Below are 144,179 nucleotides of genomic sequence, written 5' to 3' on the forward strand. Positions count from 1 at the left end.
ATCATTTATTTCTAGATTGTTGTATTTGAAGGATTTGCAGGTGTCCCAAAAACGTCAAAGTATCAAGTATCTTACTAGAAATAAAAATAAATAAAAAGACCTAATATTTATCTTGTTATCCCTCAGATGTATCGCAGGGACCCATTTGGTGGCAGGAACCTCATCTTGAGAACCATTTTAATAAAGAGTTTTTTAATCATGATTTTATAGCAAAATCATTTTCTCAAAAAAATAAAAATCCTCTTGCATTTCATGTACAAAATAAATAGTGATTACTTGGCAACATAAGGGGAATCTAAAATCTGATGAAATGGTCAACTTGAATTAGAACATGATTTAAATAAAAGTAATTTCCCTTGCAGAATAAATGACACATAAGCTAATACATAAAATAACCATTCAAATTGAGATGTGTATTCATATAAATTAATTTATTTTTGATAAAAAAATAACAAAAATCTTTGCATCCAAAAAATACTTTTTCATTTATATTCGTTTCACTTGTATATGTACATACCGTGTGTTACAACATACTGTGTAAGTTTACATGTTGTTTTAACTGAGAATGTCCAAACTGTGTTCAACAAGTTCATCAAAAGATTGTAGCCTAGAATGGCTCCAATGAACTGTGTTTCTATTTGATGGATGGGTCATGATCATGGAACCAAACTAATGACATTTTACAGAGCCGACTGTTGGCTCAGAAAGTACGACGCCCAGCCCATGTGGGCCATAACGACTTGAGAGTCCAGTGACTGAAGACTTTAAGTCTTTAGGTCAAGAAATATTTTGCAGGCATTGAGAAGCTCAGTGAGAGTCCATGCTCAAGAAGCCTCTGTCTTCATGATTGTGTGACATTATTCCAGTAACCATGGGAATGCTGCGTCTTTCAGTCTCTGCCACCTGCTCAGTGTCCCTGAAATGCTCATGTAACATCATCTCTGCTCAGTCTTCTGTGTCCTTGAACAGTCAGGTAGAGTCCACAGTCTCTGATATTTGTGGGCTTTATACTCTGTCCTTCACATCTCTACAGTGTTCCTTATGTTGAGCCTTGTCTTCCTGTCTTCTCCTCCACATCTTGGAAGTGTAACCAGCAGACTCTATGTGCTCTTGATGCCCTGGAAGCCGCAGAATTTCCATCTTTTCTCCAGACTGGCTCCGACTCCACTCAGCTCCTGTATGAAGGTGCAAGGCAGCCGAGAGAGAAGAGCCTCCACCTCACTGGTGTTAATCTGAAGAGACACACATACCAGACCAGGGTTAGACAAGAAATCAAGGGAAGTATTCATGTTCTAACAGAGAGTGCATATAGTAATAACACCCGAGGTACTTCTATATTCCTGTTCAGTTTTATATTAGATTTAACAAATGATGGCAGCTGCTCTGTATGAATGCCAATCAAATCTGTTAAAAAATACTAGAATTGCTTTGCTCTAAATATGTCACCCGGGACTTGCGGCTGTTGAATTTGGTTTTAAATATCCTGGCCTTGATATACAGACATATGATCTACGCAGTGAGCTACAAGGCACATCAGAGCTGAGATATTTTATGAAGTTAGGAAAAACCTGTTAGCATTAGTAGGCACTGGTTAATAGAATGTTCTTTCTCCTGTGGCAGATGAAGTCTGTTCTCTAGCAATGTATACTATGGAATTCCTCAAGGGTCTATCTTTGGTCCTGATAATTTTCTATTAAAGCCTCAGTGCTATTTGTAATCTTATGTCTAGTTTAGATAGCAAATTAACAAATATGACACCAGAAGCCCTCATGTCACTTGCACGGGTGCTGCTTGCTGCACAAGTGTTTTATTCAGCTTGGAAACATTACTCAGATCAGGTATTTTATTCAGAGATCCACAGAAGGTCATTCATGCTTGTATCCCCTCTAGGCTTCATTGTAATAATGTGATTTGTTCTGGTCTCACAGGGAAAAGATTATTGAATACAGCTCATTAAAAGGCCATGACACTGAACTTCTTCAAGAGGGGCAACTACATTACTCAGGGATGCTTTTCATTGACTAAATACACTGATTTTAAGCTTCACATGGTCAGGTTTCTGCTCATATCAAAGATGTATTTAACCCCATATGACCCTTAATATAGTGTGGTACCCAGAAACCCTAAAGCTCACCTCCTCACACTGAGGAGTGTCCCAAACATTCCTGGAAGGGGACATCTATTCTAGCTGTCTGCCGGAGAATGTCAGATATCCTGTTTTAGTCTGTATACTGATAATGTTCAGTGTGTTGTCATTATTCAGATTGTAAGTTGGATTTTAATATCAATCAGAGGTGATAGCACATTCAGGAGTTTATAGTACAATGTAACTTATTCTCCATGTTTTATATTGTTTGGTCTTTCACGGTTTAATCTTCAATACTTATTCTTACAGTAAATCTAAAAAACAGAATTTATTTTGATCACCTGGACTTAAAACTGAAACAACAGTTTTCTTCTTCTTTGGGCTATTTGAGACTAAGTTGTGTATTGGGCATGGGAAAATGAATTTTTCAGGGCCATCCTCAATACTGATGACAACTTAGCACCTGATCATTATCTCCAAATAATGCTTTGAGAAATCAATAAAACAGCTTCAAATAAAAACTGGCTGTTCATTTGAAAGGTTCTGCACAAAACAGGAGCACATAAAGTAAGTATTACTTGTTTATTAATGAATATTGCTAAAAATAAATTAATGCATATAGTTACACTCAAACACAAAATGTGTGCAAAAAGAGATGTATTAAATGTCCATTTCATCTATGAATTGTTTTTATACTCTATTTGGGTGTAAAACTTTTTTTCAAACATTTTTTCTACAAAGATCTGAGCCGGATGAAACATTGTGTTGAAAATGATTTCGTTGGTATCACTGTGCAGATGTTGCTCTTTTTGTTGGAGTCATTTTCCAGAAGCTTTCAACCCATGTTCCTTTTAGATCTTAAAATCTACTACTCATCATTCATAGAAAACAGTGAGGAAGTTATGTTGCTATGAAAAAGGCTTAGTCATAATCTTTCAGCTTTTAAATAGCCACTCTTTAAACATGGTCAGATCAGTACAAACTCAAAGTTAGAGTCTGACAGCGTCATCCTGCTCACACCACTCAGGTGGGCTGAGGATGACGAGTCGATTAAAATTCAGAGGTGACGCTGCCACGATTCACTGTACGAGCTGTTGTCGACAGCGTCTCTCAATAATAAGTAGAATGTTCAGGCTCTGTGTTGATGTCACGATGCATTAAGGTCCTTCATGGAGATAAGACGTGTGTGACATTACACACAATGGAGCTGTGTGTGGAGCGTGTAGATAAGAAGACTGGATCCGTTCTTGTTTTTCGGGGAGTCTGTGTTGTTCATAACAACTCTGTGGGCTGCTTTATGTGTGTAGCCGAGCAACACACAATGCATACAAACTCATATTCACACAGACCAACAAGTGTGGGTGTTTGCTCACGCACATGCTTTCACTTTATACTTTATTTCAGTATTCACAAAAGGCACGAGAGAATAAAGTCACAATATTTTCTTTGCATGTGTGAGGATGAGTCAGGGTGGTGGCGAGCATATTCAAAGACTTTCGTCTGGCAGCAACTTTGTGTACATGACGAATATTTTGCGCACAACAAATCACTTTCCAAACATTAAGAAACTTTGAGTAACCTGAAATCTGATGTTTTCACGTTGGATGTTATAGTATCTTTGATGGTAAAGGGAGCAGAGAAACCTGTTTTTTTTTCCCCTGAAAGTCCTCTAGTCAGGGCGGGGACCAGACATGACCATTAATCTCTGTGTTTCCTTTTGGAGGTGACATTGAATGTTGGCATTTTGAAAGCCTCATATAAGTGGAAGTGAAGACCGATAATATGTCTGATACGCTTTGGCAGAAAGATGAACTGGCTGTGGTTCGGCAGACATAGAAACTCTGAGTGTTTGAAGATGGAGGCTGCATGTGTCAGAATGAAGGACCTAGTTTTTATATGTTTCAGCATCAAAGGAAATCACAAGGCTAGCAGAATCAGGTCAGACAGCTATGAAACTCAAGGTCAGAAACGGGAGAGAAACTGTGTCCAGAGTTCAACTCTTTCCTAAATGTCTGTGATAAGTTTTACCTCTAAGCAACATCTAGTGACATGTTTCAGAAAGTTCCTTGTGAATGTTTTTTTAATCTCTGTAAGTGTTTCCCCTGCTGTGCTCAGGTATGTGCCCATGGTTTAAAAGCATTTACAGAAGTCAAATACATTTTCACAAACCACAGACAATGCTCTATTAATAGCTGTACCATACTGAACTTTACAACCCACTGAGTAAAAAATACATTTTAATTCAAAGTCAATAGTAGTAAAAAAAAAATATATATATATATATATATAAGAAGTCTGTACACACATACCAATCTGAAGTCCCACATAATGTTGCTTTCAAGTTTGCTGTTCTTTGATCAGTGACATACAGCTGGTACAGTGAAGGTTTGTGTCTGTTACCTTTGTGTCCAAACGCTGCAGGTAGGAACAGATGTACTCAATGCTGGCTCCAAACGGATGGACGTGCAGGAACGTGGAGATGATCCCTGAGGAGGAACAAACCAGTCATGCAAAAATAAAGTTAAGGAAGAGATGTGGCACATAACTCCAGTTCCTGTCACCTGTCAAACAATGACAAACTGCAAGAGGATTTCTCCTCTCCTCTCCTTCTCCTCTCCTTTCCCCTCCTCTCCTCTCCTCTCCTCCTCTCCTTTCCCCTCCTCTCCTCTCCTCTCCTCTCCTCTCCATTGTGGCTCCTGATTAGAGGAAGTGTTTAATGACAGCTTTTGATGTTGTTGCCTCTCGTCAAAGCTCAGCTCAAACAAACCATCTGCTATCAGCTCACCGGGACATGAGAGAGATAATCCTCCACCTCTGCCCACTAACTACCTTCTACCTTTAGAGCAACCAAAGATCAAGAGTTAAACAAAAAAGTGTTAGTCACATAGTTCAACATTATCTTGAACACCAGAGCAAGAATACCAGAATTTCTAGGCACTCTCAAGGGGGAATTTCAAACTCCATCACTTTATAATTTGCTGCTTGCAGGAGGTCGGTTGATACTTAATCAACATGCTCGCCTGGAGCTGCTCCAACAGCAAAAAGTAAGAGATTCTACTGGTGCACTGGGACGTAGCATAAAGTATTTGATGCTGTTGATTTATTTTCATAAAACAGCCCACTGGAGTGGGTTTGCCGTCTGTGCTTATTTGCCTTGAAGGGCCAATGAACATCTCCAGCTGACAGTGCAGACGTTTGCAGTGACAACATGCGCCCACACGATGTATGTGCGCCATCAGTAAATGTTTCAAACAATGACAGTTAAACTTTTAATAGTTTCCACGGCTCCAACTTTTCCTTCAATTTCAGACAAATATTCCCCTGTTCATCATCCTTGGAGTCTTTTAACTCACAATAAATGCAAACTATGACTATAAAATGAATTCTGCATCTGAAGGGAATCCAAAGTTTGTGATTTAAATTGTCATAAACATTTGTAGCTCATTCTAAACTGTTACAGCTTATTATACTAATCAGCTCTGCATCTGTTCCCCCTTTGATTTCAGTGTTTCTACAAACTTGCAATGCTTCTTGCTCCATGCTGTATTAGAAACACAGGAATGTTTGCTTGAGTTTTTGAAGCATTCACTCCTGTTACCATTAACCTGCTATGCTGCCCTGGGCAAATCAGAGCTGTTGGCCCCTTCTGACACAACTTTTCAACCATTCAGTGATTTCATCAATAATCTTCTCTATTTCCATTATCTATCTCACAAAGCACAGTGCCTGTAGCCATAGAAAGCACATTAATGATCCCAGGTTTGTCTTATGCCAACAACTTCATAGTACTCTCATTAGGAATCTAGACTGTGTTAGCACAATACCTGAAATAATACAGGTCCTTATAAACCAGATTTTGACCCAAGCTGTAATGCAGGATCCACCTTGAGGCCCCCATATGATCAGAATATGCCCATTGTATACAACAATGAGTCCATTTTATTAAACGTAGGCCAGGTTTACAGTTGTGTTTGTTCATTCTTTGAAGAATTTTAATGTCTCATCAGAGATGACATTGTGTGAAAACATGTCATATTTGTACTAATTATTAATCTTCAAACCTTAAAACACAGTGTGCAGTTCTTTCAGGCAGCATGCTGTTATTGCCAACACCTCTCATTTTCAATTTGAACACATTGGCAGCAGCAAGGAGAGGGAGGGGATGCTGCTGTGGTCGCATTACAGTATTAACACAGAAACCCCAGCAAGGGAAATAATACAGGAAATTATTTTACTGATATCTGAATTGCCTTTATCCGCAGAGAACAGAGAGATTCATTTCGAGAAATAGGAACAGTTTCATGGTCTGATTATCTGACTAACAACTTTTATAATACCAGTGTGCAAAACTTGCTTTTAGGAGTTTCACATTGCAGAGACTACAGAGGTTGGATAGCAGCAGCTGGTGGAGCACAGACTGGTAGGATTCAAAGCAGACTTTAAAACTGCTTCATTCTTAGAGAAAGATAAAGGGAGACAGAGTGGTGCAGCTGGTATGTGTTACTATTTGGAACAGTTATAAACACTATAGCCTTTAAATATGGCAGATGATGTTTTACATCATTCTTTTTAGCATATTGTTACTTTAAAATCATCATTTAATTCCAGTTTCCTTTTTGTGATCAATTATTACATTTATATTTTACTTTAAGAGAGTATAGTTCCAAAAAATGTTTGATCACACAAACGACTATAAATCAGCTTAAGCAGAAATTATGAGGGGGGAAAAAAGGGTATTCCTACAAATGCACAATAGTATTACACAATGTGTTTGTCCTCGTAAACATTGCTACAAATTAAAGTGAGCAATTCAAAATTTTAAATTCAGCAAATAAAAAGCTTTCGTCAAACTGTAAAACAGGAATGCAAAACATCCGTGTCAGCATACCGACTAGCAGAGCTTCTCTTTCAGAGTGGACAGGACTCGATGGAGTCTTCTCTGTTGGACCTTCTTTCTCCTGACTGCAGCTCACCACTGCAGAGACTGTGGCTTCCTGCACACACACACACACAAACACACACATCAGTCACTGCTACTTTTTAGCTAAGTAGTAAACAAGCCAGCAAACGTAAGCATTATCAAAAACAATGACAAAAAAAGACACACATAAAATACATTGAACACATCAGAAACACACACAAACTAAGTGTAGGAAGAAGAAATAGAGGGAGAGAAGAAATGATCAAACTGTTTGTTTCAGAACTCTGACAGGTGATAGCAACAACTCCTGTGTTACTCTTCTGACAAATGTTCTGTTTGTGGTCCTCCATAACAGTGTGTGTGTACTCTTTTCACTTATGGTGTGGGATGCCTGTTGGCCTTTTTCTGTTTTTAATCTATCCATTACACCCTGACAGTGTGTGTCAGTGTGTGTGGGTGTGTAGACAGACGCACATTTGCGAGCCATTGTGTCTTTATGACTCCTTTATTTCCTAGCCTAGTTGTGTCTGTGCTGATTTACTCAATGAGAAATGTGGTGGCAGTGAATTGGATCGGCCTGTAATGATCTGTCATGTTAGAGGAAGAGGTTAGAGAGGAGAGTCAGAGGAGGAGCGGGAGAAATGAGGACAGAAAACAATATGTGAAGAGGAGAATTCAGGGTTAGATCTCTTTTTTTCCCCACTTACACTGGCTTGATTCTCCTCGCTGCCTCTGTCGTCCTGCTTCGACATCTCCAGCTGCGGCACATCACAAACACACGAGGAGAAGAGGCAAAGAAACAACGTAAGTGCTAATGTAGACAGACTGGCGTCTGTGAATGCACACAGCTACAAGTGGGGAGTATTTTTAGAATCATAGATAGTTTGGATCACACAAACAAGGCAGAGACACCAAACTCCAGATGGATATTATTAACTCTTATTGAGCAATAACTGTTTTAAATGTGCAGGATGTTAAAGCATCATGTGAATCCATATTAGACTTACTGACCCTGGAGTTATAAATGAGGCATGCATTTTTTTTGTTTAATCATGTTCTCCCAGCTCAGGAGGTTGTATTTTTTGAGGATTGAACAGTGGTGGAATTGCTTTGGTTTTTTGTCTAAAACTTTTATTGTCTGTTTATACAAAGACTGTAGTGGTTTTAATGTGGTGTGACTTGCCTGAGACCAGCTTGTCAAACAGAAGGTCATATATTAGAAAACCACTGAATGCATGTACATCTTGGCTGCTTCAGTGGACATGGAGTTTTTGATAAATCTGAAGTTGGCAAGGTTAAATTGAATTTTTTTACAGACTTTTTTTTAAATGTGCTTTGAAGTTCAGGTTGGAGTCAAGTATAATGCCAAGCTATTTGAATTCTTTTACAATCTGTCATTTTTCTCCTGACACAAGTATATCTGGATCTTTGTTTGAGTCATTTGTTTTAGTGAAGAACATACCAAAAGGTTTAGACACGTTAAGTTGGAGACAGCACTGATTAAGCCATGCTGTAATTTTGACCATTGCGGTTGTTAGTTTTGAAGTAACTTCTGCTTTTGTTAAACCATGCACATACAAAACTGTATCGTCAGCATACATTTGAATGTTAACCTCAGGACACACAGATGGCAAGTCATTTACATACAAGCAGAATAAAAGTGGGCCCAGTATAGATCCCTGCGGAACGCCAGTGGACAAGCAGAGGGCGTCAGATTGATAATTAAGTATTCGCACACTTTGAGAGTGGTTGGAGAGATATGATTCTACCCATTTAAGGGCATCAGCAGAGAAATTAAAGGTGGATAACTTAGATAGAAGAACCCTGGGATTTACAGTGTCAAATGCTTTTCTGAGATCCAGAAAGACCGCACCAACAATGCCACGGTTATCTAGCAGTGATTTGATTTTTTCAATGAAGAAGAAATTAGCTGTCTCTGTTGAGTGGTTGGATCTGAATCCAAACTGCATTGGCTGCAGGTGATAAGAGCTGTTGTTCGGGTGATGTATAATTTGCTCAGCTGCCCATTTCTCTGCAACTTTAGACATAATAGGAATAATACTGATGGGCCTATAATTGCAGGGTGAATGGGGATCACCAGATTTGTAAATTGGTGTAATAACTGCAGATTTCCACAACCTTGGAAATTCACCCTGTGATATTGAGAGATTAATGATTTTGGTGATGGGTTTGGCTAATGCTGAACCAAGATCCTTAACCATTGTTGTGTCCATCCCAAAATGTATTTCACTGTTGTGCTCACCAGATAAGTTGACCTTTTTTTATTAGCAGCACCTAGTATTACAGTTAAAATGAGATCTAACAAATGAGATCTGATCACACACTACAGTGTAGTCAGACTGATGGCCAAACTTTTGGTGCCTCTGGTCAAAGCAATAAAGGACATCTGAACAAGACTTCCTTATTTGCTTGCCATTGTTTACAGTCCAACTAGCAACCTGAGACGCAGTAAAAAACAGTGTTGGAGTTTAGAGATGTCATGGAGGAGGGGATTGTTAGTTGCTCTTGCATATAGACACCCTTTTAAAGACATGGATTAAAGCTCAACTATCATTAAATAAGCTTTTTCCCTGTGTGATGAGAAGATGATACTACTCTCACTATGAGCAGAAAACAGAACACTGTTTCGGACATGTGGCTGCCGGAGCTGGGGATTGAACCCTCAACCTTCTGGCTGAGAGACGACCAACTCGACCAACTCAGCCACAGCCAGTCCCAGTCTAAGGGGGCACATGATTTTCAGTTATGATAATGGATTATTTTTTGCTGGTTAATAAAATTTTGTCTGGCTCTAAAAAAGTCTGAGACAATAACCTCGCTTCTCACATCATAGTCAATTTAGTATGGCAGAAAATTTAACATTTTGGCAGCACTGACATTTATTTAACTTTTTCATGTTATCATACTGTAAGTAAAAGTGCCAACATCCTCAATGACCTGCACTGGTGTAAATCCAGTAATGTGTGGTGACAGCAAATCAGTGACTGGACCAGTAAAGGAGAACTGATGGCACAAAGAGAAGTCCTCAACATGACAAATCACCCACAATGACCGCTAATCTTCAGAGAAACCTACACCCAAACATTGATTTCTCTTCCTCCGTTTTAATGAGACTGCCTCTCAGGATTCATGTGTGCTCACATGCAGGGGGTTTAATTAGCATTTCTCCGACAACGACAACACACAATTTTTCTAAAGGCCCAGCTCCGGACGGGTAGTGATGTAGTGTCAGTTTACTTGCGTCATACTCGATGTATACAAATTAATAAATATCCAACCAACTTTTCAAACTGGGTTCTTAGCGCACCCTGTGGACAAGGTGGTGCCGCTTATCACGTTACAGAACTTGTCGTGTACACACTTAAAACAGTCATTTTTAACGTGGAAAATGTAAACCAAGACTTTTCCTTTGATCAACAGGCTTCAGTTTTATTTTCATTATTTTACATAACCAGCTACAATCCTGTCAGTGGAGCTTTAAACGTCATGTATTAAAGGAATGAAGGTATTTTTTCTAAATCTTTAAATCAAAGGGTCATTAATTGATTATTAAAATATAGCTACATATTTGGATATATTTTTGTAATTTACTGTGAACTGAATGCTTTGACAATAAGCAATAATAATATCTTTGAAAGTTTGAACAAACTTTAGAGGACACTGGAAACTTTGGAAAATAGTGTTCTACACAGAATATGTCAAATAGTCCTTCAAATGATTATAAGTGGATTATATTGACTCTTGGATTCATTACAGTTCACTTATAAAGGCTGAATGAAGGACACATCATCACACGCTTGATCACTGACTGAGCTGCTTTAAAGCTCTAACATTCACTTTTTGGAGGAGACATTGGAAATGACAGAGTGGATTATAATGTGAAGAATGAGAATATTAAACTCCCTGAGAGGAAAATGTGAACACCAGAGCACTGACTGAAGTCAGAAATGGTCTGTGTCACTGTGCTGGGCTCTCCCCTGCTGTGTTGATATTATACAGATGCACACAAATAGCTACTTTGGGACATTTGAGGAGCTTAGAAAAAAAAAAAAAAAAAAAAAATCAGATATTTTTTTTATAACTATCACGTTCTTTCTTTTTGTTTTTGATGACCTACAGTGGGTACGGAAAGTATTCAGACCCCTTTACATTTTTCACTCTTTGTTTCATTGCAGCCATTTGCTAAAATCAAAAAAGTTCATTTTATTTCTCATTAATGTACACTCAGCACCCCATTTTGACAGAAAAAAAACAGAAATGTAGACATTTTTGCAAATTTATTAAAAAAGAAAAACTGAAATATCACATGGTCATAAGTATTCAGACCCTTTGCTCAGTATTGAGTAGAAGCACCCTTTTGAGCTAGTACAGCCATGAGTCTTCTTGGGAATGATGCAACAAGTTTTTCACACCTGGATTTGGGGATCCTCTCCAGTTCTGTCAGGTTGGATGATGAACGTTGGTGGACAGCCATTTTCAGGTCTCTCCAGAGATGCTGAATTGGGTTTAGGTCAGGGCTCTGGCTGGGCCAGTCAAGAATGGTCACAGAGTTGTTCCGAAGCCACTCCTTTGTTATTTTAGCCGTGTGCTTAGGGTCATTGTCTTGTTGGAAGGTGAACCTTCGGCCCAGTCTGAGGTCCTGAGCACTCTGGAAGAGGTTTTCTTCCAGGATATCTCTGTACTTGGCCGCATTCATCTTTCCTTCAATTGCAACCAGTCGTCCTGTCCCTGCAGCTGAAAAACACCACCATAGCATGATGCTGCCACCACCATGTTTCACTGTTGGGATTGTATTGGGCAGGTGATGAGCAGTGCCTGGTTTTCTCCACACACACCGCTTAGAATTAAAGGCAAAAAGTTCAATCTTGGTCTCATCAGACCAGAGAATCTTCTTTCTCATAGTCTGGGAGTCCTTCATGTGTTTTTTGGCAAACTCTATGCGGGCTTTCATATGTCTTGCACTGAGGAGAGGCTTCCGTCGGGCCACTCTGCCATAAAGCCCCGACTGGTGGAGGGCTGCAGTGATAGTTGACTTTGTGGAACTTTCTCCAATCTCCCTAATGCATCTCTGGAGCTCAGCCACAGTCATCTTTGGGTTCTTCTTTACCTCTCTCACCAAGGCTCTTCTCCCACGATTGCTCAGTTTGGCTGGACGGCCAGGTCTAGGAAGAGTTCTGGTCGTCCCAAACTTCTTCCATTTAAGGATTATGGAGGCCACTGTGCTCTTAGGAACCTTGAGTGCTGCAGAAATTCTTTTGTAACCTTGGCCAGATCTGTGCCTTGCCACAATTCTGTCTCTGAGCTCCTTGGGCAGTTCCTTCGACCTCATGATTCTCATTTGCTCTGACATGCACTGTGAGCTGTAAGGTCTTATATAGACAGGTGTGTGCCTTTCCTAATCAAGTCCAATCAGTTTAATTAAACACAGCTGGACTCCAATGAAGGAGCAGAACCATCTCAAGGAGGATCAGAAGAAATGGACAGCATGTGAGTTAAATATGAGTGTCACAGCAAAGGGTCTGAATACTTATGACCATGTGATATTTCAGTTTTTCTTTTTTAATAAATTTGCAAAAATTTCTACATTTCTGTTTTTTTTCTGTCAAGATGGGGTGCTGAGTGTACATTAATGAGAAATAAAATGAACTTTTTTGATTTTAGCAAATGGCTGCAATGAAACAAAGAGTGAAAAATGTACCCATATTTCCGTACCCACTGTATTTCCAAAATCCTTCATGTGTTGGAACTCAGCTTGAACTCATTCTGTTCTTATTTAAATGCAAATTAGATTTTAGAGTTCTCTTTTAAACTTAGAGAGCAACTCCAAACTACATTTTCATATTTAAATTCACCGCGGGGAGTTGGCAGATACTTTTTTGGTAGCTGTTGACAAATGTGTGTCTTTCCCCCCCGTCAAACTAACCTGCGCTGCGTGTGTGTTTTGCAGGTTCTGCAGTCCCTCCTTCAGGGTCTGGACTTGGTTCTTCAGCTGCTGTTTGTCCTCCAAACTCTTCTCCAGCTCCGCCTCTCGCTGTTTCATTTCTTCTCTCATTTTTAACAGTTGCTGCACAGAGGAGAGGGAACAAAAATAAATTGAATTCTTCTTTGAACTAACTAACCGTGACGACAAAAACACTGTTTTATTCAAACTGCAAAGTGAAAGCAGGAAAACAATCGGACATTAGTTTACTTAATATTGAACATGTCATCCCTATACTAAGAATTTAAACTTCAGCTCAACACAAGAAAGCAATTAGACACCGATATATCTCCAACAACTATTTTCTAAATGAAACAATGGATGTATAATATTCTGTCTTACATTATAATATTATAAGTCCATGAGGAGTAATTTACCAAATCACTTGTAAAAAGTCAAGACAGATTAAGTAAAGAGGAAACACTGATTTGGATGACAAAAGAAAATAAAGTGTACAACAGTATTTATCTCTTACTTTTCCTCTGAAGTTTTCTGCTAACACAGATCAAAAGATTCCCCTCCTGCTGTTTGAATTTCAACAAATTAAGACTCCACCAGACGCAGGGGGTCTTTAAAGATGGGAATTCCAACATGCAAAGCTGCACATTAAGCACTCATTATTACATGCCCTTTAATTCAAAAGAGAACGCAGGTTGCGACATCATGCTGAGAATATTTCATTGTAATTTGTGTGATGAGCGATACAACACGCAAGCTCTTGCTAGGGGGGAGGGGGATATCTAATTTCAGTGTATTTTTATTTATTCATTAACTTAGACACATGGACCCTAAGGTCCCATACATCCCCACTGTGTACACAGATGTGCAAGACTTCTCTAATATTTTTCATTATTTTAACCCTTATGTTTAATATTTATTAAAGTCTATGAATGAATGTTAGTACCTGCATTGATACCTTTTTGGTAGACTGCAGATAAAACAGTGATAATAACAAGAATAATGACTTGACTTTATTGTTGTGACCCTTGGATAGTCAAAATACAAAACCAAACAAATCTGGGCGCACACTGTATGAGTTCAGCACAGCAGCTGATCACAGCCTGATCCTGAGTCTCTCTACCGGTTGGATGATTTCCTGACATGTTTGACATTATGGTGGTACGACTACTCACAGTCAGCCATGAGCCATTTCCCCGACTTGGGGACTTAATTTCCTGATTGTGCCTGCGGTCTGATCATGAAAGAAACGTTGGCAGGAAATATCTGTATTTTTGCCCATGTATGTATCTATGTACCGATTCTACTCGTACAGTGCTCAACAATCGGCTCTTACAGTCTGAATATATAAGTGTGAGTACATAAATAGGGAGCTGTGGTTGTGCATTGTAAACGATTCAGTCGTACAGTGTTAGCTGACATTCTACCCTGAGTTTAGAGTGAATGACGGGCTTCAGATGGGTTTTATTTGAAGAGAGAAGAAAGATGATATACAACCACACGCTAAGGCAAATTTACTGTGTGCTACACATTTTCAAAATAAATAAATAGTATTTCTTTGCTAAAGCCTTAAGTGCCCACAACTCTCAAATGCCAGGGAAAATCTATTCAAACAGAGAATAAACTCAATTGAAAAGAGAAAACCTTTTTGCAGCTCTTCAGAAAAAGACTAACAGCAGCTGCAGACACCTGTTCTTGTACTTGTTCCGTCACTGGTCTCTTTGAGAATACTGAATCATGAACAAAAGACAGTCTAAGAGGAAAATTCAACGGGTTAACCTGAACGACCTTGTTCATAAAAAGAACCTGGAGCAGAACGGTAATGAATAGGAGATGAAACTTCTTGCTGGATACAGGACAGGAAAAGAGTGACTGTATGATTATTTGTGTGTGTAAAATAAGTGTTACCTTCTGCATGCCCTGCAGAGCCTGCTGCAGGAAGCTGAGCTGCTGAGCGTGTGTGCTGTCCTCCTCACTCCTCATTGGTTGGTTCTTGCCCTGTTCCTGTTTGAGCAGCTCCACCTCGTTCCTGTAAGCGTCCAGCTGACAGCGCAGGGAGTCGTTCTCCTCCTTTAAGGCTTCAGCTTGAGAAACTCCTGCAGGTTTCAACATAAAGTGCACAAAGCAGTGTTTACTATGATGACGATAATGTATAACACCGCACTGCTGCATATCATTATCAGGCTGAGTGTCACTCTTGCTGTCTGGCTTTTGAATACTTTTTCAAACTTCCATATTTTGCCTCGTTTAAATGTATTATCTATTACACCCTGATATTGGAAAGCCTGATTGGATTGCTTATTTTCCATTAGGTGAGGGACAGTACAGAAATATTGAGAAAGATTTCAGGTTGGTGAACATTAAAATTGGAAGAATAATGTTAAAAGAGAAGGGCTGTGTCGCATGTTCTGACAGGTAGAGTCTGATCGATGTGTGTGAAAACTATGCTCTCTAAAATGCTTTGACACAACAATCTGACTGTCTTCTACTGTACATAGAAGTCAACTTCCTTGTCAAAATAATGAAAAACAAACAACACAAAATATTTATTGCGATTTTTGTAAACTTGTTATTACTGGATAAACCAACAGAACTGTCGGTGGATCAGAAAGAGTCCTGTAACACTCTTTGGTGAAGAATTTTAGGTAGAGCAGCAACATCAGCAAAAAATACCACACAGTCGTCAGACTTTGTTTGAAATGTTGGACCCCAATCACTTTATTTAAGAAGCTAATAATAACAACATTAAAGCCTTTAAAATAAAATGTGCTACTTCAAAAGGATGTCAGGTACAAAGATGTTAAAGGCAGTGTGCCACATTTCACACATAAATATATCCTTTGTAAATGTATCTCGGAGTCATCACTATCTACAATGAGTGAGAAGTGCGAGTCCCACTGGCTGTGTTATTGTTGGGCCGTATTTAAATCATGTTTACATGGACGGGACGGCCTTCAGTATAAAAGCTGTTTTAGTTAAGGACTAGAGAAAAGAAGAATAACACAGCCTACTCACTGCTTATTTGATGTCATGAAAGAGTCTTTAGATCTCGGCCATTCTGTGTCAATTCATGTGCATTGTCCGCTGCTTGTGCTTAATGAAGGTGCGTTCTAATTCATAACTCCTTCATGCTACTCAAGTGGAGAGGGGTTGGAGGTCGCTGGAGGAGAACTGAGGCTTAGTAATAGCGGATGCTTCAACAAACAGCAGTTTGTTATGGTGTCATGCTGGTGCTCAAGGGCGACATCTACTGGATCAAAAAGTCGCAAATTTGTCCTTTAAAGGCTGAATATGCGATTTTTCACACTTAAATGTTATAGAAATAAAGTATATCCTCTGAAAATAACTCTGTGAGTCATGACTGTCTACAATGAGTGTGACACTCGAGTCCTGATGTCGGCGATGTTTTCCGAGCTTTCCGTGTCCTATCTTCACTTTGTTTACATCGCCAGGACTGCCGGCTGGCTCATCCCCTCGCGTATAAAAGTTGTTTAATTGAGGGACTAGAGAAAAGAAGAATAACTTACTGTTCTCACTGCTTAACTGCGTTTCTAGATCACGCTCATTTCGTGTAAATTTACATGCAGTGTGAAGATACGAGCATAATAAAGATCACTAGCATTAGCATGCTTAAACAATAATGCAGCGTGAGTTGTTTTTGGTTTCATGCTGGTGCTCAAGGGCGACATCTGCTGGATCAAAAAATCGCATATTCTGCCTTAAAGGTCCAATAATCTGGCACCTTCAGCATACTAACAGAGAAAGCTGTGATAATCTCAAAGTGTTTCAACCATTAGCTTTCTTCTGGACATCTGAGCTGACCTATCGAGCACAGAGAGGAGACAGAGGGAGTTATTACTGTATGAGACCCGCTCAGCTGCAGTCGTATCCACTGTTATCAGCTCTGTTCTCCTCCTGTGGGCCTCGAGGGGAAGCTCTTTGGGGAAAGTTCAACACACTGACTGGACGGCGAAGATAAGCCCCATCCTGTGCAGGTCTGTGTGTGCGTGTGTTTATCTGGCTCGTTTTTGTGTGGGTGTCCACGAGTGCTGCCTGCAGTCTATCACAGAGGACCACTGGTTGTGTTAATGAACTCTTGCTGAGTGTGTGTGTGCACGTCTATGCTGTGTTTGTGTGCACTTCTCTACCATCAAAATTAAGGTTTGTAGTGAGAGGAATATTGATCTGAGAGCCTCATCAGCTCGGTGCGAGGAGATGTCAACCACTTGGTAATCCCCCCTCTCTTACATCACAGGTAGAGCTATCGACCTGCAGACATCCTGGAGCGCACACACACACACACACACACACACACACACACACACACACACACACACACACACACACACACACACACACACACACACACACACACACACACACACACACACACACACACACACACACACACACACACACACACACACACACACACACACACACACACACACACACACACACACACACACACACACACACACACACACACACACACACACACACACACACACACACACACACACACACACACACACACACACACACACACACACACACACACACACACACACACACACACACACACACACACACCACACACACACACACACACACACACACACACACACAGTCATTTACACAGGCGATTCTTTTGCTTTTCTGTACGAGTCAGACGCAGAGCATTGATTTACTTTTTTAAGAGGCTACAGTTGTAAAGAACAGCGTTTCAAGCTGAAAAGTTAATGTTTTCAAGTTAGTGAGTAAAGATCGAGTAACAGTTAGCCTTTTAGCACAAATACCAAGAAGTATCACATTAACACCCGTCACCTGGGTCGAAGTTGCAGCATGGAGAGGAATGACAGATCAATGACAGCAATGCTAATTACTGATAGCTAAATAACAAGGTTGCCAAAGAGAAGGGGGCTGAGCTGACAACTTCATTTACATACATCTGCATGCTGATGAGAGAAGCTGTCATATCAGCAGAGGCAGAGATCAGAACGATTAAAAAGCAGGAAGATAGAGCAAAAACAACATGCAAAACATCGGATGACCTGACATGTGGTGGTCACGGTAACAGCATGTTGTCCTGACAACCACTATTGCGGTGGGGGTGAGAAGATTATCAGCACTGTTAGTTTGTGTTGCTTGACAAACATAAAGATGCTCCTCAAGGGGAAAAACAGGAGATTATGGTGCTTAGATATCAAACGATCTGGCAGCTTGGAGATGTGGACACATTCACACACGCTCAAACACGTACACACAATTATAGAGTATTGTGTACATTCAGTAGGGACTGGGCTTGATGTCTTTTAGTAGTTACTGTATGTTCATCATTCACTCAGTGAAGCATGTATGTTGCCAGCAAGTTGATGTGTTGTGCATGTGTTTCTTATTCATGTGGAGTTGTCGGGTGGTTGTCAGATCCTTAGAGGAAGATTACTGTCACTTCAGCTTTCTCCCTCTGTGATTTCAACGCTCTCAGAGTACATCCTCTGGGGCCTCTGATCAATGAATATCCTGTCATGTTGACAGAAGTGCTGATCTGTGAATACATGCATGTATATGAATACCTGAGTCCATTGAGTCTTTGCTGTCAGCCATGTCCTCCATGTCGTCGTCCGACATCTCCATCTCCTCCTCTCGCCTGATGCCCATCAGCTGCTCGTTGTGCATGTTTCTGATCTCCTGAAAAACCCAATGAAAGAGAAAGAGAAAGAGAAAGAGGAGGGTCAGAGGTGCAAAGACTTGTGATGCATGTTTTAGTTGGTGCTATCAGGATGAAGATCTGCTAGGCACTTCTTTGATTAGCTGTAAGGAACCCATCAGAACAGAATAAATGAGTGTGATGAATAAAGATGTAATAAAGGATAATTCCTCCTCTTGAACAACTCAAAAGGCAGATGGTAACAAAATCCAGCTGGACTTCACTCTTTTTTGTACTTTACAGCACAGATGTTAAATAAAGAAAACAGCTCACTCATGCAGGAAGTGATGACACTGACAACCACAGCTCCCGTCACTTCAGAAGTCACTGATGTAGGCTGACAAAGTACTTACCAGTACTTTTTACCCATAAAACATACAGTAGTAGTAAATATACAGACTGTCTCTGCTTCATTTCAGCCTCACAGAAAGGATCTCTAATAACTAAATCTATCTGGAGACGAGTAACCAGAAGCAGGTCTCAAAAAGGTTTAAAGATTAAGCTCAACCCAACAAATCAAAATGGCTCTATGTAAGACCAAAGGGTCCAGAAACGTGTTAAAAACCCCCCCCAAAAAAACCAAAAAACCAAAAACATGATCTTTGTTCTACATAGTCTACATTTCACAAATTAGACATCCATGATTCGACCATTCATGAAAACACTATCTCACTGAGATTAGAAATGTTGTGTGCACAAGTCTCTCAGAAATATGTTCAGCTCTCCTTCCCTGTTGTAAGAAGATGTATGGACTACAGCTGTAAACAGTCTTTCCATGAAAAAGAAAGAGGTTTAACATTAATGGAGCAGGGTAACAGAGAGTCCAGCTTTTTATACTGTAAAGAGACACACATTAAAACTTTTATACTCAAGGTGTTTGAAGGTCCAGAAGAAAAGGCCCAGTATTGTAAGTAGAGAATTGAGCTTCAGGTCAGGGTCAGATATGCAGGAAAATATGATTTGAAAGTAAATCGAAGAAAAGTGAGAGAAATACATTTCATCCCTTCATGTATTAAACCATTATCAATGGTAAAAAAAAAAAACCTTAGTACAGCTCAACTACGAACATACAGTAAGAACCAATCAAGAACTGCAACAATAGCTGGATTCATTGTTAAATATTGGATGAACCACCTTCTTTGATAATCGATAGTTCAGTTAAGGAAGTCATCTTCAGTCTTAGGAAACACTAATCATCCACATGTCACCCTTTCTAACAATATATACCAAACCACCTCTTAAATAGTTAACAAAATAATGAGTGCTTAAGTGACATTTATCTATATTTACAGCCACGATCATTAAACAGTTGAAACAAAGCCTACAACCCATATCACCCATATGTAATTAACTATATTATATACAGTTTAAAACACAAGTTCAAAAGATGGAGAGATTAAACACACAAGTGTTCCATTAATGAAAGATTTAGAACTACTGGATTACTCCTGAAAAGCTACAGAGGGAGAATCAGCTGAACAGTAAATAACTTTAAACCATCTGTCAGCTGACTTTATCAGCCTGAGCCCACAGCAGAGGTCAAACAGGTACTCTACACAACACAATACACTCACACAACCATCTGGTGTGTCTGGAGCCGAGTGTAAACACATGCATACACAGCACACACAAACACACACAACACATAAAAACAGTGATGGAGGGAGGCAGCTGTTATTTGATTCTTCCCGGGAGCTGCAGCTCCTCATCACCGCTGCTCGTTCCTCCATATTTCAGCTCCAGGCTGAGGAGAATCAGACTGAAACTACACTGACTGAGAGTGGCTGCCTGTTTGATGATAAACAACCCCCAAGCAATTTGACTTTCATTCTATGTTCTGAATCACTGACCATTGGCTGATTTTACTGTATCCTACAGGCCTTTAAGATCAATGTGTAAAAATAAACCTTTAAAGATTCATTTTGAATTTTAAATCAAATCACTAAAATAATCACCAAGCCAGGTGAACGTTTTTGAAATGACCACCCACCTGTGCATCTTTTTGACACATTTAGCCTTCACATTGAATGTATGGTTTAACCTCACAGGTCTTATTACACAACATCAACTATAACTCAAAGGCAGCGGCTTCCAGCCGGGTAAGCTCGGTGTGCTTTAGCAGGCAAACGATGAATGACAGCCAGCGAAAGTAAACAAGGCATTGGTGATGAAATATGAGCATCTAGCAAGCCAACACTCCCAAATATTTACTCAGTAGTTAATGGTGATTCAAGTAAAGTTTTCTGTTAACTTAAGCCTCACGTTGCCTTAGACATGACCCACACATGAAGTTCATGTTCTTTGCAGACAGTTTAAGACACAATGTATTAGGACTGTTCTGTAGAATGGAATATAATATTATATAATACATCTTTATTGTCCAACAAAGGTGGAAATGTGCATTATATTGGGTATTGTAAACAATCTGGTAGAAAAAAAAAACATTTTAAACATGAAATTACTGATTACTGACCCCTTACAGTAAAGACGACTGAAACTAGCAGCAAACACAACATTGACTTAAAAAACGGTTGACATGCAGTCCTTAAAGGACCGTGCTGAAAATTATTTTGAGACTTAAACCTTATTCCTTAGCCACTAAGTGCCTCACTGTGAAGTGTTGTAGGACTCAAAATCGGTCTTGGTCTTAAGATCGTACTCGAGACCACTTTTTGAAGGTCTCGGTCTAGTCTCGGAATCTAAAGCACTTTTACTCGGTCTTGTGTCAGTCTCAGACTGGGCGGATTCTTGATTTTTAATCAAGACCAGTCAAAACCACGATTGAAAGGCTATTTTTCAACGTCATTACCGTGATTAGAAGGAAAATTACAGTTTTTGTGTCACAATGTTCAACATCTTATTGCTAAGTTTGACGGTTATTAGCAATAAGCTAATTTCTGTCATAGCCTATAGTTTGATTTCAGGGCAGTTTGAGTAAAAACAGAAGTAATGCTGAGCAAGTTAGAGAGACAACCAAAGAAGTTTCACTCTTTAACACCAAAAACAACAAGCTATAAACTAATCCACTTAACTGATCTGCAGATCCAGGTGTTTTCTTTTATTTCACTGGACAAAGACATTCACATGTGTCATAATTAGATCCACTGTTAAAATAAAAAAACATTTGAAGGCATTTTAGTCTGTGCTGGAGACTGGAATATAGTTATTAATTACTCTATAGATACAACAAGTACAATTAGACAGACATCCCTTAAGTCAAAAGACCTTAATATGTTACTTAAAGAAGCAGGGATGTACGATGTCTGGAGGAGCCTTCATGCACAAGAAAAATACTTTACACATTACTCAGCTACTCACCACGTGTACTCCAGAATAGACTATTTCTTAATAAACAACATAGATACATATGTGTGTTGGTGCGATAGATACAGGGTAAAGGAATGCTCAATAGGAACAGCAGACATATCAGATCATAATGCAATCTACCTTACTATTAATATAAATAACAGATCGAAACATACACTCTGGAGACTAAATGTTGGAATTCTAAACAATGAAACAGTTTTAAAAGAGGTTAAGAGAGAAATCAGTGACTGTATAAAAGATAACAACAATGGTCAAGTGGATCCAACTATACTATGGGATACCATTAAAGCGATAATGAGAGGGAAATTAATTTCAAGAACTGCATACTTAACCAAAATGAAGAAGGCAAAATACGATGAATTACAAGAGACACTGAGAGGACTAGAGAAACAGCAACAGGAAAATGGAGATAGAGGACTGACTAACCAAATAAAAGAAACTAAAAAACAAATAGGGGACTTCTTGAACGATGAGCTTGAAAAGAAACTGAGATTTGCAAGACAAACCTTCTATGAATCAGGTTCGAGAGCAACAAAAATATTAGCGAGACGATTCAGGTCACAACAAATGCAACACTCAATACACAAGATTAGAGACCCGGTAAACAATAAAATAACCTATGAACCGCAAGAAGTTCAAGAAATCTTTAAAGACTATTACAAAACCCTATACTCACAGTCTGAGGTTGTAGAGGAAGAACAAATAAAACAGTTCCTATTATCGTTAGATCTACCCTCAATAGGAAAAACACAAAATGATAATTTAACTGCACCCATAACAAGAAAAGAATTGGACATAGCGATCAGAAAACTGAAAACAAATAAATGCCCTGGGAGTGACGGCTTTCCGAATGAGTGGTACAGGTTATTTAAGGAGGACCTCACGTCTGTAATGTTAGACTCTTTCAACTGGACACTCAATAAAGCAATGACACCACCTTCATGGAAAGAAGCTGTGATATCTGTCATCCCTAAAGAAGGTGAGAATAAAGAATGTTGCGGGTCCTACCGTCCAATCTCTATTCTGAACGTAGATTATAAATTGTTTACATCAATAATCTCAGCTAGAATGGAACACTTTTTGCCTGACTTAATAGACGAGGACCAGACCGGATTTATAAAAGGACGACAAACACAGGATAATATCAGGAGAACCCTTCATGTTATTGATCAAGTAAACAAACAGAAATTGACAGCAGCCCTGATAAGTCTTGATGCAGAAAAGGCATTTGATAGGGTTAGTTGGCCTTTTTTGTACAGGGTGCTAGAAAGACTGGGCTTTAATAACCAATTCATTAAGTGTATTAAATCTTTATATAAAGACCCAACCGCCAGAATCAAAATCAACTGCCATCTGACGAGCAGTTTTAAACTGTTCAGAGGTACTCGTCAGGGATGCTGCCTTAGTCCTTCTCTATTTGCAATGTTCATAGAGCCTTTAGCTCAAGCTATCAGACAAAACAAAGAACTTAAAGGTGTCAACATAGCAAGGGAGGAACATAGAATTGGATTATTTGCAGATGATATTATAACTTACCTCCAGGATCCAATTACAACTCTCCCCATACTTAAGACAGTTTTAGATGACTACGGTAAGATATCTGGTTATAAACTTAACATCACAAAAACACAGGTACTCTCTCTGAACTACAAACCAAACCAGCTAATCAGTCAGAAATATAATCTAAAATGGGAAGCAAAATCAATGAAGTATTTGGGAGTGCTACTCATTCAAGACCTGAATAATATATATGAAGCAAATTACAGCATTATTAACAATAAGATACAGAAAGATATGACAAAATGGTCAACACTAGTATTGGACTTTAGTTCAAGAATTGAGGTAGTGAAAATGAATGTGTTGCCAAGGTTGCTGTATCTCTTCCTCTCACTACCAGTCAGAGTCCCAGAATCTCAGTTTACAACTTGGGATAAACAAATATCTCGGCTAATCTGGGCAGGTAAAAGACCAAGGGTGAAATTCAAGACTCTTCAAATCGACAGGGAGAGCGGAGGTCTAGCTCTCCCGAATCTTAAGGAATACTTTTATGCTGCCCAAATGAGATACATTGTGTGTTGGTGCTAAGCTAGATGGAAACATATTGAGCTGAACGTGATGCAGTTTCAACCCCAGGCCAGACTAGGTGGAAAAGAAGGTATAGACAAAAAAGTGGAGAATTTTATTTTAGAGGGAACACTGAAAACATGGTATGAAGTTATTAAGAAATATAAACTGGAAGGGGATAGTAAACTTCTGATATGGCCTTCTCAGAGTCAGATTTAAACCTGGAGGGATGGATAATACATCAACCCTAAGTGGGGTGAAAAGGGAATAACAGCTATATGTACACTCATAGAGAGAAAAAGGTTTAAAACTTTTGAGAAACTTAAACAAGAATTTAAGCTAGAGAATGGGGACCTATTTAGGTATTTACAGCTCAGACATTTCTATGATACAGAAATAAGAAAAGAAATCTCAGCTGAAGGTAGCGAGGTGATTGAAACTCTGATTGGTGCTTACAAAAACACTCCATCAAAGATTGTTTCTAAACTTTATAGAAGTTTGCAGAAACAGAATGGAAGCAATACATGGTATGTTAAGACTAAATGGGAACTAGAACTGAATACAAACTTGTCAAAGAGTGACTGGCTTCCTATTTGTGAAACACAACAGTCGTCCACGAGCTCTAGAAGGTGGAGGGAATTTGGGTGGAAAAATGTTATACGCTTTTTTGTCACACCCCAAATTAAAAATAAGCAACTCTGTACTCCACAGCAATGTTGGAGACAGTGTGGGCAGATGAATGCCAATAACTCACATATTTTCTGGTTATGTGTAAAATTGCAAACATTCTGGGATACGGTTATTCAGTCCTTTGAAGATATTCTATGTTATAAGATTCCCAGAGACCCCTGGATTGTGTATCTGGGCCTGATCCCTAATGACTTGATCCATAAGAAGGATATCTACCTTTTTAAAATCCTGATTCTTGCTTGTAAAAAGGCCATCACAAGGAACTGGTTGAAAAGCGATCCTCCAAGTCCAGCACAATGGTTGGCCATAGTGGAAGAAATTTTCTCTATGGAAATGACTCATTACCTGCGAACTAGATCACGGACCCATGATCAACGCTGGAAAAAGTGGACTGATTACCAGCATAAAAAGACGGATAGTGATATCTGCTGTGCAGAAAAGACTTCATAAGAGGAAATATTGAGACGGAGCCCCTCACTACATTGATGTGTGTTTGTGTATGTTTTGTTGTGCTTTATGTTTGTTAACGTTTGAAAAAACAAATAAAGAGTAAAAAAAACAAAAAAAAACAAAAAAAACCCATTAGTTACGGTAGATGTTTAACAACAATATACTCAAGTAAAAACAATTCAAACATACAGTTTTATAAAGGTTACATTGTAAGGTTGAGTGTATTTATTTTAACAGACAGCTGCAGAGAGGTACAAACAAAGCGGAGTGTCCCATTGATTTCATCTGTTTGTCTTTGAATTTAATGTAAACAGTCATTATTATTACAGTCAATATATAAAACAGAGTATATGGTGTCATCCTGTATTCCATCTATTTTCAAAGCTAATGAAGTGTGAAGTTGCAGGGAGAGAAACAACTAAAAAGCAAATGTTTGAACTAGGGTTTCATTTAAAGTATGTTTTTCTGAACATGTTTTGAATGAGGACAGATTCTGCAGATCAGAGTCCACCCACAGTGTTTTTTTTTCTCTCTTGCATCTTTGCTCATATTGTACTACCCCCGGTGTATGCAGTGTGTGCACATCAGTCTATAAAGGAAGAGCATGAGAAAGAATGGACAGATCCCTGAGGCTTGATGAGAACACTTTGTCCACATTATGGATCTGAAAACGTCCTGCAGCATTGTGCAAATAGATGAGTGTTTTCCCCCAGTGAGTAGATCCTTGAGAGACCCTCAAGGTCTGAGGAAGGAAGACAACAATACAAAAGTGGTCTTCACTGACGTCACACAACCCTTGCATGTACTCAAGCATTGCTTATAAACATGCATCATCCTACTCACTATTTACTCTCAAGTGTGTGTTCAAGACCTCAACACAAGCTATTATGAGCATGATACATTCGTCAGCTGAAAAGATGGGTACAGATTCAGATGATGAATTGAAGTATTTTCATGTTTCTACAGATGATCTGAAAACTAAAGCATCAATTGTTACTTCACAACACCTACCTTTAACAAGACGTTTTGGACAGGTTGATTGCTGCTGGTGCTGTACGTGTGTCTGACTTAGCTTTTAAGTTACGCCGTAAATGTTTTTACTATTTTGCGGGAAAAGAACACTTACCAATCAGATCTGATCATATACAGCCCATTAGACCCAGGACTGCATCTCTCTCCATGCCCTCCATTACAAGCAAACCTTCATCGCCATTATTAATGCTAATAAGTTAAGTGCTAAGTGTTTTTGTCTCAAGATGTTCCCTCTTCATCGTTCTGTCAAAACAAAATCATCTAAAAAGAATGATGGTGCAGGAGAAGACAACTTGTACATGTTTACCTGTGTCCTTATCAATGGAAAACTCACCCAGCAGCTTGTATATAAGTCACAAGGGAAGGCAGTGATGGAAGCAGGGGAGGAGGAAATGTTTGGACCTGTATTTTTTTTTTTTTAATCTCTTATCAGAGAGAGACAGAGAAGACACTTTTCTGCAGACTGACTTTTTTTTTTAGTACTTACTGTAGCAAGGAGTCTGCTTTTGTTTTGCTTCTTGCCTTGAGTTGTTATATCACACTTTCCTCATTTGGTTTAATAGTTTTATCATTAGGTAATCACTCTAACTATGAGTCATAAATGAAGAACTATACAACGGTTAAAAAGGGAGCGGTGCTGAAAAAAAGTGGGACCAAGTCTAATTGTTCTAATTATTTCCAGAAATCATGTTGACATCAGAATGAAATCAAAGTGGACTAACCTCTACTTGTTTTCGCCACATGTCCAGGTTCTTGCGCTGAGCTTTGGAGAAATGGTCCCATGCCTTTTGTTTGGAAGCAGCTTGGAATACAGACACAATCTGTTCAACTGTGGCGGGATGCAGGGAGGGACCAGAGACCATCCAGAGACAGAGAGAGAGAAAGACAGAGGGCAGGTGGGAGGGAGCAGAGCAGTAAGAAAGTCCAGTCAACTAGGGATGTTATGAACTCTGTGTGTGTGTGTGTGTGTGTGTGTGTGTGTGTGTGTGTGTGTGTATTTGTGTGTGTGTGTGTGTTTATAAAGGCATGTGCAAACATGTGATGTACTTACCTGTGGATGCCAGAGCATCATTTCTTGGACGTTTTGTCAGAATTCTCACATGCAAATTTTCAACAAATCATACATTTTCCAACATAAATAAATTATAAATCACATCATGGTTCATAAAGAATAAAGTCCCTTTATTCTTTGTCTTTCATAGCAAATTTGGCATGAAACCTTTTTTCTAGCCCTCTTGATGTTGACATTTGTGGTATCAGTGAAATGTCTTGATAACTTTTTGTGTATGGATTGCATAAAAAAATGTCTAACTCTCAGGTAAATCGTAATCTTGTGACTTTAAATATATAACACCTATTCAATTGATACAACTTTACTGCTTTTTGTATGACCAAAAATCTGCATATTAATAGCATTCAAGTCTACTTCATGTAGTCAGTGTAGGCTCACAGAGCTTCCAGCATGGCTGCATTTTTGTCTTCTTTAATATTGATGTAATAAAGAGATTTTGCTAAGCAACTGGCAGCTTCCAAAAATAACCTACTTGAAGTTTGCCACTTTTGACCGCTGTGCAGCTCTGCAGCAGTAGAGGGAAAAATTGCCCAAGGACACCTTGTTAAAAATAGAGCAGTGTTTCTGATATGCTTTCCTAATAAAGATGTATCTGTTATCTTAACAGAAACCTAACACTGGAATAATTTTCTGTAAGAGATTTAATTAAGACCTCAGGTGTTCATTGTTTCTACATCTGATGTGCACGATGACAACTGTAGTCTGAGTCAGATTTCATTTTAGATGCGGTGTATTGATAAAGTAATTCTCCCTCTAATCTCTAAACTGTTGACATGTGGGCTGTCATGGAGGAGTGTTTGGGTGGTCTGTGTATCCCAAAGGTGCTACTGAACACAGGGGGGAGTCAATATGACCACCAGCTAAGTGTGTATGTGTTTGCAGAGTGGTGAGAGACAGAACAGTGCAGCGATCGATTGCTCCTTCCCAGCACCCTCTAATTTGATGGAGCAGATCGATGAAGAAGTAAGAGCAGAGAGCAAAAGCCACAGACAGACCTTCAGGCATTTGAGCTCCTATACAAGTCAGTCTGTCCATCTATCAATTTATCCATCTATCAATGTATTTATCTATAGGCAAGACGCCTTTTTGTGACATGAGTGAAGTGACCTTTAAGGCGACATATCCCATCAGAGACAGACCTTTGTTCTGCAGCTTAAAGGGTCGACAGGCTGGTTTTATTTTAAAAGAACTTTAAACCTCCACACAGGAGGACAGTCACTGTGTTGTGTCATACATAAGTTTAGCAATGCAACAAGAGGAGAGCAGTCATGAATAGAAAAGTGTTTGCATTGGCTGAAGTTCTGGTAAACACAAAGACAGCAGTCTGACTTTCTCTCTTTCTGGTGTATAGAGACACAACCACCCACATAAACATTGTATGTCTTCTCCATGTTATATTTACACATTTGACGATCAAAGAAACAGAAACTAAGATCTTCACTTTGTGATGAAGGATGTTTATATTTTATTGAACATGCCTCTGGCAACATATGTGGAGACAAAGTGCCTCAAGGGAAGGTGTAAACCAGCAGCTGCACAGAAACGCTGTCAAAGGTGGGTAGGAGCTGCATGTTTATCCTTTAAATTAAAGCATGCATTGACCGGACATGTCTGCTGTCCAGTGTATTCATGCTATGAATGTGTTGGCCTACGTACTATTTTCACCTGAAGGCAATGTGAATATTAATCCCCTGCAGGGTCTGGAATCATTTTTTTTATATAATGTTTTTTAATATTTGGAAAGGGAAAAAAAAAACAAAATCAGAAGGAGGAAACAAACTTACCTTTAAAGCAACAATATGTAACTTTTCCAACTTAAAACAGCAGGTATTAAGATCGATTTAATAGCACAATAACTTCAAACAGGGAGAATGCAGTCTCCACCATATCCCCTATTTACTGCAGTATGTAACTTTGGCAGCGGGCTGAGGTCATCTCTAGATAAGTGAATATACATGTACTGCACTTGCTCACACACACAAGCCTTCAGTTCTAAAAAAGAAGCCAGTTTTCCTGTCTCTGAAAAGTTGATGTAATGTCTGAGGCTCAGAGGAAGAGGACAGTGACGGATGAAGCTAAGTAGAGAGAAAGAGAGAGTGGACGAGCAAGAAGCCAGACAAAAAGCAACAACTGACTGCAGAGTGTACATCCCTGCAGATATTATTCATAACAGATTTTGATGTCACGTTAGGCTGTATCGATATCTCATGTCTCATGTTAAGCATCTTCAGCAGGTGCAAAAAGTAATCTAATAATACATAAATCCATACTACGCCAAAAGTTGTTTCTTTCCTTGTCAATCTTCAAGCTAGTTTTATAAGTTTGGAACCTTGCAAACCTATCTCAATTAACATGTAACAAATGAACCTAGCCAATAGCCATTAGATGTCATGACAACAGTTGAATACACATACTCCACCTACACAAACAGTTTGCAAACATCTGGCTGTAGACGCTTGCAGAGTAATATTACTGAACCTCGTCTGTCGACATGCTTGTTTGGTTCCTCACAACGTTTTTGCAGACTTGGCGCCCTCTGATTGTAAACAAATGCACGTTGTCTAAGAGCGGTAGGCGTAACAGTGCTATGTGTGTGTTAGGACAGGGAAGTTGCACTCAGAGACCTTCAGTGGGCGCCAAAGCGCACCAAACATAATTTCTACATATTGTTGCTTTAAGTCTTCCTCTCGAAACCGAAGCCCAGCATAGACATGATGGCTTCTAAGTCACCCTTTAATCAACTCCATCCATCCATCATGTGAAATCCAGAGTGTTTTAAAATCACATGTTCACATGCTTTGGGTAATGTGTTTTACTTACCTTTTTTTTCAGTGACAAGTTCTTCAGGTACAAAAAGTCCTGACTGAGATATTATCTTCAGTTGTGAATACCTGGCTGTTCATGAGCCGCTGAGCTTTGTTTGTGTTGTATGTCTGAATCTTTGATTTTGAAACTTACACCTGACTTCAATCCTATCCAAACATAGTTGTTTTCCTTCCTTTACATTCTCCTGCTGATATAATTCACATAAAATATATTCTAGAATACAACTTTAAACAAGTTACCCACTTTTCCCTCAGTTTGAGGGATCCTGGATTTAAATGTTTCCTGAATACAAAGGTCAAAAAGTGAATCCAGTTCAAAGTGTATTAAACATCACAGTCTGTAGTGTGTTATATAGAACATAAGACTCACATTGACCCAGTATGCCGGACAGAGCGGTCTTGAATTTGTCTTTGGCCTCCTCCATCTCCTTCTCGTGCTGACTCTTCTCGCTGCTCAGTCGGCGGATGTGGCCGTTGGACGACTGGATCATCGAATAGAAGTTGTTGGAGTTTCTGCGGTTGACTTCCCCTCGTTCCAACCAGGTCAGGAGAACACGCACAGCTTCAGGAAACTTACCGTCCTCTGCCAAGGGTTGTGGGCACAGAGAAAAACAGAGTCAGGTTCCATACAAAAAAAAAGAGTTAATTTTGTTCGGCCCCAGGACACTTAGAGTGGTGAAAGCAAGGTGTCAAAACTTACTCTAAATGAAAATAGAAATCAAAATCCATAAGAGACGAGGCTGGTAATTGTAGCCGGTGCAGCTTTCTGATATATAAGATACCTAAAACAGTATGAAGGCTAACTCAAACTAAAGGTAACGCAGGTTTTTTTTTTCAAAAATGGAAAACTTCACAGACCACAATGAAACCTCAGAGACATGGAGAGATTTAGGGGATGAAACCCATTCAAAGGGTCTGGTGAATACGTTTAGCTCCTGTCATCAAAAAAGAAGCAGTGCAGTAACGGAATATAACTGTCACTAAGAAAAGGGCTTAACCTCCGATTTTCCTCTGGGCGGAAGCTTCAGGGATGAATAAGCCCAAATTAGCAGCAAATAGCCAGAATGTGTGTTTTCACAACAGCAGCTCGAAGTAATTAAACACAAATCCTTGGCAACAGCAAGGATCTTTGGTCTTTACACTCGGGCCAAGAAAGGAAAAGCTGGGAGACTTGACTCGAGCAGATGGTAGAGTGGCCGAAAGTCAAGCCAGTTTGTTAACATGCAACAGTGACTGAGACCTGGAAGTGTCATTGCTCATTAGTGAAACATGTTTGTTCAGCCACAAACTGAGAAAGTGGAGGAGAGCAAATGTAAAGGTTGAAGAGAAACGAAAAAGAGAGTGGAGAGAGGGAGAGAGGAGAAGAAAAGAGGAGAGGGAGCGTATGCCTAGGGATGAGTAAACTGATACACGTCCTTTAACAGCGTTTGCGTATCGTCCCTTGAAAACAAATCCCTGATTTTTTTAGAACATCAGAAAAACTGCTTTTTCAGTTTTACCAGCTGCAGTTTCAGACCATTCCCATAATGCTTTGATTGTGTCCCCGGCCATCACAAAAACAGAAAACACACAAACAGAACTACACTTTCAACTTTTCCATACCCTGTCTGTTTGCAGTTTGCATTAATAGCTCCAACTTCACAAATGTTTTCTTTGTAACTCTGAGATTTTGTAAAAGTCCTCGATGATTAAAGAAGTTACTTTCCTTTTCACATCAGCCAATGTTCTTCTATTTATGCTGTCATCATCTTCATATTTTATTTTGTAAGTATTATATAACTCCTGGTCTTCTTACCTTTGATCTTGTCTCCCAGCTGGCTGCACTCGTGCTCCGAGTAGTGGACGATGGGAGGAGGGGATGGCGGTCTGAGTCGATCCTCCTCCATCTTTCGTCGGTGCCTCTCCTCTCTGGCAAACATGCGCTGTCGACACTCCCACTCATAGAGGTCGTCTCTGGCCTGGGCGAAGTCCACGTGGAGACGGCCCGAATCCTTTTTGTCTGTGCTGGAGCCCAAGCGGATACGATAACCTTTGGGTATAAAAAAACAAAATAATAAGTAAAGTCTGCTCAGTTTAAAATTATATTTACAGTATGCTACATATTCTGCAGGCTGTAAATCTCTTTTACCTTATTTGATGACTTTTCTTTACAGAATTATTATAACATTTTTGGCACTAAGGTCGAAACCAGCAACATCAGAGACACCAGAGAGCTGCTACAACAATGGAGTAACCGTTGATAAACCTCTCTGAGTTTTGCCATGTTTGTTTACATTATACCATGCAAATCTGGAATCTCTAATGTGGTGTTTTACATGTCTTGATTTATGTGGTGCTCCGTCTAGAGGAACCTTCCAGTAACACACGTTGTGCAATGACAAGTATGTGAAAATTTACGTTCACAGCACAGCTGGTTGTCTTTGTGTATGCGTGATTCAATAGCAAGAATATTAGAGCCTTTACTGTCATTCACTTCTTTCATCAATGATGATTTTCAGTTAAATGTCATTTTATCTACTGGTTGGGTTTCCATGACAATTGATGCACAAAGTAATGTCCTCCTTAAAACAAAAGGTATTTAAACTTATTCAAAATCTAAATGTGAGACATTCCTATCAGCTTTAACTGCTCTTTGTCTTTAGTGCTAATTAGCAAATTCTAGCAAACTTAAAATCTACAGCTTTGTATCATCACTACAAAGACACAGTCATACTGATGTTAGCCTTTAGCTGAAAACCATAGCTAACAAACAAGGACAGAAACCACTGAACAGGCGTTCTTTGGGGGGCACCAACTGTTTGCCACGTCTGTCTTTATCCTGGTCTTTGCCTATTCCACATGTTGGAGACCTACATTTGAGAGGCTGTACCGTGGTTGTGGAGCTTTGTGGAGTCCAGAAGGCCTGCATCATTTCATCAGTACACTAGAGAGACTTACAGAGGCCAATTACTTCTCTAGTGGTGCTAACAGACCACAATATATCCCTCATTACCCCCTCTTCTCCTCTCTGCTCCCTCTCATCCTCATGCTCTCCTCTTTACTCAATTCTCACTAATGACTGGTTATGGTTTTGAAGTGAAATCAGACCCTTTTTATTATTTAATTGGTTTGAAATGGTAACACAGTGTGTTCGGTTCAAGTGTTTGGGTACACATGTTGAGTGTGTGCTCTAGGCGGTCATGATAATGATGCCCAATGTGGTTCAATGGGAGACAAAGAAGATAGAACGTTCTCTAGTTTCTCAGTGAAAACAGGAAAAGATATCTGCACAGGTTTGTGGGGTTCTACTTCAGTAAGCTCTAAATATATAGTTACTGTATATGTTCAATATTTTCATATAAGGAGATCCCCAAGTACTTGGGAGTGAGTATCATAGGGACCTGTCTGAAATGTGTGCTGAGTTAAATGGTTGTTCTAAATAGGAATATATGGGAGTTATATGAGAGGTCTGGGCACTACAAGCTGCTGTGAAAATAAGCTGATTTCACAGGGTTGGTAAATGTTATGTTTTGTTGTTAGAGTAAATAGTCTGTGATGATGGAGCTCATCAGTGTCAACCACTGCAACTGTTCAGACTGTGTTCTCCAAAAGTTTGAGGAATTGAGTGGTTTGGCAAAGGTTTTTGGGTATGTTTGATAATGGTTATGTCAAAAGAGGGCCCATGTGATGATGAAGTCATCCCCGCTTTCCAAAGAAATTGAATTTCAATTGTTTTGAAAATGACTGAAACATTGGCTTTTGGTGATGACTGTTCTGAGTGTTTTTACTCTCAGATCTCGCAGTAGCTGCAGGGGCTTTACAACTGTTTTTGTAGAGGCTGCATTGTTACCTCCAGTAATACAGCAGTGCACACGTTTCAGCTGATTTGATTTAGACTATGTAGAATGTAATCCAACTTTTTATCAGGTGTATGCTGCATTTACAGTTTCCCCTGTTTGCTTTAGTAAATATCGTTGATGTTAGAATAACAGTCTCAAACTTTTTACAAGGCCCTGACTGATATGGATTTTTGAGGCCGATACATCGATATTGGGTAGAGAAAAACAATCTGATACCGATATATCGGCCGATATCTTTCTTTGATGAGAGATGGTGTCTTTAGACAAATGACTACTTACCCGATAGAAAGAGAGCCTTGTCCACAGTGAACTCTTCAGCAAATCTGATATGGCAGAAGTTTTTCTTGCTTTTTCGTATGGCTGTGATTTCTCCACACTGTCCAAAGATCTCCACGATGAGCTGCTCGGTGGCGTTTTCTGGCAGACCGCCGACAAACACCGTCTTACACCCTGGAGGGCGATCTCTGGTGGCGGGTTGGGGAAGGTCTGTTTAAAAGAAGCGAGACAAAAAAAAAAGAACATAATCAAACGGTCATGAGACAAAATGAGAACGGCAACAAAGAAGTAGCCTGAAATATTGAACTTTATGCATGTGTTCATTTTGATATAATAGAGCTGAATTAAAAATAATTCTAGGAATGATTCATCTGTCGGTGTACGCTGAAACTCATTAACTCAAGTATTTATTGAGCTCTTTGAGAAGAAAACAATATCTTCAAAAGGTTATAACATTTTCATTTAAATTAAAATTGCAATAACTTTGGCAGACGTGAGGAACAGGGCGGATCTCCTGTCCTTTATCTGATCAAAACAATGTTTGCTTTTATGTATCGTCAATAACAACAAAGGGAGAACTATATAATGCTTTCTGATATAAGAGATGCAGCTAGTTTTATTCATTAGTTTTCACAAATACCAACATTTGAGAAGCAATGATTTCAACAGGTTGTATGAATAATAGAAGTCTGGTTGTTTATGCTGTATAGTCTACGTACTAGGTGGATTATTGCACTAAGCACGTAGAAGCTAGAAATGTAGTAACAAGAAACAATGGAGAGAAAAATGACTCAATCAGAAACTGACCTAATCTTAATATGTCCATCTATCAGAACATTATAGGAATGAAAAGTAGGAGGATGAATATGACCATCATGATAAAGCATACTATCTCCACGTAGTATTAGAGATAAACAAAACAAACACATCATATCCAGTGGGCATATGTGACAAATACATCTCAAGAAGGATCTGAGGTCAAACTCAACAATCATGCTGAGAATCATAAAGGCTTAAGAAGAAGGAAATCAGAGCACTTTTTGAACCTTGATGTTTCATTCATTTAGTCATATTTTAAAACATGGCCCGTTCATGAACCTAAAAAATGATGAAGCCAGATGCATGAATAATAATAAATATTCTCAGATAGTTTTTTGTTAGATTCCTGTTCATATCAAACTGTTTCATGGTTGAAAATGAAATCCTCTGAGTAAATCCTCCCATGTGGAAACTCTCCTGCTCTGCAGAAATCACGTCTTCAACGCACGAGTGTTGACTGATCTCATCTCCAAAAGATTGCACTTCTCATCCATTATGAATGTGATTAGCCGGATCTATGAGGAGTGAACAGCTCATCAGTGGAGTGCTGAGGTTGCTGTATGTCCGGATGTCTGTTAGAAAAGCCCTGCAATCATTGACAGACAAATCTCCTCCAGAAAAGTTTGAGTGTGAGATCTTTTCTTTCCTGTATTCCGTTGTATTTTATGCAAGAACTTATTGAGGAAGTTTCCCAAGTAAGACCAAAAAAATGTGTTAAATTATTTCTAAAACAGACACATGAATTACATTTTCTACATTAAGTTCAGATTTGATAAAAGATTGAAGCTGCCATTATTAACACTCTCCTCATCTCGTTGCTTAAAGGTTTAATATGCGACTTTCAGAGTAGACGTTCAGTAGATGTCTCACTTCAGCACCGCTCTCTCAAACCAAAACACAGCTGTCCCTCAGCGCACCACATTCCCTCCTCCCCCTCCCCTCCCATAGTGTTTCTAAGAATGATAAGATAAAGTTAACAATGATGCAATGAATGAGCTGCGGCCGCCAGCCGTCTTGGATCACCGGCCGTTACGTGATTCTCCAGAACGTACAGAAGGCCAGTGCGCCCAGCCAGGTAAACATCACCAACAGGGTGGTGAAAAACGACTTCTGTAAAATCATTAGTACTTCACAGAAAAGTGTGTTCCTGTAGAACTTTTAAACTAACATGAGTCAAGATGTGACAGTGCCTTACTTCTAGGTGGAGATTTTCAGCACCCATCTTTCTTTTTCAGACTTCAATCATCTCAAACAAATATAATGTTCTTACAATCTGGTACAATCTAGCATATGAAATCTAAACTCCTAATTTTAAGCATTGAAGAATAATAACAGGATCACTTCTGCTCCATATTCCAGACTATCTTCACTTTGATCAGGTCTGTGGTAACTTTTTGTGCAGAGAAAGAAAGAAAACATCATTATGCAAACAAACAGCTTGAGGATTTAAATTTTTTTTTTTAACTAACTATCTATAGAACTGTTTAAGGAGCTCGGCTACTCTTACAAACAAATGATGAGGTATCACTGCTTCACGTTTTGTACCAGCTTTAATAGGGGCTAAATTTAAAAAGTAGTATTGTGATAAATTAACTGATCAAATGAATGTTTTACAAACATTAACTACTAAATGGATGTCAAGGCGTGTAGACAAAACAACCTAAACTCAAAGTTTTCTTCCGGCTAAAAATCATCTTATCAACTGATAGGCCCCTCTGTTGTCAGAGAACCTTGCACTCCCATGCTGTCCTCTAACACCTTACAACGAAACTTTTCAAAGTCCAAGCCAGCCGTGTCCCTTTCTTCAGACTTTCTCACAAAGATGCTAACATCGTGTAACGCCCCTCTGCCTCCTCTCCCTCCTCTCCCTCCTCTCCCTTTAAATGTGCCTGCGAAAGCAAAATATTGACTGCCGTTTCATTCTTTGACCTCCAGAGCTGGGGCGGATTAAACACGTTTTGAGTTGAGATGGTCAGTCAAACAGAAAAGGTGAGTGCAGAAATAGCCTGCAACAGCAAGAAAAAGCTTTGTTGGCAGATGCGATAAAGAGTCCCAAATGATCTGACTTTTTGGGTCCATGAGGGGGTAATGCTGGTGAGAGTGGGGAGAGCAGTGAGGACAGAGAAAGGAGCACAGGTGCAGCGCCGCAGAAACATGGGTTTCATGTTGTAAATTATATGAAAAAATTTAAGCATTGTGGCAGAAAGTTTTGTTAATTTTTGCAACAGCAGGAGGGATTTTGTCTTCTCAGTTACCTGCTATGCTACTACATTAAAATATTTTACACAAAATCACTGTGCACATGAACCAAGATCCAACTACCCTTTATTCCTGACTAGACAACGATAAATACAAGATGTACAAGAGATGTACAAGATCTATGAATAAGTGAACAGTCTAGGTGATTGCAATGCTCATACAAATCAGAGCAGGTAAACCAGAAGCAGAGAGGACAGCAGGAGCAGCTTTCCATGCATGTTGGTGCTGCAGCTACACAGAGTTCAAAAAGTAATTTTTCGACCCAATTGGAGTTTGGTGAGTGTGTGTGTGTGTGTGTGTGTGATATGTAGACAGATGACTTAAGGTTGGTCATTTTGAAATGCAGACAGGTGAACTAAGTGGAGAGAGGGGAGAGGGTGGATGCAGGTTCAAGATATCAAAACAATATATATTGAGAGGTAATGCAAAAAGTCACACAGTACAAGGAAAATACATTTGTAATTATCTAAAAAAAAATCATCATCATGGAAAAAAAGAACATAACTACCACAGCAAATTGGCTAAAATAAATCTGCTTGTGTTACAGATTTTCTACCTATTTCAAAACTTTGAGAATAAGCAGATAGTCATTTTACTTATTATGAATCATTGGCTGTCAAATTGCTTGTTTCCCAAGCTTTTACTCTGAAAGAAACACACATGCTAAATTTTTAGTCCGGCTCGTTCCCATGGGCGAGCTGCCTGCATGGAGCCCTGTTGCTCAGCTACACTAACACAGGTCAACACCATCCATCACCCTGACTGGCTAAACACCTTTTTATAGTCTGAGGGATGACACAGGGTGGAGTCTTTGGCTCTCTAAGGATTGTTATTAAAAAGATGAACTACATTTACACACACTCAAGTATGTTTAGTTTATTCATGTCATACATGAACAAACTAGATTCATCACATGGAGAAACAAACACCATGTTTAGCACATTATGATATAGTAGTGCTCCATCATCTAACAGCAAGTCTAATTTTCCTGTATTATTAGTGCTTGGCTGGCTGATGAACCAATTTAATTAGCTACTTTAAAGAGACCATTCCAATTAAAATGGACCAACTAACTGAAGACTATGTCAACAAACATCTGAGGGCCTTCCAAAACACAACAAACTAAACAACAACTAGATTAGTAGAAGGGTAACAAACTAAAGAAAGGCAATAATCTTGGAATCCTTTTAACCACGATTGTAAAAATGTGAGTAAGTACACATATGTGATCCAGAAGTGGGTGTAAAAAAAAGCAACAAAAAAAGCAACATAAATAGAGCTTTACAGGGATGCACATTGACGATAAAGGTTATGCAGACAGAGATTATAAAGGAGGAAGAGAGTGTCAGAGCTGAGGGAGAGCTGCAGGGTTGTTTCTGCTCAGTTACAGTTCAATGAGTGGATGTTGCTTGTGGTATCAGGTCTGTGCAGCTTGAGGTTAAAGCCTGATTTGATGGACAACATACTGCATGCAGCCGTGATGCCCCGATGCTCCAAACGCTTTGCCTGTGATATTTGCTAAAAGCCTGTATGGCAGCGAGCATTAATACTTGTTCCTTGCATTCTGTATCACTGTTGAAACCATCTGCATGCCTAAAGTATCTCGGGTTCAGAGCTATAGGGCGGTTCCACATATCACACAGTAATTTTTTACAAATAATAATAATAATAATAAAAATATGAACACATAAAATTCTCAACATCCTTTCCACATCATACTTCTTGAGCCTTTGTGATTGTTAAGGGCCTAAATAAGATGAACGTTTGGTGAATCATTTGTTTTCAGGCATTTTTAAAGAAGAAAAACAGAGAAATCTGTTAACTAAAGTCACAACCTGCATGTTTACCAATATAACAAATAATATTTTTGTGGAATCTTTAACCACAAGGCAGATTTATAACATATTATATACACTTTACAGTTCATCTCTAACATAATTTTTTGCATCCACATTTAATTTTGAAATCCTATGAAACAATAATTGTCCTCAATCATTCATGTTTCCTCTCCTCCCCTCCTCAGCTCTATACTCCAGAGAGGTAACACACCTTGAGTAAGACAGATGCTAAAACCATTCTGAAAGATACTTTATGACTTCACAACCACATTTTCACATTTCTGACACGACAGGCCTGGAAGACTTTTTTCAGCTCAGTAACCATGGGATAACCGCTAATGCTCTCACTTCTTGAAATTTCAAAAGACGTGTCACCTTTGATGTGGCACACATGAGCAGATCCCTCCATGAAGGAGCGACAGGCTTTGTTCCAATGGTTGTAAAATGTCCTAATGAGAAGTATTATATCCATCCATCCATCCATCAGTGCTTTGCTTTCTGCAGCTCCAGGTTACACTGAGTGCAGTGGTTCCTGAATATATTCCAGACATCCCTTTCTCCAATCAGGTCCTGCAGCTTATTTGGGGGGATCCTGAGGCATGTTTTTAAATTACAGGAATATATAATCCCCACACATTTCTGAGTGTCTCTTTCAAGCCCTATGTGCCTTGAATTCTTTCACTTAATGGTGTCTAGGAGGCATCCTGCAGTGATGCTTGATCCCTGCTCCCTTCAATGGAAACGCAAAGGCAGTAGGTATTCTGCAACACTGCTCATGGAAGTCCAAAATCCTCACTCTGACCCTGAGGAAATGTGGCTTCTTGTAACCACAATCTCAGATGTTTGGGTAGACTGAGGGGTGAAGGTGAAATGTCCTTTCTGGACCTCAAAGCTCCACTTACTTCATTTGGGTAGAAGATCATTTTTATTTGCAGAACAGGCATTGGTGGTTGTGGACCAAAGAGGTTAACAGTACAGCACAAGATTTATTTTTGGGCTTTTTGTGCCTTTATTGTAGGGCTAGGATAGTGGATAGAGTCGGAAATCAGGGAAAGAAGTCATTTAAGGATACCTTTCCAATAGAAAAGGACAGCTGTCATTAAAAGTAACACATGAACACCAAGATGGTTTAGTGGCTTTAGTATACGACATAGAGCTGAAACTTGAGTTGCTTGACTTTCATGAGAAAAATCAAGCCACAGCTTTTTTTCTCAGATGTCTGCCTTTTCAGAATACCTGGCTTAGAGATTAACTTTTCTGGTGACACTGAAAAAAGTTAAGAGCCAGAAAGATTTTAGGAAGAGATTGGGATAAAAAAAAAAAAAGAGGGAAGGGTAACTGGGATAGAGATGGGAAAGAGTGAGAAGTACTAACATGATAGAGTAAGCACAAAAATGTTTACGTGTGTCTCTGTAGATCGAAACAACTTCAGATTTTGTTGCATAATCTTAGAGAGGGTATTATACGTCGAGGTACATTTTCCAATCCACGTATGCTTCACTGAGCCACATAGAAGACAGAAAATAAGTTGTGCCACAGAGTGATTGTGACAGGCTCTAAAGTTGGAGGGTAAAATCTTGACAAGCTGATCCCTCACACAGCCTCAGGGTTTATATGTGCACAGAGTACTGAGTTCATTTTGCTCAATTGACGCTGGGTTAGAGACTTTCTAGGTGGAGTTAAACTTTTAATCAGCTTTTCCCTCTGCACCATATTGTGACAGTGATGGTTTATAAGGAGCCACAGGGCAACAGCACAGCTCTAGAGGAAAGACTTCTGCACAGTTTTTTAGGTGTGGTAAAATAATCATATTTGTCTAACAGAATGCAAAAGTGTGTTTTTTTTTTTCAAAACGGATCCTAAACTCCTGACTGCTGCTGCTGTGAGAAGCGTTTGTTTTATTCCAGCTTGAAGATGACATGTGAGACTTGTGAGAAGAAAGTCCCCAGGCAGAAACTTTTCTGCAGTGTGAAATCTGAAAATATGGAGGTGAGATCAATCAAAGCGCCCCCCCCCCCCCCCCCCCCACTACCTCTCGTCTCACTCTGGATAATTGGATGTTGGAGGTGAGATAAATATAAGCAGCGTGTGGAACACACCTACAGTCAGATGACACAATGTGACTCTCTGTGAATATTAACACTTTGATGTGCATGTGGTAAATGAAGAACAGGTAAACGGTTGGGCAGGAAGAGAGGGGGAGAAAGAATAAAAGAGGAAACATATACCGGTACATTATAAACCCTTGGATCGGGCATTTTTTGATTGACAGTTCTTATATTGCAATATGTGAAGAATAAGAACTTTGATCTCTGAAGAGTAGATATGATGCTTCTAAGGGTTGACAACACATGAAGAAAGAAATCAAGAGTATAAAATAATATCTGCAATGCCCACACCAGACAATCACTTTTAGTCTTCAATGAAAGTTAATAGGTTATCTTGTGTGTCAGTAATTTGAGCAATATATCAGATTCTGTGATAAAGATTTTTCCTCTGGGGGCAAACGTCAAATACTGACCAGCGCAGCTTGATATCTAATGACTGATATTTGAGCCATGACCTCCTTCTCTATACCTCAGTCATAATTCAAAGTCTAATGAGCAACTTGAGACCAGAGAGAGTTGGCAATGATAAAAAAAACAAAAAAACCCGACAAGAGTGTTGTAAATGGGACGCTGGTGGCTGAGCGCCTTTCAACAATAAAGGCAAATCTTAAAAAAAGAAAGAAAAAGATGGCTGTTATCCACATAAATATATAAGCTCCTTTGAGAATCTTTTGGTTTGTGTTGATTTCCAAAAGTGTCCGTCACTGTGGATCTTTGCCAAAACAAATGAAATGGAGGTTGTTTCTGTGGCATGCTGTAACTCACTTTGTCTGACACCTTCCCTGCAGTAGCGGTTTCAGGCCTTAAAATCAGTTGTATAAGAAAATAGTCAGTCTTTTTGATTATGTTCTTCTTAGCTTTTGATGGTCACATATGAACAGTTTCATAAACAGAGAAAAGGCTTTGAATAATAACATATCTGTCATAAAAGATTAATGAAGCTTGAAAGCAGACATATGTTTCACCTTTGTTGTTCCCCACACCAAGTCATGCCTGCATAACACCAAGTCCTGTTCACATCTGATTGGTCATTGGTGCTTGGACTACAATCAGAAACCAGAAAGCTTCTGACAGAACTGTCCCTCGCCTGCATATTGTGGATTCAGATACAGATATATGTTTATAGAGATGATTGCAGGATTAGCATGATGTTATAACTCACTGGGGTTGGCGGGGAACAGGGTGCAGGTCTTGCAGTGGATGATCTCCTTCAAAAGTGGGAAATCCTGAGAGAGGGGAGCTGGCCCCATACCGAGGCCGGGCATCAGGGGGTTCAGGGGGGTAATTCCAGGCATCATACCAAGGTTAGGATCAAAATCTGGAGAAAGCAGGAGATTAAGATTAATTAGATCACAACACATTCTTCCTATGGAAAAAAGTCACACCTCCATTTCCAACAGTAAAACTATATGGTCAGGTATTAATTCACTTAATCTTTTAGGAACCATTTCACCCTGTTTACTTATTTACTGTGATTTCTCTGTCATCACCAGTGACACACAAGTAGTCTACACAAAATACAAAACACCGTCATTCATGAATAAAACATTCCATAAACAACATGCATATTTGAAGATGTTTTTAGTGAGCCACACTCTCTTTGTCACTCATGCTGTTTGAATCATGACCTTAAAGATAATGTACACAGCTGGATTCCACAGTACAGAGAGGCTTTATTTATAACACTGATTTAGACTGCAGAACTAGCATCCATATACACACTTGCTTTCATGTGCACATGTATTTCAGGAAGAAGCTTTTTGAAATGGAAATGACGATGCCCTCCAGTGTTTGCCTCAACGTCACCTGCAGAGGATTTGGAGTTGACAATTATGCCGCAGGGTGTGTGATGTTCATACACCTGTGTACGTGCATACAGACACACTGCTCCCTAAAACATAAACCTCAATGGGCTATATACACACACTGTTATATAGTAGACATGTTACAAAATCAATCTGACAAGCCGGAGGACTGTTTTATACACGGAGATATTTCTGACTGCAGACACAGTTGATGAAACTAGAATCATGAAATGCATAAACAAACAAGTCACATTAAGATGATGAGACAGCTCAACTATAAATCCTTCCATTACAAAGATATTCATGTTTAGTTTGGATTAATGTCTCTCAATGCTTAGAACCAAGTCTAAATCTACACATATTGCAGTTATATTTATTTAAGTGTACATGTGCTTTAGCTTCCCCTTTCTAATCGTCAGCAGTTAGATGTTTCAGTATTTCTTCTTTCTTTTTAATAATCACTGAAGAGACCATATTCCCACAGTCACTTTGTTCCAATGACCTCCTGCTCAGCTTAAGCTAATGTTATGTTGTTCTGATATATTCAAGGTTTTAAATCGTATAAACAGAGTGTCCGAAAACAATATATATTTAACTGCTTCCTGAGTGAAAAAAACAAAAAGGACAACGGAATCTGAAAATCTAGAGAGAGATCGGACCACATTTCAAGTTAATAACATGATTGATTACCTGCTAGCCACCATCAGAAAACGGCTAATGTTAGCATTTAGCCACTTCCCATTATAAGATACGAAACAAGGCGTCTATGTATTGAAGATACCTTTATATACGTTCTACTTGCTCAGTTTAAAAATACTTTTTGTATCACTACAAACCTATCTGAACCAGTTTTCTGACTTGTTATCAATATTATCACATTTGTCGTTGCAGTAGCTCAGCAGATACCAACAAAAAGAATAGCTTTTTTTTCCAGAGTTTAATTTAACTCATGACATGTTGTAACCATCCTATTAACCCCCAGACAATAACATCCCCCCTTGCAACTTGAGCCAAAAAAGAGTTTGATCCAGAGAGTTTGAGCCGTAATGAACTTTAAATAACTCTAAACCAACGAGAGTTGGATGATGAAGATGAGAGGGATGCAGCAATAAATGACCATCCTGTAAAACTTTGCAGAATGGAAATCGAAATAATGATGAAATACATGTCATAGCTGTAGGCGAGTTGACTTTACTGATGTAAATTTTCCATCAACAGAGTGAATATTTTGTGTGTAAATTAAAGCTCTAAAGCTCCTCTGAGGAACTTTTGGTTACTTTACATTTTTGCTCCCCAGTGGACAAAGTGGTACATTTTCTTTCTTTGCTGATGTTGTCCTGCACATGTATGAGAAGTGTTTTTAAACAACAATCTCCTCCTGTTGTCATTTAAGTCAAATGTATCAAATACTGTAATGGAAAATGAAAAGAAAGTCTGTTTCCTCAGACTATATCTGACACGTACCATGCGGCACGTGTCTCAGGCATTATAAAGAACGATACAGAAATGATCCACCTCGTCACTGATGGTCTTGTTTACTTTTGTAGATCATAAAAACACATCTGTATTGCTTTCAGTCTGTTTTATAATTAGTTAGTTAATTAGTTACTTGTGATAAAATATTCACTTGAGGTGCATTGTGACATTTCCCTCCAGAAGAGAATACCTTAGCAAACATTGAGTCATATCCAATTTATTTCCGAATATTTGATGTTCAATAACAATAAATCCAGTAAAGGAGAAATAATATTTACTATTCAGCAGTACACACCATTACCTGGATATACACATTACATTTTGTTGGAAGTGATTTCCTCTAAATCTGCACTAAAAGGGGAAAATGGATGATTGGAGTGTCACTTATTAAAATAGATCCAGAAATATGCACATTAGAGACGATTCAGAATAAGTCTCAGGAGCCAGAGAGGGTGCAATAAATAAGTTAGACTGAGGAAAGGAAGAAAATGACAACAGAAAAACAGAGGCCAAAAAGAGAGACGATAACAGAGGAAACATTTGCTAGGCACACAGTGATGTAAATATTAATCTGTTCATAACCTCTCCTATGGTCTATAACAGGTGAGAGAGAGAGAGTGAGTGAGAGGAATCAGGTGAGAAGTAGCCTGTAGTTGCCATGCTTGTAACGTTATTTCTGCATATGAAGGTTGGAAGTTCATGTCATCCCAGTATGTATTGAAGGTATAGACGCAGATGAAATGATTATAACTAATCTATTTCCTGGAGGTCTTCCATTTAAGTCAATACATCGTGAGCTGCAGCAAGAATTAAAATAATAAAAAACAAGAACCTCTGATTGTTTGATGCTGCCTCTTTTAATGTCTTCCTCCTTTCCCCCTTACAGTCTTTCTCCTCTCCGATTTCCAGGGTCAACGTCCCCTCTAGCAGTCAGCGGAGGGTGGGGGCTTGGATGGTTGGTGTGAGGCATGCTGGATAATATCCTCTAATGAGGCGAGCTAGCAGCACCTGGAACCCTACCAGAGGCTGAAATCTGCCTCTCTCAATCTCTGCCAGGAGTCACACACTTTGCATTTTCATATGAACATCTCACACTTCATTTATCCTGCAGGGACATTTTTCCTTCCTGCACCCTGCAGGAGGGAAGTGAAAAATAAACACCTTACTGTCTATTAAAGTTATCCCATCTTCCCTTTCTATTACATCTAAATAAGAATCTGTTTCTTTATACTGCCTTTGATGTTTTATTTCTTCATCTGACACCTTTACAGTCACATCACCATTATAGATCTAACTTTTTCAATATCTATCCTTCAATCTAATAAAGCTGCCATAGAAAGGAAGAGCTTTCCAACGTCCTATTAGTGCAGCCCTGTAACTTCTGCTCTATTATTTCTCCCCTCAGACACACTGTATATCCAAAGTATATCCACTCTGTCTGCCTACACACAGCCAAAACTTTCTGGCATCAAAACCAGTGCAACTCCCGAGCAGTCAGCAGAAAGGGACACTGTGTTCAGTCCAAGGACTGGAAAAGGCTTGCGGCAAAGGAATGACTGTCAGCTAATATAATTCATGATGTGGATTCAGGTGAGTTAATGTGTGACAATGAGGAGACCCTGATTCATATCTTGGGGGATTCTTGAGTGCTTTCACTTCACATGATGAGTGTTGTTTGGATGTGTGGTTGTGAGACATGACATTAACTTTTCATATATACCACTGTGGGTGAGTGTGGGTGTAAGTTTGTGCGTCTTGTGCGACAGGGATGAGGATGAGGGGGATGATGCACACAAAGGAGTGGTTGTTTATTCATGGAAGAGTTGTCTGTGCCTTGAGCATCATTATCTATTCTAGAGAGTGTTTCAGTCAGTTGGTGTGTATGCATGCATAATAATGTGAATCTAAAATTAACTTTGTTAACCTTGCCAACACGTGTGTGAGAGGCTAAATGTTTTCATTGTGTGTGTGTGTTTGTGTGTGTTGTCAAGCAGCATGCTTTTTAGGTTCTGCACAATATTAGTTTTTGTCAAGTAAGCTTTTCATTTTTTTGCCTTTATGTTAGAGATGGGACAATTTACGGGGTCAGATATCAGGAGAGAGAGTGTGGGGAGTGACACGCGGAAAATAAACTACAGGTCAAATTCAAACCCAGGTCGCCCGCTTTGAGGACAGTTCCATCCAAGGTCTACGCCCCCAATATTTCAAAAGTGAGGTTGATTTGTGCGAGCACAGCAAAGATATTCTGCTAGAGCGTGTTTTCCCTCATGTGCATGCTGTTGCCTGAAAAACCTCCTGGTTGACGCCTCCATACATGGGATGCTCACTAACCTCTATGCTACTGGTGACCCAAGCGAGCAGCTTCGACCCTCAACGTAAAAAAAACATAGTACATCGTGCTTATGATAAACAAACAGAGAAAATAGTATTACTGCTACTTTTCACTGAAGTGGTTTGGTGTTACATGCTCTTTTATGTTGTGTATTTTGATTAGAGGCAGGATTGGACTTCAAGGTGATTCAAGGAGTTAAGAAGCAACACTGTTCTCACAGCCCTGTACAGACACACCTGTAAGTTTTCATGTTGAATTTTTACAACTATGGATTGATTACATTTGGTCTAGCTTTTTTTATGCTCACTCATTAAAGAGAATCTCACTTTAGAAAGTTGTTGTTAAATAGTATTAAGTTTCCAACACTAATTACTAGCATTGCGTCTACTGCATTATTGTCTTTTTACAGTTCCAATGACATTCCAGCACTAAATTACCTTAACTCCACAAACTATTACTCTGCTTCATTTTCATGACCATTCTTCAAAGTTTGAGTGTTTTTGTGAAGGCATTGCGATACACTGGCCACTTCAGGTCTCTAAAAAATATTCAAATAAAAGTTAAAAGCTAAATGACTCTTTTGTTGAACCTCTCCACACTGAGGCCAGATTTTAAGAGCAGTTCCCCTGACAAATGTTGCAAAGTGCTTTCACACACAACGAGGACTTTTTTTTAAAAGCATGAGCTGAAAAGGTTAGGACTCAATGGTGGAGGTTATTTGTTGAAAGCCAAGTGAAGATCTGTGGAGCTGCTAAATGCACATCAAAAGCAAAAACAGTGATACAATCCATACTGTGGAATGTCTTCGGTTAATAAAAACCATCTTGGGAGGTCTGGACTTTGAGATACATATGGATGAGGAACTCGATATCTCTCCATCTGGTTCTGCTTATAGTCAGGGTGTGTTCGAGAGAGAACTGATGAAGGGTGGGGAAACATGGTGAACGCTCTTGGACAGACATCGTCTCCGTTTCTGTCAGATGTTTAAACCAGATGTTGAATCCTGATGTTATTGTTGCAATTCCTGCTTAGTTCTCAAAGTTCACACATTGTATAGGACTTTTTGTTTTAGGCTTACTCCCCATAAGATGACATGACCTATTTGTGTCTTCTCATTGTCAAGAATCTGAAGAGGCTTTAATTTTGTTCCCCTTTTTTGATGGTATTGTTTCAATCACTAAAATGTAACAACATACACTTGAAACCAGACGCCTGTCTAACATTATTTATTTAATTTTTGACCTTTTCCAACCATAGATTTTAGGAGGAATTGATTCTCTATTTTAATGTTCACTCCCCCGGCCTGCTTCTTTCCCTTATGGCCAGCTGTGGGTGAGTCAGAAACTGCTGTAAACCTTGGGCTATACAAGTCAAGTCCATTTTATTTATAAATATTTATTTGCTTGAAAGGGCTTTACATATTGTTTGAATGACAACATGCTCCATCGCTCATTGAAACAATGAGAACTCCTTAAACAGGAACACAATTAGGATTAATCTCAGTGCTATCCCTCTCCTTGGATAGATATGCAACAGATGTCATACATGCAGAATCAGCATAACAACATTATCAAACAAAGCACATAAGTACTGTATTGTTAAGGACCCATATTGTTCTAACAAAAAACTAGAGTCTATTGGCTGATTCACATCTCTTCCCCCATCCAAAGACTTTACTTATACACGTAGTAATAACTCTCCAATGTACACAATAATCGTCCAGACCATCTATAGAAATAAAACTGTCGTCATTAGAGACATGTACCAGACATGTGAGGCTGCAGTGGGGTGAATGCTCTGCTCACAATGGTCTGTTTATCCAGCTGTCTGTCTGCATAAATCCACTTGGCTAGAGGCAGGAAACACATTCACACACGAGGATGAAACAGAGACCAACTATAACTTAATAATGAAAGCAGTCCAGCATATAATGAGGCATAAAAAAACACTTAAACCTACATGGAAATGTACAACCAGTCACACAAACGCATCAGCACACTCGTAGATAAAACAGGAAAGGACAAAGAGAGTGATGGGGAATTCTCCGCTGTTGTTTTGAGGTGAAACAAAAAGGGAGACGAAGATGATGTTCAGTCATGATGAAGAATCAATATCTCATCCACCTGGAGTTACTTCAAAGCCACAAGGTGCTCTGAGAACAAGAGCTGCGTGACAGAAACCCCTTGAGACATCATGTGAAAGTGGCAATGAAAGAGGCATGCATATAATATGTTTCAGGCGAAGTACATCTCTTACATAGCTGAATTTAAAGCAGTACATTTTTAACATTGAGCTTCTTCTTCTTAAACCAAGAAAATGAGTAAAGCCAGATGAGAGTGTTTAAGTGGATTCTTTCTAACTTCCATATTTCTCAACAACTTGAGCAGTATTGTCCTGAGTGAAGTGAAAAATGCAGGGCTAGAAAGAAGGGGCTTGTGGGTAAAATACGTGTTGAGAGATGATGACACAGTAGCACATGTCTGGAATTTAAATATTAGACATATATATACAAATCTTATGAGAGAGAGAGAGAGAGAGAGAGAGATAATTGCATTTTATAGCATTCTTTTACATTTATATTATGTATATAATTTACAGTTGGAGGGGCCTCAACATCAGTTTTTGTTCTGTTTGAGCCCAGATGATCATTTCAGTGTGACTCAGAGGAGTCTGAGTGTGTGAAGGAGCTCAGAAAGTAACAGCGTGTGTTCAGTGCAGCGCTCAGTTACAGTTGCTGACTCAGCTGTTACAAGATATAAATGAGAGTCTGGGTTATTTAGGCTGGTGAGGGGGGGAAAAGGAGGGGGACAGGAAGGTAGGAAAGGAGGGATGATGAGGGAAAGGTAGGAAACACATGCTGTCACTGCAGGTGATCTATTAGGGAAGACAGCCAATAACCTGAGTCTCCTCCCTCTCCATCAACATCTCATCCCTCCTCCTCTCTCCTGGTACATCATGAGTTACCCCAGGAGGCTAAAAGACCCTGATCACTCATGGGAAACCCACTGAGGACAATCCATTATTTTGACTGATTAGAGCTCTTTGTTTCACGAGGCCGTGTTTAATGTTGATTATTAGCTTGATCATTAACTCTAGCCAAGGAGCTCCGTTAGCCCTGCAGCTACCTCCAGGCATCCCGGGGCTATCACATAGAGCCCCCGCTCCGCTCCAGACCGGACTGGCTTTCAATTTCAAAGCTACTATATCTTTAACATTACTTGTAGTTACTTTCCCATCTGAACAATAAATTAGCTTCTTCGTCTTCCCCAGTCTCTCCTGCAACTCATTTTAATATAACATATTAAACTAACTAATAGCTAAATAACAGTTACACTGAGACCAACAGAAGGTATTATGTAACCACAGCTGTCAATCAAGGTTCAATGAGTCTGATTATGTGGACGCTATGGTCTTTGAAATCATGAATCCAAAATGGGACAGTTCCATCCAAGGTCTACGCCCCCAATATTTCAAAAGTGAGGTTGATTTGTGCGAGCACAGCAAAGATATTGTGCTAGAGCGTGTTTTCCCTCATGTGCATGCTGTTGCCTGAAAAACCTCCTGGTAGGTTACTATGCGTGCCAGTACTTGACATTCATTAATAACTGCTCGCAAATGATAAGAAAAATCCAATTAATGAGATTACCACTACTTCATAAGTAGTCGTTTTATTGTAAAAAAAGATGCTATTAAACTATTGGCAATTGACTTTCCTATCGCTAGGAACTGATGAAAATGATCATCGGCTTTCAATCAGCAGCTGCTATTTTCATCTTAAGAGTTGGCTGCGTCTTATACACTGGTGCAAAAAATAATCCTGAATGCCTCACTATTATGCTTTCAGAAGAGGCAGAAATGCATGATCATATGTAATACTTATTCCTTATTCCAATAAAAAATATAACCTTAAAGTGTGCTCTAGAAAACGTGAAATAAATAAACCTGCAACACAAAATCTGTGGTTCAAGTTTCGGTGTTGAACAGTAGTCAGTTTGTTACCTGGCATGAGTTGCTGTCCGGTTATTCCCATTGGAGGCATCCCCAGGTTGTTCATGGCTGTAGCCCAGGCGTTGGGGTCAGACAGGGGCATTGTCATCGAGTTGGAGTCCATCGTCATGTTACAAATCCCTTCTGTAGAAAAAACACAGAGAGAAGACCGAGTGTTAGGCTTGAAGTCAATCACTGATACGAGTAGGATACTGGTTTAAACGTTCAACAATGTAAGTACATCAACACATGGACCTCTAAAACTGTTGACGGCACAATTCTAGACAAAAGGGTCAGTTGTCTGTAGCTTGTCTGCTAATTCTTAGTGTCTCTGAGGTCCCATAAAAGGTCAACTCTAAGAAGATAAATCATGCCAACAAGATTTACAGATCACCTTCAAATCAATTAACTTAAGTTGGAAAACATTTTTATTTCTCCCCTTACCCAACCTAAAGTGAGGCTGTTTCCCTTTCAAACTGTATCCAATACATTGAGATACGTTTCACAGCATTTTATTTGGCAGAGATACAGACTACTAGTCTGTAACCTCTTAGTCATCATGATTCAGGGTCATGCTGAGCGGTGCCCTGACGGCTTCTCCATCCTCTTCCCTTCTTCTAAAATCGTTCCTTTAAGTCTCTGTTTTGTGTGAGAGAGGAGCGGAGAGGGGAGTCTGCTGTGACCCTGCAGTCCCCCTGACACGACAGTGATTTAAACAAGACTGTCATTGAGACTCTGTTCACCCTGATGCTGCTGTTTGTTCAGCTTCTGCAACGTGGCCGAAAACAGCCTGGCCTTTTGACACTTCACATGTCAGTGACCTGTTAGCTCAAAATGCTGCAGTGAGAAAGAAAAACCTGTCACCTATGTTTAAGAGTCTGGCTCACATTAAGCCAGACTGTAAAGTAAAGTCAACATGAACAAATCATAAATCCAGCAGCAGCTCATTCTCTCATCTGCGGTCTATTTCACAGCTCTAAACGCTCTTTAATTCTCTTCTCTACTCGACCTCTTTCTCTTTGAGACACCTGTAAAATGCTATGACTGCTGGCTGAGCCGAGCTGCCCTCTACTCTCCTCGTGCCAAAGCCAACACAACTGTTCATAATGAGACACACTGCACCCACTTCACACCTCACAGGGTGTGTGGCAGAGCTCACTGTGGAGGTGCTCTGTGTGGGCAAACGTGTGTCTGCCTGCACAACAGCTACAAGCTGCTATTCCTGTTGTTCAGACACATCTGTCAGAGTGTAGTAATAAGGGTGTGAATCTTCCAGTACCTCACATTTGATTCAATTTTGATTCTTGGGGGTCTTGTTAATTCAGAATCAATTTTCTGTTTAAACCAATTCACATTCCTTATTTATTACAAAAAGGTGATTATTTTAGGATCAACTTCTTGTCCACTGTGCACTAAGAAGTTGCAAATTCATATTTGACATCAAATATGTTCTAGATAATTAAACTTTTATATTTGCCATATATTTGTATCAGCTAATTGCAATAATGTAAATGCACAGAGGCTTCTTGTGTATGCTGGGTCAAGCTTCCTCGTACCTGGGGGAATCCAAGGTGTGCCCTAACGCTAGCCTTAGAATAAGACGGGACTGGCTGTATTACAAATTCAAATCTCTAGATTTTTGCTGAATGGTGATACACAATATATATTAGTTGTTTCTGTAAAGCAATAACACAAATAAAATCCACAATACTCAATAAAAATGTTCCTTATCTAAATTAAAATAAAAAAAGGTTCCCTTTCTGCAGAAAAACAAACAGCTGTGTATTTTGTTTTGTAGATTTTCTCAGACAATCAGAAGACAAAAGGACACCTTTAATAAAGGGATGTGATGCTGACTAGACAAAATTAAAGAGAGAGAAGTGATTTTCAACATTTCTGCAATAAATAATACAGCACAGAGACCTGATGATAGTCATTACAATAGAAAACCTACAATTAGTGTATAAATATAGCATCAACAGTGAACACAGTGTTTGAGCAGAGAGAGCAGCATGATTTAGTTTCAATGTGTGTACTTTAACCAAAGAAAAGGTCTCTGAATACTGGTGCTGATGTTTCAAATTCTTTGGTTTGAATCACAGTATTGTTGAAGAGGTCAGCCATTTTCATCTGCAGGGACGTGTGAACTGTTCACACTTCAGCATGGAAAGCACACAGAGGGGTAAAAAGCCTCCAGTGCACAACAGCTTCTGAGAGCGGCTGCCTATTTGACCTTAACCTTCTCATGAATGCAGGTCTGTATGTCCGTGTGTGTTTGTGTGTGTGTTTCTGAGCAGGGAGGACGTTCAAAAGGTCAACTTCAGGGTCATATGGTGAAGGAAACCACCATGTGAGAAGGACAATTTGGAAAATTTGTACAAACATATCTGTGATTAATTATCAGAGGGTTTATACTTACAAAGTTACAATCTTACTGTTATTGTGCCCAGCATGCTCGAGCAAAGACTTAAAATATGGGCAAACTAAAAAGTGGAGAGAAAGACTCCCTCAGTTGCTTATATTTCAATACATTTTAAACTTCTGATTAATTCGTTTGTTATAGGAGTGGAATCAAGAAGACTGTCAAAGATGGAGACAGAAATGCAGATCACATGTCACACTGTACTGAGCTGACTGTCACAAAGAAAAAAACAACACAACAGACACTGAAGCTACTAAAATATGGATGAGAAACACAGTTGGCCCAGAGGTTTCATTGTGCGTTGAAATACTCAATGGTCAAACTTATTCACATTGGGTTTGATTACTTGAGAACTTTGTCTAAGAAGGGAACTTTGTGGAGTTTTTGACAACAATTTATACAACGCAGAGTCATGCAGGTAGGGCCAACAAATCTGCCAATAGTTTAACAACATCCCACTGATTAAGTTGGCTTGTGAGGAAATGGTACAGTGCACAATAAAAAGCTGGTGTGAGGAAGACTCCTGTCTTTTGATTTCCATTGAATAAAACCCTCCGGCACTGTGTGAGAGACAACCTCGTGTGTAATCCTGAACAGAGACTTTAATTGGGACGGTGCCTCGTTCAAATTCTATACTGTTTCAGAAATGTGGTCCCAATTCTGAATCCCTAAAGACCAGCTTAAAAACCAGGACATTTTTGCACACAAAAAAATCCATCGCAGTTTAATGGTTGGGAGTGAATATATGTTTCCTTTGTGTCAAACAGGGGACTGTAGCTTTAGTGTAGTTGTGTCAGTGGAGGATGTGGACTCAAAATATGGACTCCAAAACAAGATAAGACAAAACCAACCAGAACCTGACCTGTCACATTTAAAGAGACATTAGTCCTGGGATAGCCTAAGTTCATCGCTGTCCCTCTGCACTTAACCACATACCATTCCCCACACTCTCATCCCTGTTTCCTATTCTATCCACTGTCCTCTATAATAAGGGGATAAAAAGCCCCAAAACAGACATTATCATTTGCATTTATTGCCACAAATATTACAAACTGAGAGAATGAAAAATTCTGCTGACATAATCATCCAAACTATTTAAAGCAGCTCCATCTTGAAAATGTCCCATCAGCGCCTTTTAAATGCCCATTATATTTCCCTAAATGTGATTCAGTGGTGGGTTTGCAATGCCCACGTGCAGGCGAATCCTTAGTTGAAAAATATTTTACGATTAGACTCAGCTATGAAGCAAAGGCTGACGCAAGACTTGAGCACATGAAGAGCTGAGTCATAAATCCCCTGTTCATGACAGTTGCTTTCATTATCGGTTAATTAAACGCCTTGACAGGAAATACTGGAGGAAAAGAAACTGATGCACAGTGAAGACTTCCCCGGGTAGATTAGTAATAGTAAACAACCTCCGTTTTTATGGCCTCAACAGGAGCTATTTTTGTACAAACGGAGCAGAGGCACTTTTGTTTGTGTCAATGTTGTCAAGAAGGAACATCCGTTCTCAGGAAGGAGCACGACTCTTACCTTCTTTATTGGGAGGGCTAAGAGAGGTGACAGACAAGAACAGATTACTCTGATATCTTGAGGTGAAGAGGGATGGGAGATAACGTGCAAGAAAGAGACAAAATGAAGAGCAGAGCGGCAACCTCAGCACATCAATATTATCAAGTATTAAAATAATAAAAGAATCTGATAATGTCTATGGAGATGCAACAGTGCAGCTTATAAAAAGCAACATTTGTGTTTTTCAGTGAACAAATCAATAAAAGTGCAAAATTGCTGCTTCTGTTTCATATACAAAATACAACAACCTTCTAACGGAGGCATTCAAATGAAGTGACATTCACAGTGTACTGCTGTGCACTTTGAAGTGATGATGAGATACTGTACTTTGGCCACCACTGTTAACATTATAACTTCTATTTGATTGGTCAGAACATCTGTAATGTTGGTGACATGCAGAATCAAGTTTATGTCTGTCTGAAGCAGGTTCAACTTGAACTGCTAAAAGCCAAGAGGATGTTTTCAGATCAAAAGTTGAGTTTTCATATCACTGCAGAACAATTGAATTATAGCACTCTTGAGCGACAGCAGACCATAGAAAATATTTAGCGATGCACGATATGGTAGATATCTGCTGATATCCTTCTGTCCACACTGACAACAGTGAAAATTTGACCAAATATAGAGAAACTGATAATTGTCCTGTGTTTTTGTCACCAGTGGGAGAAAGATGCCACACAGATGGGAAATCACTGGAAACACACATTAAGGATGGGGAGAGGTCTGCACATCTGTTTCTAATTTGGCTTCTTATAAATTGAACATGCACGATGAATGACTGAAGCATTTTGTAGAACAAAACTCTGTTGTCATTTTCTGTCTGATTAATTCAAACTTGCGCAATGAACCAGTGAAGCACTTCATAAAACTGAACGATTTTGATGTGAAATAAGCTTCAAAGCCACAAGCAATGTTTGTGATGTGCATTTCACTCTTAACAGCCGTCTCACATTTACACTGTACGTGTGAAAAAGGACCAACGGATCTCATTACTGTGCAGGAGGAACGGCTTCTCATTTTAATGCACAAATGATTCACAGCATCTATTCCGGAGGGGAGATGAGCAACAGCGATGGCAGGAACACATCTGAAATATTTCTTGATGGCCAAGCTGTCACATCAGTTAATACTTACATGTGAGGCTGCAATCTTATACACCGTGTAGTACAGATTGGGAGAGACTGACTCAATAACTAGACCTCCAATCTAAAGAGGAGAGCTGTAATTGGAATTTGGATCATTTAAAGTGAGTGCTGCAAAGAAAAAGATGAATCCATGCTTCAAGTCCTGCAGGACCGAGAAAGGACATAATACCAACAGTGAAGAGTGTAAAAATAATCTGCTACACCAAGATGAACTAACTTAAACCTGTGTGCATTAACTTTTACACCCAGGGATCAATACAGCATTGTTTTACTTTTATTAGATACCGCACATACAAGAGTCCAAATGAGATTCAACCAGATGTTCATCATCACGTTTTTTTTTCTTGAAGAAGTGCTTAAAGCAGCAAAAAACTATAACAGGAAAAATACCAAATGTTGTAGAAGTAGAGCATTAAACAAGGCTTCTGTGTTGCCTTGTTCTTTTAAACTGCGTTGGTTTGGATTACCAGATAATTGATGGACTTTTTTTTATGTTATTTCAGAAGCAGTGGGCTCATTTCTGCAAGCATGAAACATGGTGTGTTTGTTTTTCTACAAGGGGCAGGGCTGTTATGCTGATCCTTGCAATAAAAGTGTAAAATACATTCTTTAAAAGTTTGTAAAGTATCCACTATATAAAACAAAACTAAATAAGGAAGACATGCTACATATCTACACTGTTAGTGTTATGATGGTCATGTCACCATCTGTTTACTGAACAACAAAGGAGACTCAGCCAAAAAGACTCAAGCTGTTTACTTTGTTTTGGAGTCGTCGTGAACCTTGAAGCTGTTCTTGTTCAGTGGCTGTGAGTCTGTTCCTGTGTGTATTTGTTTCAGATCCAGAGTTGTAAAAGCTAAACAGTTTAGTTAGTTCAGGGTCTACAGGGAACAATGAGACACACATCCACCAGAGCAGTCACAGATCAGCTACTGCTGAAAGGGCCTGTCAGTCAACAAATGCCTAAACTCAAATCTGTCACAGCCATTTATTTATAAATGTCCTTACTTCTCCTACTGAAAATAGAGAAGGAACACAGAACTCCTGAATGTTAATCTAACTTCTGTGTGTTTAAACTGCTCCATTTAAGGGTAACATAACAAGAAAACATTTCTGAGAAAACAAAGCAAATGTAGTTTTAAGAGATACTTTGAACATCTTGTTTTCTCAGCTATGAAACACACCTGATCAAATATTCATTTGAAACTGAATTTACTGTTGACAAATCTGCCTATGATTGACGTCATTTCATGTCAGTAGTATTAAATCTTCAAGCATGGAAATAATGACAATGATAAAATAAAGTCAACCATGACTGCAAAAAAATGCATAATTCAACATCCATACAACAGCAGAGAGAAGGAAGTCTATCTCCTAATTCAAGTGAATTCACAGTAAATGTGTCAGCTCATCTATTGAGACTTCAAACATGTATATACTGAATGTGCATAGTGATGAATTCAGAGAAACATGAAGTGAATGAAAGCAGACAGCTAGGTTTGAATAGATGATGGATTAACTTACTCTCTTATGTATCATGCATGGCGTTGGGACGTATCTTTGCAATTTGCATAACATTCAACTTTCCTGCAGCCTGTTCTCCAAATACATCAAAATATGTTCATACTTGGCAATAACCAAAAGGTTATATCTCTATGTTCTGTAAATATAATGATTTCACTGTCAGGTATCTAATAACTACAAGAGAGCAATTCTATTAAGACTATTTTGATAATATTAACCACCTAGCCTGGCTCAGTCCCCTGCAATAAATCTGAGAGAGACTCTAATGAATGAATGAGGAGTATAATGTGAAAGCTTTCAGATTCAGAAAAAAAACCCCACATCAAATCAAAACTGTACTACAGACTTTTGTACAGACCTGGTTTAATCAGATGGGAAACAGACTTCCCACAAATGAAGTGAAGCATACAGTATCGCACTGAGCAGTAATTCTAGTCTGAGACAAGCTCAGAGCTCATCATGTTGGCCTTATGTACATAAAAAACATAACGTAATTATCTGGATTAATTTTCTTTATTTTCTCACATCACAATATATTGCAGAAAAACAAAAGCTTTTCCCAAAATCATGCAGCCCTATCCCTCGAAACAAGAAGAGGTCATTGGCTTCAGCTTAATATCTGTCTAACCCAAGTACATTGATGCTGCTGACCCAAGACACCATCTCTCTTTTTAGGAAACAGTAGATTGAAGGAGAACCCTGGCTTTTAAATCTTCTATTAGAGTAAGGGTAGACTTAGAAGAAAGGTAGTGTTGTAGACAAATCCACAGACTTCCCCCAGAAGACTCGCACACAGAAACCTCTGCGGTAAGAAAGTGGGATGTTCAAAGGATCTAATACATTTTCTCCTAAGTGCTATCAGTGCTGACAAGCTTTGAATGAGTTGTTCCCCAGGATACGAGCAAAATGGCACTGTCCAAAAGAATTCTATACAGTACAAACGCATCTTTAAAACTTTAAAGAAATCTAAGATTATATCAGGCCGATGGAAGATATTCCCAATATTGAAGGTTAGGACACAGATGGCAGCACAGATCGGATATTAAACACTTAACGTCTTTTAATTTGGTCTCCTAGGCAATACAATCTAAGGAGGTGAATATTTAAATAAAGAAAAACAGAAAAACAATGCACCTTGTACAGAGAACAATTGAGCCACCCAGTTTCCCTCCCCTGTGTTTTCAGGTCTGTGAAAAATCCCGACAGCTTGCGTTGAGTTTATAGCCTGTTGGGAGTTTGCTGTTTAACAAGTAGTCACAACACAGCCCAACTCTTGTTTAGAACAACAGACACAAATTGAATGTGTGTATTGATGCCTGAAGGACAGCTTGACACCCTTCAGGAGGAAAACAAGCCGGAGAGCTTCTTTAAATCTGCTTTCTCGCTCCTTTGAAGTTTAAACTGTCAGAACAAGAGAGCTTGGCCCGAGAAAAAAAAGCGGTGGGACTGTCACTCTTTGTTGTGTGTGGTAAAGGAATAAAAGTACTGGAAGTGCTCAGGCTTGTTTCTTGTGTCATGCTCTTGAAGAAAACATCTTTGATGGTCATTGTTAACAATCAGTTTTTGAGGTCCTAAAGTAAACTAAGATAATTATAAGTCTAAGAGTGACGCAGCTTTCTTCCATACATTTTTTTGTCAAACTCATATTCAAGTTCAAGTTATAATCAACTTATTTTTTCCACTTCTGATTAGAAATTATTTGAGGATGAGAAGACAAAATGTATGAACACAAGTGTTGCTGAGAATTAGAATGAGAAAACATATGACACAATTATAGTAAAGACTTACACATAACTATTTTATTTAATGTATTTTTATTGTGCCTTCCTGCTGCTGGAAGACCTGCAAACTCAATGTCCTGGTTACTCTGGGTTTTGTCTACCTAACCCTTATTTGCCCCACAGTTAATGCTAGAGCTCTCAGAGTCTTTCTAAAGGAGGAGGGTTTGTGTGAATACTCTCACATGAAGTAGTTAATCCACCAGGGAAAATGTCTTGTACATCTCATTAAAAACAGAAGCATCATCACTTCCTCAAGATCAATAAGAATCACATGCCTGTGTGCTCTCCTGTGGCACAAGCAATAATGGTCTGGAGTTCAAGGATAGTCAGGGACTTAAGTTTTGAGAGGAGTGTGGGCTTTAAGTGTATTAATTAAATAGAGATCTAGGCTAAGGACACAATAGCACAAAAATATATTTCTCAGCAGTTCCAGCCCAAACCCAAGAGACTCTGAGCTACTTCTGCCAGCAAAAAACATCTGCTGTTTCTGTGAGTGTGACCTCAAACACGTATAAATGGCTTCATATCTCAACAGAATAATAGCAGTTTAGATTCAGCAGAGTCAGCTGCACATTATTACCAAACCGAGGTACTCAAGAAAAATGTATCTTTATGACATGACCAGCATGGTGCCTGTCGGACGTAAAGACGCTTTAAGTATTTAATAACAAAATGGCTCTTTCATAGGAAAACCTCATAATGGCAGATATATAACGTTACACAGTCAGCATTTGACTGGGCCTGATTAGGGGGCCTGTTGCTATGGATACCATGCCCCTATACATGCGCCAATGCATATTAATGTTAACAGAAGACTGAATTCAAGTCACTTCTATTGGAGGAAGGTTGATTCTTACTATAAGAAGGCATGTTTGTCAAGGGTGATTTTTTGTAAAAAATAAAAAGGACCATAAATTTAGGGTTATTTAGCGTTTGGTCATGTGAAAAAGAAAAATGCTTTGCTTAAAAATAAAGTACATTACTTTGATGATTTGCCCTTAACTCTTATGTTGTGGTTTGCTCTACAGGCCCTCATGTTTCCCGTAAAGCAGCAAAAAAACGTGTGTTCACTACCCACTGATCAGAAAACAGATTCTTAGAAACTAAAAGGCGTATTTAGAGTAGAAGGACTCCACTGAATGATAAAGCTCTCTTAATAAGGAACAATGATAACTTATTCCAAATATCATCTTGAAAGGAAAATATATGTTGATAGCCCTGTGATGAACAGGCCACCAGTCCAGGGTATACCCCAATGACAGCTAGGATCAACTTCAGCACCCCGTGAGCCCAAAATTGAAAAGTGGTACAGATAAAGGTTGGATGGACATGTTGATACTTTTTTTCCAGGCTCTCATAAAAAACAAAAACGTATTTCAAATTTGTCAAAAAGAACAAGCATATTATCTTGTCTTAAAGTTTGTTAAACCTGTAGGCACACCCCTGGCTGGAAAAGTTTCTCCGGCATACAAGGTTCAGGGCCTGGATGTAGCCCTGTCTGCCCACAAAGTCCTGAGCTGTTGTCCCCTCACCATGCTGCTGACTGCTGCGGCAGCTGAGAGCATCTTATCAGCAGCAGCCAATTAGAACCACAGGAGTTTGTGTGAGGAAATGTCAACAGCTCAGTGAACCTGCCGGGCCTCTTATCTGACCACGCCTCTCCATCCAGGCAGCTTTCTCGGAGTCTCCTGTCATAGTAACAACAACACTCCAGGAAGGCTTAACACAAACTGCAATATCTTTGGGGGAGTTTTGACAGCTGAATAAAATAATTTGCAATACTCCTTACTACTTCCAATATTCCCTTTGTCCCAGCTGGGTGTTCAGACTGGATACAGAAGCTTTGATACAATATTTTCAATAAAATCAAACATAACTGAGGATTATTGAACATAATGCATTTGTCTCTTTATAAGACAGACTTTGCAGATTCACTCCAGAGTCAGAGAAGAAGAGATTATTTTCTTTTCACAGTGTTACGTCATTAAATAACATGTAAAATGTATTATTTCTGCGTATCAGCATCTGTTCATAAATCTCCACAGAGGAATCAACGACATGATTCTGCATCTCTTATCTTGAGCTTCCAAAGACAATAAAACGGTGATAGAAAAATGCATTATTACTTATTTTTTTACAGCACTGATATGATGCTTTTGTGAAGATAAGACTAAACCTGACACAGTCTGAAAATATTTGACCACAGGTACGGTCATCACGTTGTTATCAATTATTGGGTTGTATAAAGGGATGTTCTTTGTTGCTAAGTGCTGATTATTTGGTAATGTCAAAAATAGTAGAAAAGAACTCAACATACAAATCATCCATCCAAATCCTAAACATATGCCGTTTACAAGGATATATAACCAAGAAAAGTAACAATGGTCAATTCATTCACCATTTCCTTTCATCTCTTTAATCTCAAAGCTTGTAAGTATAAATATGTTATTTCTTGTGTCATCATATTGAAAGTTCTCCTCCTATGTGTCACTATGGAATAGATGTGTACTTGTACTGTTGTAAAATTCAATATCTTACTAACATTATTGGCACTTAAAGAGCGGAGAGATGGGGAAGGAGAAGACATGGTGTTTTTATAGTCACTATGGCTGTGAGTGCACACAGGCACATTTCTGTCAGAAGTCATCATCAATTGCATCATTGCTCATGAAACTTAAGAGCACATCTGAGATTGTAGGAGAACGTGACCTCCACAGAGCCATGGAGCGTTGAATGAATCATGGTCTGATGATTTCTCTAGTAAAGCTTTCAGAATAGAGGTCACTTAATGGTTCATCTTTTCTCTAATGGTGGCAGTGTTTCCCCTAGGTTTACAGCGTTGGGGGGGGGGGGGGGGGGGGGGGGTGGGGACAAGCCGACATGGCGACACAAACACTTGAAGGAATCTTGGTGTTCATGTGTTACTTTTAATGACAGCTGTCCTTTTCTATCGGAAAGGTATCCTTAAATGACTTCTTTCCCTGATTTCCGACTCTATCCACTATCCTATCTCTACAATAAAGGCACAAAAAGCCCAAAGATAAATCTTAAAAAAAAAAAATATATATATATATATATATATATTTTTTTTTATTTTTATTTTTTATTATTATTATTATTATTATTTTTTTTTTTTTTTACGCGAGCGGGCCGCCCCCCCAACTAATGGTAGGGGAAACACTGGGTGGTATGGATGACTACAGCCGTAAGAACCACATGAAGTGGCAACCACACAGACCTTATTACAGACGGAAAGATTTTGAGATTATGAATCCTTTCTTTCCACTTACTTGGAATAAAATAAACAAACCTACAAGTTTTTTTTGCGTGTGTGATGTGGCCAGGTGGGACCGCAAACCTTTCCACTGCACAGAAAAGGGTTATCTGCAGGCCGCCAACATGGCGTCAAGGCAGAGGAAGACATAAGACATAGTGCCTGTGTTTAGACAGAGTGTGCCATGAAGGCAAAAAAAAACATGTATTAACATAACAATTTTAAAGTCTTGTTTCTAAAAACCATTGTTGGAAAATCAATACTAAGATTTTGTCCGACGATGGTCTACAAACAAAAAGCCTTGTGAATTTCTAGTAAAAGAAAAACAACAACAAAGACAACAGCAGATCCGTAAAGTTGTGTCATTGACTTTTCTGTTGAGAGAGACTTAAGCCTCTAACTTGTCTTCAACATGGCTACACAGTCGCACAAAGTAAAAAGTCCAGTTCCAATGTGTACCCCTATCATAGGTGACTGCGATCTTGACACTTGATCATAGCGATGTCATGGTGCATATTACACGAGTATTTACAATTTGGCAAAGAAAGAGAGAACTGATGTAGAAGAAAACTCAAAGAGAGTAGCTGTTACAAAAGCCCACTGTGGCTTTGATAAATTGCCTAAATACAAAAAACTTTGGACTTAACAACCCTAATCATGTGGTGTGGTTAAACCTATTAGATCTCCTTATACAAAACAGAAGCCAAGAGGGCCTCAAGAGGGGCAGTGTCAAAAGACTTCTAAAAATGCCTCTGCTGAGTTGATAAAAAAAAAATCACACTACAATCCCCTGCAGACACTGGGTGACACTTTGAACGACAGAGACATACAGTCTGAACTTCAACCACATCAACTGCATTCCTCCTTTAATGAATCTGAGAATGGATATTAAAATGCTGCTGTGTTAAATAATTAATCTTTATGCTCCACTTGGATTGTGTCACAGTTCTCTTTATTGATGCCAGTCTACATTTCCCACAGCTACAGTGTCATTATTGACTTCTCTGTTATTCTTCTTTAAGACCACATTCATCACTCCAGGCTCTGCTAATCAGGTCATCTATTCACGGCAGAAAAGCCCACGTTTCTGAAGTTTGCACAACAGGCTGCACACAAGGGATAAATAACTGTAAACAGATGATGAATTGAAGATGATTACATTTTTGCAGTTTTTCACCTGCACATTTATTTTCAAGTAGCAGTAGCAGATCCGGTCATTTGCTTAATAATCATACACATCTCAATCAACAACATACAACAAAAGGGAGTTTTAAGAAAGTATCCATCAGCAAGCAACTGAAAGTGAAGAGCACGGGGAAGCCTCTAAAACAAGTAATACAAGGATATGCTTTAAAGAAAAGTGTTCTGGCCATAAAGTGTAAAGATCCAAAGCAACCAAGCATGCATCCTTTGCCTCACTCGAAACACAACCAAACACTCTTACACATCAAGAGTTTGTGTTTTTCTTGAAGCATTCAGCCTCTCCCTAAACGAGAGCTGTGGTGTAGTTTTGCTTGCTAACCAGTTCAACAACAGCATCAACTCATCAGCAAACAGTTTAGTCATATATATTCAAATCATTTAAAACTGGTTAAATGCGACTCAGCCGATGTTTCTGTACTATTTGTGTAGCGCCTCTCACAGAGCAGAGTGAAATGAGGATGTAAAAAACAAGTGTTAAACAGAGGAGATTTTCAGCACACTGTTGTCAGGCAGTAAGAAGCAGCTGGTGAGGATCAGTTAACCCGGCTGGAGGATGAGAGAGATGAGACAGACGAACAGAGGAGGGGAGGGATGGATGGAAGGAGGGGTGGTTAGAGAGGAACTGCTGAGTCTGTGTGACGAACATGCTGCTATGTGCAGAGTGTATGAAAACAGATTTTATTCAGCTTCTCCTGACGTGAAGGAGCACAGACAGAAGAAAGGAAAAACAAGTTGGGTGGTTATTGTTTCAAGTCATATCTTCTTTTGGCTGGCTTCCATTTATATGTTTTTTAAATATATACAACTCCACAAAAGCTTTGTGTCACACCCTGTATAATTTGAAGTCATGTTATATCAAAAAAAAAACACTCCATCTCCAATTATAGTAGAGGGAAGACGTATTGTAGCGTATTATGTTTTCTGACAGTCTCCTACTGCAATTTAAAATGACTTCAGGAAACACCAGAGGTTAGTTGAAACAACATTTCGCTTCATTTGTGGTAGAAACAAAGCTCGCCCACCTAGATCGCATGAATAATTCATCAGGTAACCCGACCTATCAGAGACAGCAGTTGTTCTTGGGTGTTTTGAGGACTTCTCAGACGTGTAGAAATCTGACAGTCGCTGGTGGCTTGATGAAAATCACTGCCGATAAAAAACAGACTTTACATTTGTAATTAAACCCTCCAAGCCTGCAAGTCTTGGGCCAGTCTTCTCTGTTACAGAAAATGCCCTCGCAGAATGAAATGCCAGATTCAGTTTCGACTAAAAAAGAAAGAGGGCCCGAGGGTTGACATTCAGAAAAGTACACCATATATTACAGTCTTTTATAGATTTACAGTTAAGAAATCATCAAAATCAGCAGTAAGTGATGTCTTAGATATAATGTTTTAAATATATATAACACTTAAAGTGTTGGTGTTTGTAACTTTTAGACAAAAATGGAGCTTTATAGGCTAGGGTTGTAAACATCAATTACTAGTACATTATCAATATTATTGTTATTAGACCTGTTATCAGATTATAGGTAAATTATTTTCCCATGTAATCAATGAACATGTCCTTGAATCCATTCCTACAGGTCTTGTTTTTCCCAACCAATTGTCAAAACCCCAAAATGTTGAATTAAAAAAATAATATAGAGACCAATCGAAGCAGGAAAACTGCACATGGTGAAAATGAAGCCTGCTATTTTAGTAAAAATACTTTATTATGCTTCAGTCAATTGATTTTTGACCTTTCTTGTGTATATATACATATACAGTATATATATATATATATACACATACACACACACACACACACACACGTTTCGGACTAGTGGAAGTTAAATACAACTATATTTAGTTGAATTAATTAGGCAATTGGACTCTAAGAATCTTTCAGGTGAAGTTGGACTCCAAGATAGGATATGTTCAAATATTATTAGAAAACTAAAATGTTACCATCTATTTCTAATACTGTAGCCCAGAGGTAATATGCTGATTTAAAAAAGTAGAAGAAAAAATAACAACAAATAAGCTGAGAAGAGTGGAGAATGTTTTTTATTTTATTTTTTTTATTGTGCCAGAAGACGATTAATCTGGCTGTATTTTCGTTGGGCAGTTTTATCCCTGAGGCAGCAGAGAACAGCTCATCTAAAGGCTAATTGTTTATGTTCCTACACTGATGATGGTCAAAGGTAATAATAGAAGGGAGATTGTGTGCTTAACAACCCGACCCTGTTTGTTTTGATGAGGCACAAAACTGAGAGCCAGGAGAAGATTTTGGTTTTCTATTTTGAACATTTCAGGGCTTTGCTTGAGGCTCTGCCATTAACCTCAGTGTGAGTCTACAGACAGAGCAGAGCACATTCTGGCACCCTGAATTATTTAGAGCTCACGTTTGTGGGTTCTGGCAGATGGGGTAAAGTGGATTTAAAACTTTGACAAACACAGCCCACAGAGAAGTGACTGGAAGCCAGAGAACACGATTAAAATAAGGAAAAAAAACAAAATGGCCTGCACCAATTAGCATATGTGGATAAGCCTCATATTCTGCCCTCTACATGCCCACATTCAACCATAAATAGTCAATGCAAAGTCTCATGAATGAAAATTTCTACAAAAGAGCCCGCAGATCAAAGGTTTCAAGCGGTGAATCAAAGCGACAACCAGAAGCTGATGAAGAAGATAAACTTTCAGGACCAGAAACTGAAGAGCTTGTGAATGAAGTGAAGGTCAGAACGCACAAATTGTTTGTCTGTTAAAGCAGGAGGGTCACAAACAAAAGAAAAACCAGAGAATGACACCACATTGCTGCTGCATTCACGCAATCCATCCAAAACCATTCAACATTATGCACGAGTGTATCTCAATGTTTATGTTTACGGCACCCACATTTATTTTTTGATATAATAATCAGCGTGCTCGCGTCAATTAGCAAGCCTCCCTCCCTCCAGGATATTATTTGATCAGTGAACAACCACTTTGAAGTGTTTGGCACGGTTAACGTGTTGAACTCTGTGTGATTATGAGAATATAAAATGATCTTGTGAGAGATGCCCAGACTTGATTTCCAAACTCTACTGAATTACACAAAAATACATGCAGGGACTGAAGATGTGCAGAGTAAGGAGAAGAGCAAATGTGTTCAACAGCCACTGCCATGTCTCTGTGTGTCTTACAGCACAGTCATATTTATCAAAACTAAGACTCACTCTTGATGATATATGATCTACTGTAGACTACGCCTTATACCGGTATGACTTCCAGCCCTTTTTTGTTAACCAGTCTTGGTTTCGTTTGCCATCTACTACATTAAAATATAAATCTTTAGGGTTTTAGGTCTGTTGGTCAGACAAATACAAAAAGTAAAAACAAAAAAAAAATACATTCAATGTAAAATTGCATACTTTTTACTACTTTGTGACGCTTCATTTGTCAATAAAAAGGAAATTAACATGCTGATTTATGGAAATCATTCTCAGCTGCAGCCATACTATCACATTTTTCTTCAGTCTAAAAAATGCTGGATGCTAGCTCTCCTAGCACATACTGTTCATGCAGACACACAGGCTGGGTTGCAGTCTTTATCTCTCCGCTGCTGCAGTAAAAACAAGTAGACTGTTATGTTCTGACTGAAGCAGATGAATCCCAGATGAATGAGGAGAGGCGGGCCCCATCGCAGTTTGTCATGCAGTTCAGTCACTCTACTCTCCTCCAGTTCAAACACAAACATACAGTAGTGAACATGCAGTTATTCTACTGTTAACCAATACTTGGTACTCCTAAAAACATGTGTGCATTCTTCCTGTTTGTGAGCTAATGAGCTGTAAACCTGTGTCTCTCATCCATCATCACTGCTCTAAACCTTCTGTCCCTGTGTGAACTCATCCCAGCATCGCCACACAGCAATCACACACACACCACACACACCACACACACCACACACACCACACACACCACACACACCACACACACCACACACACCACACACACACACACACACACACACACACACACCTCTCTGGGACAATGACATAGCCGTATATCTAAATGGGCTGTCATCCCTGACAGTTTAAGTAGCCTGTTGCATTATTTACCTTCCAGCAGCTCTTTGCCTGTCAGCTATGGGTCACAACACTTTTTTTTTCCTTTTTTTAAAATGCATTGCTCTAAAATATATGTCACAAAAAAGAAACACTGTTTCATCTATGATTGGAAGCTATTGTGCAAAATAAATCACATTCAGTATGCTGACGTGTTGGTCTGCTGCTCCACAAAGGAAACATCAGTCAAACTGAACTTGGAGCCAATGACAAACTTATGTGAAATAACGTGACAATATCGCATACCTGAATTACACACAACATGCTCGTGATATATTAACACACACAAAACAATGTGCTGCTCAATGTCATGTCACAATGCTTCGTTTTGGATGCAAAAGGCCGCTGCCCTCACATACCATCAACCAGTTTTTTTAAATTCTCCAATGTTCAACAACATTAACCTTTCCCCTGAAGAATCAATTACATTTTATTCAACTCTTCTCTAAGCATCCACTAAAGGTCACTGCACAAGAGATTGGATCGGTGAGAGTACAACCGTTTTATTCCCCTAAACCACAAGGGTGAACTGGCCTTTGTTGCGAAACTTAATTGATTTATTTCAATACACAGCAAAACATGAATGAGAGCATTTCTTAACTCCTCACATTGAACGTCCTTCGATGAATCCATACACACAGCCTTGTGTTGGAAATTATGCTTTGGTACTGATCAATGCTAAATTATTTTCCTTTCAAACAACCTTAGTAGCAATCAGTAGCCAAAAGGCCAATCATCCTCTTTCAAAGAGCTGTTTTAAAAGTTGGTCTATAGTGTCTTATTTGCAGTGTTTGACAGTGACATCACTACTATAGCAGCGTTAGGCGTTTACATTTTTCAGTAGCTCTTTGATAGCACTGTTTTCAGAATTGAATAGCTTTTCAGTAGCTTAGCTGTTTTATTGTTCAAATAGTGCGGTAGCGTCCAAACAAGCTACATCGGCACCGCAACAAAGATGAACGCATTGGAGCATTCCGTCGCGGCCCGAAATAAAACTGTTACGAATGAGTTTAAGACGTCAGCCATACACGGACATGGTATTTGCTGCTGACATTTATAATTATCATAATTGTTATAAACATCAGTATTACTATTGGCACCCCTTCTATGGTACTACTATGACAAGTACTTGTAATATGAATTATTGTTATTGAAGTAACGATGTCAGCACAGACAACACATAGAGGTAACCCTCTCACCTCTGGCTCTTGGGCTTAGTGTTCTTGACATAATTTGGCCCTTGGGGAAATCTAATAAGGGAAGCCTGCTGTAAAGGTTGTGGGATATGAGTTAAAGATTGCTGCGGGCACAGTACTGTGTGCTCTCAGTAAAAAAACAAAAAACAACCTCTTTACCAAAGTTGACAGGACCTTTGCTGTGAACCGCCTGGCCTGAAAAATCCCTGTTAGGCTTAAAGGTTTCCCTGTGGAGGTTTGGACCTCAAGTAGCTCCCAAAGCTCTTTCCAAACAGTGGGTCACTGATTGCCTTGTGAGTGCAGAAAATAAACAAAACCAGACAGAATACAATCTAATCCAAATTGTTTCACACTATTCGCTATTCGGTAGCATGTCATAACAAGCTGCAATGCACCAACAAAGGCACAGATGAGACAGCTACTGGCGAGAAAACATTTATACAGTTCGAACACGTTAAAATCAGCTTTGAGAGTACAGTATCACTAGCACATTTTAAATAAAGACGTTTTGAGTCCTTGACAAATAGTATTTTCCACTGCAGTCCTTCTATTATACTTTTTTGAAGACATGTAAACTATCCTGCTTCACTAAAACAGACAGCAGCATTTCTAAAAATCTCACAGTCTTCACCCCACACAGCTTCAACACAGCAGGCTCCTCTGGCTGTGTTGTGAAACTGATATAAGAAAATGAACAAGGAATATGCCGCAGTGTTTCTTCTGCCCTATGGCACCACTTATTATGGATTGTTAGAAGACAGACAAACACAGTAAGTGCACATAACACAGATCAAGAGCAAATAAGCTGACCAGGTGCATCTGTCTAACTTTAGGAAGGGACAAATGAAACATGTGAAATGTAGAGTTTTTGGTAATTCAGTTTTATGGGGTCCAAGAATGTGAGGCACAACAAAGATTTTTTTCTGAAGGAGTCAAAGTGACAAACTGTTTACAGGAAACAGAGTGAATAGAGCTTGAACAGAATATGAATTTAACTTGCAAACATTTCCTGTAGATGGTGGGCTTTTAATATTTTATCTGTCTTCTTGTTGTTTGGTTCTTGGTTTGGCAGTTTAAATATCATTATTAAATCATGTGTCAGCAGGGTGGCATTAAGTATGAAAGGACTCTCTGGCGACATCCAACAGACAGTTTGTTTGTCGCCTTCAAAAATTCTTTATCAGTAAATGAAATAAAACGTGTGAGTAGAGTTGAAATAAAAGTTGATGTGTTGTTATGGATGACTGCACACATGCATGATGGATTATAGAGAGTTATAGCAATGGTAGTGAGACAAATCTATCCATCAGGGTCTCTTAATGAGACTCAATCAACATGGCTCTTAATGAGTCGGTGCTGCATTGAAAGGCTGGGGGACCTGACAGAGACAGGAGACGATTATGAGTCAGGTTTATGTATAACCCTGAGTGCCTCAGAACTCTTCAATAGCATCTTTGTTGGATCTGCTTTTTGACTAAATACAAAATATAATTATTTCAGTTTCATGTTTTTATGAGAAATTTGTCTAAAATGTGAACATTTAAAATACCTTATAGTGCTTTTTTAAAAATTACAATACATTTGAACAGTTTGACTTTGTCCTGTTCACAGTTGATACTCAGCAAACACAGTGTTTGAGTCCATCACAATACAAACAACCTTACAACTACTCGGAATGAAAATGAAATTTAAGTTTTTTATTTTAACTTTTACTTTAATGGATATGACAGTGTTTACAAAACAAGATCTACGTATGTTTTTGTGCTCTGAATCAGTTTTTATTTTTTTCAGTTTGAGGGACTGAAAACTTTTGATACTGCTGTTTTGGTTCATAAAGTAAGGTTGTTTTTAATACTTTAATAAGAATGAAACAACACGCCTTAAGTGTTCTGTGAGTACTCCTACCTGTAATTTCATTTTATTTTCATTTGTTCAATTTACACATGGTCACATAATATGCACCTTAGAGCATTAAAACATCATTTAGACAGACAGCTCTTTGTTTATCAATCATCTATGAAACATTACCTAATTAGAGTCTGACATGTTCAGTTAATCTCAATCAAATTAAACTTTATCAAGTTGTGAAACGCTCAATGTGAAGATATGAAGAAAAGATTAATTGTTGTCTAGGGCCGCATTAATGTGGTCTATTAATCCAGTCCAATTAGCACTGCAGTGCAAGCAGATAACATGAAAATAACACCTCTCTGTCTTTGGTAAGCTTTTCTTTCTCTTTCCAATACTCACACAGCAATTAATTAGTCAGCACTTTTTCAGTTTTTTTAATTAGAAAGTCCTTCTTTAATTTGACTCATTATGAGGCCAGCACTCACTCAAATGATACACACACACACACACACACACACACTAATAGCTTCCTCTAGCGTTTCTATCTTTGTGTGATGGATCGGTGTGTGTGTGTGAGAAGAGGCTTATGCAGGTTTGATTGGCAGGTGCTGTTGACACGGTAACAGGCAGTCTCCTGCTGCAGCTGACTGACCTCCAAACAGGACAGACAAGCAGAGCCTCAGGACATGGCCAGCCAATCTGAAACAACAAAGACTGAACCAAGATACTTTTTTTTTTCCAATATTGCCACCCAGAGAAAAGATTATTTCCCATCAAAGATATTTCATGTTGAGGAAGGGGAAGATGTATCTCAGGGTTGTATCACAGCTTTTCTGTTGGCATTACGGCTGCTTGTATTTAGAATTGGACACAGCTGAGGGCAAAATGCTGAAGATTTGGGACCCTGAGTAATCCTGCAGCAGATGTGAAATACTTGTGTTTGTTGTGAGTACCTGGAGGCAGGCTGGCTCTCTTCCTCTTCTTGCCGTTTTCTGCAGTGTTTTCCAGAGGAGGACACTCGGTCATCAGAGGCCCGCTGGAGCCGTTAAACTGGAGAGGGTCGTTGTTGGTTCCTGCATCAAAGGGCAGAGGGTTGAGTCCTGGAAGACACAAACACAGAAGGCCTGATTAAAGTGAATGAAGTGATAGCTGCTGACCAGAGGGGGAAAAACACTGAAACATCAAAAAGAGAAACAACTAGAGTATTCAGCCCTTTACTGTGCTTTTGATGTACAAACACTGCATGCTTTATTCAGGCAGGCATCTAGAAATACCTAAAACACACTTTTATTTCAATATTCCTTAGATGGAGATGTTGGAGAAACAAAAGAATCAACGGTCAGGATTCAAATCCAGAAATGCCATTAGATTAGAATTTCTTAAATACTTCAAGTAAAATCCCAATTAAAAGTCGAGAACAGCTGCTTCATGGCCCTTGTAAGATGTGAGACAGGCGTTCTTTATCTAAATCAATCTATGGGTATATGAAATCAAAGTGGAGATACATTAATAAGCTGGGGTCTCATACAAAACCGTTGCAAACACACACAAAAGGGGCCAGAAACTAGCATAGGCAACTTCCAAAGTGTATGATCTATTAAAGCAAACCAGACGAGACCACACCGTTTACCAAACTCTGACCCAGGTGTATGTACATTTTGGAGGCAGAGGAAATATTCCAATAAAGTGTGATTCTTAGTTTTAATAAAGATTACAGAGCCGTAAGAGGCACAGAGCACACAGAGACATGATGATGGCTGTCTAACTTATTTATTCATTACTCAGCACATCTTCATCACCTGCATGACTTTATCGTGTAAATGAGTAAAGAGTGGACATTAAGTCGGGACATCTATCACAGGATAAACAAAACTTTTGTCTGAAAAACCCTGGGTCTTGAGCTATAAAACATCACAAGAAAGTGAAATAAATAAATAAAAAAAATATGCTATCAATCCATAAAGAAATATGGAGCCCGAATGCTTAAAAACTTGTAAAAGAAATCCCTTCACTATATTTCTGTACTTATCCCAACTGATGCTCAATGATACACTGGTTTATTGAAGTCCATTCAAGGTCAACACTAGAAAGGCCAAAAACGAAGAATGAAAACAAGTGTGTGTAAAAATATGATGAAAATATTCTAACCCTGACTATTGATCTGAACGAAGGCTGTGAGATAGAAAAAATAATTCATGCTAAAAACAGAAATATGGCTTTAACAAAGTCAGCATTTCATCCTCGCTTCGACACTGATGCTGAAAGAGATTGTACTATACTGGCGACACTAAAGGTATTTCTACATAAAGAAGTTCAGAAACACATTATAATGAAGTCTATCTATCAAACTGCTCAGTGGAGTGAATTTTTCTGTTTGCATTTCCATTTTCCTCTCCATTATCTCACAGAATAAACAGCCACATCATGAATACAAGAATGTAGGAACATTTACACACACGAGTTATGAAAACAAAAATTCATATTCTCCGGAGTCCTAAATGAAGGATAAACAACTTAACTTGTGTTTTATGCTTAATGTATTGCTCTTCTCCTGTCATTGAGTTGTGTTTGTTTATGATCCAGAGCAGAGTGCTGGGGAGAATCTGTCTACATTCATGAAAAATTCATGACACTTTTTTGTGCACAGAATTGTTTTCTCCTCAATTGTGCAGAATAGATCAGAAGCTCCACATCAATGTGGCTCTATCAGTGTCCATAGGACAACAATCGGTTAGGAACAAAGTCAGACAGTGCTCTGAAAATGAACTCTACGGATTAAAACTGTTTACTGTTGTTTCAAATTACAACCCGACCGATTTATTGGCCAACCAATAACATCAGGCCGATGTTAGAATATCCAGTGAAAATCGGTATCAGCATTTGAGTTTTGTGGTATTGCACTAGCAGTTCTCTTTCTTGCTGTCACCATCGAGTGTGCTGTATGGATTATAACAAGCATTATCACCCTCCAGAGTGTCAAGGTGATACATGCGCATTTACTTTCCAGTTGAGGGACAATCTTATCTACATTATATATCTTTTTCACTAGTGTTTGATAACTGCATTTGAGAGATCAACGCAACAAATGTGTATATCTATCCATCGCTCTCTACAGATCGAACTCCCCAATATTGATATTGTTATTACGTATTTTCATGGATTCATTCATCTTGATAATTTTGTGGACATATCTTTAAATTGTGTCAACCATCTCACAGTAATTCTACTTTTGGGTGTCTGAAGCTGTAACCTTATATGGGTGAAGCACCTAAGTAGTAGCAGATCTATATACGGATAGGAGCCAACTATATGTTGTCAGCAACTGTTTGCTGGACAGAGAGTCTACATCTGATACGTATACAAATCAGTGTCATGTCATCTTTATTGTTTTATAGTGATGTACCCAAATGGAAAGGAATTTGTGGGCTGCACCTTCGAGCAGAATATAAGCAACACTGTGTGATGAAGACTTTGCCCATGATGGCCACTTTGCCAATGATTGTCAATGATTGTGAGATCTTGGTCAGCATGGGTCAGCGATGGTCTGCACTTTGTCAGCCATGTGTGTTGTGTTTCTGTGTTGTCTGACCATGGCTGAATAAATCTAAGATGATCCACAGTCTGTTTCACGATTTCATAATTGTCCATCTACTACAGAAATAACCCCCACCTAACAGATATCGACCCCAAAAATCCCATATATAAACCCACATGTAAAGAGTCTTACTTCATGAGTGATTTTGAAAGAAAACTATTACTGTATGAAGAGATGTAATGACAAAACACTGATGACACAATGATAACTGTTTTTTGATTTAAGATTGATTTACAGAAAATACAATTTTGATAATCAGCCTCAAGGAGATAGATCATCACTGAGACAAAAAAGAAAATGGATTAACATAAAGATAAAATAGGTTTTTTAATATATTAATCTGATCGGTCCAAATGTTTGAAATACACACGGTGCATTCAAGCGGATACTGATGTTTGTATAAACTCTCCTTTTCTGCCGTCTCTCTCAGACTCACACACACACACTCTCTTATCCTGCCTTTAGGTATTAACACTGTTACAGTATCCACCGTATGTCCTCAGTTATCAGGGATTTTCTACATTTAAAGAGAAACTGAATAAACATGCCTAAAAGGAGAACAAGCAGTCTCAGAGCGGAGGCAAAGGCCGTGCTGAATATCAGACAACACAGTCTGAAAAATAAAGTCTTAAAATACATGTTTTTTAAAGGCTGTGAGAGATCTGTTTGATTTATGCAGAACATCCAAATCCAAATAGATGTTCTGTTTTATGTCGATTGAAAGTCAGCACTCATCCGTCTCACTTCTTTGAAGATGACTGTCAATACTTTGGAGAGTGGAATAAATTGATAATTTTTCCAACGCCAACTCTGTCACCAATACACAGCTGCAGTCTTCATCGAAAGAGGCGGCCTTTCCGTGAGAAGCATGAGCGTTCCCATTAAAAGTTTTTTTTTTTTTTTTACTAAAACTGAAGAGTTTCTTCACTCTTAACAACTATATTGACCAGGAAAAAGACTGCAAATGTGTAATAAATGTCGACTCCTGTGAACGGAGGAAATGGGTTGCAGTGAAATAAATGTGATTTAAAACTTGTGTAGAGCAACATGACCGACTGCATTTCATCCGAATAATGTCGTTTCACCGTGCTCTGGAGGGATAGTGTTAAAGTCTAAAGCTCTGAGGCAGAAGTGGAGAAAAGCATTTTACAGATTCAGTCTCAATACCACAGCCTCTGTCTGCTGTGCAACTCATCTTTCTCTAGGCTGATGGATAGAGTGTTTAAGTTTCAACATCTGGCCAGAGGGATGAGTGATGTCATAGATACCAGGGGGCTGGGTGGAGACGGGTGGAGGCTGCAGAGTAAATTAAAAAGGGAATAAAAATGCTGAACTAGGAAACAAACTTTAAGCTCTGCATTCTCAGGAAGCAACATGACAGTGAGCTCAATTAAAATGGAGAATGCTTTAACAGCGAGCAGCATTCAAGGTTGAAGGGAGGCAGGAGGAGAGGGGACCATAAAAATACACAATTAACCACAGCATGTCATTAAAATCCATTTAACTCATCGAATGTGAAACCAACCAGTGCATCTACAGAGCAGAGTACATGACGAACTGTCTGTTTATTATGATGTTCACATGTTATAAGACAGGTCAATCACACAACTAATCAATAATTAAACCTTCTGTAAGCTAGGCCGGAGTCATTCAAGGCAGACATTGTGATGGTTTCATTGGTTTATCGTCTTGTCATGTTTTTCAATCGATGAATTTGCACATAACATACCACTTCTGAGGTTAAACAGATTCTGAAGTCCTTGAACAACCTTAAATATAATTCCTATACATTACTTTAGCTAAACAATTAGTTGATTATTTATTTTGGGACAGAAGGTTTTAAATCAAAATCAAAATGTTAACAATATTAATTCACAATATAAATGTGCAGTCACATAGTTGTTTTCACCACTTGTGTCAGTAAGGGACTGTCATGATTTGGTATTATTTAGTTTTGTATTTTCAGTGTTTCTTTATGTTCTAGTGTGTTTCCGTCAGTCTTGAGTTCTGTGTGTCCTCAGTGTTTCTTGTATTCCTGCCTCTGTGTGTTTCCCTGTGTGATTGCCCTGATTGTCCTCACCTGTGTCTTGTTAGTCTCACCTGTGTCTGATTCCCCTGTGTATTTAGTCTCTGTGTTTCTTCCCTCCCGTGTCAGTTCATTGTTGTAAGTTGTATGTTGTATGTAGTTTGGATGTCGTTCGTTGGTATGTCAGTTTTTTGCTCGTGCTCCTCTGTGGCTCCCTGGTTTTTGATCCCTGTGTTTTTTGTTGAACTTTTGTAAGTAAGTTTTTGTTGCCTTTGGCCTTTTTGTTTAATTAAATATTATTGGTTTTCCTGCACTTGGGTCCACCTCCCTTGTTTTACACACCGAACCGTATCAAGGGACCACAGACTGGCTCATGTGCACACTTAAGATCGGGGTCGCACACTTCTGCATAAACTCAAAGAGTAGAAGCTTCGATAGTCTTCCACCCTCTCTGCTTTCCCATCCAGAGGCTTGTTAAAAACAGTGGGGATCAATTGTTGGACGCCTCTTTTTTTTCTTTTGCCTAGCTCAGGTGATTGGCTCCTTAAGGTGATGTCGTGTTATATTAATCAAAACGTTCAACGTGTTTGACCGCACTGCAAACCTGGACTTTCCCCACAAAACTGTTTCACAGAAGCAGGCCGGTCTTGTAGCTCCGCCGTGTCATGTTGCGTTTGTATATTACTCTTCTTCTTCATGTGTTTGGTTGTGTCTACTTCTTTTCGTTTGTTGTTTATAGCAGTTAGCAAACACTACAAACCTGGATTAGGGTGTGAATACTGCATGTGTGAACACCTTTCCACTACAAGCCTAGAACTCAATCATTAGTCTCCAGCTTTGGATTTCATGTTGACTGTACAGTGTGCTATAAAATCTTATTTTTCTCTAGCTTTTTGATTCCTTTATTCTTCAACAAAGCCAACAGTAAAAATCATATAATGTTATTCTTAATTATTTTGCTGATATGTTCATTGGCAGTGAAGTCAAACAGAGCTGCAGTCAGCATATTGCATAATAACTGGATCTGGGTCAGATAATACCAGACACAGAGGTAATCCAGTTTGTTGCCACATTGTAGCACGAAATATGAGAGCCATCAAATCGAGTGTAGTATTATTATTCTTTAATAATGTCTTCAAGGCAGACCTGCAGCTGTGGGGATCAAACCTGTGATCTTTCTTTAATCACGGCTGTGTTCGGTTTCAATGATTCCCTCAGTAACACGTTCTCCCGTTGTCCTTAATCTAACTCTGATCAGCAAATAAACACAACAGTGCAACATGAATAATTCAAAGAGTACGGAAAATGTGCATCAGCACAACAATGTGGTTCTAAACTGAGGGCGGTGTCAAGATACAGGACTATAATCTAACATAGATGAGAAACATGTAGAAGCAGTTTAGACCAGGGATGGCCATTTACAGTCATCTAAATACTCAAGAACTCTCATTAACCCATGAACGAGTACTCCCTGGTTATATTTTTTTTTTTTGTTTTCTGCGCTGTGCGTCTATAGGCCAGCGGTCTAACATGACTCCTGGAGTTCTATAAAAAGACAAAAAAGGATAACCTAAGAAATGTAAATGCCTTCTTTCTTGAAATTTGAATTTTAACATGCCTGTGTCGATTTCAAATTTAGAGTCAATCAGCAGCATTAGTACAAAACAGGAAGATGCATTTGAAAAAGCAAGCTTTAGTCTTACAAGGTCAGGAACTCAGTCAAATCTAAAACAAACACAATAGCAACATTTTAGTATCAAAAGGTTGCTGAAGTATTTGGCAGCTGGTAATTCCACAAACAGGATCCTAAATTAGACTTCAGTCTCCTGAAAGGTTACCGAGGAAACAAAGTCACAGGACCTCCATTAAGTCTTTGCTAAAAAAGTTTCTCCACAGATCAGTGAGCACAATAAAATGAGCTATTACTCTATTCATAGCCTGCATAGTCCATCAGAACAACACAACATGTTCTGGCCGAGGCTACGACCACAACCCCCCGGCTCCTAAAAAGGGAAGCACACTGTCAGGTTGTGAGTGTCCTTAACAGATGTATAAACAAGGTGTCTGACTGATATGGCTTAGCACAGGATGGTGAAGCATGGCAAACAGTTGAGGTATTCTCATGAGGTCTATTAGCCAAGCTTTTCACTTCCTGTGTATTTATAGAAAAGACAAAGAGCCGTTAAAAACAACAGACAGTTCATACAAACTGTGGACACCCAGGGCGGTTTAGTGTGCAGCTGCTCCAACATGCAGACTTTGCTGATTTGAACAAAGCAAATGAATGTCTGAGAGTATCCTGCTGTGTTTCTCAACCATGCCTTCAGTGACGAAAAGGGAAAACTTTTTAAACACATTTTAACAGGCTGTCACACATGCAAGCTGTTTCCGGCAAAGGTTCACACTTCAAATTTAAGATGAAACCGTGTAACAGAGAGCCGCAGAGAGAAGTATGTGTGTTTTAATGCAATCAAAAGAAACACCAGGTGGTTTCAAGAACAAGGTCTCAACTTTCAGGCTTTTATAATATTTTACTTGCAAGTTTGAATATTCAAATGTGAGGGGCACATTTTTGTCTCTGCCAGTCCTTTGTGTTGTGTTTACAAAGAAGAATAAAATTTGAGTTCTCTGACGCCGTTTAAACACCATCTGCTCATTTTCTTGATCAGGGGTTACAGACTTCAGCCAGATGAAACAAAACCTTGGCTTTCATTAAAGACCATCCAGTTGGGATCCAGGACTTTAAAAGGTTCTGACACAATCACCACTGAAATTTAGCTTACAGACCAACTATAGACTGCATTAATATCAAGTTTCAGGCAGATGACTGTAAACTAATACTGCAAAGAGGCATAAAGGGATTGTACAGCAATTTTAGTATCATAATAAATTACATATGTTTCAAAAAAATAGAATGCAAAACCCTACCTGATAATATTAAATACATCTGGTCACAGCAGAGCTCAAAAACTACATTTTATAATATTTCATAGCCAAGCAACTAGGCATCAGCTTCTTGTAACCTACATGATGCCCGCTATAAAATTGACATACTTTACTAGACTAGTACTCATAAATCAGCTCATTCCCTAATCTTTAGATAAATTAACCATATATTTTACAAGTAAGACTTAAATCATTACACTGTTGAGTCGAAATTAGAAGAAAATGGAAATGGCAGTTTGAAATGACAGAAATAGCGAAACACGATCCAAAAGTCCCAATTTGTCTTTAAATCAAGCCTAATCAAAAAATGAGAATATTCAGGTCATTGTCAGCTGAAACTAAATGTCAGACGCACCAATTAGGGTTAAAATCACACAAGTTAGAAAACAGTTTTGGAGTTTGGTAAAGGTTAATCTATTCCCCCTTGTTGTGGTGACATTTTCAATTAGTATTTGAAATAAACCACGCTGCATTTATAAATGTCCCGATCTCTGCATGAGACACAAACATTGGCATACAGAGCTGAAACACAGTGTGAATAATGAAGGGCAAACTGAAGGGGTTGAGTGAAGGGAATGCAATTCATGTAAGTTTTCAGAAAGAAAGATTTTTAAATGTTTAATTCTGCTGAGCTTCAAACACGAGGCTTGTAACGTGAATGTCAGAGAGAAGTCACTTAAAAGCTTGTAGTGACAGTTCATAACATCAACGACATGAAGTAAATTCCTCCTCAAACCCCCTCTGTTGTTCCTCCAAACCTCGGGGGATTGACTGAAGGTTAATGTATTTAAATCTGCCATCCACTCATCTCTGTTCCATTAAACTCACTAAGAATCTTTGGTCTGCAGTTTAATCCGCTTTCTACTGTCAAAGGCCTGTGCCCTTTTTGCTATGTATTAACTGAACAAGCATGTGTGTGTTAAAAAGACAACACAGCGGTTGGTAAGGTCATGTTACCTTACACATGCATGTGCAATGTCCTTTGGGGACAATTCTTAACATTGGACTAATAACTGTGAGGTGCTCACTGAAAATTGTTCTTCTCTTCTGTCCTCAAGGACGCAGAAAATCTAAGCTCTACCATCAGGGGCCCGTTTCTGAAAGAAGGTTTAGTGCAAACTCTGAGTCTGTTAACCCTGAAAAGAGGGAAACTCTGGGTTATCCGTTTCAGAGGGGGAGGTCACTCAAACCCGAGAAAGAGGGGTAACTCCAGCCCGTTCCAGAGGGAGAGGTAACTTTACCTCTGAGTCAGTTACTATGGTAACCGAGTCCGTGAACCTAACCTGGTCGGGAGCAGGTCTTCGTCAGTGAACCCGGAGTTTCTCTCGGTCTCCTCCCTCTTTAAGAGCTGAAATGCTGTTGAATTTCCTCATTCTTTAATTCACTCCGTATCACGCCGTGTTAGTGAAGATTCACCGTTTGTCTGAATAAAAATCCAGGTTGTTTTAATATTAGGCTATATGTTAGGTAGGCATTACTACAGCGTATAAAACAAACTATTTTATCTAACGTGGCATCTTTTAGTCGAGCCTCAGCATGAAGGGGCTGCATTACTCCGCAGGAGATGTTCATTTAATTCATTAATAAACTAAACGGGATAAAGGTGAGAGGATATTTAGCATAGGCTATGTGTGTGAATCATAGGTGTGAATATAGCATTATGTTGGGGATAAAGTTAATGCACATTCAAATAGACTCTGAATGAAGTTAACTTTAAATCTATATGAGCCTATTATGTTCTTATATTTCACTTTGAGCTGTTTTAAAGTCGCTTTTCTTCCACTGGATTGCATCTTAATGAAAATAAATTGTAGGTTTAATGCAATATCACCAGTATTGACCTGCAATATTATAATTCTGATTAATTATTAAATGAAAAGACTTCATTACGCACTGACGCGAGCAGCTGTTTTCTCTTACACCACTTTTCTCTCCTTTGCTGCTGCACTGCAGCAATGTTCCTTTTTTTCCTTCTTAAAACCTGTTCATATTTGCCGTATGTCCGCATGAAGATATGCTATATTTCGAAATGGTTAAAGTAGGAGGATCTCTTTTTTTGTCACCTGTTGCCATGGTGAACAACCGGGGCTCCATTCATGTTGGCTTTTTATCGTCGTGGTGCACGCGCTGAACACCGAGTGGGCCTACTCAGAGTTGATTTAACAAATTGAATCTGGAACCGAAAACTCAGTTTCCCATCTGAGAGTAAATCAACTCAGAGCTCAGGATTAGACTGAGGGTTTGTTGAACCTTCTTTCAGAAACGGGCACCTGGTCTCCCCTTTAAAGACAGGATACTGTAATGCCTGCAGTGTATGTGTCAGAACAAGATATCAACAATTAGGCTGTGGTACAAAGGATATCTTGGCTGTGTGGACAATAGCTGCTGTATCATTATAACAGCATGGCATGTGGTATGGTTGGCACGGACGCTCGAATGCTAATGACTTTGGGATTGTTGTACCTTCCCTTAAATAGTTGGTGAAGTTGGTTGCAGTCAGTTAAAAAGAAAACATCCAGCCTATACGGATGTTTTTTTGGCTACAGAGGAACGGCTAATGAGAGGCCGTCTGGCTCCAACACGCTTCAACAATGACACAATGGGAGAGATGTGTGCGTCTGTGCAAGGCCGTGACCGGCTGTGAATGGTCATCTTTAAATAACACTTGGCTCCACAACTGTCTGTCCATTATGAGCACTTCAGGAGATTTAGTTTAAAACATTTCTGAGACACAGTGGATCAAACTTCTGCAATAGCATGTCTCCTGCGCAGAGTTCAGACAGCTGTTGATTTTTGGACATTGACATCCCAGAATGCTGGCTATTAGAGGTAGAAAAAAAATTGATTTATGTAAAAATCGAGATTCTTCTCTTTTTTTTTGGGGGGGGGGGGACTAATCAGTCACTCTCTGCTAAGTGCTAAAGCTAGCTCTTTAACTCAGCCAAATAGAAAAAGACAGAATCATGAAGTATGTACTAATTCATAAATAGATTTTGAATCCATGGATCCAAGAATCCAGAATCGTTTTGAATTGAAAATCAATTCTGAATCGAAACGTGACCCCAAGAATCTAAATCGAATCGAATTGTGAGACACCCAAAGATTCCCAGACCTACTGGCAATACAGAACAACTTATAGACATGTGCTTTGAATAGCCTAAAAACATACATTTAACACCAATAATTGCATTATCATTATCATGCAATAATCAAATGTCTTAAAAGTCCTCTCTACTGTGTATAGCACCACCCAAAGTGCGACTCGTTCTCACAAATCACCAGCTAACATCAACCCTGCTCCTGCGACAGACGCTATTTAAAGAAAACCCAGGTGCTCCTTAAGAGAAGGGTGAAAGTCATTCCTTCTAATTAAAATGGAAGTAGGTTGCAGAGGGAACCGACTTTTCTTTAAGGGCTTCAGTTGTTTATCACGACCCTTTAGCACTGTCTGCCTGTCTATGAACCTCTTCTTTACTTCATGCCACCTTTTGTTCTTTCCCTTCTGTCTACTCAAACAAAAGCCTCTATCTTCACTCCACTGCTTAGCTACCATCCACTTTTTTGTCTTGTTTTCTGCCTGTTCTGAAATCCTAACTGCTCTATAATTTGCTTCAGACCACCTTTGTGAGCGAATGGACGTGAATAGAGGACTCAAGAGATTGATGAAGAGCAGCTGTCAACAGTGACAGAGCAGCAAGATGTATCCTGAATGTTTGTATTTGATTGCAAGGGGTGGATGTTTGTTATTTTTATTTCTTCTAAATGTGGGGCTTAAGTCTTCAGTTCATTTACTTTTCCTGGCAGCATTAGGCAACATGAGATAAATTGGCTTTTGCAGTAATCCATACATTTGTTAAAACACTAGCAGGGCACAGGGTAAAGTCATTAAAAAAAAAAAAAAACCTGAATCACAGACCTTTATTAATTTGTGTCACTGATTTTATGAACATGTTTCAGTTTGGTTTTGAAGAGTAAGCCCACTTCTTGTCATCGTGCTTAAAACCATGCAAGAGGCTGTACCTGGTTTCATCAAGATTAGATTAGAAGAAATATTGCCCCATGTGTCCCTTCATATGTATAAAAATGTGTATTTAGTGTTATATTGCTTGCACAGCTTTTGCTCTCTGAAATAAGAATGAGTGTGATGGAGTCTTTATGAAAATGTTATAAGACCCCGAGTGACAATACAAGTGAGATTTCAGCGCTCTAAAAAAAAATCTCTGCCTTTGATGCTATTCTGGGATGTAGCTGCTGTTCAGGTCTGTAGAGAAGAATTAGCAGATGGCTACTTGTCATTCTTCTTCTTCTTCTATACAAGACAACCAAAGTCCTCAGTGTGAAGTCTGACGTTGATCATTATCTACGCTGCTAAGAGAGACACAGATGCTACTTTGACATAACTGCTGATTTAAAAAAGGGATGGGACTTAGTTTTTCAGAAGTAAAAGCTCTAATTTGCAGACAAATTTTAGTGGAAAACTCCTCCAAAGTTGACACTGATACTGATACTAGTGTTACGTTTCTGCAGGTCACGGACAGGGAAACTAACAAAAAGAAAATTGCACCTTCATAAAACAACAAAAATAAGGCCTTTGGGGTTCTAAAAGGTGGAGTGGAGTTATAAGTCTCCACAGCCACCCACTAATTCTGCTAAAAGACAGTAGACGAACTAAAGAAATTGGCCTCAAACAAAAATGGAGTCTGATCAACCCTGCGCACACACTGGGTGCAATCAGGACAGGTGCTCTCAATGATAGGCTCGTTAGAAGCACTGGAGGTCACAGGCTACCTCCATCCATAACACTAGTCTGTAGTTGAGTGTAACTTTTTACAATGCAGGCCAAGAGGAAATGTTCAGACTTTAAATTCAAAATATGGGTCAGTGTCTTATTATCCTTTTGAGAACTTACTGTGACCCATTTAAATGATCATTTTCCTAATACAACAACATCCCCATCTAGTAAATGCTTGTGTATGCCAACCTCATTCCCCCCTGTTAGTAGATAAAGCCTTTATGTGTAATTTAATCTGAATGAATGAATACAAAGGATAAAATTATTTTTTTTCTCTACATGTTGCAACACTGTAAAAGTTTCCCCTAAACACAAACATTAAAGACACATCTGATCTTTTATGTGTCATTTCACTGAAACAGCTGCATCCATTTAAAAAATATATAAGCTGCTAAATGACATTTTGGGGTTTTTTTTGCCCCCGCTTAGTGCAGACATGCCAACATTTGGAGCTGTGTGTGCAAAAAAGCAATATTTAGTCACACATGAGAGTGCTAATGGACCCTGTGGCACTAAATGTCAGCACTCATTGTTTGAAGTCTCTTGTTGTTTTGTCACTGAAAAATGGGAGGGAGCATGTTTTTGTGGTAAAGAGGGGTTTAAGTGTGCCAGAAGGAATTACTCAGTGAAGCAGGAGAAACTTCCTCCTGTAATGACCAAGGGACAAGTCGGGGGAAAATCAATCCCAGAAGCTGTCATACTGAAATTTAAGGCATAAATAAAGAAAATGGTTTAAGATCTGCAAAGAGTGCAAAACACTCTTTGTTTTATTATTTTTGGGGAGGCTGGGAGCAGCTGGGGTCACAACAGGTTGCTCTCAGTCGAATAAACACCCACTTAGGAACACAATAATTTATTTGATTTATTCATACGCCCGGGGTTTACACTGATGCATGCTAAAGCTAAGCTCTGACTCATTTAAAGACAGAAACATGGTGACAAAGGGTAAAGTGAATCATCTTCTTAATGTGATCTCTGGTGCAAACTTCCCCAGCCAAGTATGCCACTTTAGGAAGAATAGTACAGTAGAAATTCTGAATAATAAATCAATAGTACACACAGAAAGCTGGTAACAATTTATTTTTAAATGAGATACTTGACAGTATCTGTACATGTGGGATCAATGCCAACAGTGTCTCTCAATGATTCCAAAACAAAACTTTATTTGGCTTGTGTGCCAACATTTCACTTTCAGAAAAACAGGTCTACATAGTTGTATTATTTTAGCTTGTGCACCATAAAGCTGCAGTGTAATAGTTCAGTGCAGGAGAGTAACACATACATCCCGCCAGCAGGAAACATTTATATTAAAATGTAGGCATAGACCACTATAATGGATAAACATGTTGTATTGGTAGTAGGACTAAACGTTTATGATTAAAGTCAAGAACCCCCTTTTGACCCTTGAATTACCATACATCGGCTGAGTCATTACTAGAGCTGTGCATCTTCACTGGTCTTACGATTCGATTACGATTATTCAGTCAATGATCCAATTCGATTCGATATCACAATGCATCACGATTCATTCTCAATTTTCTATATTACTGCACATGGCTACTTTTTCATAAACAGAGTCAAACAGTCTCTATGAACTCCTTTTGTATAATTTAAAAAGTGATTTAGACAACAATGTAATTATCAATATCTTTACATTGTAGGTTAAAATTAATACATTATATAGGTAGCCTACAGTATAGGTAACAATAATACGTTTTTGTGTGTTTAGTTTATTATACGAGAGAAAGATGTTTTTAAGTCACTGTGTGTTCTCTTCTCAGGACGCTGTAGCCTTTAGCTGTGAGCTTTGTTCAGGGTTAGTTTTGTTTCTTTCCTTTTTATTTCAGACGAGTTAAGTTGCTACTGCTGTAAAGACCACATTTCCTGATATGAGTGTTTCACAATAAAAGCACTTCAACTACAGATAGGCCGGGGACTTTTATTGTGAAGAACTTGTCGGAAATAGAATGTGTGTATCATTGAATAAACGCAGCTTTAGCGGAGGGGCACTTATTCGCGTTGATTCTCGATGACGCTGTGTCGGGAGTCAACTTTGTTTACAGCTGCTCACTTTATCACTAGTCCCCGCCACAGCCCCCTTCTTGTAGTTATCCTGGACTTAAGACAGCGAGGCATCAGTTTTTAAACACACCTTTAGCTGTGATGAAGATGCTAATCCGTGCTGCGGTCGGCTAAAGAGACACCGAGTCAATCCGTTCCAGCCTGCAGCGGAGCACTGTGGTCTGAACATGCAGGACCAACTGACTCTGCTCATAAAGTCAACAAGCACAGGACCGGGACTCGATTTACGTTGTTTTCTGTCACCAATCCCTCTGTTAGCCTACGTTACTTTCATTACACACCACCATGTGTTTTTAGGTAAAACAAACTCACTCAACGCTGCGCAAAACAACCACATTTAGGGTTAGGGTTAGGGTTAGTCTGAAGGTAAACTTCACAAACAAAGTCCCAAATGTATCATAAAGCACAAACATATTAGTGATTAAACAAGGGAGGGTAATGGAAACAGAGGACAGTGTGACACGTCAGCATGACTTAATGCTCAGTGCAGACAGTTACTGAAGTTGACTTCACAACTTTTGAAATAAAGTCTTGTGCGGCCTGGTCTCCGGCTGCCAAGTGTGACTGATTGTACGGCTGACAGCGCTGTCATCAGCAGTGCAGTACAGATGCCCCATGGTGCCCTGGGACTAAGCTATGAGCAGGACCAGACTTTTACTTGCTCTGAGTATGAATCATTTGTTTCTCATAAGTGAAGACAAGCAATCTTAAAGAGCCCATATTATGCCCTTTTTGGGGTTCGTATATTTAATCGATGTACCTACTTTTGTACGTTCACAATAGCTAAAGTCTGAAAAAAGTGTCTGTTTTCATGTACTGCTCCTCCTTGCTCCCTCTACGCTATGAGTCTGTCAGCTACGCTCTGCTGAGCCCCCACTGCTAGACCCCACGTGGGCCAAGTCTCCTCTCATTGGTCTGCCGAGCCGCTCTGTCGTTATTGGTCAGTTGCTCAGCAGGCGTCTCGGAAATTTCAACATGAGCTGCTGGGCTTGCCACAACGAGCCAATGAACATAGATCAGTGATCTCACACTGACAATGACGTCGCACTGACAAATTTTTATCGAGGGGGGCTAGAACCAAGCGTTACATGCGGCTAATGCTACAGCTAACAGGAGGACGTAGGAGAAGCCGCGTTTCCGCGGACTTTGAATTTTTGCACATAGATGTGCCTAAACATGCACAGGACACTTGGAAAACACACTAAAGAGCATATAAAACCAGAAAAAGCATAATATGGGACCTTTAAGAGGTCACATTGGGCCAGATGAAATTATGATGGGTATTTTTTATTTTGTTTTGATAGATTACAGATACAATGATGAGAACATACAATGATTTCAATTAAATTCTAAATGTTAGCTGAAGCTCGATTGTATACCTCGCAAAATGTATACACAAAGTAAAAAGTTGCATGTTTATAAACGAGAATGTTCACCAAATTAAAAGGGATTAGTTAGAAAATCCAGTTCAGATACTGTCATTATGGACTCATGATCTGCAGGCTGCTACTCAAGAAACTGTCTTCACATCAACCCACTCAAGTTCAATCACAGCTTTACTCTTTGAAATCTGTCCTCTTCCTTCTTGTCTCCTGTGCCAACAAGCACCAGAATAAAGCAGATTTTTTTTTCTTCGTGTGCATGCCAAAACCTCTTTTTGAAATCATCTGAAGCGTAAAAACGGTCCGTTAATCAACCAAGCTACCTGTTTGTGTTAAAACTGCCTCTGCTTCCTGGGCAAATAGAATAATTTCTATCATCTATGGCTGTATGTTATGGATCCAAAAAACAACAAACAAAACAGTTTGAAAAAAACCCTGAAGGCAGAGTCTTGGATTTGAAAGCAAAATCTGCTTCGTTGCCAAAATGTCCTGTCAAATATTTAGCAGTAGGATGCACCTGCAGGGGGAACAATAATATGTCCACTCTTTACTCATGTCATTTGTTGAGTCAGTCTCACAGTTTGTTCTGACAGCAGCGTTGGGATTGAACTGTGTCATCAAAAATAGCTGAGATCTAAAAAGTCCCTGCTCCTTTAATTCCCAAACTTTAACAAGGCTAAGTGGATGAATGCTTCCTGTGCTTATCTTTTTGATTCCTTTTCTTGTCCCAACTTTGTACAGGAACAGTTAGGCACAAATGCTGCATGATAGCTTTGAGTGCTCAGATAACCATCTGCTGACCTTTTATGAATTCAGAGACGCATTCCCAGCTGTTCCCAAATTCCATGGTCTCTCTTCAGTGGATAAGCTTCAGTAAATTGACAAACAAACCCTACAATCATATTGCAATAACATCATCTGTGGTATTTCTCTGTGCTGTGGAGCAGTTTCCCTGATGGATTCCACTGTAACAGGACAGGAAATGACCTTTAGAGACAGTTAACGACCTGGTCATAGAGGCGATCAGGACAAAGGCAATTAGCCAGTCCATAGATCACACTTATCCGGCTATAGAGAAGGCAACCAAGCCCAGCAGTGGCCACTCAACCAACATAACGAATAAAGAGTCCCACTTCCATACAGCCATTAAAATATCGAATGCCGTGATGTGAGAAAGCTTTCTAATATCTGAGAGAAGGTTAACAGCGCAGCACTTCCTTGATTTGGTTTTATGTCATATATAGTTACTTGATAGTTTGTACAGCGAAACTATTTAAGTTTTATTTGTTTTTTTGTGGGATTAAAGTGATCCAGTGATTTCAGTCAGCTTCTCCTCAATCAATAGAGCCCTCATCTTACAGGAAAAACAGATATCAGGCCACCTATGTACCCTGTGTTCTTTTTAGAAAATCTTCCATCTTCTAATGCTCAGCATTAAATTCACGAGTTATACAGTACATGCTTACGAGAAAGATGCACTCTGATACCTAGGTGCAACAATACAGGAAAACAATGACACATTCAATAGATAGCAATGTTACATGGCCAGTGCTGCCTTGCAACACCCACCAACTGTTTCTAGTTGGGCGAAGTATTCATGTACGCTTGTTGTGTCGATAAATAAATACATAAAGACTTAAATCTCTGTCTTTAGTCCAGAAACATGTAAATAGAAAACAGACTGTTAATTCCAGTGTAAGTATTCCTTAAGTTGATACAGAGCATAATCACTTCATCATGTCAAACAGGTGTAATAGTCTAAGACTAATGGAAGGTAGGGCCTGTAATCTCAGGACCGGATAAATCTCATGGATTTGATCGAATAGACTAAATAATCTACTGATTTGTGAAAGACTTAAAGACAGATTAGCAATGACATTTCATTGTATAGAACCAGCCTTTGTGAAACGTAATCATGGTCAGACTAAATACCTTGAAGTCCACTGGTAACAACTCAATCCCAGAGCAGTTAGCAGACAGTTTAAACTTCTTTTCTGGATGATGGACCACAGCAGAACCTTAATCCTGTCTCTACTACAAGGCCCAGCTCCCAACCATTTGTCTGAAAATCCTAAGAGTAGCATGGTAAATATTGCAAATGTCATGACGTTACTTCAAGAATTAAATATTCATGATGTTCTCAGGGATTAAAGCAGAAAAACGTATTTTGACTGACTCCACATATAAAACAAGTTTTATATTAGAGGAGCTCCCCACATTTAACTTCAAATGGTGGATTCAATCTATGAAATAAAATATATGCTTTTTCTTTCATGCAGGCAGGTAGGGGGTTCTGAGGGGATTCCCCCCTTAAGAATGTGTTATTCTAGTGCACAAATGAAGCCTTTTGGATAGTTTTGAGAACAATACCTTGTTTTAAGGACCAATAAATAGATGATAGTGGCAGAGGTACTCATATTGTAAAAGCAGCAGTAACAGAAATGACCTTAAACAAGATAAAGTCCTGCACTGAAAACTACTTAAGTAAAAAATACAAAAGCCCAAACTATACTTGGATGGAGCTTGTATACCGCTCTTGTGATCTTCTGACTACTCATAGCGCTTTTACATTGCAGACCATAAATGTCAGAATTATGACATTGATGGAAATCCATTGTAGCGATGGAGAACTTAAATCCTGTGTGCTGTAGACGTTCTCATGAAGTTAAAGCTTCTGTTTTCATCCCCTTGCTATATAGCCTTATGTTAATGTCATCTAATGATTTCAAAAATCTGCAGACACAGCTACTACCTCCTTTGATTCATTGACACAGATTTCCTGCTGATATACTGCTGAAAATATGTTTCGAAGGACCTCAGCGGGGGAAGAGGATGCCCTCTAAACTTAAAAAAGATGTTCATTCTTTCCTTGGCATTAATGACAAGCTCCAGTGGAGCTGTGATTTTCAATGCAAATTAATGTGAATTTTAATTATGAGATTTTACAGCATCCGCAGCCTTTGTGGCATCATTTTATGAGTGTTATAAACTACAGTCTACATTTGCAACATTACCAGAGAGGGTGGAGGCAGGACACTGCTGTTGCTCACACAATACATAAGAGGGAAATATCAAAAATATTTTTCGGTAGAAACGCCTCAATCTTTTAAGACTTAACGTAAAATCTGGTAAGACGCACATTTAATACTTGTTTTTTTTCATCTAAAATGTTGGCTGCATCTTATATACTGGTGCGACCAAAATACTAAAACGCTGAGACATGCACCGTCAAGTTACCTTTTAAAAATTGCAAGTCGCTTTTGCTATAAATCTTGTGATTAATTTAACCCTTCAAAAGCATTTTAAAATTTAGGGAGATAGCGTTTATTCCTGATCTATTGAACAAGTTTATAGAAGAAACCAACTGAAGGCTCATTAGCTCTAATCAATAATGTATCATATCAGTTATTTCTCAACTTCTGGTTCTTTATCAGATCTGATTCCATGGAGTCACATCATGACAATTTAAATGCACCAAGTCTGATTCCTTTCTAGCTCCAATCCCCACATACATCAGCAGATCTTGATGGCAAAGTTCCCATAGGAGTCTACTGATGGAAATCTTTCATACGTCAATCATTGTATTGGAGCCAGCTGTCTGGACAGTTGCCTATGTTTGTCTTTATATTACATAGAGTATTATACTAAAACAATTAACATGCAAAGACTCATGGATCTGATTAGACCCTTATGAGACATCAACAGAAGGCAATATAAAGCTTGGAGTCCAAACACAATTAAACATAACCATACACAACTAGTGTACCATGGGAATATCTCTCATCCCCACACTGCTCTGTTTACCTTCAAGCAGCTCCCGGGGATTAAGTTCTCCCTGGGGTCCACATTAATGAGACTGTTTGTGCTGTGTCACTCATACTGAGAAGCCCACTTCAGCTGACAATACTAAAGACTCTCCACAGTGCCTTCTCTCCCATTGAATCCCTTATTCCTAAATGAATTTGCAGTTAGAAAGCCATTTTCTCTAGAGGGCTTTTGAAGAGAAGCACAGAGCCTGCTCTCTTGGTTGGTGGTGGTTTCTTGGTTTTGTGTAGTGAGGGTCTGGTCAGGAGGCTGAAACTGACAGCTCAGACCTTCAGAAGCCTGTGTCAAAACTGAAGGTGTGAATTCTAAACCTTTAAACGCTGACCTTCAGGAGGAATCAGAACGTTGTGGAAATCCTCAGGTTGCTCTCTTTAGGAGACAAACAGCTCGGCGCCTTCGACATCAGCCTGCGCTTCACACATCTCTTCTGGTGTGGAGACCTCAACTACAGACTGGACTTGGATGTACAGGTCAGAACTAAAGTTATTATTTCTACATTATTAATTCCACAGTATTCTGATTTAGCTTCCTTAAAGACCTGTTGTAGATAATTAAAAAGTGAAGTAAGAATACATAAGATAATACAATAGTGGTAAGTGCATAAAACTAGTATACAAAAGGAGAAAAGTAAACTATTGAGGACAATTTATGATGATCTATGCTTTGAAAACTTAAATGGAAAATTGCCAACAGTATCCTCTGACAAGCACATTTTTCAACTGAGAAGGATGGTGAGGTGACAAAGTGAGATTCTGATGCTTGAGCTTTCAGCAGTCCCATAATCCATTTAATACTTACATAAAACAAACAGTAATGATATCTAACAATTAGGACGAGGAATAAATCCTAGCTGAGAATATTCATGTCTGCTCCAGGACTTGTCACCTTATCATCTGCCATTAGACGTCTGGACAGACGCCACATCTAAATATCTGTGACCACCACAGTGATAACATCCTGGCCGAGCTCCCTATGAAGAAACAAGGAGTAAGTTGAGTAAATAAGATTAATCCCTTCCATTAACAGAGGGTCTGCGGTCTCTCCTGCCTTTCCACCAATAACTATCTGGTCTTAGTGGAAGATTAGAGGACAAAAACGAAGCCAACAGCATGACTCCACTGAGCAGGCCTCCCCTGTTTAATTACCAAAACAGCACAAACAAATTAAGCGTCATAGATCATGTGAAAGGACAGCTCCGGAGGCTACGATCTGGCTCAGACTGGCTCTACTCTCTCTCTCTCTATGGTCTCTCCTAATGCCGTCTATCCATCAGTCATCACAGCAGACAGACTGGGGACTGTTGCCACACTGTTATTAATGGCTAAAGTGATGAGACAGAAAAGGTGCGAAAAGAACAAGATGACTATGTCAGACTGATCATTTATAACAAGAAATAACGCTGTAAGGTGTTACATGTGTTTCATCTGTTACCTATTACTAAATGTACCACACTCTGAGCTGTTGTATGATTCAAACAAGATCCTTTATTTCAGAACAGTTTTAGTTACAGCCGGTGAACTGAAGTCATAGAATAATAAAATCTAGAGTCCCAAAAATGTGCTAAGATCGATGTACTATAACGATTACTAGGGCCCTATGATTTCCGCAATATGGAAAACACAGACGGAATCACAGAATTAGACAATAAAAATGAAATCAACTGTAAAACACGGAATATAGTGGTATTTGCTGAAATGTGTGTGTGATCTACAAAAAAAAAAATCAAGCTTACACTCATCAGCCAGGAAGCACTGTGGACACTCACTATAGGCCGGTTGTTGGTGCAACCCAAAACTCTGACACAACAATTTATTTTCATATTGATCTACCATCTCTGACTTTTTTAGGACTGGCAAAGAAAGCATGGCTGAGAACCAGCAGGATTTAGCTCAAGAAGGAGAGACACCTGAAAACATACTTCATCGTTGACCTCCAGTGAATCAGGAGAAATTTTGTTTTTCAACAAGGGAGAAAAAAACTGAAAGGAAGAAATGGATATGATAGAATAAAGGTTTAGAGACCAATCTTCACATATAGCACTGAAATAGAAGATAAACTTAAGGAAGTGCTCATAAAATGGCAATGTCAAGACAGTGAGGAGGACAATTTCAATAAATTACAAAAAGCAATGCTAGTGTTTCGGTCCATTTCACCTTAAAGCAATAATAATTGATAAAAAATGTTGTTCGGTAAATACAAGTTATAGGAGAAGGATACTGTGCATTTTGTGCTTTCTGTGTTTCTCTGACACCAAAGGAAAGCTCAACATCTCCTCTGACTCTCCCTCTTGCACCAGTTTCCGGTTACAACCAAGCCCCACTCTGACAGCCTGCCCACCAGTCTCCAGTCTGAAATATTACCCATAAAGCCCAGTGCCACAATAAACCCAGAGCCATGGCTGATTTGTGAATCCAATTACCTCCCTGTCTGTAATGGCTGTGTTCAGTGCCATGATATTAAGTCAGCTGTTGTCAGCATATGTCCTTAAGGCCACAGCTCCCACAAGGAACCACATTCAGCATCTCCAGGTCTTTTCAGACTACGTTACCACAAAGTGCCTTAACGAAGCTCAGCCAACATTGCGTCTTTGTACAAATATATAGTTTCTACATCGGGCTAATATTCTTTTCCCAGTCTGTGAATTCACATTGTGTTTCAGCATTGCAGAAGCACTGCACAGCTGGAGCTGCGCCATACAACACAATCACCTTTGTCATTTCATCACGCTTGAGGCTGGGAGAGCAGCAAATCATCTTTTTATGTATACAGATTCATAGGGAAAATGACAAATAAATAGAATCTTGAATTTATCATTTATGGCCCTCTACTGTCAGTCACTGTTACTATAGTAACCACACGTTGGGTAGACAGTGGTACATGTAGACTAGCAGGAAAGAGGCAGACACTTTACCTTGTAAAGTTTGAAGCTCCAGTTTGCAATTAAAAGTTGAAAAAAAAAAATAGAATTGTGAGAGAGAATTGTGATCTTAATTCTCAGGGAGAAAAATTGTGATTCACATTTTAGAAGGAATTGTGCAGCTCTAACTGCAATATAGGATCTCAAAATATGTGTTTTACATGTTTAACGGCCAATTCACACAAACTGGCTCATAAATCTGGGACAGCAGCAGGCTACAATGCATAGTGAATGGGTGTTAGAGCCAAATGTGTTACAGGGATTTAAAAATGCAAACTTTAGGAGAAAGTTGAGAAAAGCTAATTTCAATGCAAATATTATCTGACATTACTCAACCAACATCCAGGCAAAAGGCAATCCCTTTAGAACACCTGAACTGCCAACATCAACCAGGGCTAGTTGCTTATGCACTGTGATTACTTGATTGATTTCTGTGCAACCTTTTTTTTTTTTTTTTGTCCAACACTTTACATTGAGGCATGCAAACCAAATTACAGCAACACAGATGAAGATGAATGTTACTTTTCTTAAGCCATCCTTTTCTTCAGTTTCCTCTGAGCCTGTTTTACATTATCTCACCAAAGTTCACTAACACTTGCCTGAGGGGTGACAACGTAATCTGAGCTTCAACCGCAACAACGAATGATGCTTTCCTAAACAAGGATTAATGAAAAGCAAGACGGTTTATTTTAAAGAAATAAAGACTAAGACTAATGGTACCAAAAAACAAGGGCCAATATATTTCTGCAAGCATGCGCGTATTCCATGTTTATATGCATCTGTTTTTAGATAGATAAGAGCAAAAAAATGAAAATAACATGACTGGAGCAGATTTAGGCATCCACACTTAACAAAAGTGTGTCACATTAAAAATACCTATCTGGATGGTATAATGATTAGCTGGCTTTTGAAATACCAAACTATGAAATAGGTAGACATTTACTATCACAGCTGCTGTCTGCTTTCTAGTATTTTTAACTGCCTAAAATAATAAACAAACAGACCATATTTATTGTGTATTTTAAAACAAACATCTGAGTAAAAAATCTCATGAGTCTAGTTTTGAACTTAAACCCTCTATGTTGTTGTACTCGATTCAACCTGCCATGACCATGTAATTTAGCGAGGTCTACAGTTCACCCAAAGCCTGACCTCAGCTTGCATACCAACGGTCTAAAATAGACAGAGCTGTAATTGAAAGAACACAACTGAAAACTACACCCCATTCCCTGGTCAAAATGTTACTCTGGTGTTGTATCATCGTACTGTAAATGCTCACCTCCCGTTCCTCGAAAATGACAGGGCTGAAAAAAGCTACAAATAAATATTGGCCATCAAGACGTGCTGAGCACAGAAATGGCTTGCACTTATCCTGCCGCAGGGGTCTGACTTTAGCAAGTCTTCACACAGTAAACATGCCTTTACAGGGCTTCCTTTACAGTCAAACACCAAACCTTTAAGAGCAGTCCCAATGACATTTGAGACAGGGTTTTTCTGCTTTGGTATGAAATAATCTGCACAGTGGGGATCTTTTAGGGTGAGTTCCTTGAAGTGAAAAACATCCCAAACAAAATTTACCACAAAAATGTGTTGGTGAAAAGAACGTAACCAAAGAATTTTTCATATCTTACAATTTTGACAAGCTTCAGACTATGAACAAACATTTTGAGACATTTTCTGCACACTACCCCACTTTCTGTCATACTTTAATTAAGAGGCCAAATGCCGCCATCAGATAGAGAGAGAACCTCTGCAGCACTATTAATAATGCATTCATGGTTACATTCCCTCCATCCATTCTGGTACCATTTTGTTTGCAATGGTACCCCCCCCCCCCCCAAGTAAGAGCCACATAAATCTCAGCTCTCAGTCTCTATTACAGTGGAGCGATGGCTGCCTGACAGACAGGCAATCTCTTTGGACACCCTGTTCTCTGGTTACAACCACTGCACCACAGTCTCAGCTTTCTCCATTTCCTCCACGGGGGAATGTTCAACATATCAATGTTTGGGGGAACAGCATTCAACCAAGAGGGCCAACTCTAGCACAGTCATATATCCATATGAAAGCAGTTATGCGGCAAGGTCGGAGTAATAAATGTCATGAAGTTTCCTGTATTAAATTACGGTTTCTCGCTAATAAATAAAATAAATCCACAATAAATGGAAAAGCTGATTCTTATAAAACATAAATATGTGTACACAATGAAACTCCTAAATAAAAGTTAGATTTAGTGGCTCCATTTATCATCCAGTGCTAAGGCAGAATATTTATTGTAATACAATCCCAGAAGCAGCAGTGGTCTCTGGTAACTCCAGAGATGTACAGCAGTAGTGTCCAACATCCCACTGGTGATCCATCACATTGCAAGCTGTGCTACTTCCAATTGCTTCTCTTGGCTTGCGTAGTAAGGGGAAAAAATGCCACCATAAAACAAAAAAAACTAAATATAATCAGGTTAATTCTTTCACCCAGTGAATTCACATTGCTGGGCAGGTGCAATGTTGCTATTAAAGTTTCAGAGTTGTCCTCTCCTCAGCACAAAACAACGTAGAACAGACAAGGAGATACAGCTATGCTTGTGTCTGCACATTAAAGTGACAGCTGTGGTGTCCCTCATTACTAAAACACAAACATAAGCACAAGTCCAGCAGGGTTGTCGGGATGTAGCTCTTTAATATTTTAGTTGTAAAGGTCTGACAGTCTGTCAGATATGCCTATCAAGGCTGACAATATACAATATTTAGTGTTGCTAATTTCCCCAAAAAAATTAAAAATCAATGATGAATCGCTAATGTACAGGGTAGTAATAGTCATCTGACAGTCACTTGATTCCCCGCCTAGAGTCAATACACCAACCAGTTAGTCAGCCATTTCAATGACTGCCAAGAAACAGAAACTTGCCGACAAAGAATGACTCAAGTAATTAGTTAATTTATTTAAAACAGGATACTTACTGCTTGAAAGCATTAAGCAGGAACAAATTCTTGTTTAAATAAGAAAGGATGTCCCTAATGTTTTTGTATTATGCTCTGTTACATGTTGTAGTATAGCTTTGACATAACATAAGACATTTTTAGAAAATAAAAAAAAACTGGTATGTTTTTAAGTTAAATGTAAAAAGCAGAAAAGTTGTGCAGCAAGTCGTTGATAAACAGTTTAATCCAGCTTCAAACTTCTTTCTGTAGTCTCCTGTGCTCAGAGGGACTGTCAACAGAGTTTAACGCTGCAGTACTGCTACCTCAACCCCATCTCACACACTGCTCATACACAGCTAATGCAGAATAAAGTTGATGGCTCACTTCACCCTTCATAGAGCTCCTGAATGTGCTGTTGCTGAGTCCTAAGCTTCATTTTTAAAGGTTCCCTGCATGGCTGTGCGTCATAAAAGTGATTAGAAATGAAGAGCTCTGACAGTGATATGGTTGGGGCTTTGGTTAGTTGCCTTCAGGCTGCCAGGCTCTCTTAGCTACTTGATTCAAGATGACTTGTTGAACTGCTGTGTCTGCCAACACCGCTGATCCTCACAGGGATCTTTCACACAAGCTATAAACTTTTCTTCACCTTCTAACTCAACAATTAGACCGAGTTAAATTGGGTTTCTACAGGGCTCACAAGTAAGCATTAAACACAGGAATAAACAACCATCACTATCCTACATTAAGCTGTCACACAAACTGGATGAGTGGTGAGGAACTAAAACAATCAAGTTATTGCACCACCAGTCTTAAAAACCAGCCTGACAGATGGTGTGCCGCTGGCAGTAGAATAACTTGACAAAAGCAAAGTATTTTGTAAAGAGTGATTTGAGGAAACACATGCGCCACTTTTCCACCGTTTTGATAAGTCTACGTAATGAACGGCTGCTGTGTCATGATGGAGAGCCAAGGATAATACAGTGTTCTTACAGTAACCATAAATAAGTTACGCTTCGGACTTTCTAACATTGTCTCTAACTTACCACATTCAGTTAGACCGTATCTACTGAAACTCTGAGGGTCTGTCACGCCAATAAATTTCCACTTAGTTACTCTCTCAGTGAGGTAGGAAGCTGGTTCCACAAAATATGACAATGGCTCAAACTTTACCTTTGTTTTCTGCTTCCCCCCCTTTCTCTTTATCCCCGTTTTCTAGACAGCTACTGCCTCAAGAACCCCAACAAAGTAACTAATATTGTCATGCACTAGGCAATTAAATGTGAGCTGCCAAATATCTGTATAGTACAGAAGTCCGCTCTGTATTCAGTCTAAATGTGTTCTGCAGTACTCCCATTCAATGCTAAAAACAGCTGAAATATTAAAGCTCCTTCTCAAGCACTCAATGCACAACCTTAAAATCTTTCCTCTGGCACATCAGCGTAAAGAGCCAATAAAGGCAGTCTAAGGATGCTCTGCAGTGTGGAAGTAAATGGCTGTCACTAGGCCTGATAGAGCTTCTCTCTCTCTCCCAGTGTTCATGGGGAGGCACTCGACCCCCAATTACTCATTTTGATTCAAAGCATGTTTGTGTCTCTGAGACTGCATCAGGAGAAAAGGGAACAGATCAATTCTGTCTGTGTAAGATAAAACAACAACATAACAGCACGACCCGAAATGAGATAAGACATGAAGCACATTGTGATTGGACAAACACTTGAGCATTCTTGTCCCCAGAGCAGTAGCTTTTCTGTCTTCGACCACATGTTTTATCAGCCTACAGGACATATTTGGGAAAACTGGATGATTAATTATACACTATATTTGTTTTATTATTAAGTGTAATTTTTTTATTACACTTTGTTTGAGACTTTGAAGGATTTTAAGAGAAAGTGAAGAACAGCTAAAAGTAAGTATGCACAATGCAATGACAAACCTCAAATCTATACCAAGACACTAATCTAATCAGTGATTGGACTGTGATCACACAAGACAAGAAAGAAAGCAGTGGAACCTGAGGTACATTTCTCATGCCTATTGGAAGCTGGTGAGCTGATTGCCAGAATAAAGCGAAAAGCAGGTTAATGTAAGACTTCAGATATCACCCCCAGCTTTACAAGTAAAGCTTTGTGTGCCCATAGCAAATGTCCCATTGAAATGCTGCTGTTTGTGCGTTTGGCGACAAGGGAATAATTGGCAAGTAATTCATAATAGTTGCAGCGAAGACACAACTTCTATAAACACGCACTTTCAATAGGCCTTCAATATTCTGACTGAGTAATGTCTATAATTCTGCTTTAGTGTGACAGAAACCAGATGAGCAGTGTATGAAATCATTTGCATTTCAAATCAAAGACACAGCGTCATTACACAGCGGAATAATCTGAAAACTTCATCCATAAAGAGCTGCAGTAAAGGCGGCTGTCGGTCAACATTTAAAGAAACCGCTCGTTCCTATAGCAGCCTACTTTCTGCTCGCGTAAAATGCGCACATTTCATATCTGTCATATCACCATAAAGCACACCGTTACACAGCAAATAGCCTACTGAGGGGTCATTGGAAAACAACCCTATCACAGTGTTGTAGAAGCAGCACAGCTCTTTAAATGCAGTCTCAACAGCTGGCATACGCCCGTCAATTAACACACTAAACACACTCGGAAATGTCATATAGACTGTTTAAGTTGTATTAAACAACGAAGAGGAAAGCGATAAATATTGGGCTAAAAATCCCATGTAGTCCAGCCATATAGGACACTTTAGCCTGTGGAAACACGAAACACACAGCCGGTGGATTGTGTGCAACAAAAACGAACATTTATGCCATAAGAAGGAGACCGTTCATGAACCTTGAAACACGTAGCCTACCTGTGTACTGCAAGAGAAACATTGTCCACGGAAGGTGAGCTACGGTTCCTCTACTGTAGGACGAAGTGTGCGAAGTAGAAATATATCCTTGAATGGAGCACCGGGTCTCTTCCCTTTGACAGCCCGCTCCGCTCTGCAGACAGGACTGCATTGAAAGCAGCCAGGAGAAGCGGGACCTTGTAGCTACAGCAGGAGAGCCCGCCCTCGCGTTGACGTGCCCGCGCTTCACGACAGAAGAAGTTCGCCTCCCGTGCACGAAGCGCGCAGGCGAACTGTTTTGGCTGTGTTAAAGGGCGGTACAACATCCTGTGACTAAAACTCCTGCTTCTTTTCTTTGACACCGAAGGAAAACACGATTTTTTTTTTTGTGAAGGGTTTCTTCTCACATAGCTGCAGCTGGAGTCTCATTCCAGGGCTATTCTGAAGACAAGTAGCCTATTTGTTTTGCCCACTTGAAAACAGAACCTTCATTCAGCCATGGCTCCAGGAGTTTCTACATGATGGTAGAGGATTCCTACTCAAAAGGAGCATTCAAGCCAAATATCTGTGTAATCTTTGCCTAACGGTGTGCATTAAATATGTTAAAAATGATTGAGAGCATGAACAGATTTGGTTTGAGCAACACACAGCCAAAATATTAATTACAGAAGGAAAACAGTGGAGCAAACATAATCATGCTTTTATAATTAGACTCTGTGTATAGAGACATAGAAAACTGTGTGCGTGAGAATGATCTGTAATGTATCTGTAATGAGTCTTCTAATCCTGGTCTAATAAACTCCCTTCAGTCTGGTTCTGACTGCACTGAGGAGACAATGACAACACCTGTTTATACTGAATACTCAGTCCAACCTCTAATGAAAACAACACATCACAAAATGGTTTAAATTTCATTGAAGACTGTTAAGCATTGTCCTTCAACAGGGTTAATAGGAGGGTGGATAGGAACATACGGTTAGTGACACCACCTGGCTCACACAGTCTAAAACAGAAGCCCTGCAAAAAGTAAAATGAATGATTTAGTTGTCACACATTAAGAATGTTATCCAATGTTTATTTCTACCAAATGTATACATGGACAAAATATAAAACATCACCTCAGTGTCATGCAATGAACATGAACAGCACATGATGCTACAGCCTTTGAAATTAAAAAAAAGTTTTCCCCCCATGGTTAGCATTGAACTTTTAATTGATTGATTAAATGGTCTGTCAAAGATGATCATCATCGTGTTTTGTACGGCTTCAGTAAAGTAAACAACTTGATGTTAAATAAGTCAGATTTAAATCAAAATTAAACCAAATCCCAAGCAAGAGAGAATGTCATGTAAACATCATGAACAGGGGGCATTTAGAAAAGCAGCTGGTGGTGCTAATTCTTCAGTCTTGCTCCTTTAAAAGAGTACACAGTGAATGTCAGTCAAACCTCTGACAGTGGAAAAAAATGTAAAAAAACAAACACAATGGAAATGGCAAAGCTTTCATCTGTTGCTAGTCTCTCCATTATTTTAACAAAGGCACTGTAACTGTACTGTAACACTATATCCCTAATGAAGGTAATGAAGGATTTACTGCTTTACAGCTGTATTAATAGTCTAATTTATGGACCCTTAATATGGCAACTCACTGTGTGTAGTTTAAAACAGGGCTGGTACAAAACACACACAAACAGGAGCTAAAGCTGAGGTCACCTTGTTCTGATTAAAAGGCCTTGGACCATGTTTAGAAAATATCCGCTGTCAGATTATTTTCTCTGCCCCTCCAATAAGTCTGCTTCCACTGCCATCATAAAATGATCTCAAAAGGTAAATACCTGTATTTACCAAAGGCCAGAGTGCTGCACCCCTTTTTCCAAAACCTCTAAAATCAAGTCTACTCTGAGGCCTTAAGAGCACTTTTCTACAAATTGTGTGTTGGAGTGATTTTGGGTCATGACAGGAACTTACTTTACTGTGTCTGTCATTATCTGTCCAACAATAGTCACTGATATATAGTGATACAAAAACTAACAAATCAAATAAGTTTTAGTACATTTTATATGTGTAACTAACCATGGCAGACTGACCTGAAGACTAACCAAAACATATTATTACTTCTGCAAAGAATTCCCATTAATTTATCAGAAGGATTACAAAACAACACATGTCGACTTCAATTTTTTTTCGAGGGCTGTTGCATGAGACCAGAGAGAATCCATTCAATTTTGGAGTACGTTCAGACGGACTTAAAACAAATCAGTTAAAAGCAGATGTGTCTCATGAATAAAAAATAATACTAACCAAGATCTAACACTTGAAGTCAAGGTAAAGTGAATGTTGTGATGAAACTATCATACTGTTAAACATGACAGCCACTTCAAACATGACTGTAGATACAAATGCAGCAGTTATGTCAAATATGCAGGTCCTCCAAGTGAATATGAGGCTGGATTGTTGGCCTTGATGGAGGCCAGAGCTGTTAGAGCGCCCGCCTATGTTACAATGGGGATTCTTGGAAAGGTGTGAGAAACTCGACACAACTAGAAAGGCACCCAGAGATTAGAGACCACCACCATGTCTATCCACTTTTATGAAACACAGAAAGAATATCAAATATTTACTGTAAATCACACCAATTATTTTCTGCCATGAATCTTGTTTGCTTGATTTTACACCAGATTTGTATACAGGAGACACTGACATGTCCAACATAAACTAGTCTCTGGAATAAAACTCAAAAACGTATATCAAAATATGTATTGTGTGTTTGTGAATCAGTTCCAGATCTACTAAAAAATATAATGCATATTATTTTTAACCAACCAAGTTTCATTAAATCAGACCAATACTTTTTATGTGAACTCTGTCTCAGTTGAACTGGAGAAAAGTCTGAGATACTTGTTATATGTACAAGATATTCACGTGAAGTTCCTTGGTTTGAAAAGGCATACGGTCCACATACTGGCACACCATTAAACGCAATCTAAGGATGCTCTGCAGTGTGGAAGTAAATTTGAGAAACAGTTCCATATCGAGAGAGACAGTATTTTCAGCCTGGAGTTCCTTATTGATCATCTACTTTCAAGGTTGTACAAGACAAAAACAAAGCTACCAGCTGATTGTTTGCTATTTTGCTGTCCATGTTTCTCCAGAATAGACTTAATGATGAATAAACAGAGTTATTTTTCTCAGCAGAATTCAATTACTCCTGTCAGCCAGTAGTAATGAGTAACAGCCAGTGCATGCTCTCATTCAATTTCAGAGTCCATCCGTAAATAATGTTGGTCTGATGTCTTGATTTTTTTCTTTTATAACAATGATGTTCTTTCAGCAGTCTGCTTAGTGTAGCAAAGCATTCAAATCAAACACTAGTTTGACTCTGTGCCTCAGCAGATGAAGATGGCCTTAGTTTGCTTTTATAATTTTGTTTGAGAGCGTGTGTTTGGTGACTTTTCAGACATCTTAAGAGAAATCTACCCACCTCAAATGTTAAGGGGAAACATAATTGATCGCTGCAAGATTTCACTATTTCCTAAAAGAAAATTCACTGTAGCACCTTTTTTTAGTAAATCATGAGCCCAGTTATGAGCTCATCTCAGTTTCACATAAAATTCAATTAATGCTTTTTAAATGGAAGCTGGGCCTCATTGACAACTATCTTTGAGAGACAATAACTGTCCTCTTTACTAGCATTCATTTGAGTCAATTTCCCTTTCTGCTTATAACATTCATGACTATTTGTCCTGTGAGATATTGGAACTGTTTGTCTGCCTCTATTGAGTAGTATGCAGCACCACTCACTCCTGTTTTCACACTGTAAGAGTGCAGCTCCACGTTGTATCAAAATGCTGTTTTCAGACAAACAACAGGGTTCAGGTAGATGCTCAGAGAGGAAGAGAGTTGATATTTAAAAAGGTTAAGCTCATCAGAATGTCTATTAGTGTAAAGTGACTGCAGTGGTATTATCAGTGTAGTGTTTGTGGCTCATGCACAACAAGAACATAGCTGCATCTCATGTTTCTTAAATGCTGTCTCCTCTCTCCTTGGTCAAACTGAAAGTAGTTCCAGACCATCTCAAGGATCGTTCCAAAGCCCCTAAAGCTGCTCGAAGTTGAGAGATCGAGGAATGAGGAGAGAGATCTGAGGCGGGACGAGCTCGAGTCTTATTAGCGACAGAGACTTCGATGAAAGTTAGAGCGCCAATAGCCTGCCGGTTATGTCACGCACTTCATTCCTTGTTGCAGCAGCTGTGGGTTCAAAACCATCCACAGCCTTTTGCTCTATGTCATCCCCCACTCTCTTCTCCCAACATTTCCTGTCTCCTTCAGCTGTCCTATCCATTAAAGGCAAAAATAACTGAAAAATGACAACAACAAAAAGGCTTCAATGAAACTTCAGGATATCATCAGAGAGAAAAGATGGATTGTAAAACAGATGCTGAACCGACATCCAGAGGTTGGGGGGAGCATCCCTGTCTTTATGCTTTTTGCTGGCTCTATCTTCCTTAATCATTCCCTTTCTAATGACCTCTCCCATCTTTTCCTCCTCTCTCCTTATCCGCACCCCTGCCCCCTGACTGATGGTTAGCAGATGATCATCTGGACAGGAAAGGTTGCAGTGACTCCCCAGCTCGTTATGACACCTCATTAAGAGAGCCGCACAGTGTCCCAATTCACGTACTGGTGTGTTCCTACTTGGAGGAATTTAATGAGTTGAGGGGGAGTGATAAGACGCCATAAAAAGCTGGATCCAAAGTGTTTGCCACAGTTTCCAGAATGATCGGAGAGGAGGGAGTTACTGGTAGCGGCAGCATCTGTCCTGGAAACCGAAACTAAGCTCAAAAGGAGGACAGGCCTGTAACTAGAGAATTTCCCCTCAGCATGAATATTGATGGAAATGGGTCTCAAACAGAGCGCAAAACAACTGTTAACCCTCCTGCACTGCAACAATGTTGTTAACAGCCCTCGCTGCCCCACCATCATTCACAAACAGAGATTCACTCGACTCAAACACCTCGCGCGCATTTCAGCTCGTACAGCCACAAGAAGAGGTGATGATGGATTGTGTTTGTTTGTTTGACAACATAAGTTCACTGTGTTTTATTGTTGAAAGCCCTCTGATACACGCAGCAGCATGTTTATGAGAGAGAGTGGGCACTTTTTGGCAGCTGAGGTTTGTAGCTAGCTGGTTGGGGATCCTGCCACCAAATGTGCCATCAGCTTCCCACAGGTATCAAACTTCACTGAAAGTCAAGATTCACACAAAGAGAGGTTTATCTTACAGCCAGATTTCTACCTCCCACTGAGGTCAACACACCAACAATGAGACTGAAGATATTGGTCTAAACGGACTTAGGAGGACTTAAAGCGGAAGTGTTTGTTTTCCTCAAAGTTTGAATAAAAGTAGGAGAGTCTTCCTAAAAACAACACAAAGTCAAACAATCCTATTTTCTAAATGAACCAGCATTAATCAAAGTTTTATTTTCTTTGTTTTCTTAGTCCCAGCATGAGTCATTTCTCTTCTGATGTCTGAAATATAGTCATTTTTTAATATTAACTCAACAGTGACTGTAAATGTGGGTCAAAAAATAAATGCCAAAATATTCACTTTGAATATTTGTTTTTGTGGGGCAAACACATTCTGTCCCATTTTGTCCGAACCTCATGTTCCCATTCATGTTTTTATAGATATAAGTTTTCATTCTCTCCAGTCAGTAGTCCTCTTAAAATGAAAAATACAAATAAAATTAAAAAAAGAAATATGTTCTTTTACGTCACATGTTACCTTCAAAAGTGGGCTATGAGGAGACTAAAGCAAATGATCCACCAACAAAGGTACTTTTTCTTTTTGTTCATACAAACATGAAAGAGACTTTGGCCTTAAATCAGAGTTTAATTAATGAAGAAAGAGAGAGAAAAACTTGACATCTTTATCATCTCACACCTTTTAGCTGCACAACAATCCTGAGGAGGAAGAGAGGAGATTTCCTCGATGGTGTAGAAATCTCTGCAGTATGAGGGAGAAGAAAGAGCAGACCAGACAAGCAGGAGGAGGAAAAAAGGCCAAGTATCAGACAGAGCATTCATTATCACCTGACTGACCTGCATATTGCTCTGCGTGAGAGTAATGGGAAAGGACACACTCATCGGCTGAAAGCCCAGCAAGAAAGGTGCTTTTTATCCCCCTCTCTCTCTCCACACTCTTCAGTAATCTTTCTTTCTCAGTTCAATTTCTATCCTCAGACTGTGTGCTGCAGGAGCCCACTGTATGTACTAAATACAATAACAGCTCAGTACTGAACGCATTATGAAATAAATGTGGAAGAGCCTATATTTATAAACTCCTCAAAAAAAGTTTGGAAACGTTATTGCGGTCCATTATTTTGCACCTTTAACAATACTAATTGGTGTTGTATTTTATATCGTTGGAAAGCCTGATTAGTGACCTTTACAACGAGATATAATTTGTAAGGATCGTGCATTCGTGGAATGAGCAACACAGCTAGACATGTGGGTAGCGCCCCAACTAAAAGTGCCAAAGTCCCCTGCAATATTCTTCTGTTGGTATTCACTCTTGTTTTGAGTTTCTTGGTGGAATGGATGATTGCACTCTCCCACAGTAATTTTTAAAGGTTCTATATGTAACTTTTTACATGTATAATGTATACATGTTTTTTATTGGCCATTAAAAAGCGAACGGTTAACTCATGTGAAAAAGTACATGTTCACTGTCTATCTGTGTTGCCTGTATAAATTTTTTCCCGAGGTCGTATTTTCCGCGAAAGCTCCAGGAAGTGACATTTTATGTGCGTCCTCCTCACTCCGCTCCGCTTACAGAGATCAACAGTACAAACTCATCACACACTCCCGGTCTTCACCTGCACAGCCAGAGGAGCCCTAGGAGCTCTCAAAGGCGGACAAACTCATCACACACTCCCGCTCTCAGCCAGTGTCTGCAGAGACTGTCGTTTGTAGGATGGAGAATGAATACAGACACACAGACTCCTTCACAGACTTTCACATGTGTATGACCACTTACCTCCTCTGTAAACATTATGCCGGTAAATATCCAGTGTTTCACGGCCGATGATGATGCTCGTTTGTGTACGTACGAGCACGTACGACGAGCACGCGAGGGAGAGCGAGCAACAGGTTACTGGTGCAGTTCACCTAATGGCCATGCGGTATCGCTACAAACGCAGTATTTTTGAAAGTTACATATAGCCCCTTTAAACTTTATTAATTTTACACTGTCAGGGGCCTCAGTAGTGTATGGAAGATCCATACGCAGCCACAACAGCTTGGCACCTCCTCCTCATGCTGGTCACCAGCCTGGTCACATTTTGCTGTGGGATGGCATCCCATTCTTCAACCAGGAGTTATTGAAGGTCAACCAGCGCGGCTGTGTTGGTCAAATGCTGTCAATTAGGTACCAGTCATACACCTGTAAATGTCACACACCTGGCAGCACTTGAAGCTCAAAACAGGAGTGAATACCAACAGAAGAACATTGCAAGGGGTTTTGGCACATTTTCTTTGGGCGCTACCGACACTGTGCCGTGTTGCTCATTTCACGAATGCACAATCCTTACAAGTTATACTTAAAATTGACTAATCAGGCTTTCCAACAATATAAAATACAACACTAATTGGTATTATTAAATTGGCGAAATAAGGGACCGAAATAACGTTTTCAAACTTTTTTTGAGGAGTTTATAGTGCATGTAACATTTGTAATTACAGTGGCAGTGAAAGGCCTATTCAAAGAGTAAAATTCTTCATGCATTGCTGCATACTCACATTGCCAATTATTCTTATGTTAAGCAGATACAAAGGTTACCTTTTTATACATCTTGTTTCACTGTTATATAAGTTTGCAGGAACTTTAAGATAGATAATTAAAGAAAAAGGAAAGTGGAAAGTCAGGGAATCAAGTTAGAATTAATCATGTCTCTAACTTCATGGAAAGTGAGCTCATAATTGCAAAGACAATTAAGCTGAAACCATAAATGTCATGGTGGTGAGAAAGAAAAATCAATAAATTACAAAAGTTGATAGAAATGTATTACCTTAGAACCGTTAATGTGTCAGTACAACTTCAATGGCAATCAGTGTACAAGCTGTTAAGATGCAAGCCCCATGTACAGAGGCTGTAGTCCTCAAAGTGTGTGGCCAGTGTTCAAGTCTGACCAGTGGCTCCTATCCCCACTCTCTCGCTCCCTGATTTGTGACTATAACCACTATCATTTGTATCTAATTAAGGCAAGAAAGCCAAAAAAAGAAAAATAACGAAGAGGTTGAGACTAAATAACTCTCACCACAGTACAGAGGTGGTCTGGCATGCATTTTCCCACATTGGTTTGGAAGTGTAAAAGTTCATGCATCCTGGGCTGTATTAAGGACCGCCCCTTTAACTGTGAAAACAATGCTGCCTTCCACTGGGTGTCAATCTTTTCTAAGGACGGGCTCTTACTGGCATGTGAGGCAAGGAAGTGAGTTCTGATCTCAAGTACTCAATGGAGATACATTGTTCATGCAATGCTCATTCTGAAGCGCTGCCCACTTATTAACCCAGGACGGATGTTATTGCAAGTTGTAAACGGCATCAAAGTGTTGGACCAACTTGCAGATCCCCAACAAACGTTTAGCATTTCTAGGATCTACTGTAAAAAGCAGTTCTGACCTTCAATTTTCCAAGGTAATAAATAAAACCTAGGTTGAAAATATGTCTAGAATTTAGTGGAGATGCAGTTTCTTTTTTGACAGCCAGTAAGTGACTCAGTGCCTTCAGTATCTGACTTCAAAGAAGAATACAGTTTCTGTTTGGAGGGCTGTAAACAGCTTCAATCAGTCGCTGTAACTACTCTGGATGTGTTTTCTCAAACATTCGTACGGGTAATAAGAAGATATACTGGTAAACAGGGCAAAACTATGTCAGTTATGGAAAAATATTTGAAATCCACGAAGGAGTACGACAGGTTTAAAGGTTAAGGAAGGTAAGAGGATGAAGATCTGATGAGATAGATTCAAAATAAGACCTTTAGAAGGTGCACTGACTGTGTTGTTTGTGTGTATAAAAAAACTTCTTTGTGAAATGAAAACCCAGCAGTTATTAGACTGGCTATTTTTGTTGCCCTAGAACAAAGCCCAGAAACGTAGAAACTTTTATAATTTTAAGTACACACAGACACACACACACACACACACACACACACACACACACACACACACACACACACACACACACACACTCAGGCGTCTTACCGTTGACTCGGCTTGATCTGTAGTCATTGTACATCCTAGTCAGCGTTGTCATGTGAAATCTCAGTTTCTCAAGGAATCTGTTTTGAAAACAAAACCAACAAGAAAAAAGTCAGCTCATGCTCTGTTGGTTCAGCACATTGAAATGCTACAGAAGAGTCTATTACACCACAGTTCTGCATGCCGACTTTTTCATTTTGTCATCGCCCAAGGACACTGAGCCTTGTTAAGAAGGGCTAAAATAAAGGGGCTTTGTCTTGAAAAGAGTTAGAGGAGAAAAACAGAAGAGAATGTAATTCATCCGCTTCTTGCAGAGGCACGACCTCCCTGCTTCGTGAAGCAGAAGCTCATCAGAGCCGGAGATGGCGAGGGAGAGTCCCATTGACCGCCCTATTAACACTTAAACTGGGTGGATCAGCTTAGAGGAAACACAAAAAAAGCCGCCAGAAGGATGTACAGACAATTCTGTGATAGATTTCATTCCACCAAGAGGAGCCCTGAGGGCGCCGTGATGACCAGAGTAATTGGCTTTCTCCAGCTATGATAATCTGCATCAGTCATGGCATGCCAACAGTCTCTAAGGCCACTCAGAAGGTCATAGTGATCCACAAACCTCCCTCTTATCAACTGACTATAGAGACCCTGAGTTCCTCCTGAAAGAAGACACATTGCAAGACATTTACCCTATTTAGTGTGATTTTTGTTGGTGTTTTGCTTTTGATCAGGAAACAAATTTAGTCTACACTTGAACAGCCGTTTAATAACATATATCACACATAAAAAGAGAGCTGAAATAAGTAGTACCACATTGACAAACAAAGACTGAATGATTGACCAGGAAGAATTGTCCTTGAAATAGCCAATAAAAAGCAGGAGGCAACACTAATGATATGGCTGTAAATCCACCAAGAGGTTTAGTGCTGAAGTTTGGTATCCAGAGAATGTTGTTTGACTGAAATAGGAGCACAAAAGACATCAATGACGATACATCACATTGGGAAAATGATGAGAGACATTTTTTCAAATCTTCTTCAACTCTATGGCCCATGAAAAGCTATGCATGCGCCATAAAATGACTCTCCCTTTCACATAAAGTGGAACCCTCCACCACTATATCTCATGTCACAGCTCTAGGAGGATTTTAGTGCATCAGCTCTGTTATTCTCTTCCTAACGTGTCGGCTAGTGATAAGATGTTTATCACACATCCACACCTGCCATGTAGGTACGTTAATGCTGACACACTGAATATGACAGGCATAATAAGCTCTTGGTACACACAAACACATCTTCATGGCAGCTTTAAAAGCCAGTGTGTGTGTGTGTGTGTGTGTGTGTCTCAAACTGCTCTTTTCAAGCCACACAACAGATGAGAAGCTCACAGGCTGTAGTTCAACATGAGGAGGGAACACACTGTACAAACAACTGTGTTACTGTGTTGTGACCTTGTGTTTCCAGTAACTGATGTTTTATTTCTGTATCAGCTGTTGAGGTATTGAACTTTACCTTGTAAGGGTTTCTATCAGTAAAGGTCTAAAATGTTCATATGGATGCAAACATTAAACATTTGACAGAACAGAAATGTTTTGACACTACGCTACTAAAACTTACATTACAAAGCAGTAGTAAAATACATGAACACAATTCATTTGAGACATGCTAATAGTACAGCATTCTCCTTATACACACTCCTTATTCATCATTGAGCAATTGCTATTGGTTTACCAAGCTTCAAGAAGGCGGGTCTTACTTCATAGGAGCCTAATCCAAGAGCAGACAACAGAGAGTAGAGATTGATGTGCTGCAGATGATCATGAAGCACAACATTTGGGTGAGACAATGAACAATTAATCATTTAAGTTGAGGCTGGCTCCAGGAACAGCGGAAGTCACATAGCCATTTTTACAATATTAATAAACATGTTTACAGCATGGTACACAAAGGTCTGATTGGTTATTGTCATCACTGGCACACACTGTACGGGTGGGGGGGGGGGGGATTTTTCTTTACCTGTTATCCATAGTTAGGCGCGTAGCTGATATGATTGACAGGTGGGCATGATGTAACGGTTAGTCAAGAGGCTCAAAACCCGCCTCAGCTTCGGCTCTAAGCCTGTTGTTAGGTTGACTGAAAGTTAGGCTGAGACAGCATTTCCAACATGGCGGCAGGAACCACCTGTCATAACAGATGGCTGACGTCACTCAGACTTCGTCCATTAATATGTGCAGTCTATGGTTTGGACAATTACAACAATAGTTTGGTTTCTGTTTATGCATCAAAATGAACTGAAACCAACAAGTAACTCAATGTATGGTACAAATACCAACAGAAACCGAGTTAATCTCTCCAGAGTTCAAGTGAGGCCTTCATCCTTTGTTGTTGGCAGTGAAGGCCTTTTTGTATCACAAGATGTAACACACAAAGAATAAAACAACTGTCTCCACCTCTATCAGCTTCAGATAGATTTATACATCTGTTACATATTTAAAGTCTGGCACCGCTCAGGTCCAGACACACATGAAAACCACCTTCTCGGCCCCCTGAGCAACAGAAACCCAAGGATTTGTTTTTCTCTCAGTAACTGTTTCTGTTGCAAACAAATCAGAACAATAATCATGTTGCCAAAGTCCAAGTTTTGTCCAAATGTTGATGTGATATATTATTGGTTCTTTTCTTACTTGTATTTGAAGTATAACTCGATTCATTCTGTGATGTCTCTATTCACACTGCTAACCTACACTGATATCCAAACTGTCAATGGACATGTGGACAATAGAATCTAATATAGAGACAGTTTGAGTTTCATTAGATTATCTTAGATAACACAAGGGATAGTTGTTATTGAACGCAGAGTTGTTTCCTCTTTTCCACATGGTTTTAATATAGACAACAATGCAGAGTGGAGTACACTGCTTTGGAGATGAGGATTATAACACCGGTATGCGTTCAGATTGGAGCTCTTGAAGCGTAAATGATTAAAAAATGGCTGAATGTAATGTTTTAAGAAAAAAAAATTAGTACTCACACAACCAAACCCTGACATTAAACCTGACGTTGAGCTGACATCTGATCCAGACGTTGGGCTGACGCCAGATCCCAGCATTAGCCTGACATCCAAACCTGATGTTGAGCTGACATCAGATCCTCAGATCAAAACCTGATTCAGAACTGATGTCAAAACCTGATTTGACCTTACGTCAGACCCCAACGTTGGGCTGGCTTCATAACCTGATGTTGAACTGATGTCTGATGTGAACGTTGAACTGACGTCAAAACCCGACGTTGAGCTGAAAGGATCCCCTTTAGTTGGGTTGACGGTGAGTCCTGACATTGAACTCATGTCAAAGCTGAGCTAACGTCTGAGCTCGATGCTGGGCTAATGTCAAAACCCGACGTTGAGCTGACTAAGGATCCCAACGTTAGGTTGACGTCAAAACCTGACATTGAGCTGATGTAAAAAATCTGATGTTGAACTAATGCCAACTGATGTCTTGTAGTCAGAGATTGTGACTTGAGGGAGTGTGTTCACTAAACATTATGAACGTGTAAGAGAAGCTGTGAAGAGATAACTTTCACACTGCTCTTTGAAATCAGATTCTGAATTTAGGATTCAGATCAGCCCGTCAAACAATATGCAAGCCTCAGAGTACACAGCACAGAAGCTGTAGAGATTGAGACAGAAATGTAATGCAGATCGCTGAAGTTATTGAAAATGAAAATATAGAACTTGATCTTGTTTTGTCAAATAGAATAAGACAGATAGCTACAACACAAGTAGGTTTGAATAATAAAAGTAAACAACCAGCCTGCATCTTTCGACACATTATTTTTTATGAACGTTTATGTTAAACTTAAAAGTCAATCGAGAAAACAGTCAGTTTTCACTGCATCAAAATATCATAAGACGTTTGTTGTGCATCCCCTCCTACAGATATCCATCATTCATTCAGCGTGTTCAGCCTTGTGTTAGTGTGCGTATGCATTATCATCTGTATTCTCACTCACAGCTCAGTGCATTAGTCATCCTGACGAACGCACAAGGCCAGACACCTGTGTCTAGGAGGGATTAGAGGATTCCCTCAGTGAGGAGAGGATTATCAGAGTGAACCGGCCCCTATAGTGATGGAGGAGGAAGATACCCCATAATATCCCCGATAGGTCCATTCATCTTTTGTCTCCACAGCAGGAGACAGCAGCCGGGAGAGACGCAAACCAAATCACCCTCTGAAAGTATTTGCAGTGTTGGATAAATCACACAAACTTTACAAGAACTGATGGGTACTTCAAAAGCAGCTCTCATGTACCTTTTCTTTTCCTGTAGCTGTCCCTCATCCTGACTGTTTATCTTTGTGATGAAGCACCTCCTCTCCCACACAGGGACAACAAAAAGAAGGCTCACAGGTTTATTTTACATCTGTCTGGAATTCATAAAAATGTGGTTTAAAAAGCACAACCTGACTGGTTTGAATCCTTAGAAAGTGTCTGTGGAAAAGTTGCGATGGGGGAAGTTGCCTTAGAAGGTGTCTGTGGTTGGCTAATTTATGACTTCCGATACGAGTGTCAGTGACAAAGTCAGCATGATTCTGTTGTTCCAGAGTGTCCTAACTGCCCGCAAGCAATGCAGCGCGACGCCCTGCACGTTTTTTTCCCCCGACGCCCTGTTTATGTTTTCCTCGTCCCTCCGCTTGTGTTGAGGGACAAGAGAGTAGGGGGCCCTACAAAGCACTGGCACTCACTTTCCTCACTCAGCAGAGCTTGTTAGCTTGTTTTACTGAGTGGAGATAGCGACGCATTAATTATATCCACATCCGTGACTGAAATGTTGTGCCTTGACTCGTGTCAACAACACCTTTTTTCGGCTCACTGAATATGATTATTTGTTAGACACTGTAGGTTGTGATGCGGTACAGTAGAATGAGATATTTATAGTCAAGTGCTTATTTCTGTCATCATTCCTACAATTACAGTTTGCACAACAGTCATAATTCATTATTTTACAACAAAGACTGTTTGAATGTCGTATACTAAAAAGTAGTCAGAACTCTTTCCACGACATCACAAACATGGATTCCTCTTCAGTGTTTGTTTTTTTAATGAGCCCCTGCTGACGTGTTGAAGAGATGACAGTCTGACAAGCCGTCCATCACACGAGAGAAACGACATGTCAGAGAGATGGAAGCAGCACTACTCAGAAATATGTGAGGCCAACAAGTATAAATAAACTTTTCATAAGAACAGAGAGACGTAAACTGCAGTCATATGTGTCCTCTGGGTGCATTTCTCCAACAACTGAACTGATCCACCAGAACAAACAGAATGACAATCAGTCAATCGTTTAACATTCATACCAGCTGATGGGTTTCTTGTGTGGTCATGTTGAAGTAATACAAATAACTTAACTTGATATCACACAAGATTACTGAGAAAACTTTGGAAGAAAAAAGTTTACATTGTCCACTTTTTCCCCACAAAACAATCAAATAGAAGGGATCTCAGTTTGTGTGCATCTTTTGTTTGGACTCGTCTCAGGCTTAAAACCTTGATGCTGAGCAGGAAAACAATTTTCTACAACGTTTAGCACCACAGCCAGAGGACTGACCAACACAGCACTATTGTCCATCACCTCGAGACAGCAAACAAGCCTCTAAGTGTGAAGAAAGCAATACAATGTGTGCATCCGCAAATAACTAATGAAACTGCAGCTAAGGTTTTATGGACAGATTTACACAGAGCCCACAGCTCAGCTTTAATAAAGAGAGTAACACAATACAAAATGAATAAACACATGTGTAGAGAAGCTAGGTGAGCAGGTATGAAAAGAAAACAAAGCCATCCCAGTGTATTCTACAGTCTTGAGTATTTTTCATTTAGGCATTCAACCAATAATCATGGCTGCAACTAACGATTATTTCTCAATTAATCTTGTGGTCCATTAAATAGTAAGTGCAGCTCTACATGCTATATTCTATTACAACACCAGCACTAACACAACATTATCAAAATGCGTAGTAGACCCTCTGGAGTCTCTCAGACAAGAGAACAATAAAGAAAACTATTCTACATGTAAGAAAACACGGGCAGTAAATGAACCCAGCAAAGCAGCTTTTCATAATTCTTAAACACTTTTATGATCTCTGAGCTACAGAACAGTTAACTGACAGCCGTGCTGCTGGTTATGGAAATCCACCTTTCTGACTGCTCTCTGGACACTCCATAATATACAAGTGTGCCAGGAGCCAGAGTGTTTTGTTTAACAGCTGTAGACATGTGCTGCCTTTACATGCTCGGCCAACGAGAAGGTTTGGGAAATCAGTTTCTCCCTCTGGCTCACAGACACGGCAAACTCCGCGGGTAGCATTGTGTGGTGCCAAAGGAAAAACCAAAAAAAACAACAGTTTTTCACCTGAAATGGGGGAAAATAATACAAATTTTAATCACCTGAAAATGCAGCAACAGGTGTTTAGATTGCCAACGTTGTACTGTGTGGATTGTTTATTAGGTATCAAGTTTTTCCAAAGATGAAACTTGGTGACAATATTAAGGTTAATGAGTGATTACTAGAAATGGCAATATAGTAGAACAACTCTGTGTTGTTTTTCAATGTCTGCGTTATTGACAGGAGTCAGTCAAGCCGAGGCTTTATGGCTCCAAAACCTTCAAATAGTTAGTGGTCTTTAACCGAGATAATGTCCTCCAACGTGGTTCTACTACATAAAAGTATTCAGCAAAAAACATGGCACATTCCTACTTTGAGTATTGCAACTGGGTGAATGTGTAGCAGGGAATTGCTGAAAAAGAGCAGAGGTGTTGAGTCAAACAACCCTTGTTAGTAAAGGCTTAAAAAGCAGTCTTGCATGTGAAAGGGTAGATGAGGCTCAGCTCTTGCTGTCACAAGTGTTTAAGTCAGAGGAGAAAGATAGAAGAGCAGCTAAAGTATGTGTGAAGAGGGGAAATGATGAGACATGGAGGCCAGCACCACAACTACTGACAGACCAGCTAGTCTTGTGAAACTGATGTTATTTCAAGACCTATGACATGGTTCCTTAAATACTAAACTCATATTAAATATACTCATAAGATGAAGTCGGCAAAGAAATACAAATGATAGCTCATATTAAGAAAAGTAACCACACTTAGATGTCAATTTTCACAGACAACCCTGTATCAGAAAATGGTAAATATTTAATAAGACTACTAATATCATATAGCTCTGTCCATATCAAACAAAGAAATAATAACCTAGTTGCATAGTTCATTTATATAATTTTATTCTGTTCCAGATGGTTCACCCCTCATCTGCACAAACTGGCCTGAAGCCAGCTGCACAGATCCAGTGACCCAGTGATCTTTTGTTTCCCATGCAGGCCAAGAATGCACTGGTATGATGTAATAATTCCAGATTTGCTGCACCGCAAATCCACACTGCCTTGAAAACTTGTGCACGCAAGCTGAGACCTGAGACTCACGTCCAGATTGATGTCATACATATGTTTGATTAGTAAGGGCTGAGCTTGTGGATGTCGTTAACAAACTCAAATCAACTGCTCCAGGTCATGATGAGCTGAAATCTTCAATCTTTAAAAAATGCATTCCATACATAACCAAACCAATCCTTCATATTTTTAATCTTTCTCTTGAAACTGGTGTATTTCCCGATCAATTAAAATGGGCTAAAGTAATTCCCCTCTTCAAAGCAGATGATCCATCCCTATTTTCCAATTACAGACTGATATCTATCCTTCCATGCTTTTCTAAAGTTATGGAAAAACTAGTCTACATCTGCTTGTTTAAATATTTTAATGACAATAATATTCTTTGTACACATCAGTATGGATTCAGAGAGAAACACTCAACTTTGATGGCCCTGACCCAACTCTTTGAAAACATTACTAAATATCTTGACAATAAGGAAATCACACTCTGTGTGTTCATTGACTTATCAAAAGCATTTGATACAGTCAACCATGATATTCTAATGCAGAAACTTTCTCACTATGGTTTAAGTGGTACAGATCTGTTATGGTTCAAAAGTTACTTGTCAGAAAGAAAGCAATTTGTAACCTGGAATAATATTTAATCTGATTACAGTTTAATTTCTTGTGGGGTGCCACAAGGGTCGATCCTTGGTCCTTTACTCTTTCTTATTGATATTAATGATTTATATTTGATCTCAAAGGAAGCATTTTCCATTTTGTTTGATGATGATTCCAATATTTTTCTATCTGGTAGCGATGGGCAAAGATTGGTGTCAGAAATTAACAGTGAATTAAGTAAAGTTGACACCTGGTTTAAGGCAAACAAATTATCACTCAATACAATAAAAAGCTCATACATGTTATTTTCTACCTAGAAACCTACAGACCAAATTTACTTTTCCCAATGTATATATTGCCAATAATATCTTAGAAAGGGTAACCGTTACTAACCGTTTCTTGGAATTCTCATAGATGAAAACTCACCTGGAAAAATCATATAACACTTATTTCAGGTAAAATAGCAAAAAATATTGGAGTCATCAGAAGAATAATGCATCAAGAAAAATCATTCTTAATTTATATTACACTATGATCTATCCATACATCTCATACTGTAACATTGTTTGGGCTAGCACCTTTAAAAGCAACCTCAACTGCATTTTTTCTCTGCATAAACGGTTCATCAAAATTATCACTTTCTCCAACAGATTTAGCAGCTCTACTCCTGTGTTCCAGTCCCTACGAATTCTCCTGATCTTCCACCTAAACCAGTTTCAGATATGTATTTTTGTTTTCCAATTAGTCAACAACTTACTCCCCGTCTGTTTTCAAGATATATTTCCATTCAATTCTCAAATCCATCATTACAACACAAGCTCAGCCAGCTTACTTCATTGTACATTTTTCAGGACATCTTTGTCTCAATTCTCTATCAGATTCAGAGGACCTCATTGTTGGAACAATTTACCTAATCATATTAGGAACAGCACCAGCCTCAACTTATTTAAAAAACAAACTATTTATTTCCTGCTCGGTCAATTAACTAATGCGCCATCATAATCATTCTCTGTTTATTTTCCTTTTTCCCCTCTTATTTAATTAGTCTCTTTCTTGTTTTGTTTTCATCACACCTTATTGAGTAAGTGTTCTTGTTAGCTTTATTGTTTTTGCTTGGACTACATTAATAATATGTCTCTGTGTTACATGTTTCTCTTTAGGAGGGCCACTCGACAAGCCCCTCTGGGTTTATTTGGCTCCTCCAGCACATTTCTTTCAAAATGTACATTTTTTTAATTAACTAATCATTATGTACTGTCTGTTTTTCCATTGATCTATTATGTTTTGCTTTTTAAGTGCAATAAAATTAATAAAAAATTTATGTTTAAAACAATTGCCAAAAACTGGGATTAAGCTACTTTTTGTTCTTCCTTTTTGTGATTGCTGAAGTCAAGTACAGTAGGATTAATACATTATTTGATATTGGGGTGAATTATTAAAATTCCTCCATCTGTATGGAAATGACTGGATCTCATAATCAGAGTTTCTCCATTGTCCTGCTAGCGGCCTCCTATCACACTTAACACACTGGCACTCAGTAGACTGCTCTGTCTGGCCCAATTGACTGATGGGTTTCCAACTCTGCATCAGCCAAAGCTATTAAGTGCTCTGCTGGAGCGAAATAACGTTACTGTTGCCATCGTGCAACACAAGGCTCAGCAGTTTCTGCCCGCTATTGTGTAGGGCCGCTGTGACAAAGTTAATTTCTTGCCAGACAAGCACAAACACTTGTGCCGACACACACAATAAATGAGAAAAAAAATAAAAAAAGTAAAAGAGAAACATCTGAATGAGTCTATTTTCCCTGTTTTTGCTTTTGGTCATATGAGGTGACCGATGCTAAATTAGCTTCTGTCAAGGAATGTGGGTAGGAATCTATAGGCAATGGAGAATTAACAGATCAATCTTATGTTTAAAGCAAACGTGTAATACAATAAGTTTGTACAATCAATTACCAATTTGCCATCTTGGGTACTTATTAAAATTAAAAAGTTCGACTCAGTCCAGAAAAAACAAACAACACCCCTGTTGCTCCTGGCCAAACACATACAGTAAAAACCATTACCTGTTGTCTTCAAACATTAAAATGTGAACAAACTCTGACATGAAAAATGTATATTTTTCTGGGGTAAAAATGTGGAAAAGATGAGTAATATGCAAACTCTACCCTCCGCCTGCATTATTCCTGGTCAAATCACAGCATCAGGAGATAAATCCACTCCTTATATTCATGGTGAAGGTTTGGAAGCACTTGAAATTCTTTAGTCTGCACATGATTCATATGCACGGATCTGTCTACTGGACTATAAAGTTTAGGTTTACAGGTCCTTAAAAAACACATCCGATTCAACAGTACTTACACTGTTAATTATGCTAAGAGTAAAACTTATTCCATTAGTTACGACATTTGTACAGCTCATACCATTAGTTTTGATGTCTGACACTTATTCTATTAACACAGGCAACTTTCTCAGAGTTTAAAAGTATAAAGTATTCAACTAGAGCAAACTGTCAAGGGTCATTAGTCCCATATCTTGTTTTCCTCCCCTCCATTGTAGTGAGTGGGCTCTGGCTTCAGTGCCTCTTGTCTCTGGGTCTTTTCTGGCTGTGAAGCACCGGGCTCTGTGCTGCTGTCTCTGTTGGCGTGGTGATGGAGGGAAGGCCTGCCATCCCAGATAAACCTTCCTCTGTTCTCCCTGCAGCACAGCAGGTTTCACGTTTGCTTCAGGTGTCACATAAAATGTCCATATAGCTATCAGAGCTTAACGCTGCATGTGACATGTTGGCACCTCTGATGGGACATGACTGAAGATGGAGAGAAATTATAATAGAAAGTGGAAACAGACACCTTTGGGACAAAACAGAATGAGAAGGAAAAGTTGAAATGTCGCAGACACCAAAAAGCAGAGTATTTCTCCACAAAGTGTTGTCCAAATGAACCCAACTTTGAAAAGCAATAATTCCATAGAGTGCATGTTCACCATGAGGATAAACTGAAAATGTGTGGCAGACAGGTTGTAGTAACATCACAGTAATGATGCTTGTTGCTGCTGCTGCTGCTGCTCAAAAACTGTCACCAGGGGAGAACCTTGTTATGCTGAATATTCAGCAGCCAAATAGTTATCAGGTGGGCTGAGATTTGATACAAGGACACATAACGGAATGCACCAACAGTTTTTATAATCTACAATAACAACAAAAACACACTGAAACAGGCAGAAACGGATTACTTGCTTTATAAGGTTTGATATTATTCCTTCATTTAATAAGAGATCAGGTGTCTCTCATGAGAATTTCCACCATGTCATCAGTATACAAGAACAGGCCCATCTGTGGCAACTGAGGCCAATGTTAATGTGGGGACAAACAACCGTCTCTGCCACCTTGCCAGACAGGGAGCAGCACACTGAACCGGCAGATTAGACCACCTGGCCCTGCCAGATTGTCAGCCTATTTATTTATACACATAGCCAGAATTTACACCAGGAGCAGAGAAACACAGATCCAGACAGAAGCAGCTCACTGTGACACTCCCATGGTGGAGAAAGAAAACACACTATGATGACCTTCTCCCTTCTTTTTCCCTGGAAGGTTTTCTCAGAGGATTTTTTTTTTTTTCAGGTCAAACATTAGGTGGTTCCAGCTTCTAAAATGTAAGGATTTTTTGCATTTCTTTGACACTTCAGATGATAAAGAGTTTTGTGGATGATTGACTGTTGAACAAAACATTGCAGTTTATAAAGACTACAGTTCTTGGAAATCTGATTGTCAATTTTAGTTTACCAAATACTGACATTATTTGATAATGGAAATACCTTTTGGAAACAGTGCCGCATTTTTAAATGAGTTATAACATCTGACATAACATGACCTGTGAGACATATTTAATAATGATAGTTTGACATTTGTGTCTGTCAAAAAAAGACGTAACTTAAGGAGCAACCTCATGAGATCAACACCATGTTTAAAACAGGACATGCAGCCACACTTCTTGAATAGTCACATAACGTTGGCATGAATAGAAACATTTTGTGTCATATCTGCTCTGAAAACTAAAAGGACAGATTTCACAGTTTTGCAGTAAACCAGACGGCAATTAAAGCAGACATGGAGCTCTTTAAACTCAAAACCCCCAAAGAGCTCTAATTTTTGCTCCTTCTGAAGCTGACATTTTCCCATTAGTGGCACAGGCGAGTAATTCGGTGGCGCCAGTATTTCATTTCCGAGAGTGTTTCACATGAACAACCCTGTCACTGTGTTTGACCGAGTCAAAAGAAGTGAAGAATTTGGATCACTTAGACATTACGTACCAGACCCATTATCAGAGTTCAACTGACCTTTATTTTGACAGTTATTTCACTTGGAAATGGCCAAAATCATGTCTTGAACTTTTCAAATTTGCTTTAGAGGAAAGTTCTACAAGCAGATTATGAGTGGGAGTAAATGCATGCTACACAGCCTTCACATGTTACTGGTTAAACATTTGTCTAAAATGTCTAAGTCAAAAATACTCGTAACCCATCAATTTCTATCAGAAAAAGTGAGACAAGCTAATTATTTTAGAAACAACTTATTTTGGTTACTTGCCATGTGGACTGAATTAATGGGCCTAACAAGCAGCCAAGCATTCTATACAAAACCTTCACACAGAGTCTTAGCTCTTAACTCAGTGGTGTGTTCTTAAGTGATTGAGCAAAGTTTAACTTTGGGTTTTTCTTACCCCATGAGTGCTTTTGGAACCAATGGCAAATTTGTTCATTCTCATGGGAAAGAGAAGCACACTTTCGGCTGCACAGCTTTTAGCTCAAACTCAACTATGTTGACAGATTGAGGGACAAACATGGAGGCATCACTGGGACTTGAAATCAATGTATGGGAGCAATAGAGCACTTCTTACATTCATAAATGAACTACATGTCTTGGTTGTTCAACATAGTCTTCAGGAAAGCTCTGCTTTTTAGGCTTCATGAGTTTGAGCACTTACTTCTGCAATCATGCTAAAAACGAGGAGTGGCATTGGGTATACAGTAGAGTCTAATGATGATGAAAATATGTAAAGTTTGAACTACAGTCTCTGACAAGATTGACTAAATTAATTTTAAAAATGGGGTACAGCTGCATATGAACATTGAAGTGTTAGCTTCAGGTATTAAGTTCAAATTTCCTCAGAGTTAAATCATAGTCTGCATCTAAACATGGACGATGTCTGAGTGACATCACCCATTGGTTTCTGAAGGACTGTTTTGGCAGCCCATCCATGTTGGTCGCCATATTGAAGATACTGATTATTAAACAGTATCTGTTTAATAAATAAGAGCTGGACCTGAGGCGGACCTTAAGCTTCCTGACAAACCGCTACAACGCAACTGTTTGCAGATCTGTCAAGCTATTATAACATGTATCCTTCATAAATTCAAACCATGTGAGTTATACAGAAATCCAGCCCCTGTAGCTACAGAAGACCATTGGTCTCCATGGTAAGTTCTTAAAAAACAAATCTGTAACTTGATTCTAGCCATTGTAGGTCCACTACTATGAAACAAAGTTAGCACATGTGTTACTACTATGAACTGTAAGGGCCAGACTATTGGACACGAAGAACGTTTGCTTTGTCTTTGAAGTCAATGATGATCCAAACAGGAAACCCAAAAATGAGCCAGCCAGCAGGGGTGTTACTTTGTTACACCATGTTTGAAACAAAAGGTACCAGCATTTTGAGCACAGGAAGGTGAACATCAACTATTAACCGTCCTCACATCTAAACACACGCTTTCACCCTCCTACAGTCAAGTATTAAATTGTAGACCTTCAGAACAGACGGGAAATGAAAACAGGAGTATAAAAATGCACAGAGCACTTGACTGAAAATGACTCCATCAGTATGTTCAATTGAAAATTGACAGTGATGTGTTCTGTTCTGTAAATGTCTGCACTAGGAACTGAATATCAGGTAATATCCTCTCCGTGTCAGACACACAGTGGTGTCTGAGCTGCTCTTAAATGTCAAATAGCTTTTCTGTATAATATAATCAGTGAGAGCTTGACAAATATTCCTCTGGCAAAATCAGTCAAGGTTCAAGGTTTCTTTATTCGTCTCCCTAGGGAGAAATTTGTCTAGGATGCTGGGAAATTGCTGCATGGACAATACATCGAAAACAACATACAAACAGTAATTACAAATGTGCAAAAAACATTTAGCTTCTCTGTGCTACAGTTCACCCAAGTGTCTGCTTACGTATCCATACACATACACACACACACACACTCCTACAGTCACAGGCCACTCCAGACAGTTTCATACATACATACATGTCTACAGTTATCGGTACATTGGGGGCCTCCTGGTTTTCCGTTCCTCCTCTATTTTTTGTTCATTAATGAGCTTAACTGAAAAAGGGACTAGTGAGTTTTTGAAGCGGTTGTGTTTGCACAGAGGAACCCTGTACCTTCTCCCTGAGTTCAACAAAACATATTCAGAGTGCAATACACGGGAAGTGTCCTTGGCCTGTGTGATTGTGGCCTGCTGAAAAAGATCCTGGGGGGTAAGAGGGGCACAGTCTAGTTTTCTGTGTGTGTTTGTGTGTGTGTGTGTGTGTGTGTGTGTGTGTGTGTGTTTGCGTGTATGTGTGTTTGTTGGGTATGTATGTCTCGTTAGGGGTTGCTGCTTTCAGTAGACCAGGCGGCTTTCAGCAAAAAAATTGGATACAACAGCATCAGTACTGTGAATATGATGCTGTTTAAAGAGAAGAAACATTTTCTTATTTCATCTTCATCTTTCATCTTATATCAACCAGGTACAAAGGTGTTTTTTTGGTAAACAGACTTTGGGTTAATCAAAAACATTTTTATTAGGGCTGGGCAACGATTAAAAGTTTTAATCACGTTAATCGCATTGTTATACGGAAAATCCAATAATGAATTCAAAAGTAGTGTATAGCGCACTTTTATTGTAAATGTACTTCTCAACTTAAACAACTTCTACTTTTGTAGATCATAAGACACACACACACAAATAAGTATTGTTTGATTGATGCTTTATTCACAGTAAATGTTTCAAAAGCTAAATAATTAGGAAAATAGTAGGGGAGTGAGGTCCTCATTAAACTGAAGTCACAGTAATAAGGTGAATATGCAAATTAAACTCATATGGACTTCACTGCATGTGCCATGACTAGAATGTAGTACAGCTGGAGAAGGTTGGGAGAAAACTGTGCTGCATTTGCTTTTAAAGTGTCCCTCTACTTAGTGTCGACTTATTAAAACCATCCTGAGCATGTGATGTTATAATAATTTTAAGAGATATCAAGACACACTGCATTACATGGAAACAGGCAGGGCTCTCATTTGTGAATGCATCCATAAACAGATAATTTATTCTGTGAAAGTGATTTGACACACACCAACATCCCCAGTAGTTAGTAGTTCTTAAGCAACTAGGCAATTATAAGAGGTAGCATTGTTGTTACCTGCTGTTAGAGCTAAAGGTAAATCCAGTATAAACAACCTTGAGAGGCAAAAAGCACCTGAGCCTCTGAAGACATCACAGAACTGAAAATAAAATACTTTACTTCTCGTGAAGTACATCTCAACTTGTATTGAACTTCCTCAAATATTTTACAGATCATAAAGACATCAGGTTAAGAAGTACTTAACAGTTTTACTGTGTAGACACTCTTGACAGACAGGAGCTATTTTTGACATGTTCACAGAGTAAGGGAGATTGCACTACGAGAGGCAGTGGTGGTCGACGTTCTTCTCATAATTCGATGTGAATAGCTCTAGCACTGTACATTGTACCTTTCGGTTTGTTGTAGTCATCAAGCAGATTATTCATGGGACCAGACTACACCTTTAAATCTGTAGTAAAAAAAAGAACAATATGAAGCCAACACAAAAAAAAAATCTGAATATGCCTCAACATCAATGTTTCAGAGCTAAAACACTTAGGACAAAACCATTTTGATACCCCACTTTTTTGGGGGGGATGTTAAAGCACAGCCTCAAGCCTGGGTGGGCAGTGAACAGGTGTCATCGGTATGTTCTGCCATCATAGGATTTTGGCACTATCGTCATTAGTGGTTTTAACACACGTGTTTGTGTTTGCACACAGTTTGTGTCAAGCTGCAACGTACTGAGAAGTGAACTGATGAGTTGAATATGGCATCACAGGCTTTTTTGAGGGGGAGAAGAGGGGTTCTAGTGCCTGAACATGCATTCATATATACGAATCCTTATAATTTTGTAAGACCATGTAGGTCACATGAAGTCACCTCACATCACGTTCAGATGGACACAATGGCAACGCCACTGGTATCTAGACCAAATGTATCTTCTCCCATTTGGGACATTTTCAAAGGAGAACCAGCTTATGTAGATGAGGCAATTTGTAAAATCTCACCAAAAAGAACCCCTGTGAAACAAGGAAACACATCCAATTTGAGCTCTAACCTAGCAAATGGTATCTGGCCCACAAGATAACAATTAGTGACAGACACATACATTCACAGTGTGCGAGCAGAGCTGCAGAGTGGACAGCGCCTGGTGCTGAAACAAAGCACCGTCAGTGTTTTAAAAAAATCTGTACAGTGCGATTTGGTTTCAGAATACAAAACGACAGGCTTAGTACTTACTTAATTTGAAAAGTAGCATCTCCCATCTCTTTCTCTCTCTCTGTCTGTTGCTGATGTGATTCTGCTCTCTCTTGGTTTTGATGCGTCTTGAGGCTCACCTGTTGTGATAACAGACTGGCAAGGGGAACTTTAAAACATGAATTTTGTTGTGTTGCATGAAAACAATAAAAAGCTGTTTGCAAATCCCTACCCACATACAAGTTATATCACCTTGTAATATCAACCTTGTATGCCTTGCGCTAATTTGCTTCATATTTACCTACCAGCATTGGGATAGAGTGGAGTTATTACTGCCATAAATAACTTTGTAGGACTGTACAATCAAACCTTAGAGAAACCGCTGTGTTGGCATTAAAAACTTTCATCCTGAGCTTGTTGGTTTTTTTATTTCATCTTCGTTACCTGCACCCTGTGGTCCAATTCCAACACTTTCACAACCCCTTTCAATGTTTTTGTAATTTGCTATTCTTTGTGTGAAGGCCTCTAATGCAGTACTGGACACTGAAATGATGAGCAGACAATATTTCTGTAATCCCAGAACATTTGAGAGAGGAAGGAGAACTCAGCGGCAGACTGCTGTACAGAGAAGTGAGATAAGCATAAAAATATCCCATACCCCTGAAGAAACACTGCTCATTAATTAGTGACCAAAGAATGAATATAACACACAGTTCACACATGCACACACACTGTTACTGCACAAGCAGTACTGCAGTACACCCAGCAGGTAGTGAATCTTTTCAGAGGATTCAAAACACTGCAATTAATTTTTTTATCTCCCTCCTTTTTAAGGGACACACTTCTGGATCCAAGACATTCAGCAGGCTAATACATCGATGACATGGTAAGTGTGTTTGCTTGTTTTGCTATAGAAAAAAGTTTTTATGGGGTTAATATTGAGGTCTTGTGACTCAATTAGACACAGTGTTCACATTCTTTTGTATTTCATGCCTAAAAGAGAAATATGTTGAATTAAAGTCCATATTTCTATAAGTTCACTGAAAAGAACGTGTACAGCTATTACCTTCTCTTTCACATTCATCACAATTTCTTGTGAGCTATGAAGGAAGGATATTATTTGTCAGCCGTTTTCTTTCACCCAACTGAAACATGGCGAGGCAATATCGATGGGAAAAAAAGCCAAAGAGGATAATTGTTTGTGGTCAGCTCAGTGACTACTATTTCAGTTGGAATGAACAATATTAAAACGCTTATTGAATTCAAGATCAATCAATACATGTATCATTTCACCCCTAATAAGGTGACACAACATGAGCAATTCCACTAACCAGGCTCATAATATGAAGATTCCCTACAGGCAAATATCTGACTACACCCGTGCCCACCCTCATCCTCCTCAGCATCCAGCTCCCACCACAAAAGAAAACGTTAACAGTAATGACAATCGATGTGGGTCTTAAAAGTATTGTCAGCTGCTCTCTGTGGCGTCTTTATTAGTCTGGAAAAAGAGCGCTGGTCTCTAGCCTGCCAGCTCCAAATAGAAGTGCATTGATCAGAAGGTCAGGCCCAGCTGAATTGTCTCTGTCACTCCTCATTCTTGGTCGAACCGCCGTCATTGGTCTCTCAGGTAAACTAAGGCCACCATTACACTGAGGAGGGTTTAAGACCCAGACAGAAAAAAAAAACCCAGTCAAATAATCAGACACAGCAGACAGGATATTTTAACATCACAGTTTCTTAATTCAGAGAAACTCTGAGCAAATTCAACATATTCTGACGGCCCTCCCGCCAGCAGGGCCTTGATGTGTGTTGCCCCTTCTGTCTGTGTGTTTGTCTACCTGCAGGTCGCTGGTGGGCGGTGTGCCTCCACACCAGGGCGGACCTGATCAGTTTCTCAGTTGTATTTAAGATCTGGCCGTCAACCCATGCACAATCGCTCTCATCCTTTCAGAGTTACCACAAAGCTCCTTGTCACACCATGATTTTTTTGTAGTTTGCTTATAGTTTAGTTTTACACCATACCACATGCTGCAAACAGCCAACACAATGATTCACTGACTAACACATGTAACCCTCAGTAAATTCTTAATATTTTTGGTATCATTTATAAAACGTTTTTGCACTGTTGACAATATGACAATATGTAAAAATATACTCATGAAAAGTTCTTCTGAATTTCTCATCACAGGATATCACTGGATCCTTCCACAGAGAAATAGACTCCTTGTACTCGGGTACAAGACTCCTTTCAGTCCTGAATGTAAGTTCACATTACTAAGCAGTGCTCTCCCAAACCGTCTGAATTCTAATCAAGGTAAATAAAACTACATAGTTTGCCAACTTACAGCCACTGAAACTAGAATAAACACGATACATTCTATACAATATACAGACTGCGTGTTAAACATGTGATAACATGTAATTTACTGTATTTTCAGATTGCTAAAGAAGGCAACATATATTTTAAATATTAAGCTCCAATGAGTTCATAACAAAACCATTTAACACATTAAACTAGAGGTGTCTTTCTTTCAATATCTCATGATTTGATTCAGAATTGGTTTTTACGATTCAAACTGATTCCCGGTTTGTAATAACTTCCTTATCTGTTCAAAAGGCGTGCTTATTTCAGGATCTAATCCAGTCTGCTCTGTATTTTTTTTGAGACATTCAAATTATTATTTGACATTAAAAAACACAATAGGTTGTCTTGTCAAGCTACTTTACCAACATCAAATGCATAACTCACAGCACAATTTAATAAAGAAACAATTATTTTTCATTCACCACATCCTTTTTCTGGAATTAGTTCCCAGGACGGACAACAAGAAAAGGCAAGGAACTCCCACCTCTATAATGAATAAACCTCTCACAGTAGTATGGATCACTGACAAACTGTTAAGATAACTATTCAAAAAGTACTCAGTAAAACAAGTGTTACAGTTTCCACAAACACACTATGCATGAAATGAAAGCCAAAACTGGGCCTCTATGAGAAGTATGCCGGTAAAGCAAATGAATATGATCCTTCATTAGACTCAATCACTGTATTGAAAGATGAATGTAGACTTTCCCAGCCCTCTCCTCTAACCAATTGGACAACCACAAAAAAATTCTCCCATACTTTCATGGAAAGCAGTCACTTATAGAAACTCAGAAAGGCAAATCAAACATAACTAAAATCTACTCAGAGATTTCACCTTTCTGTTCTAACATTCCTCTACCATTATGTCAAGGTAATTTTCTTCACGTTCACTTGACAAATAAGACATATTAATGGAACAAGTCAAACTTTCAGTAGCCAGAACAAAAGAATAGAAATTGAAGGTTGAGTCTCTGATTTCAGCACTTTCTCTGAGGGAGGAAAACCACTCAAATCCTTTCACACATTAATCCACATGTCTGGCTGCTTCAGACAAAGAGCTCTGTCAGAATTGTATCCGGGCTTTAGTGCTGGAGTCATTTCAAATGTCTTGGCGGCTAATCAACTGCTATCTTTCATCAGAAAGTCACAGACATGGGGCCAGGTCTATCTCCACTAAATCTACCAGGGAAAGATTGTGTTTCTGTTCTATTCAGCCATTCAAAGCTGTATGTTTGAAAGATTGAGCATAATCACACAAACAAATCTTGTGTGTGGAATACAAATTACCATAGGCCGTCTACATATTATTTCCTGGATAAATCATGGTTGAATAGATAGTTTTGATGTTACTCCTTCTGTTATCCTACAAGTATGTGAAGTCTGATTTGGTAAAGTGGGATGGACAGATGGCAACTTTTGAAATCCTAAGAAACCTGAGACATAAAGCCTTTAAAATCCACTGCAAAACCTAATTCAAGTCCCCATTACTTTGAAATATGTAGAAGTCTTTCTTAAAAGACAAGATGGCTCAGGGTAAAGCTTTCATTTGTCGGAAATAAATATGATTTATTATCCTGGAGAAAGTAGATCTGCAATAGGCACTAAGGCACAACATATACATAAATGACAACATCAGAAATATAGACTTAAATCCTTCAACCACACTGAACCAGAGGCTGAAAAAGTTCAGGCACAGCACAGACAAGTTCATTAAAGGGCACATGTGATCCTCCTTTTCAACAAGTTTAAATAATTTCAGAGCTCGCTGAAAGTTTCTTGTTATAAATCCACTTTGATCCTGTATTTTATCATGCCAACTATATAAACTCTTCTATTTCAGCACTGCTCAGAACAGGCTGTTTCTGTGTCTGTAGCTTTAAATGTAAATTAGCTGTGTCTGACCACGCCCCTCTCTAGAAGGCCTTGGGGGGCTCAGGCTTTCTCACACTATGCCCTATTGTTTACGGTGAGAAGGCAGACTCAGAGGGCAGAACAATCACCTAGCTGTGGGAGGGTCATCCACCTGGGGGAGGGGTCACTACCCTTTGTGATGTCACTAAGGGAAAATCTCCACACAGCCTGTTTGAGCACACATTTTCTGAAAATTGGAGCAGGCCAAAGACAGAGAAGTTGGATTTTCCTCATCATTGAGGGGTTTGTACACAGACCAGGGACAAATGTAGATGTTAGAAAGACATGGTGAAGTGAATTTTACACAATGTGTAACCTTTAAGTCAAGTGCCATATACAAAGAATTCAAAGAATAATCAAGCTAGATCAAGATAGAAAGAGAAGACTAAAATCTTTTTCCCTGATACAAATGTGCACAAAAGAAACAGCAAAAATAAGGCTAGCATATTAAGCTCTTCAGTGGCGTCAGGGATAAAAGAAGCTCTGGCACATCTTTTTGTGGTTCGATTCATTCTGTAACGACGGCCAGAGGGGGGAGATCAAAGTCAAGAAAAAGAAGGTGCAGGGCAGTTTAGATTTATTTTAAACTCTAAAATCAAAACCTTCGGCTCTGCCTTATTAAAAGAAAAACACCACATTTGGGAAGGTTATTTCAATGTTGTCCTCAGATGATCATGTAGTCAGTGAAAAACAAAATGTAAGATACAGCCCACATTGTTTTTCAGCTCATGAATTTGAAAGGTGATACCTGTTTGAAATAGTCTTCTTTTTACTAGTCAATGTCATTGCAGCTTCAAGAGTAACTGGGGCATGAAATTAATTGACTTCACACATTTTTGAGGAATTCACGTTAGCTCAACATCCACTGATCTGACAAGGAGATTCTCCCTAAAGCTGAAAGCCACAGAGCCTAAATGACCAACTGCAGGGGTGATAGAGGAGATTATAGTCAGGTGGTTTTGACAGCAATTCCGTCTGCCTGAGGAAAATAAATGGTTTGTATACAAGGTCAGTGTTTGTGACTGTCATCATGCACGGGCTCTGCCCTGAAAGTAAAACAATTCACCTGTGTTTGTCCTGAGTGTATTCTGCAAGGTTGTGGTGAGATTTTCAACTGTAAAATACAATATGTATACAATATGTTTGGCACTCGGAGTATGAGTGAGTCCACTCATCTATTATTTCAGCCTCTTGGGAAGTGTACAGCATATGCTCCCATACTGTCAATTAAGCTCATTCAACTTTGTACCAGAAAGGTAGGTGATGCTAAAACTTACTAAATACACTGTATTAAAATGTTTTATCTATAGTGAGCTAAATTTACTAAAATGGGTTAAAAAGGCATTTGTTTTGCCAAGAAACATATTACAGATTTAAAATGACAAAAAAATCATTAGTTGGCCAGAACTTGCAAACTTCAAACACCCTGTAACAAAAGCAATAATCTCACACTCCTACAAAGAAGTGATGTGTGCAATAAGACACTATAAGATATAAGAATCAGTGAAAGGAAAGCTGCACAACTACATTTCCCGAATGCAATCTTCAGAAATGATCATGTCAAAGGTGCTTTCCATTTTTTTTAAAGCAACAATATGTTACTTTTCCAATTTAAAAAGTAGTTTCAACAATAACTTTAAACAGGGAGAATGGCGTCTCTCCCAGGTCTGATGCACGGCCTGATCACCTGTTTACTGTAGTATGCAACTTTGACGGCGTTGTCTCATATTAGTGATTTTACCTGGTGCAGAATGTCATCTAACCCAAATTATGTTCAGGCTTGAATACAACTAAAATAAATCCATATCATTCCAAAAAGTTGTCTCTCTGCTTGTCAATCTCCAAGTTAACGTTTTAAGCTTTGAACTTTAGAAATCTCAATTGGCATAATTAATAATCCTCTGCAATGGAGCCATTTAGCCTCAGCCCATAGATGTCATGAGAACAGTTGAATACACATACACATACTGCACATGCTATGAGTTTGCCGACAACTGGATGTAGACGCTACCAGTCATATTTCGGCAATATTACTGTATCTTATCAGCCCACATTGTTGGTTGGATTCTCGCAATGTCTTTGCAACCTCTGCTTGTAAACAAATACGTGTTGTCTATGGGGTGTAGGCACTATGTGTGTCTTACGACGAGTGCAGTTGCATTCAGAGACCTTCGGTGGGCGCCAAAGTGCACCAGAATAAATTCATAAATAAGATTTCAAGCTTTGAATCAAGGCCTCCTTCAATTTAAGTACAAATAATATACAGAAATCAAACTCAATGTCAAGTGGAACTCAACTTTACGTGACACTTAAAGATAGTGATTCAATCGAATGCAACAAGAACAAAAAGATCCCATAAGTACTGGTTGAAGGCATATGGGACATTATCATTATTATGCTCCGACATGTTTTCTAATGACCAGAAGATTAATGATTTTAAGAGAAAATGAACTTTCTAGGGTTTCAGTTTAAAGAAACAATTTCTAAAGGGGGATGTAACCAAAACATGTAAACATTACACCAAAATATTAAAAAGACAAAATACTCCCTCACTTATTTTGAAAGATATGATCACAATCATCTATTCAAACTTTTCTATTCAGTAACTGTTGAAGTTGTAGGAAGTTGTATAAAAACAGACCCTTAAAAAAACGTAAGCCGATTGATTTGCTGCTATGACATCCACTCAATGCTTATCTGGCTCCGAAAATCCCTTGAGGGCCGATAAAAACATCTCATAATAAGAAATGTCACCTTTCCTAACCCGATTTGGGACGAAAACAATTTGGTTCAGAACATCGGAAATGTTCTCAATGTGATGCCATCCGCCGAGCTAAGTTTAGTAAGATGGCCTCTGGCAGGTAAGTCTAGTCAGACAGCGCTCGGGCATTTTTAAGCAGCAGACACAACAAACATTAAGGACACAGTGTTTAACAAAAAATGTTTAAAAAATAACACTAAGGCAAGAAATCACACTCTCTGTAGTAGTAAGTATTTAAACCCGATTGCAGCCTTATAGATCTGGGGTAAAAAAATATATATATCTTGTTTACAGTTCATATGTGCAAATATAACAGTAATTTGAATAATATCCCACTGTAGATCCAGCCCTGTCTATCCCAATCTGTATACCGCATTAAAATTCCTGAACAGGCTTTGAATGACTCTGACATAGCACTCTGATAATCAAGGACACACACTGTAAATGTGGGCAGACAGACTGCCCACCACTCACAGTAAGGAATATGTTGACCATATGGTGGAGGAAAGTGGTTGTGCTGTTATTCAAATGTATTTCAATAAACTGATCCAGTATTGCAGAAGGAAAACACAAATGTATCCAAATGGGATGTATGGAGGCAGAGTAATTTTACATGTATCATCAATAACTCAAACTGCTGCTCGGACCTTAGGGCCAGAAGTACAAATGTGTACATCACATTATAAATAAGACAGTGACTAGTAGTGAATATGTGTATTACAAAACAGATTTTTTCCCTGTATCTGTATGAGTGAGTCTCAAGTTAGTCAAGCTATATTCTTGACTGAAACTCTTAATTATTTTCCCTTAATTCCCTATTTTCTGATTCAAATTGAGAGCCATCACTGATTCTGAGTAGAAAAAGATTTCCATCATGAAGATAGGATAAACCTTGTAACAAAAATAATAATAATAAGGAGCCAAAAGGTTGTTACAAATGTAGTCTGAACATTCACAGTCATATAGAAAAAGAGACAAAAGTTGAACATGTTATTGCACCAAGTAAGTTCTGTATATTATTGCATGGAAGTATCATATGATATTGTAATATGGTAGATCTTGTCATATGATAATATTGCGCTAGTGGTTGAAGTGAATTGTGTCCAGCTTGTGTTTGTGAAATACCCACATCAGAGAATTGATCTGCAAATCTGCTTACCAGCTCATGTCATCATTTGTAATCTCTTTTGAAGGAACAAGATCACTTCATGAAAAAACTAACATATGTTTGTATGCAGGGTTGGCTGTACATTTACATTTCATTTACTTAATTTTATTCAATCTTAGTTGTGATTCAAGCAGCCAGGATCACCTTATCAAACATCCAAAATTAAACTGAACTGACAATTCTGTAGTGGAGTGAAGACAAATGCTCTTTCGAAGAAACAAAAGATTGTTAGAGCAGTTTGCTATGATAGCATATTGCACTGCTGGACATTCTATTCATGTAAAAAAAATCCATTAATTGCCAAACAAAATTCAACAGAAAAACATTGAGAAAGCACCACAGTTAAAACAAACAAAACAAAGAAAGAGCACAACAGGAATTTAAAAGCACTTAACACAAGGGACGTTTGACATACGACGGCCTGACAAGGGAGAAAAAGCACACAGAAACTAAATATACTTCGGGTGATTGGACACAGGTGTGACAAACAAGACACAGGTGACACTGGTTAGGGCAATCAAAAAGTGAGGGAAACACACAAAGGGAGGACGTAACACAAGACGTGATACACAGAATAAAAGAACTACAAAATAAAACAGGAAACACTGAAAACTGAAGCCAAGAATATGAACAGAAAAATACACACAGGGATAAAGTAACACGAGGGAGGAACATGACAAAATAAAACTAGTGTGTGTGAGTGAGTGCGTGTGGATAAGAGAATGGAAGGAAAGTAAGACAAGCAGATCAAGCTCACACACTTTAAATGCTTAGGCATATAGATTGCAATATCAATCTGAAAAGTACAAATAGTAAAACAGTAAGCCTCTTCATATTCTACACCTAATCTCCTCAGCATAGTCTTGGTGTCCATTCGTCTCTGTCCCGAGCCTTCAATAAGTCAAGCACTGATCCATCAACCAGCCAGTAGATCAGGTAACACTGGCATGGCTGCAGTTCTTATTTGTGCAAAGCAAGGTCACAGAACTACATGGATGCCGGATCAATCGGACAGATTAATGAAGCACAACCTGCTGACATGACGAATATTGACACCCCTATTACATCCTGGTCCTGCAATCCTCAGCACCACTTCAATAAATCAGGTCCAAGTAGGATGAAGCAGGTAAACTTCTGAACCTAATCCTTCACAGCATAAACAGAATACAAGAGGAGTCTGAATTTAGTAGAGACGGAGATTTCCCTGGAAGTGAACTCCAAAATGTCTCAGAACTAAACATCACTTTGGCAGCTGTGACTGCAATGCACTTCATCTGAGCTCTACACTCAGCTTAATATAACAGTTCCTGAAAAGGTTTTATGAGGTAAGGCTGCAACAATATACTGTAAGTTTATGGTGAACAATCATCCAATATCAGTTATTTTGTCGATTGATTTTTTTGATGAACAACAAAAAGCCATATGAAAAAAGAGAGTACTTAAAGGAGATCTATTCTGCTGATCCATAGTTATATAATGTTACGATGCTGGATGTCCATACTAGACTTTGACAAAGTTTTTTAAAACACAGGATACAAAGTTGTTGGTGTAACCCCGAACATGGTATCCTGTTGCTCTGAACGAGATGTTACGGGAACTTTGCGAGACTTGGCCAGACTCAACGTCAGACTCTACAGACGTATAATAGCAAAGCATGGCACAAGTTGAATGACACGCCAGCCAGGAAGCTCACTCAAATTCCCCTGTCACTGGAAACAACGCTGGCCAATCAGAGGAAAGTGGGCACATGGGTAAGCAGGGTCTTAAAGAGACAGCAACTGAAATGAACTGTTCCAGGCCCAGGCTAAAATGAGGGATTTTACTGAGCTAGTATAAGATAAATAATTCTATGCCATTAATTTTAATTTTATTTGTTTATATTTGTTCTGTTTTTATTTGTATTGTTACTGGGCACTCCTGGAAAAGAGACCTCAGTCTCAATGGGTCCTCCCTGCTAAAATAAAGCAAAAATTAAACAAAATAAATAATGAGGTTTTTGAGCTACACATCTCGCAATGACACTAGCTAGTGTCCAAGCCTGAAATAATTAATGGTGAAAGTTAGTATAATAGATCTCCTTTAAATAGCTTGAACAGAGATGTCAGGGAAGCCCTCACATTTAAGATGGAATCAGCAAATTAGAGCTGCAACAATTAGAAAATCAATCAAGTAGTTAGTGGACAGAAATCTATTGAAAAACAATCTGTTAATTGATTTACTGTTTCAGCCATTTTTCAAGCACACATGCTAAACAGTTTGTGTTTCCAGCATCTATATTTAACAAAACATGATGTGAACTGAAAGCTCTAAAGAAAATAGAAATAACTCTGGTTGCTTCAATACTTAAAGTCCATGAGACGTCATGTTTCCTGCCCAGATTCTGATTGATTCTGACTTGAATGACCTGAAAAAAATCAATTTTTAATAAATAGGAGGATTAGCCATTTCCAACAGCAGTGCCTCTTTTAGCAAAATGTGAAGTCGAGATTTAGTATAATACCTCTCAAGACATGATTTGGCGCATTATTAGATTCAGATCGTTAGACCTGCAGGCCATCGTTCATATCACTGGCATTAGGTTAACATTAATGACTAGGAAATCCTTTAAATCTCTCCTAATGAATAAACTCATCATGAGAATATGCAGATGTGACTTCAGTAAATATCCTTCATATTACAGAGGCGAGCTCTCCACATTCATGCACTCCCTAAATGCAGAGAAAACCTATGTTTCTTAAACTTGTGATAGGCACAGTTTGTTTTAACTACAAACTACACCAGCAACAACGAATGGCTTTCAAATGGTTGGCCAGATCAGAAGGTGGACAGACCATGCCCACTTAAGGGCCATGATTTAATTTATTGCAGAAGGGCTGTAATGAGATTCAGCACTGATAAAAATTGTTAGCGTTAAAACCTCAAACAAATGTTAACCAAACTCATATTACCAAGAGTAAGACTGCATAGCGTAATGTTGTTTGAGTATCACAGCTTTAACTTTAAGGGAAGGTATGAAACACTAGATAATTATTCTGTGTTCTCTCCAGAAACCATCTTAAGCATTCAAATGTTTAAAACTCAGCCATAATATCTGCAATGTTAGGAGCTTACTGAAGGCTGCTCTGAATGAGAATCAAAATGATCTGGATGTTACAGAAATAGCATTCCCAACTCTCTAACAACATCCCAGGGATTTTTATGTTTACAGTAGGCCTATATTATTGTGAATGTTGAGGACTGGGCTATTGGTGTATATAAGTCAGAATTAGTCCCAGAAACTCTAGAGAGGACCTTGATTGGAAATAAGGTTTCTTTCCTCATCCAATTTCACATTAGAGTGATTGGATGGCTTTCTTTTACGAGCTATTCAAAAATTCATCATTTCCAGCCGTTGACAGCTGCAATCGTTAATTGTAGCCTTAAAGACCCAGAAGACCAATTTTTGTCCATCTGCTGCATTTATCAGAAGTTATTCTGTCTTACAGCTGTCATTATTCTCTCCCAGTTATTTAATGGATTTCCAAATAAATTACAAAACAAATGATCATAGAACCGTTATGCAGATAGGTTTGATGAAAGTTGCATGAGCTGTCCTTACAAGAGGAAGTTATCCACAGGAATTTCAAATAAGAAAAACTACAAATGGTATAATAAATGTACTCATGTTTTACATTTCATAGGAATCTAAAGAGTTCTGAATTTGATCACAGCAAACTGATTGTAGGTGGTAGGAAGTTATCAAATATGTAACTGAAATATAGTTTTAAGGGCTTTAGTCTCTTTAAATTACTTTACCCTCCTATTCCACTAATTTAAGGTAGCTATTGTATTTTTCCACGATTCTCTAGGTCATGTATTGGAATATGCTGAGTTGGTAATTACAAAGGAAATTAGATATATAAGTTTGAAGTTCTCCTCCAAGAATCGCCACCTTAATGTGGTGGAGGAGTTTGCGTGTCCCGGTGAGCTGTGTTGTCGGGGGCACTAGCCCATGGTAGGGTCTCCCAAGGCAAAGTGGTCCCAGGGGAGGGGCCAGACTAAGAGCGGTTCAACAAATACCCCTATGAAGCGGCATACATTGGAGCAAGCCACCTCGCATGGAAGAGGGAAACCAGGGCACCCCCCTGGAGCCAGACCCAAGGACCCAAGCTCGAAGGTGAGCGTCTGGTGGCCGGGCTTTCCTCCATGGGGCCCGGTTGGGCTCAGCCAAAAACAACCATATGGAGCCGCTGCCCTGTAGGCCCACCACCCGCAGGGAGAGGCATGGGGGAAGGGTGCATGCAGAGCCGGGTGGCAGGCGTAGGAGGAGGCCTGGGCATTCTGATTCCCGGCAGGACAGACTGGCTCTAGGGATGTGGAACGATGTGGAACGAAGGAGCTGGAGCTGGTGCGGGAGGTGGAGCACTACCAGCTAGACATAGTTGGGGTCGCCTCTATGCACAGTGTCGTTTCTGGAACCAAACTCCTGGGGAGGGTGTATTGAATCTCTCTTTTTCTGGAGTTGCCCAGATACTCACAAGCCCCCGGCTGAGCGCTGCTGTGTTGGAGTTTTCCCCGGTGAACGAGAGGGTTGCCTCTCTGCGACGAAGGCTCTGACTGTTGTATGTGCATAAGCACCTAACAGCAGTTCAGAGTACACAGCCTTCTTGGAGTCTCTGGGTGGGGTCCTGGAAGGGGTTCCGCCTAGGGACTCTGTAGTTCTACTGGGGGACTTCAACGCTCACGTGGGCGACGACGGGGACACCTGGAGGGGAGTGATTGGGAGGAACGGCCTGCCCGATCTGAACCCGAGTGGTGTTTTGTTGTTGGACTTCTGTGCTAGTCATGGATTGGCCATAACAAACACCATGTTCAAGCATAGGGATGTTCATAAGTGTACCTGGTACCAGAGCACTCTAGGCCAAAGATCGATGATCGACTTTGTAGTCGTTCCGTCAGATCTGCGGCCGTATGTTTAGGACACTCTGGGTAAAGAGAGGAGCAGAGCTGTCAACTGATCACCACCTGGTGGTGAGTTGGATCAGATGGCGGGGAAGGCTGCCGTACAGACCTGGCAAACCCAAACGTGTAGTGCGGGTGAACTGGGAACGTCTGGCAGAGGCCCCTGTCAGTGGGGTCTTCAACTCCCCAACCTCCCCCTCATCCCGGGGGACGTTGGGGACATGGAGTCCGAGTGATCCTTGTTCAAAGCCTCCATTGTAGAAGCTGCGGCTAGGAGTTGTGGCCAGAAGACCGTCAGTGCCTGTCATGGCGGCAACCTTAGAACACGCTGGTGATCTCCAGTGGTGAAGGAAGCCATCAGGCTGAAGAAGGAGGCCTTTCGGACTTGCTTAGCCCAGGGGTCTCTGGAAGCAGCTGACAGGTATCAGGGCTGTGGCTTCAGTGGTGCGGAAGCCACTGGGAGGAGTTTGTGGAGGCTTTGGAGAAGGACTTTCGGTTGGCCTCAAGGAGGTTCTGGCAAACCGTCCGACGGCTCAGGAAGGGAAAGCAGGGTTTGCCCCAGGCTGTTATCAGCAGGGGTGGAGGACTGCTGACCCGAACTGGGGACACTGTTGGGTGGTGGAAGGAATACTTTAAGGAACTCCTGAACCCAGACAACACGTCCTCTGAAGAGGAGGCAGAGTCTGAAGATCCAGGGGAAGCCTTACCACTAACCTCGGCAGAGGTCACTGAGGCAGTTAAAAAGCTCCTCAGTGGCAAGGCGCCAGGTGTGGATGAGATGCAAAAGGCTCTGGACATTGTTGGGCTGTCTTAGTTGACATGCCTTTTCAATGTCACGTGGAAATCTGGGACAGTGCCTGTGTAATGGCAGACCGGTGTGGTGGTTCCCATTTTCAAAAAGGGGGACTGGAGGGTGTGCTCCAATTATCGGGGTATCACACTTCTCAGCCTTCCGGGGAAAGCTTACTCTACTGTGCTGGAAAGGAGGCTCCGGCTGATTGTCAAACCACCGAGACAGGAGGAACAATGTGGATTCCGTCCTGGCCATGGGACAGTGGACCAGCTCTTTACCCTCACAGGGCTTCTTGGGGGAGCATGGGAATTTGCTCATCCAGTCTACATGTGTTTTTTGGATTTGGAGAAGGCTTTTGACCATGTCCCTCGGGGGATCATGTACTGCGGGAATATGGGGCCCCGGGGCCGTTGTTACGAGCCATCCGGTCCCTGTATGACCAAAGTGGGAGCTGTGTCCGCATCGTCGGCACAAAGTAGATGGATGGAGTTTGAAGTTCTTCCAAAAAGTGGTTTCTTATCGAACAGTTCTCAAATAAAAAAAATTTCAAGGGGGTGAAATAATTCAGTATTTCACAAAAAGAAACAAAGCTTAAGAAAAAAAGTGTGAGAACTTTCTCTTAGTTTTTTCTAGTAATTGAAAATTCAGAAAGTGTTTTCAGAAAAACCTCCTCTCTGACATGTGGGCAAAGTTTCCCTGTGTGGAGCATTATAAGGGAGAGCTCATGTGAAAATTGCCCATCAATGAGCTGAAAGAGTTTTGAAAATGAGTCAGCAGCTTTACTGAAAATGACCTTATTCAGCTGTATCAGTAAAATGCTGCCTTTGCAGTAAAAATCACATGATGACCTACACATTGTCATAGTATCAGTAACAGAGGATTTTTTTCTCTGTTGCATACTTTTACTTTTTCAGATAAATAATAGGCCAAGCTTTTTAATTTCAAAACCTTTAATATCTCAGCTGTTACTTATTAACCAAATGATATTAGACTGTTTATAATTTCATTTTACTCCCAGTTTTCTTCCATGCCATCTCCTGCTCTTTGACTTATTGTTAGTGTTCTGGTGGCTAAGCTCTTTAAGAGGCAGGGCCATGAACAAAGCCAATGATATCTGCTGAATTCTCATTACAAGAGGATTATCATTTGAGCCAGCATGCGTTCCACTCCCACATCATCAAGTGTTTTGAACTATTTACAGACAATTGCACCATTGCTAATGGTTTACTCTGCACCCACCCTCTCCCTCGGGCTCATGTTGATATTTGACAATTCCTGACAACTCAGCATGAATTTATTTATCTTATCTACCTCAGCACCTCCACACTCCAATGAAACGTAACAAACCAGGGCAGGTACTCCATCCTTCCAATAATTGTTATGTTGATGCAGTGGTCAATGACAGTCCCATCTCGACTGATTTATCTAACATAGGCTGGAATTACACCAATGGTCAAATGGCTTTTATCCACTCCAGTCTTGTTTGTCCTTTGCATCCTTTATAAGCTTTCTAAACATTTATTGAAATTCGTATAGCAGCTTTTTTTTCAATAGAAATGACTCAGTGCACACATTTGAAAGGATATTATTTGTGATTCCAGTATGATGTAAATGTTATATGTTTCCCTCTGCATTGAGGAAATGAAAGTAGAAGAAACTCTTTACCCAAACTGCAGGGGTACTTTAAGGACATTGGTTTAAGATAATGATGGACAGTCTGCTTTCAAATAGTTGTTTAAAAGATTTTTCTGTCAGCCACGGGGCTTTGATGGTAACATTTTCCAGCAGCAACATGAAAAAAGAGATTACCTCTACAATGTAAGTTGCTGTTGACCAGAGAAAACATGTCATGTTTCTTCACAGTATATGTGAGAGCATTCAATATCAGCCCTCCTGCAGGCATCCAATCTCCTTCCAAGCTGCTTTCTGTGGTCCCGCCGCCGGTCTGTTCAACTTTTCTCATTAGATTTCCCCTCTTATGCATCCACAGTATTTTTGAAGTGTATTGTGTGTGGAATCATGAAATGCATTCATGTGTCGAGCCCGTACAAATCTCATCACATCCAAGACGATTCACATATCGAAAGTTTGGTATCCTAGCAACAGCCAATCACAAATGGCTCTGAATGTGGCCTTCCTAACTTTAGAGTCCTCATGGCGGCCTCTCTATGAGCTGATGGGAAGATGTTCACAAGCAATCAAAGGTTGTTTTAATCAACCACAGCAGTGTGTGTTAAAGCAGACAATAATGGGTTTTTACTTGTCTGGAGTGAGAGCTGAAGTGTGTGTAATCCCTTCTTACCAAACAGTTGAATTTTACATGAGCTCAGACAAAACGACCCAATCAGGTGTTTGAGCAGGGAGGTGATTGCGGAATTAAACTTTATGAATGTTATTCACACATTTGAGGGTCACACTCTAGGAGAGGTTTCAGCACGTGTCACTGTGTCTGTTTAGCCCTTGATTACCAGTGTACACAGAATTTGAAACAGCATTACGTTGAAGCACATTGCCAGTCTTATACCGTGGTTGGACAGCACAAACCTTTTCTGTTTTAATGGCCATTGTGTCAGATAAGGCGATCATAGCTACATAGATTTGTGCCATTGACCAACAAATATGACGAACTACAAGTTGGTACCCGACCAATAAGCATGACGTACATGATGATATTGGAAGGAAGTGGAGCTGGGCTAGACGACACCCTCAAAAAATACTGTAAACAAAAGAAAAAAAACTTGTTTCCATAGATCGTCCAACTTTTGCCCTATCTTCTATTTCCACCTCACAGCATCAATGTCATCATTTCTTCTTTCTTTCATTTTGCTTGTTTACGCTAGTGACTGACACAACAGAACACATCGTAGAAGACAGAATTAAAATCAAACATGTTAGACTTACTGTAGGGAGGTTGTGAGGCGACCTAGAAGTGGCTTTGATAGTCGTTCACGGTGACACTCAACATGGGATTAAAAGATCAATAATTGTAGCAGAAGGGTCCTGAAACCCTTTGTCTGTTGACTCAGGCTATAACTCACAGTTTCTTCATAGTCCTTATGCGCCCCTCCCTCTATAGTCAATGCTCGTGTTTCCACAGCATGCGCTGCGGGGCTCTGCTCCAAATGCGCACAGAGTTTACTTCAGAAAAGCAAAAAAAGCTAGAAATTCAACACAGTTAAATAGAGTTTTTAAAATGTAATGAATTTACTGAACCAGTACAGAACAAAAGAAAACACAAGATTCAGTAAAGACCAAAGCCAGTTTGTTATTCTCTGACTTTATCAAAGGGAATTATTTAAGACTATTACATAAAGCTTCACATTATTATATTATATATATATATTATATATTTATTTATTAGATATTTAGCACTCAGAAGATTACACATCCTGCTTTCTTTTACAGGTTTGACAAATTGGAAGAAAAACACTTGCTCTGGTGGATGATGTGAAACCACAGAGCAGCAATTTGTCACTATGTGCTAACACAACAGTTTGCATCATTGTATTTGAATGGATAATTTTAATTTCTGTGATTATAATGGAATGCACACACATTACATCTGTGTTATATCGATAAATTACTTTAAGCTACAGCCTAGTTCATTGGTGTCATGTATGTATACTGCAAGAATTCTGATACAGACAGATGCAGCAATGTTAGAAAATCAGTGATAAGAAACTCACTGTTGAATAAAATCACAAGAGCACAGACGTATAAATCCACATGGGTTCTTAAGCAGTGTGACAAATCGAGGATAATGTGCTGCAGCTAAGCATGGGAATATGAGAATCTGAGAGCAGAGAGCTTTCAACATGTAACTTCCCTAAACGCCTGGAGGAAAAATCTTTGATGAGGACACCAAAGCTGAGAGAGCGCACACCTAGACAAAAACATGACAGATCACTACCTGTGCAGCCCCCGCTTTAATCCACAAGTGGGCTCATGATGAGGTGAGTTCCACCCACAGCGGGCTCACTTTGAAGAGATTTGTGGAAAAACTGTTTTATTAAAATCTGGTGGAATATTTGATGCCTTGCATGTATAAAATGAATACAGTACTATAGAAACCTTTTTTTTAGCTTTCATTCCAAAAAT

General features: G+C 39.3%; 1 protein-coding gene across 2 annotated transcripts; it reads right to left on the reverse strand.

The window, feature by feature from the left end:
- Positions 1–752: 752 nt before the first annotated feature.
- LOC132982190 (ecto-NOX disulfide-thiol exchanger 2-like) lies at positions 753–109,558 on the reverse strand. Of its 2 annotated transcripts, none has more exons than XM_061048536.1 (15): positions 109,523–109,558; positions 71,887–72,033; positions 50,888–51,019; positions 42,438–42,593; positions 34,255–34,461; positions 31,932–32,165; positions 30,507–30,719; positions 26,962–27,068; positions 18,543–18,657; positions 14,875–15,062; positions 12,952–13,092; positions 7,715–7,765; positions 6,975–7,080; positions 4,487–4,572; positions 753–1,232 (listed from the first exon to the last, which is right to left on the reverse strand). In XM_061048536.1, exons 1-15 carry the CDS (start codon positions 109,554–109,556, stop codon positions 1,101–1,103), a joined length of 2,049 nt encoding a protein of 682 aa, XP_060904519.1. In that variant the 5' UTR covers positions 109,557–109,558; the 3' UTR covers positions 753–1,100. The 2 variants fall into 2 exon arrangements, with proteins under 2 accessions (XP_060904519.1, XP_060904520.1); XM_061048537.1 differs by lacking the exon at positions 109,523–109,558 and adding an exon at positions 100,282–100,447.
- Positions 109,559–144,179: the final 34,621 nt, after the last annotated feature.

This window comes from Labrus mixtus, chromosome 10 (genome assembly GCF_963584025.1).
Source record: "Labrus mixtus chromosome 10, fLabMix1.1, whole genome shotgun sequence".
NCBI lineage: Eukaryota > Metazoa > Chordata > Actinopteri > Labriformes > Labridae > Labrus > Labrus mixtus.

Coding starts and splice junctions, on each gene's coding strand:
- LOC132982190 (XM_061048537.1), bottom strand. CDS start 100,432: ATGCAGTCCTGTCTGCAGAGCGGAGCGGGCTGTCAAAGGGAAGAGACC. Junction 72,034..100,281: donor GTTTCTCTTGCAGTACACAG/GTAGGCTACGTG, acceptor TGTGTCTTCCAG/GACTCAACCCTCTGCCCTTT. Junction 51,020..71,886: donor GAGAGCCAGCCTGCCTCCAG/GTACTCACAACA, acceptor TTTTTTCTACAG/AAGGGATTTGTAACATGACG.